At 47.3% G+C, this 143,687-nt stretch overlaps 1 protein-coding gene across 1 annotated transcript; it reads left to right on the top strand.

Moving 5' to 3' along the window:
* The first annotated feature begins 81,633 nt into the window (after positions 1 to 81,633).
* Positions 81,634 to 142,401, top strand: RASGRF1 (Ras protein specific guanine nucleotide releasing factor 1). Its single transcript, XM_063314222.1, has 27 exons — positions 81,634 to 81,927; positions 93,461 to 93,567; positions 103,840 to 103,987; positions 106,286 to 106,378; positions 115,997 to 116,250; positions 117,435 to 117,514; positions 118,876 to 119,069; positions 119,371 to 119,480; positions 121,630 to 121,748; positions 122,411 to 122,571; positions 122,858 to 122,924; positions 123,662 to 123,792; positions 124,061 to 124,143; positions 124,706 to 124,954; positions 126,431 to 126,804; positions 127,401 to 127,526; positions 127,831 to 128,004; positions 128,275 to 128,381; positions 128,503 to 128,615; positions 128,968 to 129,028; positions 131,078 to 131,181; positions 131,559 to 131,643; positions 133,508 to 133,705; positions 139,632 to 139,711; positions 140,774 to 140,891; positions 141,084 to 141,152; positions 141,749 to 142,401. The coding sequence occupies exons 1-27, from the start codon at positions 81,664 to 81,666 to the stop codon at positions 141,839 to 141,841; spliced, it is 3,762 nt and encodes a 1,253-aa protein (XP_063170292.1). The 5' UTR covers positions 81,634 to 81,663; the 3' UTR covers positions 141,842 to 142,401.
* The last annotated feature ends 1,286 nt before the right edge of the window (positions 142,402 to 143,687 follow it).

The following is a 143,687-nucleotide window of genomic DNA, read 5'->3' as shown; positions in this document are numbered from 1 at the left end:
TCCCACTAATATCTGATCTGCTGGATCGCTTACAGAAAGCACGCATTTTTACTAGGTTGGACCTCAGGAATGCGTACAATCTGATCCGGATGAAAGAGGGGCATGAATATCTGACTGCCTTCAATACCAGGTTTGGTAAATTTGAGTACCTTGTTTTGCCCTTTGGCTTGTCTAATGCAGGAGCCATATTTTCCCAATTTATGAATCAAATTTTCTCTGATTTACTAAATAAGTATCTGGTCATTTATCTAGATGACATATTAATATTCTCTGAGGATGCTACAACTCATGTAACCCATGTACATAATGTCTTACAAAGACTGAGAGAGAACAAGCTGTTCGCCAAGCTAGAGAAGTGTGCCTTCGATTTAACTGAATTACATTTCCTGGGCTATAAAATATCAACAGAAGGCATATCCATGGATCCTTCTAAGGTCCAGGCAATTCTCTCTTGGCAACCCCCTCGAAATGTGAAAGAGGTACAAAAATTTCTAGGGTTCTGCAATTTTTACAGGAGATTCATAAATAAATTTAGTGATAGGGCTAAACCCCTCACACAGCTTTTGAAGAAAGGATCAAAATTCATTTATGGGGAGAGAGAGCAAGCAGCCTTCCAAGAATTTAAGCAGCTCTTTGCATCCCAGCCGCTTCTAAAGCACCCTGATCCCATGAAGCAATTCATAATGCATTCAGATGCTTCAGATATTGCTATTGGGGCTGTTTTATTGCAATATACAAACAAAACAGAGAATACATTGCTCCCTTGTGCATTTTTCTCCGGCACGCTCTCACCAGCAGAGAGAAACTATGATGTTTTTAACAAGGAGTTGCTAGCAATTAAAGCAGCATTTCAAGAGTGGAGGCACTGGCTAGAAGGTGCAACCTTTCCTGTGAAAGTTTGCACTGATCACAAGAATTTACAGCTTCTACAAAACACCAGATCCCTCATCCCACACCAAATCAGATGGAGCCAGTTTTTCTCCCGTTTCAATTTTGTTATTTCTTATGTTCCCAGGGCACAGAACTGTTTGGCAGATGCCCTGTCTCAATCCATTCAGGCAACCCCCGCTACTCACCAGGAGGTACAGGCTACCATATTACAACCTCACAACTTTCAGCAGTCTATGAGGGGGAACCAGACAGAGATTTTAGCAGCAGGCAGACAAGCAGAGGACCTATTTACAAGAGTCAGAGCTCAGCAGCAACAGGACCTGTATGCCAGGGCCAGGATGGATGACCTCCAGAGGGGCCCGCAAGACACTGCCTCCCCCTTTAATGTGGAGGCAGGAATCCTCTGGCATAGCGGGCGATTATACATTCCCCCCTCATTGAGGGAAGAAGTACTGAGGCTTTGCCATGACCATCAAACGGCAGGCCACGGAGGTGTTTTCAAAACTCTCCATAGAGCTCTGAGAGACTACTGGTGGCCTAAGATGACTGCAGACATAAAGGGTTATGTTGCTTCGTGTCATACCTGTAGACGAGCCAAGCCTCTCCCAGGGAAGCCCACAGGACTCTTGCAACCCCTACCCACCCCCAGTAGGCCTTGGGATACAATCTCCATGGATTTCATCACTGATTTACCCCTGGTCCAGGGGCTGACTTCCATACTAGTGGTGGTGGACCTTTTCACTAAAATGGCGCATTTTATTCCTTGCAAGGGCCTCCCATCTGTGCAAGCCACAGTGCAGTTGTTCATGGACCATGTTTTTAGGTATAGAGGCATGATAAATCACTTGGTGAGTGACAGAGGCCCTCAGTTCACTTCCAGGTTCTGGAAGGCCCTTTTCCAGTCATTAGGGGTCCAGATCCACCTATCATCATCGCATCATCCGGCTAGTAATGGGCAAGCTGAGAAAATTAACCAATGGTTACAGCAGTATCTCAGGTGTTACACCACTTATCAGCAAGACAATTGGCCAGCCCTACTCCCCATGGCAGAATTTACATATAATAATTCTGTACAGTCCTCTACCAAGATGTCTCCTTTCCAAGCACTCTACGGGGTTAACCCTCGGGTGTTGCCCACCTCCTCCCAGCAGGGAACTGTTCCAGCCGTGGCTGATTTTCTTAAAGAGCAACAAGCTGCACAGGAGTTGTTAAAGGAGCAGCTGAACAGGGCAAAGAGTGCTTACAAGAGAGCTGCAGATGCTCACAGACAAGAGGGGCCAGTGATTGCAGTAGGAGACAAAGTGTGGCTCTCTACCAAGTTTTTGACTTCTACCAGGCCCTCCAAGAAGTTGGACTCTAAGTTTGTGGGCCCTTTCACTGTGGTACAGCAGATAAATCCAGTGGCTTATCGCTTAAAGCTACCAGCATCAATGAAAGTCCATCCAGTGTTTCACAGATCATTGCTAGCCAAAGACCCTCCCCCAAGTACCTTACAATCGCAAATGCCCCCCCACCTCCAGTAATTGTGGAGGGGGAGGAGGAATACGAAGTTGAGGAAATTCTGGACTCTAGGAGGAGGGGAAGGGGCATCCAATATTTCATACACTGGAAAGGGTACCCTGAGGAAGAGCGCACGTGGGAAAATGCCAGAGATGTGCATGCACCAGTGCTGGTTCAACAATTCCATCAGCTTTTCCCTCACAAACCCAAGCCTCGCACTCTACCAGAGATTCCTCACTTGACTGAGCAAGCAGAGGAATCCCAAGCAGAGGAGTTCGTAAGTTGGCAACCTCTACCCCCACCAGAGGCTCTGAGGCCAGAGCGAGAGGAGGCGGGGGAGCCACAGCCCTCCACCTCTGGCTTGCATTTCCCAAGGGGGAGGGGGAAGAATCTTCTAATTATCTAGCTATTTTCCAGCAGCAGCCACCTGGGCCAGAAGCGTTATCAGACCTGGAGAGCAGCACTGATTCGTCCTTGGAGGAGTTTTCCTTTGAAGAATTTCCATCGTTGCCCAGTTCTCATGGGAGCTTGGAGGGGGAGATGGACTCTCATGAGACTCTGGAGGGAGGGAGGAACTCTGGAAGGGGCTGAAATGGAATGTGAATCTGGAGGGGAGGGTGATGTCATGAGCACTGATGGCCAGCAGGAGGGGGCCCCTATCCAGGGGGGAAAACGCATGCATAGTACTGAGGAGTTAAGCACCATTCAAAGAGACACAGATCAGACCCACCTTGACTTTTCGGGTTTATCTGTCTGGGTTTTTCTCACGCTTCTTCAGTTTGTTAGGATTCTCTGTCTATGTAGCAGTAATAAAACACTAGAGACCTATTCCTTGTCTCAGCGTGGTTCCTGGCTGTTAGGACAGGTTGCTTACATTTATTCAGTAGAACTGGATACAAGTAGATTCATGGTAGAAAGCACTTATTCATCACTGGTTCTCTGTAGACACTTTCTATGGAAATAGAAAGTCTGCCTGCAAGCGAGATGAGAGGATGAGGGCTGCATTCTGCAGCACCTCCTGCTTGCAGGTGTGCCCAAGAGGTAAATGGAGATTGTTAATCCCCGAATCCAAGAAGGAAGAGGAAGTGGAAATCATGTGACCCATGTGACATCCCAGAAGCACAATAGATGTCCTGTTCAGACCATGCACCAAACCAGTTCTCAATAAAACTATTTATTAAGAACTATTTACAATCAATAGGTCCTTAGAATAAGGAGACTGGAATAATCAAGCTTAAGCAATATAGCAAGACCAATCTAGGTATTCACTGGAAACAAGGCTGGAACCAATTGGAACACGAGTATTGGAGACAGCAGATCTCGAACTGGAATCAATCTGGAACAGCACAACACCGGACGGCTGGCTCAAGGGATCTGGAGGCCAGGCTACAATCAACGAACAGGAATACACTGAATCTCGGGCATGAAATTTGAACTCAGAACCAGGCTGGACTCACTGGACTCGGCTGGAATCACTGGACTATACTGGATTTCTGCAGAAGATGAACTGGAGCAAGGCTTGGAACTTGGCACTGGGCTGAACTCGGCTGGAAGCCCCGGACTGGACTGGATTCGCTGGACAGGAGACCTGGAACAAGGCTTGGAACTTGGAATACTGCTTGACTTGGCTGGAGGCACTGTGTGTGCTATGAACTCAGATCCTGAGCAAGGCAAACGCCAACCCCAAAATTCGCAGGGGTTTGCGAAGAGCAGTTACAGTAAGCTGCTGATGGGCAGTGGTGTGGAAAACCCTTGGCTCGGTTGCACTGCTGAGAGAAATGGGAGCTCTCCATGCTGGATGCTAGGCGCTGGCTGCGAGGCTTGGGCAATGCTGATTCCTCAATTGCAGTGGGTGTGAAGATTCCTCTCTCAGAAGTCAAGCTGGGCACTACTTCCTCTTTGAGCTCAGACGCCGCTTCTGAGGCCGGTAAGGAGTCTTCTTGCGCTGCAGGTCCTGAGGAGCCTTTGTCTCCAGCAGCACGCTGTCTGTGCTGCTGCCTTTTATCCCATTCCTTGGCGTACTTGGAGTCTCCTGCAGCCAATCAGGCTGCCTTCTCCTTCAAGTGCTTTTCAGAGCGTCTCTGGCGTGAGCTGATTGGTGTATTCAAATCCCCCTCTGGATCTCACCCAATCAGCATTATGGAGTCTTCCCGCTCCGCTGGGTTGTGCTGGAGTTTCATTTCTCCAAATCCAGCATGATAAGTTTCTAATTCCTCCTCTGACTTGGAAAGTGAAACTGAATCCGAGTCAGAGGCAGGCCTGGTCCTGACAATAGAGATGCGTTTACTAGAAAGACCCCATTATGCTTATGAGACAATGCTGAGTTGACCCCTGATAATTCCAACCAAAAACATCCCCTGTATCTCCTGTCAGTACTTTGCTGGCCTGAAGATGGGCTCATCCCTGGGTCCAGGCCTTCTCTTCTGCCACTGCCATCGGAGGGGTATATTTTGTTCCTTTTGGGCTCCTTGATAGACCACGGAGGCCCAAGGATCTGGACCCAAGGGAGACTTTGGTGCGGGGCACATCCAAAGCCCTTTTTGTCCTTAAATCCCAGAAACTGACAAAGTTGGTGGAGGAACTGCCTGACAAATTGCTGGGAAACTCCCACTGCCTGCTGGAAACTGAGTAGATTCATACAGCATCTGCAGCCAGCCAACTGAATCAGCTGCCAGTGGCATCAAGCTGCAAAGTGACCAGGAAGTGATCTGGCCATCACAAGGACTCCTTGTAATGTCTCCACCTTGATTATACGCCATCTGCTCCAAGGTAAAAATCTAGCTTGTGGCCAGATATCCATGGTTGTGATCCGGGCCCTGGCTTCCTGAACTGCTCCAGAGCCCCCTGCAAGGCATGGAGATTGAAAGCTTCTAGTGCAAGAGCTGGAAGGAGTCCGGTCCAGTGTCAACCACCCTGTGAGGTCCAGGAGCTCACACAGGGATGTCGCTGGGCAGCAGGCACACCAGCACGATCCCTGACTTGCCCCTGCTGCCAGCTTCAAGCAGAGACTCTCCCCAGTTGCCAAAGGTTCCCTCAGGAGCATTGCTGCTTGGAAATCAAGGTTGCTGAAACCTTGGTGGGCAAACCTCAGCTAGGAGAACACCTCTGTCTTCACCCAGCTGGGTCTCAGCACTGCACATCAGCGCTGGTTGATCTTTTCTGATGAAGCTGTTTTATCCTACACTGGCCTGGCATTCACTTGAGCAGCCTCCGGCCAAGGCACCCTGCAAGAGGATAGCAAGGACCTCCAGAAAGGGTGGTTGCACTAGAAGAGGCAAGTGGCACCCAGTTGTTGACACCACATCACCTGGAATGGCCAGCCCAATGCCTACCATCGTATCTCCCTCCAGCCACTGTCTGTTTGCATCCGGCCTTCATGGGATGATATGATCCCAGGTTCTCCCCTTGCCTGCCAAGCACCGGTGCCTCCCTTTCTGCCAGCCACTTACCTAAGGAAGATGGTCTTAACTGTTTGGTATATTGTCTTCTGCTACAGATTAAGGTTACTGTGGTAACAAATGATTTTGGTTGGGTGAAGAGGTTGAATTTAATTGTCCTCTTTTCAGGTGTTAATATTTGCAATTGCCTGAAGCAAGGGCAGTTTTTTTTTGTTTCACTTCTCTTTAGGCATGTAGAGAGTATGCAGCTGAGGGAGAAATCTCTCCTCTCTGAGAGCCTGTGAGAATGCAGAAGCCTGTAAATATGTTTTTGTGCTTTCTGTAAATAAATTTATTTTTATAGAAATGCCTGGTGTGTGACTTTTCTGATCTCTCCTGGGCCAAATGCTTTCTAGCACTCTGCCAACAGGTTATGGGCCCAGTAAGCAGCCCAGTAAACCCAGTAAGCCCAGTAAAACCCAGAGAGAATAGAGAGATCAGCTCCACACCTCATGCACAATTTAAAGGCAGGTAGCAAAGACCTGTGAAGATTTTCTTTGGAGCCACCTGGAGATTTTCCAGAAACTGCCAGTCTACAGGACAAAGAAGCCAGCTGAGGTGACTTGCAAAAGAAGGAAGAAGCCATGGCTACCTCCCAGCCCTCAGCAATGCCTCTGGAGTGCCTATCAGAGACCAACTATTTGAATTGGGCCCTGAAGATGGAGATGTATCTTCGCAGAGAGAATCTTTGGCTGCCAGTTGGTGAGCAAACCACCCAAAATCCCAGTAGTGAATGGCTGAGACAGGATGAGTGGGCTAGAGCCACCATTATCCTGGTAGATGAGGACAATCAGCTAGTCCACGTGTGAGGTATGCAGTCTGCAAAGCAACTTTGGGACGCTTTGAGAGACTTATATGTAAAGGCAACAGCAGGGAGTAAAGTTACCCTGACAAAAAAGCTGTACAAAGCCTACCTTGCAGAAGGAGATAGCCTTCCTGAGCCCCTGCATTATATTCAGCAGCTGTTTGTTGAGTTGCAGGAGAGAGGAATGGAATTTACACCTCTCACAAAATCCTATATCCTCCTGTCCTCACTGAATGAAACCTGGGACACGCTGATTTGTACCCTGGAGGCTATGCCTGAAGCAGACCTCACCCCATCGTATGTTACGCAGCGCTTACTCGCTGAATGGGAGAAGAGAGAGGAAAGATCCCCCCCCCATCTCTTCTGGAAAGCTGCAGTACCAGAAAACAAGGGAAAAGAAGGGAAAGGAAGCTGAGGCCACAGTGCTAGCCAGCCAGCGATGCTTCACTTGTGGTTCAGCTGGACATTTACAGAAAGACTGTGCCTTGAGACCCAAGACTAGAAAGACAGAGAAGAAGAACACAAGGGCAACACAGAAGAAGGCTCTTCAAACAACCCAAATTGCACAGGTTGCTGAGAAGGGTAATTCTGATGTATGGGTGTTAGATTCTGGGGCCAGTTGTCATTTATGTAATTGTAAAAGCTCTTTTGTGTCACTGTCTAAAACAAAGTGTATCTTTGGCTGATGGGTCTGTGGCCAAAATTATGGGACAAGGTGACTTGTATTTATCCTGCTTGGGAGAAACTGTAAAAGGTGTGTTGTATTTGCCAAATTTACAATCAAACCTTTTATCTGTGGCACAATTGGCTGCAACAGGGTATGTCATAACATTTAAGAAAAATGGTTGTGAGATACGTAAAAATGGGAAATGGTGTGCTACTGGTATGTTAAAAGACTCCTTGTACATTGTGCAAAATGCAAGGAAGCCAAGCTGCAAGGCTGCAGTTGGCAACACTCCAACTCATGACCAATGTGTACACCTGATGCACAGGAGATTTGGTCATGCTAATTTCAAGTATATAGCACAAATGCCACAGCTGAGTGCTGACCTAAAGATAAAGGTAAAGGTAAAGGTTTCCCTTGACGTAAAGTCCAGTCGAGTCCGACTCTAGGGGGCGGTGCTCATCTCCGTTTCTAAGCCTTGGAGCCGGCGTTGTCATAGACACTTCCGGGTCATGTGGCCAGCACGACTCACGGAACGCCGTTACCTTCCCGCCGAAGCGGTACCAATTAATCTACTCACATTTGCATGTTTTCGAACTGCTTGGTGTGCGTAGTTTGCAAAGAATGCAAAACACTAAAAGCTCCTGTGAGTAAGCACAGTGACAGAGTTACAACTAGACCTTTGGAAATTGTACACTCTGATATTATTGGTCCTTTTGCTCCAAGTCTTGGACAAGCAAGGTATGCAATGACCATCATTGATGATTTCTCAAGATACACATTTATCTACATCTTAAAACACAAAGATGAGGCATTTGAGAAATTTAAAGGTTTTGTGACATGGGCAAATGGAAAATTCCCCAGGCCTGTATCTGCACTCCAATGTGACAGAGGAGGAGAGTACCTTTCTCACAAATTCAAAAGGTTCCTAGTGGAAAAGGGGATAGAACAAATTCTTTCTAACCCTTACACCCCTCAGCAAAATGGAGTTGTTGAAAGAAAGGGCAGAACTTTGCAAAATGTGATGGAATGCATGCTGAAAGATTCGTATTTATCTTTTAAGTATTGGGGAGAGGCAATATCTACTGCCTGTTATGTCCAAAACAGATTGTATAACTGTGATTCAGGACACTCCATTCCATTTGTTTTATGGTGTGAAACCAAAGGTAAACCATCTTAGAGTGTTTGGTAGCACTGCATGGGTTCATATTCCCAAACAACAGAGAAGGAAAGGAGGCCCCACAACAAAGAAAGCCATCTTTGTTGGCTATGAACAAAGCCAGAGGAGCTACAGGTTCATAATGGGAGAGAAATTAATAATTAGCAAAAGCGCTTCTTTTGCTGAACAAAACTGGGGGAGATTAAATTCTAGCTCTCCAGTTGATCTGACCACCACAAGAGAACAGCAAGGACTTGCTGATAGTGATCTTTTGCCTGATGAGGACATTAAACCAGAAAAGCAAACTGAAGATCTGTCTGATGAGACAGATGCTTCTCAGGAAAGTGATGGGAGTCAAAATTTAAGCCCTGTATTACCTTGCAGATCTCAGAGAAGTAATAAAGGCGTTCCTCCATCACGTTTTCAGGCTGAAACAGTAAAGGCTTTTCACATATTCACAGAACCTGAGTCTTTAGAACAAGTGAATGCTTTACCACCTGAGATTGCACAAAATTGGCATTCTGCCATGCAACAGGACTTAGCATCCTTGAAAGAAAATAAAACATGGAAACTGGTAAATCTACCTCCCAATGAATGCTGTCTAGGTTGCAGGTGGGTTTTCCAACTGAAAAGGGATGCTGATGGCAAAATCCAAAAATATAAAGCAAGGTTAGTTGCAAAAGGGTTCACTCAAAGGAAAGATTTAGACTTTGACAAGACTTTTGCACCAGTTACTAAAGGTGAATCAATTAGATTACTGTTCAAAATTGCTGCACTCAAAGGAATGTCAGTTCACCACTATGACATTCAAACTGCATTTCTCTATGGTGATTTAGACCACAGATTATACATGCAGCAACCCCCTGGCTATGAAAAAGGGGAGAATCTAGTCTGTGAACTGCAGAAGTCAATCTATGGGTTAAAACAAGCTGCTAGATCCTGGAACCAAAAATTAGATGAAAAACTGCAGAATTTTGGTTTTGAAAAAGGAAAAGCAGATCCATGTGTATATGTGAAGAAAGACAAAAAAGGCTGTATGTATCCATACATTTATGTTGATGATTTGCTGCTGTTCACATCAACAGAAAAACAAAGGCTTGATTTTGAAGCCTGCATGAAAAGCCATTTCACATTAAAAAGCCTTGGAACAGTAACAAATTACCTAGGCTTGGAAATACACAGGGAGAAGGATGGTAGCTTTCTGTTGAACAAAGGGGAGATAATGTTAAAATATTGTGAATGGAAAGACATACAGAGCTGACAAAGAAAATTGGTTTGTGTCTCATTCTGTAGCATAAAAAGGGGAGTGTTTGGTATATTGTCTTCTGCTACAGATTAAGGTTACTGTGGTAACAAATGATTTTGGCCAGGTGAAGAGGTTGAATGTAATTGTCCTTTTTTCAGCTGTTAATATTTGCAATTGCCTGAAGCGAGGGCAGTTTTTTTTGTTTCACTTCTCTTTAGGCATGTAGAGAGTATGCAGCTGAGGGAGAAATCTCTCCTCTCTGAGAGCCTGTGAGAATGCAGAAGCCTGTAAATATGTTTTTGTGCTTTCTGTAAATAAATTTATTTTTATAGAAATGCCTGGTGTGTGACTTTTCTGACCTCTCCTGGGCCAAATGCTTTCTAGCACTCTGCGAACATTAATACCCCCTTAATTAAGAAGATCCTTAATACCACCACCACCACCACCCCATAGTCCTCCTTTTTGCCAGGCCCTTTTCTCACTAAAGCCACCTCAGGATAAGAGTACCTTTCACACTGGTGGGGTCCTCCCACTAACACTGCCTGGCATCCTGAGTGGAGACTTCATTGCCTGTCCTCAGTCCACCCAGCAGACAAGATTGCATGAAGAGCGTGGTGGGTCAGAGAGAGCCGTCGCAGCTGCCTGATGTCTTTTGCCTTTGAGGAAGCATTCAGCGACTCCAGGAACAGCAGCGGCTCCAGTCTGGGGTGGTGCCAAGCTCAGTAACTCTCCTTGATGGTGATGGTGACTATCTGTTCTCCTTCCGCATGCTCTTTATCTTCAGTGAATCCAGCTTATCTGCCTGGCAGGGCAACAGCAGTTACCTTGTTAGCAATGCCAGTTAGGCATCTATCTCCAATTATTACAAGTGAGCTATTTGTTTTCTCCTGCATTATTAAAATTACAATTGGGTGGTATTATGAGCTGGGAGAGGGAAAGTTAAAATGTCATTGGTAGACCCTTGCTTCTTCCAATGCCTCCCCCCGTGAGAACATTCTTGAGGACACAAGGGGTAGCTGTCACTTTTGAGACTGATGCAGCTAAATCTCTAGATTAAAAAGAAGTTTTGGGGGGACAAAGGGAATGACAGGAAAACGAGGGAAGGCAAGGATCACAGAGTTCTGAATAAATCCACTGTCATCAGTCTAGCTAAGCTAGTTGCATATTCTCTGATTGAATGGGACAGTCAGAATTCACTGAGAGGAAGATTGGCAGGGTCTCCTCATGTGCTCGTGTTTGGCAAGTCTTTTGGTTTCTCCCTCCCTCCCCCATAAGCACTTTGCTAGAGTGTGGAAGCTAAATGAAAGCCAGTCTCGGCTGTGTCCAGTCAAGCAGGATTTTCCATCTGGGATGACCTGGGCATGGCCAGCAGAGTAGAAAACTGTCTGGCAGCTGAACCCACCCTCCCAATGTCCCTGAGGCTTAACAATAAAAGCCCTGACTAATACTCACCAGTTATGCCACCATACAAAAGGGGTTATATGCAAGAGTGCTTTGAGGAACAAAACCTGGATTCAGTTTATTAGGCCTCTTTGCAGAGGGTAACTTACTTGGTGCTTTGGGGTTACAGTTGTGCCATCCCCAAAGTAGGGGCTTGTCACAGCTAACAGCCATTGAAGAAGCTCTGCGGACTACGCCCCATATCTGAAGGACTACTGTAAATCGAAGGCAGCCTGCAAGATTTCAGATGAGTGCAGGGATTATGGAGTGCAGGAGAAACTGGGGAGATTCTTTCATATAGTCCTAGAACTGGAAGGGCACTGAAGTGAAGCCAATTAGTGGCTTGCTAGGACCACTGAATTGGAGCAGAGTTTAATACAGCGGAGGAAGCTGCCCACAGAAAAAGAATATTATCTTAGATAGCTTTAATGAGCACGTCAGAGAAACACAGGTTATTGATCTTACACACACAGCCCTCCCCAGCATAAAGAATCACATGCTTAGAATAGCAGGTTTAAAAGTAAAGTAAAAAGAGCCTTACTGACTTTTATTCTTGGTTCTGTTACATCCATCACTATTGCTGGTGTGGCCTTCCCTGGACAAGGATGCCTTGATGAGAGGTGGGGGGTGGGAAATGTGGACCTGAAGGCAGACCTTCTCTGTGGTATCCTCAACGCCTTGGATCTGGAGGTGTGACTGGTCCCCACCATTGGTGTTACAAGACAGTAAAATAATTTTGTTTTGATGGGATTTTGAAGCTTAGTAGTGATGGTGGGCAACTGCTTTTGTAGGGATTAAATTTTATAGGTTTGAGTTTGTGGGTGTATGCTGTTTTTCTGTTTGCTGTTTCATGGGTGTCTGCTGTACTTCCAATATTATGTGTTAAACCATCCAGAATCACAGAATTATAGAATCATAGAGTTGGAACAGAGCTAAGTCGCCAAGTCCAATCCCCTTGGACACTGCAGGATTTACTACACCATCCCTGATAATTGGCTATCCAGCCTCTGTTTGAAAACCTCCAGTGAAGGGAAGAATTCACTTCATGCGGTAACCCATTCCACTGATTGGCAGCTCTTACTGTCAAGAAGTTCTTCCTGAAGTCTAATCTCTATCTACATTATTGAAGTTTCATCCCATTAATTCCAGTCTTTTCATCCATTCCCCGTGGACTTGGTTTCCAGTCCTTTCGCCATCTTGGTAGCCTTTCTCTGGACTTGCTCCAATTTATCAATATCCTTTTCAAACCTGGGTGTGCAGAACTGAACGCAATATTCCAAGTGAGGCCTGACCAAGGCAGAGTAGAGTGGCATCATTACTTCCTGCGAGCTGAACTCTGTGCTGCTCTTGATGCTCCTCAAGATGTTGTTGGCCTTTTTTGCAGCTGCATTACCCTGTTGGGACATGTTAGGCTTGTGATCCACCAGTACACCCAGGTCCTTCTCACATGTGCTGCTCTTGAGCCAGATTTCCCCCATTCTGTGCATGTTTCTTTCATTTTTCTTATCTAGATGCATGACTTTACATTTCTCCCTGCTAAATTTTATTCTCTTTGTTTCCATGCTCCACTAAATCTTCTGGAATATTTTCCTTCTCCTCCCAAGTATTAGCCACCCCTCCTAGCTTTGTATTGTCTGCAAATCTGGTAAGCTTTCACTTGGCGCCCTCATCCATGAGATATATAAAAAGGTTGAACAGCACCAGGTCCAGGACAGAACCCTGTGGCACACCGCTTGAGATGTCTCTGCAGGCAGATTTGATGCCATTCATAACCACCCTTTGAGGATGATCCTTGAGCCAACTGTAAATCCACCTAACGATTGAGTTGTCAAAGCCATATTTGACCATTTGTTAATAAGGATTTGTCAAAAGCCCAGCTGAGGCAAGATATGCTATATCCACAGCATTTCCCCAATCAACCAGTAACTAGTAACTCTGTCATAAAAAGAGATCAAGTTAGTCTGGCATGAGCTGTTCAGCCTAAATCTGTGTTGGCTCCTGTTAATTAATGAATTCCTACCTAAATGCTCACAGACTTGCTCTTTGATAATCTGCTCGAGGACCTTGCCCAGTACCGATGTGGAGCTCGCAGGCCTGCAGTTTCCCGGTTCCCGCTTCTTCCCCTTTTCGAAAATAGGGACGCTCTTAGCCCTCCTCCAGTCTTCTGGGATGTCCCCTGTTCTCTAGGACTTCTCAAAGATTACGGAGCAACGGGTCTGCAATTTCCTTGGCTAGTCCTTTCAGTACCCTCGGGGGTAATTCATCTGGCCATGAAGACTTTAATTCCTTCAGATTAGCTAGGAGTTCCTGCACTTGCTCTTTGCTTATCTTGAGCTTCCGTTGTGAGTGCTGGGCTCCAGAGAGGGCCCACGGGGGTTGCTCACCTTCAGAGAGAAAACAGATGCAGAGAAGGAGTTGAGACATTCTGCTTTCCCTTAATCCCCCCTTATCCATTTCACCATTCTCTCTCTGCAGAAGACTTCCCTTCTCCTTGATTTCCTTTTGCCTCTGACGTACCTGAAAAACCCTTTTTTGTTATTTTTGGCGTTCCTTGCTAGCCTAATCTCATACTGGGATTTAGCCTTTCTTGTGCTAGACCTGCAGTTTTTGCAAGCAGCTTTGTATTCTTTGGAAATACTGCCCTCTTTCCATTCCTTGTACATTCCCCTTTTTCTTTTAAGCAATTTATTAAGTTCAGTGTGGGTCCAGTTTTGTCTCCTTAGGGATTTCCCATTCTTCCTCCTTGTAGGAATTGTCTGGCTTCGTGCTTCCAGTATCTCATTTCGCAGAAGCTCCTGGGCTTCTTGGACATTTTTCTCCTTTAGGATGTCAAGCCGTTGGATCCTTCCTACTATCCTTCTGAGCCCATCAAAGTCTGCTCTTCTGAAGTCTAATATTGAAGCCTGACTGTTAGCATTTGCTCCTCCCCTGCTACCTGAAGTTCCAGGGTAGCACGGTCACTGCCTCCCCGGGTCCCAGTTACGCTCACTTTTCTGGTCTGCACTGAAGATGTTGGCTAGTCTGGCAATGAAACGTCTGCAAGAAAGCAACAGGGCTCAGGGAGTGCCCAGGACTCAACCCTGAGCTACAAATCTCTGCTTCGACTGGCACCTTTACTTCCTCAATCATTTCCACCCTGCTGGTGAGGATCAGGTCCGGGGTGCCAGGCCCTTTTTTTCCTCTTCTGCTTTTTGACAAATGAAGTTGCCTGCAAAAGAGAGGACAAGTTTCTCAGGCCTGTGACTGCTGCAGAATAAGATGTCCAGCAAATATCTGGATAGTTAAAATTCCCCGTAATCACTACCTCATGCTTCCCTGATGGCTGGGTCATCTGGTGCAGAAAGATTTCATCCTCTTCAGCTTGTCCTGGAGGCCTATAATAAGAATAATAATAATAAAAAACTCTCACAGCTGTGTCCCTTTTATTTTTCTTTTCTTCTTGCCCAGCTACTCCTGTGTTCTGAAACTGGAATTTCTGTAGATTCCTATGTTTCCGCACACACAAGGCAACACACCTTTTTGCTGAGCCTATTTCTTTTATATAAACTGTAGCCTTCCAGCACTGTGCTCCATTGGTGTATATCATCCCATGTTTCAGTAATGCCCATGATCATATTTCTGCTCCTATGCTAGGATTCCCAGCTCTTCTAGTTTGCTTCCCATACTTTGTGCATTGGTATAAGGGCACCTTAGTCTGTCGTTGACACTCCTTAGCGGTCCGCCTCTTGTATCTTCTTGCCCAATGCTTTGCTTATGTCTTACCCTTCTGCTTGTGGCTGTATGACCACTTTCCCCATCCTCATCTGTCAGCTGCATACTCAACTCCAGTGTTTTTCTACCCTCCCCCCTTTGAACTAGTTTAAAGCTCTCTTGATGAGCATTGCAAGGCACCTGCTGAGCATACCCTTCCCTGTCTTTGTAAGATGCAACCCATTTCTTGCCGGTAGTCCTTCTTGTAGATAAATCAATCCATGGTTGAGGAAACCAAATCCTTCTTGATGACACTATCTACATAGCCTTTAGGATCTTATTTTCTCTTCTTGAACTCTGTGCATTCACTGGGAGGATACATGAAAAACAACCTGTGATCCAAGATCCTTCAACTTCCTAATCTTACCTACAGACTGTTGGAATGTTGTAGATGTAATATATCTTGATTTCACCAAAGCATTTCACAAAGTGTCCGCTAATATTTTGTTTAGCAAACCAGTTATGTGCAGGGTAGATGACATCCTCTTGGTCACATGAAAAGTTGTATCAGCTCAAGTTGTGATGACTTCCTGATGTGGTGGTCCCAGTCCTTGCCCTCCATTAATTAGTTTCCTTCCCATGTCTGAATGGCTTGCAGCTGGATAGTGGTGCCTTCAAGTGGTTCTTCCCTGAAAACCAGTACTTAGAGATGTTCTTCCCCAGCATAGTTAATGCAAAGTCCTCACCTTGAGTACCTTTGAATGACCACATAGAGAAGAATTTGACCAGTGTGAAAGGAACAACCTGTAGGCTCTTTCTTGTGCAGGGCACTAGTAACACCTTCTAGTATAAAGTCTATCCGCAATATTGTTATACTGGCTTCATGATGGCTGGATGACACTAGAAGATGTTCTACGCCCCTTGTGAAGAAATGTTACTGGTCCAGCAGCATCACAGTAGAAGCAGCTGCTGTCAGTTTGGCCTTCCAGAAAACCCATCTGCACTTCATAGGTGCTATTGTGAAAATCACAGTTGGGTGGCAGATTGACTGACTTAAAGAGAAAAACAGCAAACATTCCAGTTCTCTTAGTAATGCGTAACGATAAAAGCAGAGGGATGACATAAAGTGTTCGTGTTTGCAGAATGTGAAAAAGCAGCAAAAGCAGTAGAGTGGAAAACAATGCAGAGGTGTTCACTTCGGCAAAGCAATTCAAGGGGTGTAAAGCCTAGGCCTTGTGCGACTGGGCAACGTCAAGCAGCCCTTCCATGCCTCTGAGTTTCTCATGGAGGCTGTTCATTCAAAGTCAAGGACACACAACCTGGGAGAGGGGTCCACAGGATATGGTAAAAGAAGTCAAGATGGCAGCCACGATGGTATTATCGAAGCTCCATCTGTTTTTACTTTATGTGCATCACATAAGGGATACCCCTCCAATGTGCCACGTTTTGGACAGCAGAAGGGAGAGAATACTAATGTAAAGTGATCACTGAGTATTAATTGCAAGTTGGAAATAAAATAGTCTCCAGGAAGCTAGTTGTGTAGAGAATCAGTTTCTCCAGCCATATTGTAGATTCATAGTATCCCCACCTGCTCTATCAACAGTTTTTCACATGCAAAGCAGAATGTGCTGTTGCAGGTGAGTTTGTACCCAGGACCACCTCTTTTTTTCATAGATGACCTTGGTGTCATGGGCTTTCCACACTTCTGGGATTGTGGATGCTGTCACACAGTAATCTGTGCCCCCTTCCTTTGGCCACCAAGACCAGCTAATAAACAGAATACATTCTTACTTGGTTCTCCTTCAGGGCGTTGTGAATTGCCCTGGCAGGTTCACCACCATGGGAGTCAGTTGTGGCAATAGCTTTGCCTTTGGAGTTTCTCCTCATGCAAAGCCATGGATGCTGAGGTATTTGTGCTTGGCAACCCACAATCACATTTGGAGGGCAGATCCTGTCCCTGATGTTGAGGATGTGAAGTGGCCGGTGAAGCTGTTTTTAATATTAGAAGCATGCCTCTCTCTATCAGATCTTCCTGCTCCTCTGTAACATCTGTAAGAACATGTGCTGCTGATAGAAGCAAGATGTGACCAACTATGCAAAACCTTCTGCCAGCAAGTGGGCAGTTGAAAACAACTGGATCGAAACTCTTCAGCAGCTTCTTCCAGTCCTCAGTGTCCCATTCCAGGAAGTGGCACTTGACATCCTGGGCCCTAGCCAAGCAGGGATACTGTGAGGAAATCAGCTTTATTTATCTATCTATCTATCTATTTACGATGAAGGTTTACATATCACTTCAGTCTGAATAAATCTGTGGTGCAAAATTACAGCAACATTATGCGATATACTAAAGCATAACATAGCTGAAAACAATACAGTTTTACATAAAAATGATCACATTCAGTGCTGACATCAGTCAATCAACTGATCAGTCAGGACATTCCATCCTTTCTAGAAGTGACAGCAGCTTCTCATTTCAACCATCCCAGATGGACTCAAACTTCAACCTGCCTGCCTTCTCAGAGGTAAACACGCAGGGAGTACAGCAGAATGGCACAAAGGCTCGGCCCGCTTCCATCTGATTTTCTTTTGTAGAGTTTAGCATCTCTCCAAAGGGGCCCAATATTTTCAGCACATTTTTTCGGGATGTCCAGGTTTCAGGGTGGGAATGGGAATAGTCGGCCTTTGGGAGGTAAATTCCTCTCATCCCCACTGTAATGCACACAGACCAGCAAAATTGGCCTGAAAAGCTCGGCTGCAGTTTGGCCAGTGAATTTCAGCAGCGCAGTCAGGATGCTGGGGGCAGGGCACATGATGCAGGCAGATGGCAGCTACCTATTCTGCTCCCAGGTCCTGGCACCGGGCAGAGGTGGGCAGCGCTACATTCCACATCTTGGGCATTCTGTCATTTCACACTCTTCCGGCCCAACTCGATCTCCACCACTTTACTCATTAAATCAAAATTGGTATGTCTAGAAGGTTGTGGGAATGTCTGGAATGTTTTCCCTCTCCTACGGGAGAAGTGGATCCCTGCCAGGCTGGTAGGAGCAGCTGGGGCAGACAAAATAGGTTCCCATACATAGCCGCTTCCACTCAAATGTACCCGTTATTTTGCAGCAGCAGAAGGAAAAATGTACCCAAAATACGGTGGGTGACAGCAGCCCCAGCCCCTTGGCAAGCACAGCTTTAAGCAGCCCTGAGGACGAGGTGAGAGAGAGCGAGAGCGTGCAGCAGCCGTAAGTCCAAGAGAGGGGGCTCTGCAGAAAGTGCAGGTTGCACAGATGTGACTGCTGTAAGCTGGATTTAGCTGCAGATGAAACACCTCTGGCCATTTCTCCGCGTAGGATGGTCAACCAGAGCCAGAGCCAGGATGTGTGGCGCATGAAGAGTTGCCAGGGCAGCTAGCATTTCACTGGAACCCACAAGGGAAGAGCTCCACATGGGGCAGGGGAGGTTCAAGCCTGTGCACCACCTGAGCCCCAAGGAATAGCCCTCTCATCTCTCTCCTTTCTCCCCAAACCCAGGGGGATTGTTTGCCTTTTGCCATGTGTTGCTGGGGTGACTTTCCATAGCCAATGCTCCCAGGGAAGAGCTGGACTATTCCTGGCCCATTCACCAAAAACTGTTTGTAAGTATGCTACTTCATACCTACACCCTAAAGCTTGAAAAAAAAATAGCAGGATTTGTCACAGAATGAAGTTGCTGATTTCCCATCCGTGAAACTCAAGTAATTTCCGAAATCCAGAGAGCTATGTAGTGGGTGGGGCCCTCTCAGGGAAGGAGGATTGGAAATTTGAGGCATCTCTCCTCTGCCAGACCCCTGGCCTTGTCTCCGGAGCCATCGGGAGCCATCGGGTCTAATTAATGCTTTGGGAATGTCTGTAACACATCTCTCTTCGGCAGCCATTATTCTACAGGTAGTCCTTGACTTATGACCACAATTGAGACCAGAAGTTCCATCGCTAAGCGATGAAGTCATAAAGCGTGACATCACATGACTGCATCACTTAGCAACAGCAATCCTGGGCAGTCCTGGTTGCTGTCATAACCACAAGATGTGTGGGCTGTTAAGCAGGAAGAGGCAGGAGTCCCAGGTGGGGAGCATGGGGTATCACAGGGGGGTGGGGGAGGCCTGGGAGGGCCAGCTCAGGCTGTGCATGAGTTGGGGGAGGGGGGTGCTGCAGCGTGGCGTGAGCTCAGGAGGGCTGGGGAAAGAATACACTGTGGCTCAGGGGATTCTTGGTGTGCTGCGGCTCTGAGGCTGCAAGCTTTTTGCAGCACCAGAGCCGCAGAGCACCAGGAAGCCCCTTTGTGCCATATGAAGCCCAGCCCCAGCACAGCACGCCACTGCAGCCCAGAAAGCCCCAGCCCAGTCCCAGCCGCCTTCTGGGCCATCTTTGAGGGTTTGGAATGGAGGCACCCTTTTGCTCTGGTTCCCCTTCTTAAGTGGTGGTTCCATCTGGGGGGAGGGTTAGGGTTAGGGCTGCCAAGCATTGAGAAGCTTTGGCTAGTCCAGAATACTGGGCCTGAGTAGTAATGGGCTTCACTACCCACGTGACCTCACCACTTGGGAGTGGCATTGGTCATCACCTTTGAAGCCTTTGTGGCTCAGGAGCTGAGCAACTGTGGGACCAGATGTGCTTCCAAAAGCTTTGTGTGATGCCGTGATCCTGGCCTCTGTTGTCCATCTCATCTCTGGAACTTCTCCTGGTGGGCAACTATTGCCCCCCCCAACACTTCACCTTCAAGAGCTCCCACCAACATTGAGCTCCTTTTCTCAAGAGTGTCCTCTGCCATTGCTCTGAGTTTATTCAGATCCTCTTTTTTATCCAAGATCTGTGTCTTATACTCAGATTTGGTCTCCCTTCAAATCAACAAGTCTTGCATTACCTCCCCATGTTCCTGCTACTACCCCTGCCTTAGTGAAGTCTTTCTTACGGCTTAGAATCGAGTCAAGGAGTTTATCCATCACCTCCCACCATCCTCTGAAGGGGAAAGCTGTCAGCAAGAAAAGCTTGGAATTTCCCGGAAGGAGCATGCTTATCCCCTCACAGGTATCTCCCACCTCCACAGTGCGCTTCGTTGAAAGTTAAATTCAGTCAAAAAGAGTATCTGAGCGCTCTTTGGGTGATGATGGAACAAGAATTCTCATGGTGAAAAAAGGTGTTTGGAGGGGTGTGTTTGTGTGACCACTTTTAATTTTTTTTATTTAAAATTCAATAGTAACAAAAAGAACAAAACACAAAGAAAATTATGATGCAAATACATACATTCTCTAGAAAAAAATAAAAAGTGCTTTTAAAAAAGTAAAAAAGAAAAAGAAATACATCGTAACAGTTCAGTTACAATTCTATAGATACTTATCTAATGTAAGTATTATTCAAGTGTGTCCTGTATATATTTATTTCTAATATACGTATATACTTATCATTCTTTTTTAATCTATTGTATTTTGTATAAATGAGTTCCATATTTCATTATACTTGTCCATATAGCATAATGCTGAATGAATTAAATAAAGAGCAAAAAACTGCTGCACCTCTTGGGGGTCTCCTTGTCCTGACCCAGAAGCAAAGGTCCCTTCCATCTGCAGAACAGCGCCGGGGCCTCCCTCCCTCCGCTTCCGCCCAAGGCGGCCAGTCAGGTAACTGGGACCTGCTGCTGGTGAAGGAGGGGGCAGGTAGCCAGCAGCTGGGGTGGGGCTCCGAGTGGCCCACAAGGCGGGGGGAGGAAGGGTTTTGTGCAGCGGAGTGTTTTATCACTTGTTTCTCTGCTGCAGCGACCAACAGGGGCAGAAGTTTCGCCATGAAAGGTTGGGGTGGTGGGGAGGAAGAGGGAGAGAAAAAGGCAGGTCCGTTCGCCGGCATCTCCCGCTGGGACGGACGGGGCTTCCTCCCCTTCTCCTTTCCTCCCCAACGGCGGGAGGCGCAACCTGCCAGCAATGCCGGCCCTTGCCCGCTCAGCACGCGACCGACCTCCTGAGAGCCGGGCGTCCCGGGGCTGCGCTGGAGGGCGGACGGGGCGGGCGCTCGGAGGAGCAGCTTCGCTCTGCGGTCAAGGCCGCGCGGGGACGGGGCAGGCTCCTCCGGGCCAGGCAGCCCCAGCCCCGGGCCTGCTCAGACGCCGGAGGGCCCCATATTCGAGTTGGCGCGTTTCCCCCGAGCGCCGGACCTTCCTTTCTGGCGCGGGCGGCGGCGGCGGCGGCGGCGGCGGCGCCGCCCCCCCTCCCCCTCCCCCTCCCCCTCCCCCTCCCCCTCCCGGGCCAGGAGAGCGGCTGCCGAGCGAGGCCGGGCAGGGTCGGCCGCCGGGCAGCGCCGCCTCCTCTCCAGGCTCCTCCGAAGCTCCGTTCTTGCTGCGGAGCGGGATTCCCGCGCCGTCCCTCGATGCTCGGCCGCCTCTTTCCTCCGCGCGGGCGAGGGGCGGCGGCTCGGGGCCCGGCCGGTTGTGCGGGGGGCGGCCTGCGGCCTTTCCGGCTGCTGCTGCGCGCGCCTTGCCGACTCAGCCCTTTCCCGCTTTCGCTAAGCCGCCCTTTCACGGCTAACAAAACAGCCGCCGGCGACGAGCTCTGGCACGCAGAGGCCGGCGCCGCCGGGAGAGCCGCGCAGCCTTTCCCGGCCTCACTTGTGAAGCGGGCCTCTGGGACATGGCGACCCTCCTCCCCCGGGCTGACTCCCCGGCTCGGCTCGCGCGCCTTCTGCGCGCAGTCCAGCCTGGCCGCGTCCCCAGCCTCGCGCAGTGGGGGCCCCTAGTCTGGCCCCGGAGCCTCTCTGCCCATTTGCCTCCCTATTTCTCACCACACTCCCTTTCTCTCCCTTGCCGTGGGCCTTCCCTCGTCCCTCTCCATTGCAAAACGCCCTTTGGCCGTCGCTTTTTCAGCCCCCGACCCCGCCTTTGAGCTGGCAAACCTAGGAGGTGGGCCTTCTCACCAGGTTTTGCTCTGGCCAAGGGACCGGTTGCAAGAAGCTGCTGCTGTTGCTGCTGCTGCCCACCTCCCAGGCCAGGAGATGTTCCAGGGCTCTGTGCTTCTCGCGGGAAGAGGAGGCCTCACCAGGGCGATGTCCAAGTCCAGACTGGGTCTCCTTTGGCAGATGCCAAAGAAGTTGTCAGGAGCAGCATGGAGGTGCCACACTTCTCCAGCTGATGCTGTTTGGGTTGGGTTGCCTGCTTTCCTGCTGAACTGAATGGGCTCCACACACCTGGGCCACTGGCCAGTAGAAAGTTGAGAAATTATCCTGGAAGAAGGCAATGGCAAATCACCTCCACACTGTTGCCAAGATAGTTGTTTGGACATTTTGCAATTACTACCAGGAGTTAAGCTTGACTTGAAGGCCTCTCTACCCGCTCCCCCCACACCCCCTAAGGTGGTGGGATGAATGTAAGAGGGTGGAGTGGGGCTCGGGACTAAGTGCTATCAGCACTCGAATGCAATGACCTTGAAAAGGAAAGCCTGGGGCTATTTTGAGGATTTTTTCGCATGCTCGATTCCTACCCTCCAAATTAAGCTTTAAAAGGATTAGAGAAATTGGAACAGATGCAGAGAGGGAGGGCATGCAGTCAGGGGAATGGAAACCAGAGAGTCCCAAGAAGAGTCCTCAGTCTGGAGACAAGAAGACGAGCAGGGCCCAGCCCCCTCCCCTCCCCTCCCCTCCCCTCCCCAAGTGCAGCAGGACGCAGAATAACATCAGGTGCGATGACAGACTTCAGGTGGGAGAAGGCAGGTTCACAGCAAGAGCAGGGAGGATCCCTTCACTGAAGCTCTTCAAGCAGATGCTTTAATTTGGAACCCTGCATGGAACAAGGAGTTGGAAGGGATGGCCTCAGAATGACGCGAACTTTGTTTGACTGTTACCTATCAACCCTGAGTTTGTGCTGAGAAAGTATTGTGACCTGAAATAACATTTTTAGTTTACTCATAAACATTTGCTGTGTATCAAAGTTGCTGTATTACAAGTTTCTCTTCTGGAGATGCTAGCGTTGTGACTGGACTCTGAAGTCACCAGTGGAAACTGTCCCTGGAGGGCATCCATGTCCTTCCCACCCAAATCCCTAATCTACCCCCCCACCCCCCTAGGCAGTGGCTGCTCCCACCTTTTTTGTCCTTCCTACTTACTGCACTATTCAACAGAAAGTATGTTTTGGGGATATTTATTTGTTCAGTCTCACAGATCAGTAATCACACTCCTGATGTTCACCAATCTGTCGCAAAATATTTCCATCTTTATCAAGTACTAGCTGACACATTTTTTTCTAGCGGCATTTGTGTCCTGAACACTTTGAGTCAAAAGCCAGCATGTGAGTATTGAAATAAAGGGCCAAGTCAGTCTGGTTTTTATTAACTTGGTTACTGAGTTTGGGGCTCACACAGACATTGAATCAAAAACTAACTACATGTCGTGGGTTTGCACGTATCAAGCCGATCCCTGAAGAAACGTCCAGCTTTGTGCTCCCTCAGCGTAGTGTTCGTCTCCAGTGCAAGAAGGCCAGCATGCCGCTCTTTGAATCACGGTTCTCTGTGCGCACACGCTTGGGTGTAAAACTCAGCTTGCAGATGTGTAACACTCCAGAACAGTTTAGGACTGAGGGCTGAATTTGAATCCTTGGGCCAGCCACAAAAGCTATGGGTGCTGCGCATTCCTCTGAAACATTCGGGAATAAAATCTGTCGTGTGTCTTCTGACTAGGTGGACCTCGCAGGCTTTCTCCATGCTTGCGGCTGATTCATCCTGAAATGCAGGTCTCTTGCCCACAAATGCTTCCTTCTGCTGTAATAAATGCATTTGCCCTTAAAGAGTTACCAGGAACTTTGATGCTGCTGCAACAAACGAATACACTGATCCTTCTGGCAGTTGTTACTATTGAGAACTACTGTGTGACTAAGTGGAGGAAGGCGTTTGGTGCTCAGAACATTTGGCTAAACATCAGACACAGGTACTGCTGTTGATCCGATTAAATGGAAATAAACAGTTTTATGAACTACTAAGCCCCTTTCAGACAAGATGCTAAAGCTCCACATGAAGTAATTCTATATTCCCTTGGCTTTTATTGCAGGGAACAGAACGTTTTTGCAGAGGCAATGGTCATATCCTGCACAAGACTCATGCATTAATTCAAAAGAATGGAAATAATTTTTTTTTTGCCTTCCCTCCAAGCATTCTTATTTGTGGGTAAGCAAAACTGCAGCAGATGAGGATTGCTGTGATAATCTCCAGCTGTTTTTCTACCTGTGCTGTTCAGGAGACTTCTCGTGTCTTGCCATTCTTTTCTTTTAAAGAAAAGTCAGCAAATGTTAAAATGCTGTGTTTCCTTCAACCCATATGGCTCACTTGAGTCAGGATCCAGTTTTAACAGCCTCCTGAGCTTCCTGGAAAAATAAGTAACATCAGGAAATTGCAGTGTTTAGAATATAATGATTAAAGAATCTCTTCCATTCTCTCTTAACAGCAGCTGTAGATAGAGTAAAGTTGTTGTTCAGATGTCAGAGGGCTCTTTAATTTCCAAAACGAGTGTAGTCTCACCTTTCCGACTGTATTAAAATTCAGTGGGAAAGTGAATCAACTTGCTAAAAGTAACATTTGGCTAGAGCCCCCGCAAAGGTTTTTATTTTTTAAACAGCTCTTTGGCTGCACAGACATCTAGTTTCCAGAACTAATCAAAAGAAGGTAGAACAAACGTTTCTTCGCGTGGCCCCAAAACCCCATTAATACTGGCCTCCAGGCACCCTCTGGATCGGGGTCTGGTCGTGTGTGTCACCCACACACCCTTATCAGTTCTCCGTCCAACACTTGCGAGAAGAAAGCTGGCTGGAAGAGTGATAAGGAGACGTGGGGGACTTCAGGAGTCCTCACAAGACCTGCAAAATAGAGCAAAGAGCAGAAGATGGAGAAAAGGGGTTGACATCACCCATGGCCTCTGGAGGCATCAGGAGATCTTGCCATGCCACGGGCTGTGTGGAGCAGCAGCTGCCTGCGTGTGCGTGGGTCCTCCTGGGAAGAGAGGTGATTCTGCTTTGGGAAAGACCAGGAAAGAGCCGCCTCTGCCCCATCACAGTGCCTTCGACTAAAGAGCCCAGCCCATTCATACATTTCATAAACATCAAGTTCCCTCCTCACCTTCTTGGGATTGGATCATCTGTTTCTCTAAGTCTTTGTTTTCTACAAAACGTGATCTGATTGGCTACACAGAGCCATGGGCCTTGCTGTAATTAGGATTGCTAAAAGGTCAAGATCCCGCCCACTTTCCACTTGCAATGAGGTCCTTCTAGCCCTCAGGAGCCCTTAAAACCAAACTCTGCTTCTGGCAGCTCAAATCCTGCCAATATTCTGACTGCTTTGCAAGAGTTCCCTCGCCCAGGCAAAGGGATCAGGGGCAATCCAGAACCAGGGAGCGTCAGGTCCTTTTTTAAGGGAGCTGCGTTCTGGTCCTTCCCAAAGGCTGGTAACACATGGTGCCCAGGAAAAAGTCCTGGCAGGCACGTCCTGCACGCCCTTTCTCGGAGCCGGTGCCCGCTCTCTTTCCTGTCCAGGGCTCTGGGCTCCCCACCTGCAGCCAGGGATGTGCAGTTGTGTTCAGCTGCTGACATAATTTGGCGGGACAGGAACCAGGTGCCTCCCAAGAGCTGTGCCACCTGGCCGGTGCCCCTGGGGGAATGCGAGCTGGGACTGCAGTGGCTGCAGGACTGCTCTCCCTCTGCCTCCATTGTTTTCCTGAGTTGCTGAGCTAAGGAATGTTCCCTTTGGTTGTTCCATGTTTGTTTAAGCCCTTTTCAGTCTCTCCTAGGGAGGCACGGCATGACTCAGTGGCCAGCAATGGGATTCCACCCCAGGGCAGAGTGAAAGAGCTGCCTATTTGGAGCAGGCCTAAATAGATCCAGGAGGCCATGGCCGACCAACCACCCCGGGCGTCTTCTCTCTTCGCTTCCCTTCACTTCCCCTCCCCTAACCCAAGTGCTTGGGGGCTTCTTGAAGTTGACCCCCCTGCCTCATTCCAAGCAGCTTTTGGCCTGCTGTTTGTTCAGATTCTGGCCTCACTAGCAAGAGCTGATCCTGCTTCTTGGAGACCCCTGGAAGGCTGGGGAGAGGGGCTTGGTTAAGGTGCAGGGAATGACTGGCTTGAGAAAGACAAGGCACATGTATGGGTTGCGCCTGCCATTGTGACTGCAGCTGTTCTCATCCCCACTCCCAGGAAGAGCCAGTCCTCCTACCGACGCCTGGAGCCTGTTGGGGGCCCCCAGACATGCTGCTTCTGCAGCTTTTCTGAATTGGTTAAAGGAGCAGGAGGTCTTCTGGGCTCTTGGTCCTGAGGTAGGCAAAGTTTCGATGTTTGGGGCCCTATGGGGTGAAGCAACAAAAAAGCCTCCAGGAGGCTTAGAGTGTTGGATCAAGTCTGGGGAAATCTAAAGGCCAATCCCGAATTACTCACTTGGACTTTTCTCACCAAACTGAACCTGAAGAGTTGCTGTGACAAAAGGGAAGGACAGCATGAAGTTTGCTCATGGGGCAAAAGCGGGATATGTGTGGAAGTGGCTGGACTTCGAGATGCTCTACCAGCCCAGAGACCATCCTCTTCCCACTCCAAGGAAGCTTGGAAGACTGAGCTACTTGGAAATCCCTTTTGGGGGATTCCTCATGCTGAGTGCCCCGCTGCCCTGTGCGGCTGGGGTTGCATCTGAAACCCTCCAGCAAAGGCCCATAAGGGCCTCTTCCACCTCTCCCCTCTCTCATGCCTTTTGTGGAGCCACACTTCCCCTGCCCCCCATGGCTGGGCTGCCCCCCCCCTTGCCAGCCCTTGCCCTAAGGCCCAGCCAGGCTTCTGGTTCCCAGCCCCCTTCTCCAGAACGATGCCTCTTTCCTGACCAAGTCCAAGAGGTGGGAGCCAGGGGCCCTCCTACTCACAGGGCTTACTGGGTGATGCAATGGCCCGGGGAGGGGGGACTCAGGGTCTGGGAAAGGGAGATGACACACAGTGCCTGATTTTGTTTCTCCAGCATGGCACAAGGCACAAACAGAAGAATCTGGTCTCTACCTTCAGCCCCTCCCTCTTCTGTGTAGAGGAAGCTTGAATCCTTCAGGGGAACAAGAGGAAATTGCAAATATCTTTTGGGTCCTTGACCTCCCCCCTCCTTTCTTCTCCATCTCTCTATTGACTCCCCCTTTATAAAACAAAGTTCTGAGGGCCACAACTGACTGCAGCTTTGACAGAAGGCAGTAAGAAATGCATCCCTTCTGCAGGTGACATGGAATGCCCAATGAGACAGGCCCTGGGGCATGTGCCCACTAATTGCAGGGCAGGCCCTAGTCTCCCTGTTGCGCTACAGGTGGTAACATGGCTGCAGCTGCAACTAGGGGGGAACCATTTAATTCAGTTTATATGATTTAATGTAGCCACCCACTCTGGGCGTCTTACAAAATCCATAAAAAAGTAAACAAGTAAAACAATTAAAGGGCAACAGCACAAGGAATAACCGAGGAAGGAATTTCCTCCAGATGGGCAGGACTGAAGCTGCACAGATGTTCCCCGGGAGTCTACACCAAATTCTTCTCACTGCTCTCCAGGCAATCTGGAGATTGGGAAGTTTGCAGCATTCACCCTTTCATGATTGGCGTGTCTAATTGTAGGTTTATTCAGTCAACTTGATTAAGCAAACCATGGCTTATGATACTCTGCAAACCTAATAATGTTTGTTTGTTTGTTTGTTTGTTTATTTGATTTCTATAGCCACCCATCTCAGCAAATTAATGGAAATTCACCCCACTTGACTTGAAAACAGTCCAACAGAAGATTTCAGAATATCAGATTAATAAGACCTGTATTAATACCTTCTCACCCTGTCTGTATGAGTTTATTAAAGTCAGTTCATCAGAGATAGGCCTTCCAAAATGATGGTGATAAGAGTAAATACATCTGAGCTAAGGGGCCACTGAGGCCATTGAGTCCAACCCCTGATCAGGGCAGGAAATCAAGCATCCCAGAGGGGGGCCGTTGAGCAGACCCCGCGAGGAGGGCTGGAAGTTTTCTTCAAGCATCAGTCAGAAGCTGCCTTCCCCTGACTTCAGTCCATTATTCCACCTGCTGCACTAAACAGCTATTGCAATACAAAAGGCATTCTGATGACAGGAAAGAGTGGTCTTTTATACACACATACCTATAACCACACCTACATCTCTGATAAGTGCCACAGCTTATAGATTAAAGACAACTGAGTTGCTTATCTTCTGAAGCCTATCTATTTTGCTGCAGGAGAATTTTCCTGCAGTCTCACCTCCACTGCATGGCTACCTTGTCTTTGGAGGTTGCCCTGGCACAGAGTCAGCCGTACTGGCCACGCTGCTTGTCTGTCCTGCCCAGGAGATTGAGACCTCCCTTGCTGAAGCCCAAGTAGACTTTCTTGGATGGCCACTAAAAAGGTCATCTTCTGAACAACAGTGTGGAAGTCTGTGGATGGTTGGGCCATGGAAATGATCACTGATTAAGTAGGCACTGAACAGTTGACCTGGTAAAAGTGTCTTGGTATTTTCTTCCTTTCTATCTATAATATTGAACAAGCCACTCTGAATGAAAGACAGTCTGCTGCCCAGGTTGGACAAATGCATCCTCCTCTGGCTGCATCATTTTAGAAGAACACAAATATGTACAACCCACTGGAGGCTGCAGTGGCCGATGTGGTAATGGGTTGGTGGCAAGGCTGAATTCTTTCCCTTCCAAACTGCATCTCCTCCATCACAGTGGCAAAGAATTATGCATCCGAACAAACGGATCATTTCTGGAAGGCAGCCCCTGCTGTGTTGGGGTGGAAATGCCATCTTTTCTCTTTGTTGATGTACTCAAAATAACCACTTCCACCCACATAGCAGCACAGATGCTGCTTTCCAGATGGGCTGAAATTTTAGGAAGGTGTTTCCCTTCCTAGAAACATCTCTTTCAAAGTGGCTATTTCTGTTACAACTTCTGGAAAAAAAATGGCAGCCCACAGTATGAAGCAGAGCTAGAAATAAGCATGATATCAGAGATTCCTCCTTCGGTTTCACTGGAAACTTGGTTTTTTATTTGTTCCATAGATGAGAAATCAGAAGGCCTCTAGATGGCAACCTTGACCAGCCTTCTCTAGCAGAAGTGCCTTCTACCTGTTCTGTTTGTTTGCATCTGCCATCTCCTTTGAGACACTGACCTTCCTTAGAATCTTAGTAAGAAGGAAGAATTCGCCCAGGTCACCAACATGGGCACAGACATCCAGTTTTGGGACAAGTGACTGAGCTGGTGTACCCAAGCAAAGCTCTCCAGCATTCTGGCTTTTAGATAGCCAAATTTGCCAGTTCCCAGAAGGAATGTCCAGAACATGGTCCACACAACAGATATTATACAAAACCTACTGAGTCAAGTTCTCTGTGTCCTAGATCACTCACTGTGCTTGACTCCTTCAATAACCTTCTCTCATGCAGAAAATAGCCCTGCCGCCTCCTCAGAAAGTTTATTCAATTCATGTTCGGTTTTAGTTTGCTCTTCCCATTTGATATTTTAAATAAAAATATAAGATTGTTTTTAACATTAATATTCAACAAATAATAAGAAAATTACGTCAGAACTTCTGCCCAACCATGTTTAAAATATTTTCCATTAAAAAAATGATTGGGAAGCTGACATACCACAAAGTACAGGATTAACTTCCAGGATCACTGAATTTATTTTAGAAGCTTCTTCAGTGTGCATCAGTTGGACCTATTAAGTGATGAGATGTGGGTACAGCATGCTGGCTTGCAAGGTAGTCTTTAGGTTAGAGATCCTGGCTTACACAGAAAAGCCTGCCTGGGCTTGGGTCTACTAGCCAAATGTTCCAAGGCTAACTGTATTGTGTTCTTTATGGAATGTCCAGAGGGGGGCAGCACCTCTGGTGGAGGGGCCTGCTATGTCCATTTTAGGGCTGCTCCTTGACCTTTGCTCTCCACCTGGTGCTCAGCTCTCACCTGTGGCTCCAAGTAGCTGCAGCACGTGGGGCAGCCACACCCAGGTACACCATCTCAGTGGATGGGCCAAACCAGGTGAGGGCAGCCAACAGGTCTTCGACTCTCAATAAGATTGGGGATTTGTCTGCCCCAGCATGTGAGGTCTGGCAGATTGAGCGGAGGAGACTGATCGATGGTCCAACGGCCAAGAAGGCAAGAGATGAGCAGATAAAGGGGTGAAAGATCAAACAAGGGGTTATCCGACTGAGGGCTTTTGCTGACGATTCAGCCTTGATACTATAGGTTCCTCTGGATACTGCAGAACATCTGATGAAGAAACTGGAGGAATTTGGGTCCTTGGCGGGGCTTAAAGTAAAGTTTATTGTAAACTGCCCAGAGTCCCCCACTGGGGGAGATGGGCAGTGATATAAATTTAAATAATAAATAAATAAATAAAGTAAACAAACAGAAAACAAAGATGCTAATCAAAAATATGATCCTGGACAGTCAAGAATTGCTGATGGGTAAGACAGGTTTTAAGATTGAAAAAAAGATTAGATATTTGGGGGTGATCTTGTCAAATAAGAACAGCATGTTGTTTCAGAACAGCTATATAAAAATTGGGAATGAGGTAAATGGTTTGTTTTGAAAGGAGCAATAGTAAAATGGTCTAACTACGGGTAAGAAATTACATCTCCAGCTGTATTTATATCTGAATTGGAGAAACCGGAAACCATCTTTTGTTTCCTTGCTTTTATAGTTTCTTCTTTGTACTGTAGATATACTTTCTTGCTCTCCTATATTTTTTACATTGTATTTTAACTATATCCATTGAAATTGAATAAAGTTTTCATTTTAAAAAAAAAGAAGGCAGGCCCAGCAGGCATTGTGGAGCACTAAGAGCACAAGCCTCTTAAGACGTCCTGGTCATCGAGGTCGGCAGGAGAGGTCTCCAGCTGTAAGGGTTCCCTGTGCCCCTGGATCAAGGTCTCTTCACCCGAGAGTGGGGCTGCCCCTGTGCCATGGCTGTCCCACTTAAGACGCCACCACCTGCAGGTTTCTGTTGTGCAATTCATCTTCATCTGCAACCCACCTGCAAATCGTCTCAGTCCAGACCTAATTCATTGAGCCCTGTGGTGACGGGGGAGTGGCGAAGCAGCAGGTGGAGATGACCACTGGCAGTTGCAGTCACAAACCTGCACACGGGCAGCTCTTGGACCTGTGGCCGTTTGTCTCAGCACCTGGGGCAGCAGAGATATCTGGCAGCACCCAGGGCGACTGGGCAAATTATTTGAACAACCCCTGCCAGTGACAAACTCATCATTCTTGGCAACTTCAATGCTAGGGTAGGGACAGACAGCGACAACCAGAACAGAGTCCTTGGGAGACACAGGGTGGGAAAACTAAAAAATAATGGCCTGCTGCTTCTGAGCAAATATGCCAAACACAACCTGTGCATCACTAACATGATGTTCAGACTTTGAAACAAATACAAACCACCAGGATGCATCCCAGGTTCAAACACTGGCACGTACTTGACTATGTCATAATACATCAGCATGACCTTAAAGATGTCACCATCACCGGAGCCATGTGAGGTGCTGAGTGCCAGGCAGATCACAAGCTGGTCTGGTCAGTCCTCAACCTGCACATAGCCCCTTTACACTTCAAGCAATCAAGGATGGTCAGAAAGTCATTCAACACTGGCAGACTGCAAGACCCAGGCCAAGTGCAACATTTCCAAGATGTACTAAATGAAAAACTTTCTGGCAATTTACTGCTTGTAGAAACCTACTCAGAAAGGTGAACACAGTTTAAAGATGTAATCACACAGACTGCAACAACTGTACTTGGACTGAAACCCCTGGTGCATCAAGACTGATTTGATGAAAACCACGAGACTATTGCAGCAGCCCTTCAGGCCAAGAACAAGGCCTATGCAGACTAGCAGAACAATCCATCATCTGTCTCAAAAAAAAAAGTTTAAGCACCTGCAGTCCAGAGTACAAACGGAACTGCTAGAAATGCAGGATGAGTGGTGACGGAGGAAGGCTGAGCAAGTGGAACACTATGCAGACATGCATGCCACCAGAGTTCTTCAGCACCATAAAATCAGTTTATGGTCCTTCTAAATCAGGATGCTCCCCCTTGCTGTCATCTGATGGGTCAAGCCTGATCAAAGACCAGGAAGGACGGAAAAACCCCTGGGCTGCACACTTTTCCAACCTACTCAGTAGGCCATCCACAGTTGATCATCATGTTTTATAGCAGATTCCTCAGCTGCCAGTCTTGGATGCCCTAGACCTGCCTCCATTGCAAGCAAGATCTTTGCCCGCATTCTCCTGAACAGACTTGTCACTGTCTCAGAAAGGAACCTCCCAGAGGGGCAGTGTGGCTTTTGACCTGGGCGGAGTACAGCAAACACAATATTCATCATGAGGCAAGTCCAGGAGAAGTGCATCGAGCAGAACAAGCCTCTTTACTCTGTCTTCATTGACCTGACAAAGGCGTTTGACCCTGTAAATGGGGAGGCTCTCTGGATCATCCTGAGATGTTATGGATGCCTGAGGAAATCTGTGAAGTTGATTCAGCTACTCCATGATGGAATGACAGGCCAGGTCCTTTACAACTGTGATACAGCATTTGCCATTTCCAATGGAGTAAAACAGTTGTGTGCTGGCCACATTCCTGTTCAATCTGTTCTTTGCTTGCATGTTGTCATGTGCTGTCCAGGGTCTGAAGGAGGGAGTGTACATCAGGTACTGACTAGATGGCTCACTCTTTGACCTTTGCTGCTTGAACGAAGTGCATGGGACTGCAGGGATGAAGTGCCTCCATACAGTCATTCAAGAAACCCTGTTTGTTGATCTCTGTGTGCTCCTAGCACACAAAGACAGCAATCTACAGTTGATGCTGCACAAATTCTAAGACACTGCTATGCTCTTCAGCCTGACCATCAGCCTGAACAAGACTGAAGTACTTTACCAGCCCATGCCAAATACCAACTCCATAGAACCAAAAAACACTATTGATGACACCCAGCTGACAAATGTAAACAGCTTCGAATACTTGGGAAGCATCATCTCTAGCGATGGTCTTTGGACAAAGAAGTTGACTCCAGAATCAGTAAGGCCAGCCAGGCTCTGGGATGGCTGAGTGCTCAACCAACACAACATCCGTATCTTCACAAAGCTGAAAGTCTGCAGAGCTGTGGTTATCCCTTCTGTCCTATATTCCTGGACTCTGTACTGAAGTCATGTAAAAAAAAAAATGGAGAAATTTCACATGCATGCTCTCCACTCCATTCTTGGCAATCATTGGCAAGACCGTGTCTCCAATCTGGAATTCTTGGATCATGTGGAGTCCACCAGCATTGAGTCCCTGATTATCAGAGCCCAGATGTGGTGGGTGGGACATGTAATCAGAATGGATGACCACCATATGCCTTGCCAGTTGCTCTATAGTGTATTGGAGTCTGGGAAGAGACCTCGAGGTCATCCACGCAAGTGCTACAAAGATGCTGTGAAAGAAACCCTTTGCCACTGTGACATCCAGCCAAGGGAACTAGAAGCTGCGGCTGCTGACAGAACCTGCTGGCAAACCCTATGCTATGAAGCTTCTGCTGGCTTTGAAGCCACCAAAAACTGAAAGAGAACCATGAGTGATGTCACAGAATAACACCCACAGTTACTACAACAATGGACTTTCAGTGCCCCCTTGTGCGAGACTCTGCGCTTCCAGACTGGGACTGCAGAGCCACCTCTGTGTCCACAGATGAACTGCACAACAGTGTGTCTTCTTTGAACTCAAAGGACTACCATATATGTTCTTTCCAGTAGCATGGAATACTGCATGTGTTGTGGGTGCAGCTAAGGCAGGTAACCTAGTTTCCTTTTTATTTATCTGACTAAAAAGCATTACGTGAAAAGCTTGAGGGACCAAACCTGTGATGGATGGTAGGTCGATCTGGTGATAACGGTGGTATCTGGAAGACTAACTCGGAGTGTAAGAGGTAAAGAACATGAATTAACAAATGAAATAAAAATAGATACATTGTGTATCTATGAGACTAAGAGAAAAAGGAAGGATATAATAGACCTGACTGAAGGTGATCTGATTTGATCTGAGTGGGGTTGATTAATATATTTGGAAGCTGAAAGTGTAGGCTAAAATGTATGTCTGATAGTATGAACTGGTGTCATCCAGACTGTTATGAGTGGGCATGGAAGTAGGAACCCATAATTTTGTAAGAGCTCTATGGAACATTCAACTGAATAGTGATAATAGAAGAATCAGGTATGGGTTCTGAGGAAAATTCTGAATGAAGGCGATCCAGGGGAACTTGTTATTTTGTTAGGTGACGTGAACAGGTGGGTGGTGTAAGACAAGGCGGCACATAAAAATGGTGGCTGTGTGTGGAGAGTGATTACAGTTTGGGAAGTATTTGCTTCGAAATAGGTCTGTTGGTTTCAAATACAGAGCTTAAGCATACATTTATCGGTACATGCAGATGGAACAGGAATTACTCAAACACCTGTGGGGTTTTTTTGAATAATGAACTGAATTAGTAAAGAATAACAAGGCAGGATAAGAAAGGATAACATGAAAGAAACTAGAACAGAATGACTTCAAGAAGAAATACAAATCCTTATATGAAAAGGGATAAGAAAATTAATTGATTTACTAAGAAGATGGATGGAAAGTGAGCAAAAGAAAACAGGATGAGGAAGATTTTTGTGCAGGGTAAAAAGAATTATACTGCAAAGGTGTGTGGAGTCATGGTAATGGGAAGTATGAAAAGGATTACTTGGTAGAATGATGAAGTGAATGAGGCTGTGGATGAGCAAAAGATGTATGACAGAATTATATTATTTATAAGGCAATTTTGATGGTAATAAAAAATTGCTTTTAAAGTGGCTAAGAAGAGCTAAAGAAGGACCTCCAGCAGAGTGAATTAAAAATAAAAGGGATGCAATGATTTGAGATGAAATTGAACTGAGGGAACACAGTATGGAATACTTGGGAGCTTTACATGGGAATGATAATGATATGCCAAAGACATTGATGAAAAGGAAGTCACAAATTCTGTGAGAATGTTGAAAAATAAGGTGTGGGAATAGACAATATGAATGAACAAATATTAAAATGAAGGTATGTTTTGCTTATGCTTCAGCTGCACAACTTGTTCAATGTGTGTGTAATGGCTGCATCTGTGCCTGGCAATTGGAAGGATGCTGTTATTTTTCCCCTATGCAAAGGGAAAGATGGCAAGAGTGAATGCAAAAACTGCAGGGGGATTAATTTATTAAGTGTGCCTGGAATGGGTTTGGCAGAATTATCACTTAAAGGGTACGAGAAGTAACAACAAGTAACATTTGGAAAGTGCAATGTGAGTTTATATTGGGCAGATTTTTGCTCTTCAGCATATACCTGAGAATTGTCTACAGTTGTTGTTGTTTATTCGTTTAGTCGCTTCCGACTCTTTGTGACTTCATGGACCAGCCCACGCCAGAGCACCCTGTCGGTCGTCAACACCCCCAGCTCCCCCAGGGACGAGTCCGTCACCTCTAGAATATCATCCATCCACCTTGCCCTTGGTCGGCCCCTCTTCCTTTTGCCCTCCACTCTCCCTAGCATCAGCACCTTCTCCAGGGTGTCCTGTCTTCTCATTATGTGGCCAAAGTATTTCAGTTTTGCCTTTAATATCATTCCCTCAAGTGAGTAGTCTGGCTTTATTTCCTGGAGGATGGACTGGTTTGATCTTCTTGCAGTCCAAGCCACTCTCAGAATTTTCCTCCAACACCACAGTTCCAAAGCATCGATCTTCCTTCTCTCAGCCTTCCTTATGGTCCAGCTCTCGCAGCCATATGTTACTACGGGGAACACCATTGCTTTAACTATGCGGACCTTTGTTGTCAGTGTGATGTCTCTGCTCTTAACTATTTTATCGAGATTTGTCATTGCTCTTCTCCCAAGGATTAAGCGTCTTCTGATTTCCTGACTGCAGTCAGCATCTGCAGTAATCTTCACACCTAGAAATACAAAGTCTTTCACTGCCTCTACATTTTCTCCCTCTATTTGCCAGTTATCAATCAAGCTGGTTGCCATAATCTTGGTTTTTTGAGGTTTAGCTGCAAGCCAGCTTTTGCACTTTCTTCTTTCACCTTCATCATAAGGCTCCTCAGTTCCTCTTCGCTTTCAGCCATCAAAGTGGTATCATCTGCATATCTGAGATTGTTAATGTTTCTTCCAGTGATTTTAACTCCAGCCTTGGATTCCTCAAGCCCAGCATGTCGCATGATGTGTTCTGCATACAAGTTGAATAGGTAGGGTGAGAGTATACAGCCCTGCCATACTCCTTTCCCAATCTTAAACCAGTCCGTTGTTCTGTGGTCTGTTCTTACTGTTGCTACTTGGTCGTTATACAGATTCTTCAGGAGGCAGACAAGATGACTTGGTATCCCCATACCACTAAGAACTTGCCACAATTTGTTCTGGTCCACACAGTCAAAGGCTTTAGAATAGTCAATAAAACAGAAATAGGTGTTTTTCTGAAACTCCCTGGCTTTTTCCATTATCCATCGGATATTGGCAATTTGGTCCCTAGTTCCTCTGCCTTTTCTAAACCCAGCTTGTACATCTGGCAATTCTCGCTCCATGAATTGCTGGAGTCTACCTTGCAGGATCTTGAGCATTACCTTACTGGCATGTGAAATGAGTGCCACTGTTCGATAGTTTGAACATTCTTTAGTGTTTCCCTTTTTCGGTATGGGGATATAAGTTGATTTTTTCCAGTCTGATGGCCATTCTTGTGTTTTCCAAATTTACTGGCATATAGCATGCATTACCTTGACAGCATCATCTTGTAAGATTTTGAACAGTTCAGCTGGGATGCTGTCGTCTCCTGCTGCCTTGTTATTAGCAATGCTTCTTAAGGCCCATTCAACCTCACTCTTCAGGATGTCTGGCTCTAGCTCACTGACCACACCGTCAAAGCTATCCCCGATATTGTTATCCTTCCTATACAGGTCTTCTGTATATTCTTGCCACCTTTTCTTGATCTCTTCTTCTTCTGTTAGGTCCTTGCCATCTTTGTTTTTGATCATACCCATTTTGGCCTGGAATTTACCTCCAATGTTTCTAATTTTCTGGAAGAGGTCTCTTGTCCTTCCTATTCTATTGTCGTCTTCTGCTTCCATGCATTGCTTGTTTAAAAATAATTCCTTATCTCTTCTGGCTAACCTCTGGAATTTTGCATTTAATTGGGCATATCTTCCCCTATCACTGTTGCCTTTTGCTTTCCTTCTTTCTTGGGCTACATCTAGTGTCTCAGCAGACAGCATTTTGCCTTCTTGGTTTTCTCTTTCTTTGGGATGTATTTTGTTGCCGCCTCCTGAACAATGTTGCGAACTTCTGTCCAGAGTTCTTCCGGGACCCTATCTACTAAGTCCAGTCCCTTAAATCTATTCTTCACCTCCACTGCATATTCCTTAGGAATATTAGTGAGCTCATATCTAGCTGATCTGTGGGTCTTCCCTAATCTCTTTAGTCTGATCCTAAATTGTGCAATAAGAAGTTCGTGATCGGAACTACAGTCAGCTCCAGGTCTTGTTTTTACCAACTGTATAGATGTCCGCTGCCTTTGTATACAGGTAGTCCTCATTTAATGACAACAGTTTGGACCAGCAGCTCTGTTGTTAAGCAAAGTGGTTGCTAAGTGGGAAATCATGTGACTGGAACTGTGCTTTCCTTTCCCCTGCTCCCCTGCCCTTTGGAATGCTCCCCCCCCAGGCTGGGATAATTAGCAAGAAGGGAATGAATGTTTGCATTTACATTCATTGGAGAGGAAGGGATTACAAGAGAGTAAGCAGGCACACAATGGGGAATACACATCGAAAGCAATGCGCTGATGCCGGCTGTATGCCTAGCATGCTCAGGGCTGGTGTGGGGCTGGTGAGTTGTATTTTGCAACCTCTCACAGCTTGCATTTATTTTGAAGCCTGGAAACCTCTCTGTAGTGCCTGATCTCGGGGATGGGGGGATGGTCAGTTCTACCTGATAAAGGTCCTGCATCATCTGCTTTACTAGTCAGAGCCACACACACAGGCACACCTCATATCAGCTAGCTCAGGAGAAGGCTAGGCTAGCTTTGAAAATTTGGCTCCCCTCTTAAGAAAAGCGATTGATGGTTATTTATTCCACTGGGAGGTGATGCCAAGGGAATCTACCAATTGCCTTCTTTAATTTGCACCAGTCACTGGCTTTATGTCAGCCTTGCTAAATACACTATACCTGGAAATCAACTCCACAGGAAGGCTAAAGCTATTTTTACTGAGAGTTGCTATAAGAACAGAATCTTGCAAGTCTGATTGTTCTGTACATCCCGCCCCGCACCCCCACTTCCTATACCCCAAGTCATCTGCCTGAGCTGCTTCTAAATATTGTTTCTCAGGGATGAAAAAATGTTTCCCTTTGCCTAAGTAGCAGTGCTTGCCTATTTCCATCATCTTCCTTACTGTCTATACCTTGTTACTGTGGCAGGATAGAACTCAGCAATGAAGGCAGCACAAAGGATGCAACCAGCTTTTGTGCCACATCATGGATTGAAGGAAAGTACATTAATGCAGCTGTGAGAAAGAGTCCAAACAATCTTCTATGTATCCTTTTCCTGTAACAGCATGTAGACTGTGGGCTGTGACTTTCTGTAATGGCCTGTGGCAATGGCCTTGGGAGACAGGAGGAAGATCCGCAGCCTAGGCAACAGTCTGGTAAGAGGCAATTCAGACTGCAGGTGGGGGAAAAGGTTGGGAAGCGTCTCAGAAGGGACCCTCCCTGGTTTTCCAGAGACTAAAAAGAGAGGGGGAAATACTTTCAGTCTTGCAAGATTTTGTTAATGTAACCCTCTGAAGTATTAACCCCCCTCCCCTCCCAGTCCTCTCCAACCTCAGTTCCCTCACTGAAGCCATTAATAAAAATGTGACGAGCACAGAGCCTGTTCCCCCAGCACTTCCCCCCCAGCTGAAGTGGAGACCTTAATGAGTGTCCTTTGGACAAGGTCATTCCACCAACTGTGCGTCCACCTAAGTGAGGCATCATCTAGCCCACATTTTCCCATTTTATGAAGGAGAATAGCAGGAGAAATTCTGCTGAGGGACTCTGCATGCTCCTGTTAACTGCAGCCTGCTTATCCAGGGGCTCACAGACCTGTTGTTGGGGATCTTACCCAGCATGGATGTCAAACTGCCAGGCCCTGAGAGGAAACAAGATTGGTCCCACCACCTGGAACATTTAAAACCCCCAAACCCATTATAGGAGAGCCATTGGCTGCCAGACACGGCTCCCTGTGGAAGCCCCCCCCCCCCCCGCACTGCACTCGGGCAGGAGCCCCCTCTCCCCAGGGCCAAGGAAGCTGGTGGGGGGGGTGTTTCCCAGTGGAGCTGGCCCGGGCAGCCCGCGGGCTGAGCGGCTGGGTTGGTCCTTGGTGCGATTCCAGGCCTGGGGCAGATCCTGCACAAGGTTCCTTAGCCTCAAGGCGGCTGGAGATGAGCCTTGAAATCCTTGGACTAAAGGTGGTGGCTCCCTGTTCACATTAGGCAGTTTCTTAATTTTTTAAAATAACCAATTCAATAAAAAAATAAAATCATGGAAAATATTGCCTGCATGTACAAATACTATTTGCAGCATTTTTGTATTCTATAAACTGGCCTTAGCGTGGAGTGATGGGTGGGGATGGCACTAAACCAGGATGAAACCATGGATTGGATGGGATGGCACAGGAAGAACACAATTTTTCCAGAGCTTGCCAAACCACAACCACAACTGTAATGATGGGCATCATTATGTCACTGTTCCTTCCCCAGGACCCGAGGGAGGGGGATCAACCTTTCGAATCCCTCTGGCACAGAGTGAAGCCATGACCTTGGGCACCACCACACGTCTCTGACCAACCTCCAGTTCCCCAGTTGACTGTGGTGTTGGCAGAGTGCTAGAAAGCATTTGGCCCAGGAGAGATCAGAAAAGTCACACACCAGGCATTTCTATAAAAATAAATTTATTTACAGAAAGCACAAAAACATATTTACAGGCTTCTGCATTCTCACAGGCTCTCAGAGAGGAGAGAGATCTCCCTCAGCTGCATACTCTCTACAAGCCTAAAAGAAGGAACACTGAAACTAAAACAAGTCCAGGCAAGGTTCCTCCCCCTCAGTGCAACTAATAACACCTGAAAAGAGGACAATTAAATTCAACCTCTTCACCCAGCCAGAATCATTAGTTACCACAGTAACGTTAATCTGTAGCAGAAAACAATATACTAAACATGTGGCTCTCCCGGCCCTTTTCCAACACATGAAGCTGCTCACCCATGACCTTCTGGGAAGACCCATCTTGTATTCTGTTGCTTATTTACTTACTGTTTAATTACTATTAAATTTATAAAGCTGCTCATCTCACATATGTAACTCTGGGCGGCTGACACAATTGAAAACAAAAAACGATAAACAGTTACAAGTAAATAACTAAAATAAAAGCCATTAGAAACCAATTAAAACACTATAAAACCATGAAACTTCATTTGCAGGAAAGTACAATCCATGTAATTGCTAATAGCGCAACCAACTGACAGGCTCAAAACCACCACTGGGTCCCCGGGCATGATGGCAAAGCCACATCCTAAGAGCCAAAGGCCAGCAGGATTGGGGCCAGTCTGACCTCCGGGGATGATGGGTGGGTGCTGCAGCAGGAAAGGCCCTCCTCCTGGGTCCTGCCAGATGACACTCTCTAGCACAGCAGTTCTCAACCTTTTTGGCACCAGGGATTGGTTTTGTGGAGGTGACCAGGGCATATGTGACAGAGCGTAGAGCCTCCCTACCCTGAAATGTCTTGCCTCTTCTTTTTGTAGCATTCCTGCAAGTTGAGAGGAAGCTCAACCAGGCTGATTCAAAGAGTCAGAGGGAGATCAAAGTAGGCTTTCTGTCCACTGCCTCTCCTAACAAGGTCCTGAGGCTGCCGGGGCAGCCCTCCGCAGGGGCAGAGTTGCACAGCTGTTTATTACCTTTCTCTACAAGAAAGGGGTACCTGCCAAGAGCAGTAGCTTCCGAGGTGTGTTTCCGCCCCTTCCTCCTTCAGATGCCCCAGGCCCAGCCAGACCTGGGTTCCTCTTAGGTCTCTGCTGCCCTGCTTTTGCTTCTCTCCCCAAATGGGTGGGCTTCAGATGCACCATTACTTGGCCAAGACATCCCATCCTGCCAGCCTCAGCTGCACTTCCACAGCCGGGCCGAAGGGAATCTGTTCTGTTTGATTCTGCCACCTGGCGGCTGAGAGAGGAAATACCACCGTAAAGGCTAGAAATGTTCCTGGATGAATTATGATCACTGCCGAAGGAACGGATGTCACAGCATCCGAAGAGCACAGTTGTGGAGGGGGCCTCAGAAGTCATCTAGTCCTACCTTCCGCTCAGGGCAAGGCCCCTTAAAAGACTTTGGGCCAGAGGCTATCCAGCCTTGATCTGAAGACCTCCAGGACAAGGGGACTGAGCCAGCCTGTTGGCTTGGCTGACGGTTTTTACTCTTGGGACGTTTTCCCCTATCCTCTCTCTAAATCCCCTTCCCTGTGCTTTCAGCCTGCTGGTTGTGTGTAATGGTTGCCTATTCTAAAACGCTCTCAGACTCATGAGCAGGAATGCAAATATATCTGATTTATTAAAGAATAGTATGCAGGATCACAAAGAAAGCTGAGAATGATAAAAGTGCACCAAATGCAAACTAAAAACCCTCGGTGCAAATGAAATCCCTCCCCCCGCAGAGTCTTCTCAAGTTCACAATCCCAGGTGCTCCTAACGATTTCTGATGGTCTGCGGGAAAAGGCCTTGGACAGATAACATAACCCAAACACATTCCATTGTACTGATTTCACATACAGAGCTTGGTACAAGGTCTCACAGCAGCTCCCTCCCAAACAGAAATGCACATCAGTGCCATGGCATATGAAACGTTACGATGTATAAACTACATTGAATCAGTGAACATGACATTGTGCTTCTGCCTCCCAGGGTGGCAGAACAGTCCAGACCCTCCTCTGGACTCCTTAGCTGCCAGAGTGCAATGCAAGGGCCCAGTCTTGGTCCTGTATGCCCTATATGGACTGGGGTAGCTGCCTTTCCCTGGTAAATTCTGCCTGCCTGACCCAGATGGCCAGAAGGGACCTGCTAAGGGTCCCCTGAACAGGAGAGGTGATGGGAAGGGGCCCACAGCAGGTATTCGCAGCAGAGGGTTCCTCCTATGGACCCACCTGTGGGGGGTGAGGATGACCTCTCCTCTGGTAGCCTTCAGGCTCTTCTGCTGGGCCTCTGGGATTATTTATTACTTATTGTATTGTATTTTCTATTATTTTTAGACTGATATTATTGTGTTCTTATTATATACCTTTGTAGACTGCTTAGAATCTGAGAGGTGACTAGATTCCAATAAATAAATAGATGAATAAAATCTCCCCTCTTCTGTGGGCTGAACATATCCCAATCCTTAGGCTTGTTTTCCAGACCCGTTACATCTTAGCGGCCTTCCTCCGATTGGCTCCATTTTGTCCATCTGTTTTTTCGACCGGAGCCTGGAGCTGAACACAGTAGCCCAAGGCAGGGTGAAGGGGTGGGCTGGCCAAGTCCGGGAGGGAAATACTTCTGTGATCTGAACTCTGTGTTTGTGATCATACACCCCAAAATAGCATTTGCCCTTTTAGCATTGCATCATGCTGTTTGCTCATGTTCCTGTGATCTACTAGATCACCCACCACGTCTCCCATATTTGTGCCTTTCATTTTTTCTCCACAGATGCAAGTTTTTCATTTCTTTATTAAATCCTGTCCTGTTCATTTCATCCCTCTTTCCCTTCTAAAGTGTTAGCTTGTCATGTTCACTGTTTCAATGTACAGTATACATCGTAACGTTTCACATGCCATGGCACTGATGCGCGTTTCTGTTTTGGAGGGAACTGCTGTGAAACCTTGTACCAAGCTCTGTATCATTGTTCATTTCAATGGAATGTGTTTGGGTTATGTGCTCTGTTCAAGGACTTTTCCCACAGACCATCAGAAGCTGTTAGGAGCACCTGGGATTGTGAGCCTGGGAAGATTCTACAGGGGGAGGGATCTCATTTGCACTGAGGGTTTTTAGTTTGCATTTGGCGCGCTTTTATCATTCTCAGCTTTCTCTGTGATCCTGCATACTATTCTTTAATAAATCAGATACCATTGAATTCCTGCTCATGAGTCTGATAGTATTTTAGAATAGGCACTAATTACATAAAGCTGTGATGGCTGAAAGTGAAGAGGAACTGAGGAGCCTTATGATGAAGGTGAAAGAAGAAAGTGCAAAAGCTGGCTTGCAGCTAAACCTCAAAAAAACCAAGATTATGGCAACCAGCTTGATTGATAACTGGCAAATAGAGGGAGAAAATGTAGAGGCAGTGAAAGACATTATATTTCTAGGTGCAAAGATTACTGTAGATGCTGACTGCAGTCAGAAAGTCAGAAGACGCTTAATCCTTGGGAGAAGAGCAATGACAAATCTCGATAAAATAGTTAAGAGCAGAGACATCACACTGACAACAAAGGCCCACATAGTTAAAGCAATGGTGTTCCCCGTAGTAACATATGGCTGCGAGAGCTGGACCATAAGGAAGGCTGAGAGAAGGAAGATGGATGCTTTTGAACTGTGGTGTTGGAGGAAAATCCTGAGAGTGGCTTGGACTGCAAGAAGATCAAACCAGTCCATCCTCCAGGAAATAAAGCCAGACTGCTCACTTGAGGGAATGATATTAAAGGCAAAACTGAAATACTTTGGCCACATAATGAGAAGACAGGACACCCTGGAGAAGATGCTGATGCTAGGGAGAGTGGAGGGCAAAAGGAAGAGGGGCCGGCCAAGGGCAAGGTGGATTGATGATATTCTAGAGGTGACAGACTTATCCCTGGGGGAGCTGGGGGTGTTGACGACTGACAGGAAGCTCTGGCGTGGGCTGGTCCATGAAGCCACGAAGAGTTGGAAGTGATTAAACGAATAAACAACAAAACATAAAGCTGAGAATCACCAAAGTTGTACCGTTAGCTCCTACCAAGATTAGTTTCTTGTGAGGGAAAATAGTTAACGATGGCCGAGTCCAAGCTCATGACCGGGGGACCTGAGGAGATGGCTAGCTTGATGCCCGAGTCAATGGTCAAGAGTGGAGAACTGAGCATCACCCCAGAACCTTCAGATTTCCAGGAGGAATCAAGTCCAGCCCTGAGGTGGAGGAATTTGATGATGGGGAAGAACCAGAGCAACCGGCACCCAGAGAATTGCCCACAGAATTGATCACCTGGGATGAAATGGGAGAACCTCAGCCAGGGACGTCCCAGACGTCCTGGAAGTATTGGTTCCCACTGACCCCAGACATAGAATCTACCACGATATCAACAGAGAGACAGCCTAACACATGAGGGAGGGAGGAATCTCAAACTCCTGAAAGGCTAAGAGTGGTGGAGGCCAAAATAGAATCAATAGAGTACATGTTAAGAAACCTGTCTCTGTCATTGGGGGGGCAGGGGAGGCACGACGGAGGTCCCAGCTTCACGCAACCATCCCCCATCCTCCCACCTGGACCGCCAGCAGAGGGGGGCCAGAGACAGCTCCAGGATGAATCTCCACCCCACAGGGCTCAACCACCAGTGTCCCCACCCCAAAGAGGGAGAACTAATGTAACCTGGGGTCCAACCACTCAAGCAGCCGCCGATTCTGCTCCAACAGGAGTGGGGGTGAGAGACTTTTCTGTCAAATTTGATGGGGATCCAACCAAATTATCTTTCTTTCTAACCAATGCTAAAAGATACATGAGGCAGTTTGGAGCATACTTCTCTTCTGAGGAGGCTAAGAGAACTGCCATTGCCACCAAGTTGAAGGGCCGAGCGGCTGACTGGTATGTTCAATTAGTGAGGCTGACTCCCCTGAACTTGAATATTTCGAGGACTTCATGTTGGCATTAAAGCTGCATTTTGAGGATCCTCTGGCCAAGGCAAGAGCTAAGAAGGTGCTGAAGGATCTTACCCAGGGCCAACTGTCTGTAGCTGATTACACCCTGGAGTTTAAGGCTTTAGCTGGGAAAATCCCCGACTGGTCTCAGTCAACCTTAATAGAATGGTTTAAAGAGGGACTCAACCGGGATGTCCTACGGTGGGCGTTGTGTAGGGACAGAGTCATTGTATGAATGGATCTGTCTAGCCAGCAAGGCTGAGCACGCCCAGCATACCTTCATGCAAACCAGAAGACCTGAAAAACCACCAGCCACCATGAGGGGACTGCGAAGTGCTGCAACTGCTGCATGGCCAGGCTATAGAGCCTGGGAAGAGGAGAGAGATCGGCGCTATGCGAGGGGTCAGTGCCTCCAATGTGGAAAGGAAGGGCATCGAGCAGCTGATTGCCCAAAAGCCAAGGCTGGAGATCGAGCGGACAAGCCGCCAACCAAATCGCCCCCCCCTCGTGGCGGATGACAGCAGTCAAGGGTGCAGCTGATGCTGAGGAAGTATTCTACTTCTTAGGAGAGGCTGAAGATGACTCTAAGGAGCTGGCGGGAAACACCAGCCACCTGCCATGAAGAGCGCCTGCGGGCAGGTGGAGGAGGATGGGCGCAAAGATGCTATGGTGAGTGCTGACTGTCCCACTTTAGCAGTAAAAGTGAAATTGGGCTCCCGCACAAAAACTACAGAGGTCTAGGTTTTAGTTGACTCTGGGTGTTCCAGGTGTCTAATTCACCCTGATCTGGTTGCTGCTTTGGACCTGCCTAGCTTCCCCCTCCAGCAGCCTTTGATCTTCACACAGTTGGATGGTTCAACGGCAGGGGGGGGGGGGCAACCCATTTCACTGGAACTGTCGCAATGCAAATGGGCAGCCACCGTGAGACTTTAAAATTCGTAGTAGCACCTGTTGGCAATCCCTTGGTAATTCTGGGGATCCCCTGGTTGACCTATCGAAGCCCATATATAAACTGGGAACACAGAACTGTGACTTTTAAAGATGGGTTTTACCAAGCTCCTACAGCAGAGAGAGCTTCATGTGTGGGGGTTGGAAGGGCTGCGACCATCACGCTGCACCCTATCTTGGCACATTTAGAAGGCTTGCCTGATCGATACCAAGACTTTGCAGACGTTTTTGGGGAAATGGAAGCAGATCAGCTACCCCCCCATCGGAAAACTGACTGTGCAATAGAGTTGATTCCCAATGCTCAATTGCCCAAGCCCAAAATTTCTCCAATGACTCAGAAGGAGCTTGAGGCATTACGAAACTTTATTGACAAAAATCTGTCAAGGGGGTTTATTGAACCTGCGAATTCCCCAGTTGAGGCCCCTGTGCTATTCCCGGAAAAGAAAGATGGCACGCTTCAACTCTGTACAGACTATCGAGGGTTAAATTCCGTCTCAATTTGCAACAAGTACCCTCTTCCGCTCATGAAGGACATGTTAGCTCACTTGTCTAAGGGCAAGATTTTCTCCAAGCTCGATCTTCGTGAAGCCTATTTCCGCATCCGCATACGAGCTGGAGATGAGTGGAAAACCGCTTTTAATTGCCCACTGGGTTCATTTCAGTACAAAGTCCTCCCTTTTGGGTTGGCAGAGGCACCTGGAGTCTTCATGCAATTGATTAATGAAGTATTACATGATCATTTGTTTAAAGGGGCCCTGGTTTATTTAGATGATGTTCTCATTTACACTGAAACTGAGGAGGAACACAAACGCCTCCTCAAACAGGTGGTAAGCAAGCTTAGAGATGCCAAACTTTATGCCAAGCTTTCCAAATGTGAGTTTCACAAGACCCAACTTGACTATCTGGGCTATAGGGTGTCTGACAAGGGCATTGAAATGGACCCTGCAAAAATTCAGGTGATTTTAAGTTGGGAACGTCCCCGTACCCGGAGGCAATTGCAAAGTTTCCTCGGGTTCAGTAATTACTATCACCAATTTATCCAGGGGTTCGCTGAGATTGCTTTGCCCCTCACTGATTTACTCCATACCAAGGGCTTGGGGGAGACATGCAAAGTAAAAAACTCTGGGGCAGTGCTGAATTGGACACCTAAATGCCAGGCAGCATTTGAGAAGTTAAAACCCTCTTCACTGCTGAGCCTATTCTACAGCACCCCGATCCTGAACGCCCCTTTGTGGTCCAAGTTGATGCTTCTGACTTCTCAGTTGGGGCTATATTGTTACAGAGAGATTCTGAAAATCACTTCAGACCCTGCGCTTATCTTTCCAGAAAATTTTCTGACACCAAACGCCATTGGCATGTTTGGGAAAAGGAGGCTTTTGCTGTAAAAGCCACTTTGGAAGCCTGGCGTCACCTCCTGGAAGGCACTAAATGCCCTTTCGAGGTTTGGACCGATCACAGGAATTTGGAAGCCCTCTGCATCCCCCGGCGTCTCAGTCCTAAACAAATTCGCTGGGCTCAATTTTTCAGTCGCTTTAACTTCCAGTCAAAATTTATTCCGGGAAAGAAAAACTTTCTGGCCGATGCTTTGTCACGTTTACCTCAGGACCTTGACCAGGTGGCAGATGTGGTTGGGACTGTTCTCACTGAACCACAACTGGGCTTGGTTGCTGTCACTTGGAGCAAGACCTGTGCGCAGGCACCCCTGCCCCCAGCACAGTCTGGGAAGTGGAAAGTGCAAGTTCCTTGTCAGTTACAGAAAGACTTTCTCCAGGCGCTGAAATCTGACACTTGGTTGCTAGCTAATAGAGACAATGTTTCTTTTGAAGACAGTCTTGCTTGGGTGGAACACTGCCTTTATGTACCCAAAACTTTGAGAGCTGACATTTTGCAGCGTTCCCATGATGATAAACTTGCTGGGCATTTTGGTTTTGTTAAAACATTACATTTGGTTCATCGTCAATTCTGATGGCTTACCTTGAAACGCGATGTAAAACATTATGTGGCTTCCTGTCCTGTTTCTGCAATGTCCAAATGTAAAGGGGGGAAACCACAGGGGCTTCTACAGCCAGTGGCCAGCCTGTCCCGTCCCTGGGATGAAATTTCTATGGATTTTATTGTGGATCTTCCTCCCAGTCAGAAGAAAACTGTCATTTGGGTTGTAAAAGATTTTTTTTCCAAACAGGAACATTTCATTCCATGTGCATCCATCCCGTCCGCCCCGCAATTGGCACGCCTATTTCTCATCCACATCTACTGTCTCCATGGTAGCCCCTCCCATTTGGTCAGTGACCACAGGACACAGTTTACTTCCCAGTTTTGGAAATTATTTTTAAAATTGATTGGCACCAAACAAGCGCTGTCCACCTCTTCCCATCCTGAGACTGACGGATATACTGAGATTTTAAACTCCACTCTTGAACAATTTCTTAGAGCGTACATTAACTACCATCAGGACAATTGGGTAGAGTTACTGCCTTTTGCTGAAGTGGCTTACAACAATGCTGTCCATCAAAGTACCGGGCAAACCCCTTTTCGTGTGGTTTCTGGTCACGACTTTGTTCCCATCCCTGAACTGCCACAACCCCTTCCCCAAACTTGTTCTGCCTTTGACTGGGTGATTCCTGGCCAGTGATTCAACAGGCTTTGGCTGATGCCCAGGCTGCTTACAAGTTTCAAGCCGATAAGTATCGTTCCTTGCAACACGACTTCAAGATTGGGGATCAGGTGTATCTATCTACCAAATTTATCAAGTCACCACAGCCCTCTAAAAAACTTGCTCCCGAGTTCATTGGTCCTTTCCCTATTGTTGGTCTTATCAATCCAGTTACTGTTAAATTGGACCTGCCTCACAATTTGAAACGCTTGCACCCTGTTTTCCATTGCAGCTTGCTCAAGCCTGTCCACCACTCTTCCCGCTGGCATCCCCAAGCTCCTCCTCCTGCTCCGATCATGATTGACGGCCAACAGCACTTTGAGGTCAAGGAGGTCGTTGATTCTCGCAAGTTTTGCGGCACCCTCCAGTATCTGGTCCGATGGAAACATTTTCCTCATCCTGAATGGGTGTCTGCTTGCCACGTTAATGCCCCTGATTTAATTCGCTGTTTCCCCTTGGCTTACCCTTTGACCGCCTGCTGCTGAGTGTTTTCTTTTGGGGGGGGCAGTATGTCATGTTCACTGTTTCAGTGTACAGTATACATCATAACATGTCACATGCCATGGTGCTGATGCGCGTTTCTGTTTGGGAGGGAGCTGCTGTGAGACCTTGTACCAAGCTCTGTATGTGAAATCAGTACAGTGGAATGTGTTTGGGTTATGTTCTCTGTTCAAGGACGTTTCCCGCAGACCATCAGAAACCGTTAGGAGCACCTGGGACTGTGAACTTGAGAAGACTCTGCGGGGGGAGGGATCTCATTTGCAACGAGGGTTTTTAGTTTGCATTTGGCGCGCTTTCATCATTTTCAGCTTTCTCTGTGATCCTGCTTACTGTTCTTTAATAAATCAAATATCCTTGAATCTTGTCTGCGAGTCTGATACTGTTTTAGAATAGGCAATCATTACATAGCTTTAGCCACTCCTCCTCGTCTTGATTCATCTGCAACTCTGATAACCGTCCCCTGTCTTTCCCTCCAAAACCACACTCAAGGCAGTTTGCATCTTCTGGTTTCACATTTTGATTGTCCAGGAGTACTACTGCCTAATCTGAATTAAGTATCTGTTTCTTCTTCTTTATCCAGCTCATGATTGAAATCAAATGCTACTTCAGGGCTGGAACAGCTTCCTTGGCTCTTAAACACAGAGAAAAATACGCCCTTCGGGCACCTGTGGCATTGGGCGGTGGCTGAGCATTGCCTTCCATCGCGTGTTGACTGGGGTCCTCTGGCCCCACTTCCTGCTGGGGCTCATCCAGGTATCTTGCCTTTCATGGCCTGAGGGTGTCCTCCTGATACCACATCTGTTTAGTTCCCGGTCAGCTGTGGAGGGAGTGTAAAGTCAGCCTAAGGTGTGGAAGCCTGGAAGTGTTTTGCCTTCTATGCTGGCCCAAGGCCTCCTAGAGGGGCCTCCTCAGGCGCCGAGAGGAAAAGCTCTCGGTGGTCTCCTGGACTTGGCACTCCTGCGGTGATGGCAAGACAAACCGAATCTCTCTTGTACAGCCTATTTCCTCTTCTTATTTTTTCAGATACGGGAGGTCAGCATCCCCACTGGCGGCGGCCCTCTCCCCCATCGCGTGCAGTCATTAGATTGAGGCCCTTGTCTTCTTCCTGGAGCTGGAATAGTATCCTTTTTGAAAAAAGAGGCCTAGGAATATTGACCGGTTGATATTCTAAGTTCAGCCCCAAGAAAAAGGGGAGCAGCTCTGGCAAGGCAGGGCTTCCTGTTTCCAGCTGGGCTGGCCGGGGGAGCTCCCCACAGCCAGAGCTACTTGGCCCCAGAAGAGGGAGGTGGGCAGGGCTTGCCCACTCTCCAGGTGGAAGGTGGGTCCCGTCGATCCAGGGGCTGCTGCTGCTTGCAGCCAGGCCTGCATTTCCAGTTCAGCTGGCTTTCTAGCCACATGTTGTTGGCACAGACTTGCAGGCAGCAAGATCCCAGGACCTTCTTTAAGCAGAGAAGCCAGATTCTCTCAGCTGACCGGGAGGAAACGGAGAGCAACGTACTGAGATCTTGTTTCATTTGTGCGTTACACAATAAAATACCGTGTTTGATTGTGAAAAGGTACTTCTTAATGTTGGAAGTCCTGGCAAATCCAGCATGCCTCATTAGCATGTGAATTAGCATGTAAATCGAGTTGTCCCACAATGCAACTCTGAGGAAGCTGTTTGTTGCCACTCCCACTTCCTCTTTCTCTTCTTCCTCTTCTTCCACCCAGGGAGAAGCAAGCATGCTGCTCTGCTCTCCGTTCATCAGGGCCATGAGCTCGGGCCTTGATGGAATCTGCCCCTTTCTTCCACACAGCCCTTGGCAGCTGTAGGGCTGAAAGTTTAGGGCAAACTAAGTATTTAGAAAGAAAAGAAGAACAAAGGAACTTCATCTTTTCCACCAAGATGGATGTAACAGAACAACAAAGAATAAAATCAGTAAGAAATTCTTTTACTTATCTTAATCTGTCTAAGCGTGTGATTCTTTATGCTTGGGAGGGCTGAGTGTGTAAGATTAATAACCTGTGTTTCTCTGACATGCTCATTGAAGCTATTTTAAGATAATTTTCTTTTTCTGTGCCAGCTTCTCAGCTGTGTTATAAGTTCTGCTCCATTTCAGTGGTTCTAGCAGGCCACTAAATTGGCTTCACTTAAGACACACAGGCGCTCCAAATCTCCAATCCAAATTCCTCTTTTGATGCTGCTACTTGACAACAGGAGATCCAATCTGGGAAAGAGAAAGAAGGGAAAATCTGGGCAGCCTTAAGTTTGGTGAGCTTTGGGAGCCCCAGTTGCTTGGGAGAAACTTCCAGCTCAGGGGCCGTGAAGTGGACTGAGGATCTCCACCCCAACAAGCTTCTCCCTGATCCCTTCCAGCTGCAGCAGGATCCTGCTGAGCAGGGGATCCACTCCCTGGGTGGTTTTCCTGCTCACCCTGATAAGCATGCAGCAAATTTATCAAAAGAAAGGTAAGAGTAAGCAAGTAATCAAAATGATGGCACAAACCGCCAACCCCGTCCGACCACTCATTCAGGTGAGAAGTTGGTGGCTGATTTTCCTCCCTTCCAGGTAGATGATGCTGGCAGGGCAGGGCAGGGCAGGGAGGGCAGAGAATGCACCAGTTGTTGCCCTAAAAACAACCTGGCGTTATGTCGTGTGCTGGGACACGGCTGCAGTGTGGCCACTTGCCACCCAGAAGATGGGCCAAACCTGTTTTTTCTCATTACAGAAAGAATTTTTAAGTGTCTGGAAGGAATTTTAGGAGAAAAAACTTCAATAGGCCAATTCATGAGTGCAACAAAGTACTGTAGTAAATTCTCCTTCACTGCACGTGTTCAAGCAGAAGCAAGACATTTGTCTGCTAGGGATTCTTTATATTTTTAATATAAATTAAACTAAAACATAATTTATATTTTATTTATTTGGATTTTATACTGAGCAGGGGGTTGGACTTGATGACCTAAATTGCCTCTTTCAGCTCTAGGATTCTATTAACTCTTTCATTGCCTAGTTGCTCCCAGGACCTTCAGCTACCATTTTTGGATGGCTTCTGTGGCGGCCCTGATTGTGTGACACTGGGAGTGAGCCAGTACTGGTGGGTGGCATGAGGATGGCATCCGTGAAGGGCTTCCCTGCCTCCCCCCACCCCCCTCTGCTGGAGGATCAGCTTCTGTTCCTGCTGCTGGGGAGGTTGCCAGAAATAGCAGCCACTTACCGGCAGCCTGAGAGAGATCGCAGAAGACCTGCTAGGAAGCTGTGCAAAATTATTCCAGCAGTCCTTTGAACTGCTAAACTATTTTTTGGGAGTGTCAGCACTTGGGCTGACAGGGTGATAATTTATGCCAACATCACCCTTTTGCACACTTCTGTTCCAAGTGAATAACTGAATTATAGAATTGTGGAGTTGGAAGGGACTAAAAAGATCATCCTTGTGCATAAAAACCAATCAAAGTTATTAAACCATCCTCCAGAAAGGGCTGTCCAACCTCTTCCCAGAAATATCCAGAAATGGAGAACCCACAACCTCCGTAGGTCAAGTGTTCCACCGCTGTGCAGTACGTAAGCTTTCCCTGATATTCAGCTGACATCAAGGTAGCCACCCTCAGGGCATGTCCTCAGGCCCCTGTCACCATCTTTGTCACCCTTCTCTGAAACTTCTCCAACATGTCAATGACCTTCTGGAAAGGTGGTACTCAAAACCACATGTGTGTGTATTCTCACCAGGGCAGAGTCAAGGACAAGGAATTCCCACATCTTGTACATTCCATCAGAAGGGTGCATACAGTCCACCTTCCCTTAAGCTCTCAGAATAAGGAGATGCAATTATGCCATGCCCCCTGAACAAGGTTTGTATGACGCCTTTCCCATCATCTGTTAAGATTTCTCCATCAGAAGGAAACACTAAAGAATGTTCAAACTATCGAACAGTGGCACTCATTTCACATGCCAGTAAGACAATGCTCAAGATCCTGCAAGGTAGACTTCAGCAATTCATGGAGCGAGAATTGCCAGATGTACAAGCTGGGTTTAGAAAAGGCAGAGGAACTAGGGACCAAATTGCCAATATCCGATGGATAATGGAAAAAGCCAGGGAGTTTCAGAAAAACATCTATTTCTGTTTTATTGACTATTCTAAAGCCGTTGACTGTGTGGACCATAACAAATTGTGGCAAGTTCTTAGTGGTATGGGGATACCAAGTCATCTTGTATTCCTCCTGAAGAATCTGTATAACGACCAAGTAGCAACAGTAAGAACAGACCACGGAACAACGGACTGGTTTAAGATTGGGAAAGGAGTACAGCAGGGCTGTATACTCTCACCCTACCTATTCAACTTGTACGCAGAACACATCATGCGACAAGCTGGGCTTGAGGAATCCAAGGCTGGAGTTAAAATCGCTGGAAGAAACATTAATGTTCTCAGATATGCAGATGATACCACTTTGATGGCTGAAAGTGAAGAGGAACTGAGGAGCCTTATGATGAAGGTGAAAGAAGAAAGTGCAAAAGCTGGCTTGCAGCTAAACCTCAAAAAACCAAGATTATGGCAACCAGCTTGATTGATAACTGGCAAATAGAGGGAGAAAATGTAGAAGCAGTGAAAGACTTTGTATTTCTAGGTGCGAAGATTACTGCAGATGCTGACTGCAGTCAGGAAATCAGAAGACGCTTAATCCTTGGGAGAAGAGCAATGACAAATCTCAATAAAATAGTTAAGAGCAGAGACATCACACTGACAACAAAGGTCCGCATAGTTAAAGCAATGGTGTTCCCTGTAGTAACATATGGCTGTGAGAGCTGGACCATAGGGAAGGGAAGGCTGAGAGAAGGAAGATCGATGCTTTTGAACTGTGGTGTTGGAGGAAAATTCTGAGAGTGCCTCGGACTGCAAGAAGATCAAACCAGTCCATCCTCCAGGAAATAAAGCCAGACTGCTCACTTGAGGGAATGATATTAAAGGCAAAACTGAAATACTTTGGCCACATAATGAGAAGACAGGACACCCTGGAGAAGATGCTGATGCTAGGGAGAGTGGAGGGCAAAAGGAAGAGGGGCCGACCAAGGGCAAGGTGGATGGATGACATTCTAGAGGTGACGGACCCGTCCCTGGGGGAGCTGGGGGTGTTGACGACCGACAGGAAGCTCTGGCGTGGGCTGGTCCATGAAGTCACGAAGAGTCGGAAGCGACTAAATGAATAAACAACAATAAGGAAGCGGCGAGCCCACCACCCTTTTTGCTGACAAATTTGGAGAAACCCTTCCTGATGGATCTTGCCTCTCTTGCTGGCCTTGGCTTTTTCGCCTTTGCTTCCTGACCTCTTTCCTGCATTTCTGGGCTGAAGTTTTGTATTTTTTAAAAAAACATTTAAATTATTTTTAATAGTAGAATACAAACAATTACAATGCCAATGGGGGGGGGGGGAAATACATTGGTGCTTATAGAGTGAGAAAAGAATCTACATACAGTGGTGCTGACTAAAATGAACTAAAAATAATGAAAACAAAAAGGAAAAAAACTAGTTAAAGAAAAAGAAAATGTTCCTTAGACTCTCTGTGTCACATCAATACAGAATTAATGCAGCGTTTAAGCTTATCATTAAATCTAGGCCATATGGAAACATATTGCCTCGTCTCATTCTTAGAACGGAAAGACTTTTTGAAAAACAGATGATAGACTCATATCCCGAATCTGTTCCTCACCCTTCCTTCCATTTCCAATCATCAGCTCCTTCGCAAGCTGCTGATCATCCATGCTGGCTTCCTCACACGGCCCCGGTTTTCTTCCATACCGGTCTGGTCTGGGACTGTGCAGTCCTTCTTGGCCTTTTCAAGGAGGCTGAGCTGGCTAGAGTGTCTTGGCCTTTAGGATTTTTTTGTCCCGGGGCATCTTCTTTGTTATTTCTCCTAGTTGTTTAAAACTGGCCTTTCAGTTTATTAAAATCTTTGGTTTGAGCTTGTTTGTTTTTACCAAGCTTCTTGTTAAAATTAAGAATTATAAGAATATATGGTCACTTGCACCAAAGTTCCCACCTCTTTAATATCTGGAATCAATTTCTCCCTGTTAGTAAGACCAAATACAAAGTAGCAGCTCCCGCGATGCCCACGTCAACCTTTTGAAAGAAAATTATTACCAACCCAAGTAGTAATTTGTCTGATGTCTTATGTTTGGCAGAATTTGTCTTCCAACAGATGCCTGGCAGGTTAAACTCTCCCATCCTGACCACTTCATGTTTTCTGAGGCTTTGGTAATGTGCTTTAATACATCTTCATCTCCCTCTCTGACCCTTTGGTGATCTGCAGCCAACTCCTGGCAAAACATCCTTTCTGTTGGCTTGCCCTCTTACCTTACCCTAGATGCTTTCAACACTCATGTTACTGTCAGTCCAGGGGACCTCTGTACAGGTATGTTCATTCCTGATATTCAACACTGCACTACTTCCTCTCCTGCGTAGCCTGATTCTCTGAAACAAGGTGTCCCCATCAAGCTGGATGTTCCACTGTTTCTGTAATCCCTCTGATATTATACCTGCATTTGTGCTTTCTGACATGTGCCTGCCCTGTTAATATGTTTTCTACTACAGATTAAGGTTACTATGGTAACTAATCATTTTGGCCGGGTGAAGAGGTTGAATTTAATTGTCCCCTTTTCACGTGTTAATGGTTGCATTGCCTAAGGGAGGAACTTGCCTGAACTTGTTTGAGTTTCAGTTTCCCTTCTGTGTAGGCTTGCAGAGAATATGCAGCTGAGAGAAATCTTTCCTCTCAGCAAACAGCCTTTAAATATGTTTGCTTTCTGTAAATAAAATTGTTTTTATAGAAATGCCTGGTGTGTGACTTTTCTGATTTCTCCTGGGCCAAAGGCTTTCTAGCACTCTGCAACATCCCCAACCTATTGTCCAGACCTTCTGCATTAATGTGAATTACCACTTAAGATAGTGGAAGAAACTCTCTGGGTTCAAGTCTCCTTTTTCCATTATTTCCATTGTTGCTTTGTTCAACTAATAATTTCCAAATGTGTCACAGAGATGAATTCCATCTCTGCAAAAGACACATTTTCCTTTCTCTTGCTTGACATTTGCTTCAATGGAAAGTATTGGTAGGACCTGCTGGGCCCCAAAATCCTTCAACTCCTTCCTGAAAGCCATAAAGGGCATTCTTGACATGCTGGAGGACATGCATGGCAGTATGAACATGGATGAGTAGAAACGATTCAGGCACCAGGGAGACAGCATACATCCATTTATTTATTTATTTATTTTCTATCCCACCTTTATTATTTTTATAAACAACTCAAGGCAGGGAACAGACCTAATACTCCTTCCTCCTTCTATTTTCCCCACAACAACCCTGTGAGGTGAGTTGAGCTGAGAGAGAGGGACTGGCCCAAGGCCACCCAGCCGGTTTTCATGCCTAAGGTGGGACTAGAACTCTCCATCTTCTGGTTTCTAGCCTGCTGCCTTAACCACTTAACCATGTTGAGATGGATGATCTGGGCAACAAATAGGAGCTTCTGTGCTACTCAAAGGGGAGTTACCTACAATGATAACCTTCCTTTTCTTCTTCTTGGTGACTGGGGATGGATCACTTCCACTTGGTTCAGGTGAGAGAGCTTCTGTAGTTCATTCATGTTTGTAGAAGCTTCTTCAGAGGCTAGAATTGGTTGCCAAGGTCTAAGGGAGTGGTCTGCTTTGTGATCATTTTGCTCCTGATGTAATGGGTTGCCACCTGACTTTATTCTCATCCTCTGGAGAAACTGTAACGTTCACATTGCTCTGATGCTTATGGTGGGTAACAGCATCCACACTACTATTCAATGAGTCTTCATCTTAGCTAATGAGACGTAGATGTAACACTCTGCCTCCAGTTCACCAACCTTTGCTTTTAGAACTTCCCCCTAAGACAGGGTTTCTCCACCAGGGTTTTGTGGCACCCTCGGGTTCCATGAAAGGTCCCTAGGGGTTCCCTGGGAGATCACAATTTATTTAAAAAAAGAAAAATTCAGGCAACTTCACATTAAAGAGGTAAGTTTCATTCTTTATTTTCAGTTTAAGAACACTGTTCATGCATATCTACAGGCCTGCCCATGAAACAAATATAACAATTTTGTAACTTCTGGCCTGTATTTGAGCCTGAACGTTCAGGGGTTCCCCGAGGCCTGAAAAATATTTTAAGGGTTCCTCCAGGGTCAACCTTAGGGCTCCACGTAACCCTGGTTGAGAAACCCTGATCTAGGTGCCTAGCTCTAACCACTGGGCCACTGGGGTATGAAGGCAGGAACTGCTGCCAAAGGAGAGGGGAAAAAAGACTCCCATCCACCCACCCATCCAGCTGGGAAGCCAAACTCTGGCAGGCCTGGCCGCGCCTACCACAATTCAGCAGCAATGTTAGGAACCCGCACTAAGTATTCTTGTCCTTTTCTACCCCACAGCTTTTTTTAATGTTATATCTTTTGAGATTGTAACCCTAAGATAAGGAGCCTTTTTCCGATGCTTTGGATGTCAAAGCATCCAAAAAACAATGTGCAGGACTAGGGATGGAAACAGCAGTGCAGCAAACGTCAGAGATACATTAGGAGGGGCATCTATCACCACAAGCTATTTGGCAGTTTGGCAGGAGGAGGGAAGATGGCCGATCAGCAGCACTGCAATGGCACATCATGCATTACAGATGCTGCACTCAGCTGGGGGGGGCTGGACTGATGCCCATCCAGAAGTCCAGGGGTAGCACTTCCACACACTCCAAGGGAAGGAACATTCCCCTTTGACCCCTCCAGCACTTGCACTAGCAAAGACCCAGAGACCCGCCATCCTCTTCTGCTCTCTCAGCTTTGGCCCAGAAATGAGTGCCGGGCAGAAAGCCTCTTGGTGTGGCCCAACAGGAAGCCGCTGGGCTCTCCAAGTGCCAAGATACCTTTGTGGTGCAGTCTACTGGGCTTCATAAAGATGGCCTTTGCAAGGATAAAACAAGGATCTAGCATAGGACTCTACTTCGTTCGTGGTTTGCACAAGAGAATAGGTAACAATGGACTTCACTATCTTGGTTGTTAGCCATGCTTGTCAAGGGGAAGTCATCTTACCACGTGTGCTGACACGAGTCTACACTCACTCACAGCAAGGCAGGATTCTGAAGAACCCTTTCTGACTATTAGTGTGAGGAATGCAAGACACCACTTCCATCTCTGGGTAGAAGTAATCTTAGTTTTTTTTTAAATGTAAAAAATAAGTCCATCGATGTGTGTCTATCCTGCTCTAACTAGTGAAGCCAGAAGGCATATATCGTTACAGTGACTGCACAGAACACACACTGGGAGCTGGCATTAGAAGCAAATCCTATTGGGAGAATGACATTTATAGCAGGTTTGCACATGTGAGAGAAAGCCAGACTGCTTCCCTCACAAAACGACATTCTCTTGGTAAGTTTAAATATAAAGTCTCTAGTCCAGTGTCTACTACACAGCACTTTTGAAAGGAATAGCGAAGTTTCTCCATGGCATCTAAAACAGCTGTCCATCTTTTGGCTTCCTAAAGATCTGCACTGATTATGGCACAAGCTTTCTGAATTTCAGCTCACTTCCTCTGAGACGTGAAGCAGCCATCCTGAGACAGGAGTTGACCAGCTGTCCCCAATCTGGATGCTCTCCAGATATGCAGTCCAATTCCCAGAATTCTCCAGCCAGCGTGCCCCTTTTTGAGAATTCTGGGAATTCAAGTTCAGGCACCTGGAGAATGTTCAGGTTTAGAAAGTCTGTGATATGCACACTTCCTTGACTGAGGTTTTCAGGACAGTGAACTGGCCAGAGGAAAATGGAGCTGCAGATAATGGCAATTATCTGTTGGAACTTTTGTCCACAAAACAAAGCACTGTGAAGTGTTCCATGGGTGAGCTGGTTAACACAGCTCAAACCACATTGATTTTACTTTCTTATCACACCACTTCCACTTCTCAACCCTTTCAAACAATCTGACGTTGATCTGTAATCATCTTCACTTCTGCAGCCTGGAAACAGTGAGAATGCACAGGAACACCATGAGCCAATCTGTTCTCCCCTCCAGCTGACCAATAGGAGAGTCTAAAAAATGTGTCCAGCCCCTGAGATACTGCAGATCCAAGGCACTTTCCTCATTTCCAATTCACACAGACGGAAAGTAAAATAAATTGCAGCACCCTCATCCTTGTTTTCAGTGCCTAGTACATTTGTTTCATCATGACCATGAGGCAAGAGTTCCCAAACGAGCATTGCTCCAGTTTCACAATATGGAACCAGAAATAAGCTGACAGATCCTGAATCCTGCTCATATCATGAATTCAGAGCAGTCTGGGGCTGCTGCAAATTTCCTATGCTCAGGGGCCCATATTTAGCATAGAAGGAATTTTTAGATTGAACATTTTTCTTACTGGAAAATGTGGCTGTGCCAGAGGTTTATCCATTCTGCAACTTTGGCCTTGTGTTTAGTTAGTTAATTAGTGTTGACAAATTGGGCTTGACTCCTGGATGGTGGTTGTATTGACAAAAGCAATCTTAATTGGCCAAGGACAAGTAATCAAGGATCATAATCTCTGATATGTCCATCTAAATACTTGTCTTCCCCTTCTACTGTACTTTCTTCACCCTTGCCAAACATAATCATCACTCTCTTCCATCACATGCCCAAAGCAGGTGATCTTCTGCTTGTTGATCAAGGAAGTGGTCAGCCTCCATTTGGTCCAGGACCGATTTACTGGTTTTTGCTGCACTCTTAATAACCTTCTCCAAAATCCATAATTCTGTCTCCGCTCTACCATTTTCCTCTCAGTGTTCACGTTTCAGAGCCATATGTTTTCACTGGACATGTTGGAATTTCTTTGTTTTTGCCCCGATAAGCCATTAAGGTTACCATGGTAATTGAGTACTTCCTTAAGTATCAGCAGGGTGAGGAGGTCAAATTTAATTGTCCTCAGTTTGGGTGTTAATAGCTGCATTGCTTGGGGGAGGGCAGCTTGCTTGTTACTTGTTTAGTTTCGCTTTTGCAGTCGAGTAAGCAGCCTGGTGCTCTCTGAGCGTGTGTGAATGCACAAGCCTGTAAATACATTTTTGTGCTTTCTGTAAATATATTTATTTTTATAGAAATGCCTGGTGTGTGATTTTTCTGATCTCTCTGGGCCAAACGCTTTCTAGCACTCTGACAGGTTATTGGCCCAGTAAACCCAGTAAGAAACCCAGTGAACCCCCAGAGAGAGCAGAGAGATCAGCTCCACACCTCATGCACAATTTAAAGGCAGGTAGCAAATACCTGTGAAGATTTTTCTTTGGAGCTGCCTGGAGATTTTCCAGCAACTGCCAGTCTACAGGACAATGAAGCCAGCTGAGGTGACTTGCAACAGAAGGAAGAAGCCATGGCTACCTCTCAGCCCTCAGCAAAGCCTCTTGAGTGCCTATCAGAGACCAACTACTTGAATTGGGCCCTGAAGATGGAAAAGTATCTTCGCAGAGAGAATCTTTGGCTGCCAATTGGTGAGCAAACACCCCGAAATCCCAGTGCTGTATGTAAAGGCAACAGCAGGGAGTAAAGTTACCCTGACAAAAAAGCTGTACAAAGCCTACCTTGCAGAAGGAGATAGCCTTCCTGAGCCCCTGCATTATATTCAGCAGCTGTTTGTTGAGTTGCAGGAGAGAGGAATGGAATTTACACCTCTCACAAAATCCTATATCCTCCTGTCCTCACTGAATGAAACGTGGGACACGCTGATTTGTACCCTGGAGGCTATGCCTGAAGCAGACCTCACCCCATCGTATGTTACACAGCGCTTACTCGCTGAATGGGAGAAGAGAGAGGAAAGATCCCCCCCATCTCTTCTGGAAAGCTGCAGTACCAGAAAACAAGGGAAAAGAAGGGAAAGGAAGCTGAGGCCACAGCACTAGCCAGCCAGCAATGCTTCACTTGTGGTTCAGCTGGACATTTGCAGAAAGACTGTGCCTTGAGACCCAAGAGTAGAAAGACAGAGAAGAAGAACACAAGGGCAACACAGAAGAAGGCTCTTCAGACAAGCCAAATTGCACAGGTTGCTGAGAAGGGTAATTCTGATGTATGGGTGTTAGATTCTGGGGCCAGTTGTCATTTATGTAATTGTAAAAGCTCTTTTGTGTCACTGTCTAAAACTGAAAGACAAAGTGTATCTTTGGCTGATGGGTGTGACCAAAATTATGGGACAAGGTGACTTGTATTTATCCTGCTTGGGAGAAACTGTAAAAGGTGTGTTGTATGTGCCAAATTTACAATCAAACCTTTTGTCTGTGGCACAATTGGCTGCAACAGGGTATATCATAACATTTAAGAAAAATGGTTGCGAGATATGTAAAAATGGGAAATGGTGTGCTACTGGTATGTTAAAAGACTCTTTGTACATTGTGCAAAATGCAAGGAAGCCAAGCTGCAAGGCTGCAGTTGGCAACACTCCATATCATGACCAATGTGTACACCTGATGCACAGGAGATTTGGTCATGCTAATTTCAAGTATGTAGCACAAATGCCACAGCTGTGTGCTGACCTAAAGATAAAACCCTGTGATAAACACTTAGACTGTGTAGTTTGCAAAGAATGCAAAACACTAAAAGCTCCTGTGAGTAAGCACAGTGACAGAGTTACAACTAGACCTTTGGAAACTGTACACTCTGACATTATTGGTCCTTTTGCTCCAAGTCTTGGACAAGCAAGGTATGCAATGACCATCGTTGATGATTTCTCAAGATACACATTTATCTACATCTTAAAACACAAAGATGAGGCATTTGAGAAATTTAAAGGTTTTGTGACATGGGCAAATGGAAAATTCCCCAGGCCTGTATCTGCACTCCAATGTGACAGAGGAGGAGAGTACCTTTCTCACAAATTCAAAAGGTTCCTAGTGGAAAAGGGGATAAAACAAATTCTTTCTAACCCGTACACCCCTCAGCAAAATGGTGTTGCTGAAAGAAAGGGCAGAACTTTGCAAAATGCAATGGAATGCATGCTTAAAGATTCCAGGTTATCGTTCAGATATTGGGGAGAGGCAATGTCCATTGCCTTTTATGTACAAAACAGATTGTATAACTCTGTGATTCGGGGCACTCCATTCCATTTGTTTTATGGTGTGAAACCAAAGGTAAGCCATCTTAGAGTGTTTGGTAGCACTGCATGGGTTCATATTCCAAAACAACAGAGAAGGAAAGGAGGCCCCACAACAAAGAAAGCCATCTTTGTTGGCTATGAACAAAGCCAGAGGAGCTACAGATTCATAGTGGGAGAGAAATTAATAATTAGCAAAAGCGCTTCTTTTGCTGAGCAAAACTGGGGGAGATTAAATTCTAGCTCTCCAGTTGATCCAACAACAGAACAGCAAGGACTTGCTGATAGTGATCTTTTGCCTTATGAAGACATTAAGCCAGAAAAGCAAACTGAAGATCTGTCTGATGAGACAGATGCTTCTCAGGAAAGTGATAGGAGTCAAAATTTAAGCCCTGTATTACCTCGCAGATCTCAGAGGAGTAATAAAAGCGTTCCTCCATCACATTTTCAGGCTGAAACAGTAAAGGCTTTTCACATATTCACAGAACCTGAGTCCTTAGAACAAGTGAATGCTTTACCACCTGAGATTGCACAAAATTGGCATTCTGCCATGCAACAGGACTTAGCATCCTTGAAAGAAAATAAAACATGGAAACTGGTAAATCTACCTCCCAATGAACACTGTCTAGGTTGCAGGTGGGTTTTCCAACTAAAAAGGGATGCTGATGGCAAAATCCAAAAATATAAAGCAAGGTTAGTTGCAAAAGGGTTCACTCAAAGGAAAGATTTAGACTTTGACAAGACTTTTGCACCAGTTACTAAAGGTGAATCAAGTAGATTACTGTTAACAATTGCTGCACTCAAAGGAATGTCAGTTCACCACTATGACATTCAAACTGCATTTCTCTATGGTGATTTAGACCACAAATTATATGTGCAGCAACCCCCTGGCTATGAAAAAGGGGAGAATCTGGCCTGTGAACTGCAAAAATCAATCTATTGATTAAAACAGGCTGCTAGATCCTGGAACCAAAAATTAGATGAAAAACTGCAGAATTTTGGTGTTGAAAAAGGAAAAGCAGATCCATGTGTATATGTGAAGAAAGACAAAAAAAGCTGTATGTATCCATGCATTTATGTTGATGATTTGCTGCTGCTCACATCAACAGAAAAACAAAGGCTTGAATTTGAAGCCTGCGTGAAAAGCCATTTCACATTAAAAAGCCTTGGAACACTAACAAATTACCTAGGCTTGGAAATACACCGGGAGAAGGATGGTAGCTTTCTGTTCAGCCAACATAGTAAAATTCAAAAGCTCCTAAAGGATTTTAACATGCAAGATTGTAAACCAGTCTTTACTCCTATGATATCAGATTTTCAGAAAGATATAGGAGAAACTCAATTAACTGAGGCAGAGAAATATAGACCTGCAATTAGAGGTTTACTGTACATTGCAAATCACTCTCGCCCAGATATCTCAAATTCTGTGGCCATTTTAAGTAGACAGGTAGAGAAGCCTACATCTACTGGAAAAGCAGCATTGAAGAGGTTAATGAGGTATTTGCAAGGAACAAAAATTATTGCCTGAAGTTAAATGCCTGTGGAATAGAGAAATTGCAGGCTTTTGCTGATTCTGACTGGGGAGCAGATGTCAGTGACAGGAAATCCACTTCTGGGATTTTAATTCAATTTGCTGGGTCAAGCTTGGGCTGGCATTCTAGAAAGCAAACACTTGTTGCTCTTTCCACTGCAGAAGCAGAGTTTTATTCTCTAGCACAAACCTGTAATGAGGTTGTATGGTTTAAACAGTTGTTAAAAGACATAGGCATGGAAGTGAACCAGCCTATAACTGTTTATGAGGATAATCAAGCTTGCATTGCAATGGCAAAATCTGAAGCCTGCAAGAACAGGACAAAACATACAGATATTAGATATCACTATATCAAAGACATGATAGCCAAAGGGGAAATAATGTTAAAATATTGTGAATCAAAAGATATGATGGCTGATATTTTAACCAAACCTCTTGCTCTACCAAGACATACAGAGTTGACAAAGAAAATGGGTTTGTGTCTTGCCCCTTAGCAAAACAAAGGGGAGTGTTGGAATTTCTTTGTTTTTGCCCAGATAAGCCATTAAGGTTACCATGGTAATTGAGTACTTCCTTAAGTATTGGCAGGGTGAAGAGGTCAAATTTAATTGTCCTTAGTTTGGGTGTTAATAGCTGCATTGCCTGGGGGAGGGCAGCTTGCTTGTTACCTGTTTAGTTTCGCTTTTGCAGCCGAGTAAGCAGCCCGGTGCTCTCTGAGCGCATGTGAATGCACAAGCCTGTAAATATGTTTTTGTGCTTTCTGTAAATAAACTTATTTTTATAGAAATGCCTGGTGTGTGATTTTTCTGATCTCTCTGGGCCAAACGTTCTCTAGCACTCTGACAGGACAGAACACTGTTTAAACTATTCTGATCGTTGTCATCGCTGAAATACCCTTCATGACCAAGCCTGTCATTGCTGTCCTCTTTAAGACTGACCTTGTTACTTCTCCATCAGCCTTTATTTTTGAGCTTCCCAAAACAAAAGTCCTTGGCCATCACCTTTTGCCATCAACTGTAAGTATGTTCACCAGCAAGTTAACATTATCTTTGCCTGCTTAATGTTTAGTATTTCACTTGCCATTTTCCCCATGAGTGAATCTAAGTCTTCTGTAATTTCAGCTAACTAAGCTGAGTTGTCTCCACATAGCAAAGTGTTAGTAATTTGGCCTCCAATTTTGATTCCAGCTGTCATTTCTTTTAGCCTCATTATTCTTTTAATACATTTGCTGCACACTTGGATATGGGAATGAGGTGCACATTTCCTACTCTGCACCACTGTATTTCTCCAACAGCCATGCAGCCTTGATCACAGAGGCAGGCAGGGGCTAGTGGCAGTCCCCAGATACTCCAGAGCCCCCCTTTGCCTCCAAATCCTCTTCTCTGGAGTCTTCCTGAACTGGCCTTCCAAGTCTGCTGAAGGAAGAATATGCCATCAAATGAGTGTGGCATTTGGAGAAAGTAAATGTTCCAGATAGTTTGGTGGCTTGAAATTGGAAATATGGTTGCCTGACACATATTTGTGGGTGAGATGCCAAGCTCTTTCTGGTGGTTTTTGCTTTAATGTAACCTTTGCTTGATTATAATCCAAATCTCTCAAAAACAATGGAGAAAATTTACATTGAGCATTTTCTTTTTGATCACATACACTAAGTGGTTGTAAAAGTCTCACTAAGTATTTGGTCTTGTGGAAAGAAGGTAACTTTCCTCCAAAAACTGAAGATAATAATTCAGGTTTGATGGAGTTTTTAAAGGTTAATAAAAGAACTCCAAAGCAGCTAACAACAATCTTGCAAAGTAGAAGTATGAACCAAAAGAAACTTGCACATTAAGCTTAATTATGTTCAGAAAAGAATTCAGTCTTCACACAGTAGTTAGATGAAGAGGAAAAAAAAAGTAGCTTACATTTATTCAGTAGATCTGGATACAATCAGCTTCAGAGTAGAAAGCTGTAATGGTTGCCCAGCCCAAATACTCAGACTCACAAGAGGTTGCTAAATGAAATCTGATTTATTAGGGAACTTAGGACAAATACAGAGAAAGCTGAGAATGACAGAAAGCGCGCCAAATACAAACTTAAACCCCTCGTTGCAAACGTAACCCCGCCTCCCTACCAGCAGAGCCGCCCGTCCCAGGTGCTGGCAACCGTCAGTAACCTTGAACACAAGAGATAACCCAAATACATTCCAAATTCACAGCCAAGAGATAAACCACTCCCAACAGGAACCATCCTCCCGTCAAAGATGAAACACGCATCGAGCTAATGACATGCGAAACGTTACGATGTATCAAACACATTGAAACGGCGAACATGACAAAAGCACTTATTCATCATTGGTTCTTTGTAGACACATTTCTATGTGGAATAGAAATGTCTGTGTGCAAGCGAGATGAAAGGATGAGAGCTGCATTCTGCAGCACCTCCCGCTTGCAGGTATGCCCAAGAGGTAAAAATGGAGATTGTTAATCCCCAAACCCAAAAAGAAGAAGGAAGTGGAAATCAGGTGACCCATGTGACATCCCACAAGCACAATAACAATAACAACTGTTTCCAAGAAAGCTCAGCTGCCTCAATTCCCTACTTCATGGCACTTTGTAGTTGAAGTGTCTTTGCATCTACCTCAATGTTGTTCACATCTCCAGGGTACCCTGGCATCCAGTAGAATACAGACTTAGAATCCTTTGATTCTGCCGCAACTGCAAGACTTCACAGACATCTTCGATGAGAAAGAAGCGGACCAGTTGCCACCCCATCAACCATACGATTGTGCCATCAACTTGGTTGAAGGTGCTAAGCTTCCTGCGGGAACGATCTACTCCTTGTCTGAACCTGAAAGAGCCGCTCTGTGAGAATTCCTAGATACAAACCTGAAGAAGGGGTTCATCCAGCCCTCCACCTCTCCCTTGGCGGCTCCAGTCCTTTTTGTCAAAAAGAAATCTGGCGAACTGCGTCTTTGTTGTGATTATCGTCGCTTAAACAAAATCACTGTCAAGAACTGGTACCTGCTGCCCTTAATTTTGGAGTTGTTGGAAAGGATTAAGGGGGTGTGAGTCTTTACCAAGCTGGATTTAAGAGGGGCCTACAACCTCATTCGGATCAAGAAGGGTGACAAATGGAAGACAGCATTTTGCACCCAGTATGGACATTATGAGTCATACCAATCGGATTGTCAAACACTTCTGGTGTATTCATGCATTTCATGAATGACGTGTTTCGGGACCTGTTAGATCAGAATCTAATAATCTACCTCGATGACATCTTGAACTTCTCCTCTTCCAGGTCAGATCATTAGCATGCGCGTGCAGTTCTGCAACACCTTTGGGCTAACCGCTTGTACGCCAAACTGGAAAAATGTCAGTTTGCCAAAGATACCATAGACTTTTTAGGGCATCGAATATCCCATGTGGGATTGGCAATGGAACCAGAAAAGGTTGAGGCCTTGCAATCTTGGTGGCCTCCCTGTCGAGCTAACAATGTTCAGAGGCTGTTGGGGATTGTGAATTATTATAGCTTATACTATATGGGAAAAAGAATTACTTGCAATTAAGGTCGCCTTCAAAGTGTGGTGACATTACCTAGAAGGAGAACATCATGTAATCAAAGTAAGGACAGATCATCAGAATTTGGAGCACCTGAAGACAGCATGAAATCTGAACCAATGCCAAATTCGTTGGTCATTCTTTTCATGTTTTAACTTCAAGGTCATGTATATTCCTCATGGACAGAACCAGAGAGCTGATGCCCTATCCAGGAAACCTGAGTATGAGAGAGTGTCTCTTCCCTTACTGCCCTGTCCAGTAATTCCTGTAGAAAAATTCACTGCAACTCAAGGTAGTGGGGACTTACTTCTGCAACTCTAGGAACCGCAACAGAGAGATTCCTTTGTGAAGAAGAAGAAGGAAGAATTGTCCAAGCTTCCAGCTGAGCAAGCAGCATTATGGAAGTGGAACAATGACTTATTATGCTTCCAAGGTCAATATTATGTTCCCCCTGGGGAACTTCATGAAAGAATACTTTGTTAGTGCCATGATAACCCTGCCTCAGGCCATTTTGGGTTTTTCAAGTCTTTGAACCTCTTGTCAAGGGAATTTTGCTGGCCTCGCATGTCACATGAGGTGAAACAATATGTCCTGTCCTGTCCAGAATGTTGGATGGCAAAGAATCAGACAGGTAAACCTTCCAGACTTCTCATGACATTCCCAATGCCAGAGAAACCTTGGGAGACAGTGTCCATGGATTTTATAACTGACCTTCCCAGATCCCATGGAGCCACAGCTATCCTCATTGTTGTAGATACTTTAACCAAGATGGCACACTTTATCACCTGCCCAGTGTTGGCAGATTGCTAGGAAAGCCTTTGGCCCAGGAGAGATCAGAAAAGTCACACACCAGGCATTTCTATAAAAATAATTTTATTTACAGAAAGCAAAACATATTTAAAAGCTTCTGCATTCTTACAGGCTCTCAATGAGAGCTGCTTAACTCTACATGCCTACACAGAAGGGAAACTGAAACTAAAACAAGTCCAGGCAAGTTCTTTCCCCCAGGTGCAAAAATTAACATTCGAAAAGGGGACAGTTGAATTCAACCTCTTCACCCGGCCAAAATGATTAGTTACCATAGTAACCTTAATCTGTAGTAGAAAACATTAATACCCAGGACTACCTACAGCCCAAGAAACTGCACAATTGTATATACAGAATGTCTTCCACCTACATGGACTGGACAAACAAATTATAATGGATTGTGGGGAACAATTTACAGCAAAATTTTGGAAGGCGCTTCTTCAGAACCTGGAAATTCAAGAAAATCTGTCATCTTCCCATCACCTGCCCCGCCCCCAAGATGGCAACAAAGCCATAGCCTCCGTAATGGGCTCTTCCATTCATACCTTTTAAATCATAACTATTACCAGGGTCAACATGGGAAAAAGAAAGAAGCAACAGAGAATGCCGTCTGCAACACAACTGCCAGCCAAGCCATTAAAACAGCAGAAGGTTGATAGATTTATTACAAGCAAGCAAGTCTCCCCTGTAAGTAACATTTCCCTGCTTTATCTAACAGACAGATATGACCCACTTGAGTGGGATTTGCAGGCTGAGATCGAAAGCCAGCAACTTTTAGACCTTTCCTCATCACTGATAGAGAATGCTTCCTCTCCACAGGCAGTTGCTGTTAGCTCAGCCGCTGAACAATTTATACAGGAGGGAGACATGGATTCTAACCCTAAATCCCTGAAAGAACAAAATGCACTGGACTTTATAACTAGGCATAGCCTACTAACTGCACAGACTGCTCTTTCAATTTTTGACTTGCTGACTACGATTAAGGACAAAGTTGACTCACTAAAAGAATCCTTCATGAAATTTACTGAAGGTCACCCTAATCATATTATTTACCCTACCAAATTAAATGACTGTGCTTTACATGCAGCCAACAGAGGAAAGGAAGAATTTACCTCCAAATCCATACCTTTGAGAGGGAGTGCCAGCAGGGGGAAGGAAAAGATAAGCAGCTCCACAGAGAAAGGAGTGAAGGATGAAAAGTATTCATTAAGAAAATGTCTTCTACAAACTAATAAGATAACTTTGCAAATCTTAAACAACAGAACAAACAGAGGCAGATGGGGATCAAAAAAAAACCATTATTCAGTCCTTAAGTCAGCTTTTACGCTATGAAAGAAAATCTATGGACTTACAAAAGGTAGAATGGCTTCCATCCAGAGGCAATTATAGTCAAGTCCTGCTGACATTTGAACAGTCTGTGGTACCCAGCATGCTCTTCAAAATGAAACCTTTTTTGAGTACATTTTCAATCTTTATGGCTCATGTTTTTCACTTTGAAGAAGTTAGATCACTTGTGGCTCAGCACAGCCAAGAGGGTACTGGCACTTTAAAATACAATAGTAAAACTCCCCCAGACAATTTCAAGGACAGCAGCAGAGCCTCTGCCAAAGAAACGTTCAAGCAAACAAGTAGCCCACTCTACAACTACACAGCTGGCAAACGATTCAGTTGAAGAAAGCCTGATCAACTCCTTCGGTGCTCTGTCAGACTCAAGGCAGGCCAATGTAGTTCAGAGATTAGATGTTCTGAGAGAAGCCTTAATGACAACTTGTCAAGCAGCCAAGCCATTAATAAATTTTGCCCTATGAAATATTCAGGATGATAAGCCCAATTTTAAGCAACAGTGTGAAGGTAATCCTGAAAAAGATCTATCTCTTGGCACTCCCATAGCTGCTATAAAAAACCAAGAGCTACAAAATTCTAAGGCAGCGTCTGATTTGTTGGATCTCTCTGGTTTTAATTCATGTCCTAATAACCCTCTGAATTTACTAGAAGCTTCAAAATCAAAAATTCTTGCACAGGTTCATGCGGATTGGGCCTCATCTCCACCTCTCCAAGAGTAGTATCTAAATCTATGCCCTCACTGAGGCAAACGGCCTTGGTTTTTTGCTTGACTTGTGTTCTGCCACTCTGCTAATTATCAATGTCCCAAGCTGTTTGTTTATAATGACTCCCATCCACCTGTCCACACCATTTGTAATATGTAGGATGTATCATTTCACATATTGTTTATTTGGTACCCTGATGTTATTCTGTGCCTGGAAGTAGATGATAATAGATGTGGATTTTGAGTTGGGGCTGACAGAGGCAGTAAGAGTTTTAGTACCATTGAATCCAGGATGCCCACAGGGATTGGTGAAGTCACTGTGCTTTCTTTGTGGAGTGTCATTCTGTCACCCAGGTGTGCAGAGAAACAATTGTGTTCTGACTGCAAAGTGGATTGTTAGCATCTGCCCTGGACTTGGAACCTGTGATATTACTTCTATGCAGATATCAGGTCAACGTCGCCATTTTTTGACATCACACACAGAGAATACATTTTATAGAACTCATTGGGGGTGCATACAATTCACCTAAACCAATATTGTCTTTGAGTTTAATATTCATCTTACTATATATTTCTCTATTCCATTTTACTGTATACTATTTTACCTTATCTTTTATTCTTATTTTACTCTATCTTACTATATTTTATCTATTTTATCTCATTCTAGCCTATTTTATCCCATTATATTGTATCTTACCTCATTTTGTCTTATTGTATTTTACTGCAGTTGATGTTTTGATATGGTCAACTAGACTAATCAATAAAGTATAATCAATGATTCCCATCACCCCCAATCAGATGGAGAGACTGAACAGGTTAACGCCACCTTAGAGCAATCTGAGGTGTTGCATTAACTATCAGAAGGACAATTGGGTGGAGCTTTTGGCTCTTGCGGAATTCACCTACAACAATGAGATACATTCATCGACTAAGACCACACAGTTTATGGCTACTTATGGTTTTCATCCTTGACTATTTCCATTAGAACCACCACAGTCATTGGTCCCTGCCTCCAACCAATCCTTGGAAGAGCTTCAAGCCTGTCATCAGGTATTGCAGGATCAGTTGGAACAAGCTAAAGACAATTACAAGAAATCTGCCGATCACCATAGGAAAGAGGGTGGTCAATTGGCAGTTGGAGATGATGTGTGGCTATCAACTCGAAATCTACCTTCAGCATGTCCTTCCAAGAAATTAGATTACCAGTTTGTGAGACCATTTCACATTGAAGCAATAGTCAATCCTGTGGCTTTTCACCTCACTTTACCTAGACACATGAAGATCCACCCTGTTTTTCACTGATCTCTACTAGTCCCTGCTGCTGCTCCAAGTCCATTGCAAAAATTCAAGTCGGTTCTGCCACCCATATACATTAATGGGGAACCAGAGTACGAAGTTTCACGAATTCTAGATTCCAGACGGAGAAAAGGTAGACTCCAATACCTCATGGGATGGAAGGGGAGGAGAATTCTTGGGAATTGACTTCTGATGTACATGCGCCCAGAAAGGTAGCCCAATTTCATTCACACTACCCACTGAAACCAGGCCCCAAACCTGTGGGGGAGGGGGATCCTGAAGGGGGGGGATAGTGTCAGAACCAAGCCTGCCTCTGAATCAGAAAGTGAAACTCTTTCAGAGTCAGAGGAGGAATGGGAAACTTATCAGCCCAAAATCAGGAAAACAAAACTCCAGGCTGAACCAGCAGCATGAGAAGAATCCATGGCACTGACTGGGCAAGATTCAGAGGAGGATTCGAATACACCAATCAGCACACGCCAATGACAAACTGAAAAATGAGCGCAGGAGAAATCAGCCTGATTGGCTACAGGAGATTCCAAGCATGCCAAAGAATGGAATAAAAGGCAGCTGCATGGACAGCATGCTGCCGGAGACAACCGATCCTCTAAGCCTGCAGCTTCAGAAGAAGAGTCCTTACCAGCATCGGAGGCAGCGTCTATTGCTGAAGAGAAATCAGTGCTCAAGCTCCACTCCAAAGAGGAATTGAATCTTGTGTCTGCTGCAACTGAGGAACCAGCATCAGCCATGCCCAGCAGCCTTCATTTTGCATCCAGCCTTGAAATTCCGTGAGCTCCTCAGCAGTGTAGTCAAGCCAAGAGGTTCCCGCATCGCAGCTTGTCCTCAGTCCTGTGCAACCACTCTTCCCAGACTCAGCCGTGTTTTGGATTTTCATAACGATCCTGTTCAGAATCTGGGTTCCTGGTCAGTCCGGGGCTCCCAGCCAAGTCCAGCCTTGCTTCTAACTCCCAGTCTTGTTCCAAGATTCCAGTCCTGAGAAATTCACCTAGTCCAAGTCTCTTAGCCAAGCTTAGCCTTGTTCCGAGTTTGAGTCCTGATCCAAGCTCCAGTTGTTGTGTCTAGTTCCAGTCCAGTCCCAGATTGCCAGTGATTCAGTGCCAGAATAGCTCCAGCACTCTGTTCCACTTTGAGATCTGTTGTTTCCAGAGCACTCCATTCCAGTCGTATCCAGCCTTTCTGTCCCATGAGAATGTCCTGTTTCACTGCCTCTTGTGCCAGTTGGACTTTTTGATTTGAGTCTTCATACCCAAGAGACTTAATTATTGTAAATAGTTACTTAATAAAGTGTGTTTTAAGAACTTGAACAGGACAACACCAGTCCAGTCTCTCTGTGTGGATGTGCTAGTTTTTCTACATAAAATGTTTACTGCAGTTGCTATGTCTGGCCTAGTGGAAGTGGCTAGATACAATAGCTGTCATGAGCACCGTTGAGCTGAATGCATCAGCACAACGGCACACATAACAATACCACGGAAACAAGAGCAAGGGATTAAAAGATAAGCAAAGCGACGCACAACAACAGACACAGACCCCGAGGAGAAGGGAATGACCCCGGCTGGAAAATCCAGTCAAAAGAACACAAAGGGGGAAGAAAGAGCGACAAAGACAGGGCGGATCACGAGGCACGCCTGGAGCTGTCAGCAGGAACGCAAAGGATATCGCCCAGCTGCAAGCAATCACCGGCCGGAGGAAGAAGACGATTACGAGAGAAGCCCGGGGCACCAGCAGGGGCCCCGCGACCCCTCACCTACCGGCAACGAAGCATACAGGACTTGGGGGGATGACACAACCCAAGGTGGGGGGGCACTGACCAGCGCAGGCTATTTAAACCCTGTACCGGCACGCTCCCTTCACTCTCAGCTTTTTCTAGCTATGCACTATGCTGAAATAAACCAGAACCTGATCTTCCCTAAATTAGTGTCTGTGTTTTACTCAGTAGTAGGCAGCGCATGACAATAGCTTACCTATGGCACTTTTATAGCCATTGTTCTCAGGTAAAAGTTCACTAGGTTCCTGTTGCTTGTGGAAATCTGCTTCCATTGGTGTTGGCATAGGATTGGCATTTTGCAATCCTAAACTCTGCAACAGTTCTAGGATCTTTTGCTTCTGGCTTAGAAGAAAGCTTCCATCTCCTTTTTCAATCTGTATATCCAAGTAGTGGCTGTCATTGCCCAGATGCTTGACTTCTACTTCTTTGTTCAGGTTGGACACAATTTCATCAAAGTCTCTTTTGCTATTACGGCAAATCATCAAATCACATAACAAAGAATGTACACCTCTCTGCCGTTTCTGCGTCTTGTGTAGAGACAGGGATCAGCTTTGCCTTGAAGAAAACCTTGCTTAAGAAGTACTTGGTTCAACTTCTTATTCCATGCCCTTGCTGCTTGCTTCAGGCCATAAATCCCCTTCTGAAGTTTGCAAACAAGTTGCTGTGTCTTGGGATTGGCAAAGCCTGGAGGCTGCAGCATGTACAGTTCTTCCTCTATCTCTCCATGTAGAAATGCAGTCTTTACATCCAGGTGTTCAACACTCATGTTCCTGGAAGCTGCTAGACTCAGGAGCATTCTGACTGTGGTATGTTTTACAATGGGAGCAAAACATTCATCGTAATCAAGTCCATACTTTTGTGAATAGCCTTTTGCGACTAGTCTAGCTTTATATCTTTGTACTTCTCCATTTTCATCTTGTTTGGCTTTGAAAACCCCTTTACATCCTATGGCTTTCTTGCCTGTTGGTAGTTTTGGAGTCTTGGAGTAGGTTTGGGAGTGGCGTTTGGTGGTTCAACCCCTTCTGCACCCTTGGCCTCATCATCTGACTCTGGTGTGTTTCTACCTGGGCTTCTATCTCCCTCTGGGTCAGTGTGGTGGTTGTGTCTTCAAATGTTGGGCTAAACATCTCAAGTTGGTAACTGCCATTGTTGATTTTTTGCGCAGTCATCATCAGCATGAATATGGTAGCCTCTCTCTTGTTCATCGAAGTACACCACTCTGCATGTGCTTACCTTTCCTGTCTTTGGGTTCAGGATTCTATATCCCTTGCTTCCTGGAGCATACCCAATCACGATGCCTTCTTCAGCTCTGGGGTCTAGTTTGGATCTCTTCTCCTTTGGTATGTGTGCATAAGCCTTGGATCCAAATCCTCTCAGATGCTTTACGCTTGGTTTGCGTTCATGCCATAGCTCAAAAGGTGTTACCTTGTTGGCTTTGGCTGGCAGTCTATTCTGTAAGTATGTAGCTGTTGAAACAGCATCTGCCCAGTATTTGTCAGGCAGATCTGCTTCTAAAAGCATACATCTTACCATGTCCATTAGTGAGCGATTCTTCCTTTCTGCAACTCCATTTTGTTCAGGTGTGTATGGAGTGGTTAGTCTGTGTTCTATACTTAGTTGTGTTAGGTATGTTTGCATGGCTTGTGAAATAAACTCACATCTGTGGTTGCTTTGGAGGGCTTGAGGGGTTCTGTTGAACTTGTTGGTCACCATGGCTACATACGCTTTCAGCATGTCTGCTGTTTGGAATTTCTCCTTCATTAGGTAGGTCACACAGTATCTGGAAAAATCATCTATAAAGCATAAAATATATTTATTTCTGACAGCTGATGTTTGAAGAGTTCCACACAAATCAGTGTGGATATGTTCAAGTGGCTTGGTTGCCTGCCTTTCCCTTGGTTTGAGTATGGCTGGTCTTGTTGCCTTTCCTTTGATGCATATCACACATTTTGATTGGCATTTATCATGGCTGCTTATTTCAAAGTCTCTTACCATGCCCTCAGTTTTCATTCTAAAAATTGTGTTAAAATCATGGTATGCAAAACGTCTATGCCAGGTGGTGGCACTGTTGTCCTCCTTTTGCTGCTGAGAGGCAAGGCTGACATCTGGTGGCAGTTGTTTGCAGTGCACCTGGTAGACGGCATCGTTTTGAAAACCTGTAACATAAATCTTTTCTCCACTGGTGACTTTACATTGTCCATTAGCATTAAAAATCACATCAAAACCTTTGTTGCTCAATGTTGAGACACTTAGTAAATTGGTTTCTAAGTCTGGTACATAGAAAACATCTTCTGCTATAAGATCTTTGTGTTCACTTCCATTGATGCATCACAATGGCACACTTCCTTTTCCTTGAATCAAAATTGAACTGCCATCTGCTAATGTTATGCTTCCTTCTGTGGTTTCATTTAGCTCACAAAAGTCACGTTTATTCCCACATAGATGCTTACTGGCCCCTGAATCAATTACCCATCATCTAGGACATTTATTGGTATCAGCTTTATAAACAGGGTGTAAAGCCTTTTCACCTTTAAAATGTTTTTCCTTGGATTTATCCTTGGAAAAATCTTTCTTGTCCTTATTTCTGCAGAACCTTGCAATATGTCCTGGCCTTTTACATGAATTACAGATAATGGCCCTCTTTTCTGTCCCTTTGTTTTTCTGGTGTGTCACTGATTCCTCTGGCTCATGTTTACCCTTCATTGCTAGGTAACCAATGTCTCTGCCAGGCTCTCTATTGTTTTGCAAATTCTTTTGCCTTCGGCATTCTGATCTGACCACTTCCAGAAATTGAGAAAGATTTTTCCCTTCTAAATTCAGACCAGCAACAAATGGAAAAAATCTGGTAATGTACTCAGTACGAAAGACATCTTAAGTTTTTTGTTCATGACATTCTGGACTGTGCTCAGCTGATCAAAGATTGTCTGTAGCCTGATCAGGTGGTAATTTACATTTCCATTGTCTTCCAAATTGCATGCATGCAGTTCTCGTAACAAAGAGGTCACTTTCTGATCATCAGCTTCTGAGTATAGGGTGCATAAATTCTCAATCATTTCCTTTGCAGTAGAAATATTTTTAATCTCTGCTAATCTGTGATCTGGAAGATGTCTAGCAATAAGAATTTTAGCCCTCTTATCATTTTTCTTTGACAGGTTTTTGGCTTCCTCCCCATCCTCTGGTTTAGGTTCAGATAAATCCAGAACATCCAAATGATCTTCAAAATCTAGCTGCATCCTCAATCTGAATAGCTATGCTGAGTAATTATCCTGTCAATGTTGGTATCGGGGGAATTCCCTCCTCTTTCTCCATTGTTCAGAGAGAATACAAAAAAAACCCCTTTTCTGAACTTTGCCTTTTAAATGTGCAAGCGGCTTTCTTTTTGGCTGTGAGGCCAAAAAAAAAAAAGCCCTTTCAAAAATCAGTTCTTGGTCAGTATACTGGACTCTGCTAGGCTGCACCGGTTTTGTCCTGGACCCATAACCCTTGATGGAGTTTTTAAAGGTTAATAAAAGAACTCCAAGCAGCTAACAACAATCTTACAAAGTAGAAGCGTGAACCAAAACTTGCACATTAAGCTTAATTATGTTCAAAATATAATTCAGTCTTCACACAGTAGTTAGACGAAGAGGAAAAAAAAAGGTTGCTTACATTTATTCAGTAGATCTGGATACAAGTAGATTCATAGTAGAAAGCACTTATTTATCACTGGTTCTTTGTAGACACTTTCTATGGAAATAGTCTGCATGCAAGCGAGATGAGATGACAAGAGCTGCATTCTGCAGCACCTCCTGCTTGCAGGTGTGCCCAAGAGGTAATGGAGATTGTTAATCCCCAAACCCAAGAAGAAGGAGGAAGTGGAAATCAGGTGACCCATGTGACATCCCACAAGCACAATAGAGATGTGTTTACTAGAAAGACCCCCTTATACTTATGAGACAATGCTGAGTTGACCCTTGATAATTCCAACAAGCTTGTGATATATTCCTTTAATATTTCTATATGAAAAGCTACACTGGGGGAGCATCTGGCTGCTTGAAATGAGCTTCTCAAAGAATTTGACTGAATCAGCCAGTCGTAAGCACAACACAAGTTCAGCTGGTCCAGAATGCAATGGTTCGACAGTGTTGGTATTTCCTGCTACACCCTCATAACACCTCTGCTCCCTGAGTGGTACCAGCTTCCAGGGGTCTTCTGGGTGTGATTCATGGGGCTGCTTATCACTTGTAAAGCCAGGCCAGGTGACTTGCAGGGCTGCCTCTCCCACTGTTTCTGCCCAGCCCACCAGAGCCAACAGGAGGGAATGTTCTGGGCCCCTTCTACCGAATGGTGCCACTTGCTGCCATGCCTTCTCAGTGGCAGCACCTGCCCTGCAGAACAGCATCCTCTGTGAATCCAGATGGCCCTGACCCAGGCATTCTTTCATAAGGCACCAAAGGCCTGGCTGTTCCTGCTGGCATGCAAGCCAGGTCTTACTGTAGGTAAGCCCTGCTGGTTAATTTTATTTCTTTATTTATCTAATTTATCCCCGCCCATCTCCTCCTGTTGGGGGACTCTGGGCGGTTTACAACAATCGATTAAAACCATAACCATAAATACAGAGAGTAAAATACAATAATAAATAATATAAATAGAGGTAAAAATAAAGAATCCAAGTGGTGAAAAATCTAAAACAGTCCAAGTGTGGGAGGAGTGGTTAATGTTGGGTTTACAAGTTGGGACTACTGTTTTAACCATGGATGTTTGGGGTTGGATTGTGATGTTGTTGTTTGAACCTTAAACATCACCCAGAGCCACTGCTGTGGGACTGGTGGCCATGCAGCAACATTTGCGCAGGTCAGTGGAGAATGGCTGCAGAGGCAGAATTAGCTTCTCAGGGCACAGACATAGCCTGGAAGCTGCTAAGCTCTTTGGGGTTGAAAGTCAAATACCTGATTTGCTCCAGGGGGTGCCTGTTTCACTTTGTTATTTCTGGGACAGAAGGGCAAGGGAGTGGATTCTTGACTACTCTAGTCAAGTTTTCTGAAGTTGATTTATTCATGATATATATTTTCAAGCCATCTATTTTCTTATCTTTTTCTGTTTTAAGTATTATTTATTTTTCTTTAATGAAGTAGAAAACATTAACCAAAAATCAAAAAATGATTGGCCGCTCTGACATAGATATATTAAAAATTTGTTCTGCAATCATTGGTTGATGTTTTTATCATACTGCTTATTCATTTGCTAATCATGTTGTTCCTTTGTGTATATCACTGTATACTATATACTCACTTGTTTATGCATTTTAATGAAATTTATTTATAGCATTTTCCAGAGTTCTTTAATTCCTTTACTGTTTTTTATATCTCTAACCCTAACCCTAACTTTAAATATTTAACTTTTAAAACATTATCAGGAGTATTTCTCTGTTTAGTTATAAGAATTAGGAGGAGAGAAACTAGATTTTTAAAAAAAAGGTTATTTCACACTGTCAGAATTAGGAAACCTGAGAGCCGCTGGCCAGTTCTGGCTGTCTTCCCTGCAGGGGTGTGTTTGAGAGAACTGGCAGGCCCAGAGGAGTCCTCTCCTTTCCAGGCCTTCTGTGATCATGGTCCTTCCAGTCCTCCAGCTAACAAGCTTCCAGTCCCAGCAACCTTCCTAGTTGCTAGACAATTCCTGGATGTTACCATGGTGATTCATGACCTAATTAAAGTCACTGGAGCAGTACCCACATTTTCCCATTAAAACAACAAATTCACATCATCTTTCCAACATTCTTCAAGCCTATTTAAAGAAGTCACAATCTGGGTCAGTGGTAGGAAGTGGGAGGTGTCTACCACCACCACCACCACCATGCACACACAACTTTTCAAATAGACCACTTCAACGCTCATTTATCTTGCTTATTGCACCTATCAAGATATGGATCTTTAGCCAACATCAAGTGGAGCCCCATGGCCCCCCAGTTTTGATCTGGCTGCCTTGCAATTTCCAGAAGTGCCTTCATGACCACTAGAGGTTCTTCATAGATACTTCTTCTTTGTACAGCTCCACAGTATCAAGATGCCTAAAATAGGGACAATGTGTCTTTGCCATATTTGTTGTGGCCATATTTGCTTGCCTTGTTAAAACCACGTTGAAGTATATACATATCTCCATGAAACTTCAAACGGTGTGTATTATGATGCATGGGAGCTTTCTAGTTATTGGACATTATTCTTCAAGCAGCATAGAAGTAAAAGATTGTGTTGTGCGTATGACAACAACAACTGTTTTAGGGTACCATAAAGATGAGCAGGTCTGGCAATATAGTCCCACTGAGCTCATGCACCTCTTCCTTGGTACCCACCAGGACAGGCTGCTTCAGGAGACTATGGACTCTCCTTTGCAGGTGGTATGTAAAAGTAATCTAGATAACCCTTTCTCAGGGATAACAATGTTGTAAATTTCTGCACTGGGCAGAAGGAGGACAAGATGATCTCCAAGGTCCCATCCAACACTTACATTCTATGAGTCTAAGCTACTTCCAGAACCATCTGATCCCAACTCTTGGATGAACAGCAAAGCACCTGTTGTGGATCCTATTGCACATTCCTCCAACAAGTTAATTCTGTTTTTCCATGGTAAAGCCCCCATTAAGAAACAAACTGCAGCTGGAGCCCCCTCCTCATTACTGTTTAGGAATTAACTACAAACATACCCAGGAACTGTAATGTGTTAGTGTTTTAATGGTAGATGTGTGGGTGTTAGGGTCGCATTTGATTTTTTAAAATTATGTTTTCAGGATTGTTTTATTGCATTTTTGTAATCCGGCCAAAAGTATTAATGGGGTTGGAAATTCACAATTTCCCTGGAATCCACAAAAGCAGCTGCTGTGATGCATCTGTTGGTCTTTATGATGTCCCAAGATGTTCACATAACATACTCAACCTGATTCTTTAATTAACCATTCTCTCATTTTGGACAGTTGCATGGAACCATAAACTGATCAGGCTGAATTTGCAGAACCCCAACAACCCTCCCCTCCCAAGCACCCTATTTTGCCAGAATAACCCTAACCAAGTTTAGCATGTCATACCAATGTAATCATTCGGTCTTTAATAGACCTAGTGAAGCATGTCATGTTGGCAGAATCTGGCTGCTACTTCTCTAGCAGGTGTTCCATGTGGAGAATTCACTTGCTTCCATATCCTCTTGTCCAACTGGACATCCCGCCTGACTCAGCTACCCTTACTGCAAGACAGAGTGGCCAAAAGTGAAGGCAGGGACCTTTATTATCACAGCAGGAGAGGCAAAAACCATGGAGCCTATTCTAGAAAAGAGAAACCTCTCTTTGGGAGGACCCCCACCAGGACATGCATCCCAGGTTGTGCCGATGGATCAGTCATGAGGTTCAGCTTGCTTTTGCTTTGAAAATGGCTGGGTGATGCCAGGAAGCGGGGACCTTGACTGAACTACCTAAGTGGGAGGGGTTTGGCTTGGGAATTTTCTAAAAGAAGCTGAAGGGAGCCTGTAAGGTTGAGGCCTATGTGAGTATGATAGTTTGGTTGAATTAATGGGGGCAGGGGTTGAGCGGGTGGGGATTTAGGAATGTAATTTGCCCTGGTGGATGGGGGGCGGGGGGCGATCCTGGATGGCCTCCTCAGAAGAGGCCTTGATGCTAGAGGATACGAAAGGATGCTGGACTTCCTTCTGTCCTTTGGAGGCTGAAGTAAACTGAACAGAAAAAAAAAGTGGGCATGTATTCCTGGGGATGTTCTTGCCCACTTTTTTTTCCCCCTGTTCAGTTGCCTGAATAAGAGATCTGGAACTTTCTGTCACCCCCACCCCCCCAGCATGCTGACCACGCTTTACTCAACTAACCCTTTCTTTTTTTACTTTGTTGACACACAGAACCACCCGCGGAGAGGGTGCCAGCTGGGCTGGGACGACACACCAGCGGCTAGATGGTTCCGGGGTTCATGGGACACAGGCGAGGACAGCAAACTTCACCTTGCTGGGAAGCTGGAATGGGGGGATCGGCTTTCCTAGCGGGTGCGGCTGATCTCGCAAGAGCGAGGCACCTTCCGACCTCGGCAAAAAAGTCCCGCCCCGCAAAAAGCAGGGGCTGCGGCACTTGGGATGTGGCGCCGGGCAGCAGGCTCGGGGAAGGGACCTGTCCTTCTCCAACCAATTCCCTGGCGTGGGGAGGCGCCAGAGGGAGGCTAAAAATAAACCTTGGCTAAGGCGCGCTGCCGCGGTTGCCAGGACAGGCATCCTTCTCCGGGCGAGGGCTGCTCCGGCCCCGGTCCGGGCTGCGGGACGAGGCTCCGGGCTGGGCTGCCGCCGTGCCGCTGCGCACCGCCGTGCGACCCACCCCACCCGCTCCTCACGCGGCGGCGTGCGGCAGGAGGTAGGAGGGGGAGAGGCGCTCCTGATCCGGGCTGGCCGGCGGGGCTGCGCGCAGCTTCCGAGCGCCGCGGCGCTGCCGCAGTTTGCCGCTGTCCGCGGTGCTGAGGGCTGGTCGGAGCGCGGAGGCGAGCGGCAGGGCAGCGGGCGCCGGCGCTGTCCGCGGTGCTGACCAACCGACCTGCCGCGCAGGTGACCGCGTTGCTGGAGGCGCCCGGACCGGGCTGAGCGAGGCGGCGGCGGCGGCGGGCATGCGAGAGGCAGGCCGACGGCGCGAGGGGCTCCGGCCTGCTGGGGCTCCAATGGGTCGAATGGCGTTGCGGTTGCTGCGGCTGTGAGCTCCCCTGTGCCCACACCATGCAGAAGGCACTGCGCCTGAATGACGGGCACGCCATCTACCTGGGGCTGCTGGCCAAGAAGGATGGTGCCCGGCGGGGCTACCTGAGCAAGAAGAGCTCTGACAACACCAAATGGCACCCCAAGTGGTTTGCCCTCCTTCAGAACATGCTTTTCTACTTCGAGAATGATTCCAGTTCCCGGCCAGCCGGCCTCTACCTGTTGGAAGGGTGCCTGTGTGACAGAGCGCCTTCACCCAAGCCCAAGGATCCCCTGGAGAAGCAGGTGGGATGGGAGTATGGGGGTGGGGGGAGTGAGCACACTGGCTTGAGGCAGCAGCCTGGGGAACCCTGAGCCAGCCAGCCTTTTGGGGGACACCTCTGCATGGGAGGGAATCTTGCCGGAGGGGGGGGGGGATCTCTCTGCACCTGCCAGCTGCATCTGCTGCTGGCAAGACCAGGGCTTCAGCACCAAGGGTAGCGACTACAGTCCTCCCTCTGTCCAAAGACAGCCTCCTCGATCCAGCCGTCCAAGCCTGGTCCTCTCCTCTGGCGGCTGATCTGTGGCTCAAGACCACAGGCTCAAGCGGCAGGGGTTTCCCCTCCCTCTTCTGGAGACACCTGCTCCAGCCAGAAATCAGTTACAGGGAGGCCACACGTTTCTTTATCAAATTAAGCATGGTGACCTGTCCAATTAACTAGTCAACACACTGAATTGCAATGCTCTGGATGGAGGACAACATTGTAGGAGGGGAGCTCTGTCAGTCTTTGTGGCAAAAAATCCAAAAGAGCCTGGTAACATCTTTTCAGATCAAAGGGGTTAATAAAAGCTTATGCCTTTTAATACAATTTGTTAGTCAGAAAAGGTGCTACCAGACTCCTCCTGATTTTCTGGTTGGCGGAAAGGAGGAGGCTGTGATCATCTGCAGCAGTGCCCACTCCCACCTTCCTTACTGTCTGCTTCCGCCAGCCCCACCACCTTCCCTCCCTCAGGCCAGTTCACTACTGACTTCTTTCCGGCGGGGGGGTGGGGCTGGAGGCCGGCCCAGGCCAGCCGACACACCTTAAGTGACAAAAAGCTGGTGAACCACCGAACCCTGCCAGATTCCCTGCTGTCCTGGGCCTGGAGCCAGTCCATCTCAGCACAGCTGCTCAGGCATTGCAAGCTGCCCCCAGGCTCCACTGCAACTGTGGAGGAACCTCAGCTCAGTGCTGGAAATACACCCCCAAACTGGAATTTGGAAGGGATTTGTGAAGCTCCTTGAAGAACTGACCTTATTTGCAGCTAGCATCCTCAGAAAATCAGGAGACCACACCATAGGCTAGTGCAGAACTTGGGAAGCAAGATTGGGGTGGGGGGGGAGATCTCATGAAGAGGAGACTCACATGATTCTGTAGCTTTGATGGACTGAAGAGCCACTGGACCAGCCAGACAGATCCAAGAGGAAAGGCAGGCATCTCAGTGATGGGTGTTCCTCTAAAGTTAAAACACAGAGGTGTTAACATCAGGGCACAAGAAAGGCCCTTTCTCTGAATGCAGAGATTCCTTTCCCAAATGTGAGGGATTTTATAGCCGAGAGGGGAGACAGCCAGATTGCCTGCCCACTCCAGAGCCCTCTCCTGTGGTGTACGTGTTTTCTCTCCCTCTTTCTCTGGCATCTATAGAAATCCAGTTTTCAAAACTTTTTTGTCTACTGCTCTTTAAATCTTTAAAACGTATCAGGATCTCTACTCTTGCCATTAATTTCCTATGTAACCATGGCAGCAACATTTATTTGGTGCTTTTTCAATATTCAAAACATTTCATTACCTCAATACATTTTTGGAATGTACTCCTAGTGACCCAAAGGACTGAGACTGTTGAGGCTCTGGACTGCCAGAGCCACGTAAATCTGGTTCTGAACATGGTCGGGAAAAGAGCCATTTCTAAACATTCTGGGTGTCTCGTGAAGGGTGGGTCACTTGCTCTGCCGCTGTCATGGCTTGTCTCGATGGGAATGTCAGGGCATCCGGCTCAGCCCTTTTCCCTGCAGCATATCTTTCTTGCCAATATTTTAGGAACCAAATGGAAAAAAATAGTGGGTGGAGAGGGACATGGCCTGGGCCAGTTTCTAGCATCTGCCCATTCTGGCCAAAGAGACATTGGCCCACCGCCGGCTTACAAAAGGTTCTGATGCTTCTCCCAGTGGCCAGCTGCCACACCATGTGGCTTCAGATGTCTAGCTCAGCGGCCTTAGGCCAGCGAGGTTTCCAAGAAGGCTCACTGGGAAGACTGGATGCTTTCTTGGAACTTTCTTCCTCATAGGTGCTTTTGGGGGTCTTCCTTGCCAAGGATAAGCCAGCTTAGCTGTGAGGTCCTAGATCACACTTTGCTATAGGAGATCACAAGGGATTATCTCTGTTTCTCAGGATTTCTGGGGACATAATAGTCTCCCACATCTTAGTTGTTCAAAGCATTTTTTTCCTGTATCAGATCAACACAGAAACGTGCTTGCACCAAAACAACTGCATTAAATTACAATTAAATAAACCCCTGCAACTGATTTACTATTGCAGGATCTCCTTCCAGTCAGCCTTATTTTTGTTCCAGGCATATGCACATAGTTCTGGGGACTATTGCATGGCTGAATCTTCATGGCAGGCCATCATCTTAGCTCTGCCCAACAAACCTAAGTGTAAGTCATGAGTAGGAAAGCGTTGCTACCTTTAAGCAGCATACAAGGGCAGAGGGCCTCTGCCAGACAGCCAGTTGGGTTGGCCGGGTGGACTCAGCAACCCTCTAAGCTACATTTTCTTGCTGGAAAGGTGAACCAGGTGCAGAGAGGAATAAATGCTCTGAGTGATTTCTAACTCCCTGAAGGCGAATTGGGGTTTCTTCCGGGCTCTTATTCTTTAAGAAGCCTCCCTCTCATCTCATTTTGGCCCTGCTGATGTGTGCACACCTGTGCATATGCACATATGTGCATTGGGGTGCATGCCTCTGCCAGTGTATTAGGCGGCAGCACCTGAGGACAGAGCGGGGCTGGGGCAGAGCTCAGGTGAGCTGCTGGGCGCCCTCAGCCGCACTGGCGCAACCTGAGCAAGCGCTCTGTTTCCCGGTGCCCACTCCCAAGTCAGGAACAGACTAAGCTACTCACAGCAGCCAGCAGACCAAATGGGGCTTCTGGAGCCAAAGGCCAACCCTTGCCAGCTCTACGTGAAATCAGTTATTCCACTTCTACTCCAGTTTGAAAGCAAAATCTCCAGCTGGAAAAACAGTTTTGCTTTCTCTGGAGCCCACTGTTGGAAGAATCACAGGCTTTCCAAGGATTCGTAACACCACGAAATCCACCAGCCTGCTCAGAGCAGGAATTCAGATTGAAGTCTCCCTTGCTGGTCACCAGTTCCACTTTCAAATTCATCTCACTTCGAGGAGATGGTTGCTAACATTCCACTGGGACTTGCCTTCCTGCCACTTAAATCCATGATCCTGTGTCCAGCACTCTGGAACAAGGGTGAACAGGTTTTGGCCCACTTCTGTGTGACATTCTCAAGCGCTTCTGTCATTTCTCCCCAAGGTTAATGGTTCCTCTCCCCTATATTCTCCTTGTACAACTTAGTTTCCACCTTCAGCACTGCCTTCATTGCCCTCCCTTCAGTCTTCTTGCGATTTGCCTCACGCCTCCTCAGAGGGGGTTGCTGTGAAATGCACACAGATCGAGCTGGGGGGGAATCTAACCAGCATATAGTGGTGTTTTTATTTCTTGGAGGATGGAAATTATATTGCTGTTGATGCAGATTAAAATTCTATTGTTGGCAGCCAAGTCACTGTGATCAACTACAATTACATCTTTTGCACGTGGACAGTATTGTCCATCCTGTTCCTGCACCTTTGATCTCTGTTTCCTAAGTGAAGCCTTTGCATTTGTCTGTAGTTTCATTCATCAGGCTATTTGTGAATCCACCTAGTAGAGAACCTATTTAGTCTATATTTGATTTATTAGGTCTGTACTGTTCTAAAAACAAGGTAAGGTTAATCAAGCAAGACCTAAAAATTTCACGTATTATTTTCAAATTTTTAATAGATTGATTGCTTTATCAGATATTGATGGATTATTCTTTTCTGTTTTCAAATGTTTGGGGTTTGTCTCCTCCATCACCTGTCACATTTGCCAGAATTTTTCATAGACCACTAGCCCAATCATCAGGCATTTCCTTCAGTGCTCTAAGATGTAATCTTACCCTGGAGTTTTAAAGTCTGTAGGTGTTCCCTGATTAGATTTCTATCAAGCTGAAGTTGCAATGATGCTTCTTCAACCCAGAAGTTACATCCTCTTCTCACAGAACCGAACCACAAAAGGGGCCAGGTGTTCTGCCTGCTCTTTGTTACCTGTTAACATTTTCTGCGCTTCATTGATTTTGATTTTGTTTCTTCTTGCATTTTCAGCATATCTGAAGAAGCCCTTTTTCTTGTTCGGAGCATCCTTTGCTACCTTCAGCTCATTCTGAGCATTAGCCTTTCTGACAACATCTCTACAAATCTGGACAATTCTGGTGTACTTGGGATTCTGCTTCTTTTTCAACTCCATATTATGATGCCCTTTTTTTATTTTGGCTTCTTTTGCTGTCTTCCATTCCCTCATTTGGAATAGTCTGTGCGTTTAGTATCTCTTTAAATGACTTTAAATGACTTCTGTCTACTTTGTGCTCATTTTCCCATTCACTTCTAACACTAATTGCTCCATATGGATTAAAATCCACTTTCTTGTAGACATGCTTTCAAACTGAGTGTTGGTTTTCCTTAAAATCAAGAAATCCTTCCTTGCCCAGTTTCCTACACCAGTGTTACGGTTGTATCATTACTTGGTCTAGTCAGATTTCCCTATTGATTCATGTGAAGCAAGGGTAGTTGAAGTTCCTATGCTTTCTTCTCTCTTCTGAAGGAGAAAATGGCCAGCAGAATAAGCCAGGGATTTCCTAAAAGGGCCAAGCTTGGCAGAGTCTGTCTCTGAACAAACATCAGGGCCATTAAAGTCTCCCATCATTACTACTTCGCATCTCCTGAAAGATCTTTGCTTTTGGAAATCACCATCTTCACTTCTTCCTTGGCTGGGTTGTCAGTCATGGATAGCAATTACGGCATTGCTTTTATTCACTGTTCCACATACTTTAAACTATCCACTCTCAACAGCACCAACAAGTGCTTTCCCCTGAATTGCACTGTAGATTTTAGACTACAGTTCAACTCCTCCTCCTCCTCTCTCTCTATAACTTCCTTCCAAGGAGATTCATTTCATCCATCTCTGTCAGGAGAGGCATCCTACCAGCTCTCTGTAGACTTATTTGATCATATTTCCCACACTGTGATGGTTAGTAAATGGATGAGGCCGTGAGCTAGTTATCTCTCTATCTCTCTATCAAGTTTATATGGCCACCCATCTCACATAAAATTACTCTGGGGGGCGTACAACAATATTTTTGATTGTTCGTTGTGTAATAGGCACATATAATTATGTTTTGTTTCTGCAGAATGCAAATCCTTAAGTTCTTTTGAATTTTCATCTCCAACCCTCATAGGATTCAATATTATTTATTTATTTATTTATTTTATTTTATTATTTTCTATCCCGCCTTTATTATTTTTATAAATAACTCAAGGCAGTGAACATACCTAATACTCCCTCCTCCTCCTATTTTCCCCACAACAACAACCCTGTGAGGTGGTCAGGCTGAGAGAGAGGGACTGGCCCAGGGTCACCCAGCCGGCTTTCGTGCCTCAGGCAGGACTAGAACTCACAGCCTCCTGGTTTCTAGCCCGTTGCCTTAACCGATGGACCAGACTGGCTCTCATATAAAGGCTTCTTCATCAACATGCTTCGGTGGAACAGCTTCTTCTTTCCCTTCCCCACCCTCCTCCTCTTCCTTCTCTTTCTATAACCCACAAATATTTATCCTAGATTTTTATTTTTCATTGTATCTCAAAGGATTAAATTGAAAGCTCTCCTGATTAAGGTCACCAGACTTCACCGAACATTTTAAACTACTCCTTGTGATGTGAACTTCATCTCATGCCATGCAGTCAATCATCCAGGTAAATCAGACAGTGGCTCCTGAAAACAAACCCCTCCTGTTCATACTGTTTGTCTAACCAGACACTTCAACTTGCAGCATTCCCTTTCCCTTTCCAGTCCCCTTCCTTGTACCTGAAGAGTGGGTGAGAAACCACCTGAAACTCCAGAATATTGATTTCCTTCCAGAATCCATGATGATGCAGTTATAGCTGTTATTTGCAGTATCATCTGTCCCCACATAGATCAGCAGGAAGGGATAGTTGACAGTGAGTCTGATAACGCTTGGAAGTTGTTCTGTCACATTGCTAATCTGTGCTCCTGACAGACAAACTTACTTCATGAGATAATGGTTTTATTGGCATCTTTTGTTTTTATTCCACACTGAGATGAATCATCAACGACCAAGTATGCCTTCTTGTAGGGTGTAGCTATGCCCCCTCTGCCCTTCAGGGATCCGCCCTCCTGACTCCTTTTCTGGGGTCTTTTTTTCCTTAACTGAAGGCTGAGAACTTCTTTTTTGGTGAGGGTTTGGAACGTGTTTCTGAGTTCCAGTGTTGCAGAGTATCCTCTCCATTTCTCACTTCTGGCTGGCATTCTTGCTCACTTGGTTTGATTGTTTCTTTGATTCTCTTTTTTTATGTAAAGTCCCACCACCACCAGCTCCTGTTACTGTACCTCTTTTGTTTCGTCTAATATACCTTTGTTCTCTGTTATGGCCTGACAGTTCAGTCACCATAGTGAGCTTGCATTTGCTGCCTATAACCACTTAACTGGGTTTAGCAGTTACACCACAGACACACCCTAAGTCTTGCAGGTCCCCATGCAGAGGGACCTCCATCTATTTCCTCTTGGGTTGAGAAAATAGGGGGTTTCTCAGGGAATATTCTATGCCCATCTCCAGGAACACAAGAGGAATGCAATTTTCCCTCCCCTTGGCTCCAGCTTGTCTTTCTCTTTGCCCAAATGTCTGAATCTCTGCAGGGGACCCTGATTTACTCTCCGGTACAGGCATGACTGCTGGGCTGAAGCTTTACCTGTTAGGTTAAAGATGCTAGTCCTGTGGAGCCTTGCTTTGGGAAGAGGTGCCTTGTGCAAGCATGGAGACATTTGGCAGTGGGCAGAAAACACGCAGTCATCTGTAAGGTCCACGTTTAATCATTCCAAAATCAATTCTGATTTAAGCTAAGAAAGAATGCTAAATCTTTTGCCAGGATAAGGCCCTGCACACGTTGGCATAGATGTGTGCATTGTTCACTGCCCTTCACATAATCAGCATGTAACAGTGAGAGGAGCTATATTTAGATGAGAAAACCCTCATCTGCTTGGCCTCAGCCACAATGTGCAGAGGTTGCTATTGAAACCGTATACAGCAGGATGCCCTTGAAGAAGACAAGCCAGATATGAGGGGGGAGGCGATTAGAAGCTCCCCAGTGCAAAAGCCTGGCAAGAATAAGGCTGGCATGATCAGCACCATGAGAGCCATTGGCATGACCTGGCACACTTCCAAGGAGCTCTGCCATCCTCTGTCCTACCAAACTGGTCACTGGCTTGACTTTGGCCAATAACGAACTTGGAAGACAAAGCCCATGAGAAAGGGCTACACGAAGCTCCTGCCTTCTTTGTGTTGACCTAGGCCAGCCTTTCTTAACCTTTTGACCGAGGAGGAACCCTTGAAATATTTTTCAGGCCTCGGGGAACCCCTGCACAATCAGGCTCAAATATAGGCCACAAGTTACAAAATTATGATATTCGTTTCATGGGTAGGCCTGTAGATATGCATTAACAGTGTTCCTAAACTGATAATAAAGAATGAAACTGACCTCTTTAATGTGAAATTGCCTGAATTTGAAATACCTTTTAAAATAAATCATGATCTCCCAGGGAACCCCTGGTGACCTCTTGCAGAACCCAAGGGTGCCACAGAACCCTGGTTGAGGAACCCTGAGCTAGGCGGTATTTCTAGGGCCTGGCACAGTAAAGGTCAGGGTTCTGCCCTTCTTCTTCTCCGTGGTACCTTCTGGGGCTGCTTTCTCAGCACAGAAGACAAAGAACTGGGGAGGAAAAGCAGAGGACTCCTTGGGACCTGCAGACTGGTCCAAGCACCAGGCAAAAGGCAAGTTGTTCCAAGCCATTGATCATTCAGAGCAAAGCTCAGGTAACCCAGGCAACTGCTGACCAGATGAAAATCCCGCTCTGTGACCCCACTGTGACATCAGCAGGGCAACAGCAGTGGGCTGTTTTGGGTTAGAATTTGGCAATCATCCAGCCCCTTAACCTCTTTGGCAAAGGTGCCAACTGTCCTATTCTGCATATTTAGGAGCTCAGGAATAAGCAGTGCCGGGTGGAGCAATTGCACAGAGCAGGCACAGACTGGCGAGAGGCCCCTGTGCCCACCGGCGGGGGCGGATCTCTGCATGCCAGGTCTTTCTCCCGGGTGGCATTGCAGGGTCTTCCTGATTAGAGCAGTGGAAGCAGAGGGAGGGCAGCCAACTGGTTCCTTACTTGTTCCCCAGTTAATCGATTCGATCTGTGGCCATGCAGAACATTCCTCGTTTCCTAGGAGACTGTAGAAAAGGAGAGCAAATGAACTGCAAGAACTCTTTTGCTGGGCTAGAAGCTTCCCTGATGAAAATTAACACAACAAGAATAAATGCCAAAGGAAGCTAAAAATAGCCTGTCCTGAGTCTGCTCAGCTCCTAGACACAGCAGCCAGAAACAAACTGGGGCCTCCCACCACCCAGTTCTGCTGGGACCAAACACCAGAGCTTATTCAACAGGCTGACACGTTCGTGAAGTCTGGAATTAAAACAATAATTAATAACCAATCAAAGCTATTTATTAAAGACTATTCAAGGCTGACAGCATACAGTGCAATCGCTTAATCACCTGGTATTCAGTGGTAGAACTGCAGTTTACAGGTCAACAGATTTTCAACTAACGCATCTTAATGACTCTGCATATTACACAGCACAGCTGCTAATGCATTACAGAATCATAGAGTAAAATAATATGCCAGAAGGGATCCTGGAGATCCAGAGCAGGCAGTTGGCATAAGTCACCTCCAAGTTCCCTTTCAGCCCCTTCATCATCCTGTGATATAGCCCACCCCCTGCCCATGCAGGAATCCACTCCACAGCACCCTGGACCCCAGAGATTCCAACACCTCTCAAGGCAGCCTCTTCCATGGTGTGAAAGCTTTTAACATTAGGAAATTCTTCCTCATGTTCAACCAAAATCTCTTCCCTTGTAATTTAAGCCCATGATTTCTGGTCCTATCTTCTGGAACAACTCTGAACTCTTCTGTTCCACCTGGGCTCTGTCAGGTGACAGCCCTTCAGATATCGTATCTCCCCAAAGTCTTCAATTCTTCAAGCAAGGCCCAGCCACCCCCTCCAATCATTCTTCATAAGTGGTTCCTTCCAAGTCCCTTGTTATCTTGATTGCTTTTCTCTGACTTGTGCCAATTTCTCAATGAAAATTCTTAATGACCAATACAGAATAGAGAAAAATTATGACTTATCTTGATTGTTATGTTATATTTTTGTTGATGCAACCCAGAATTGCATCTGTGGTTGGTTGGTTGGTTTTCACAGCTATATCACACTGTTATATTCAGCTTAGGATTCAGCAAGATACAAGATCCTTTCAGTATGTATTGTTGCCTACTATGATTTTCCCTACCCTATACTCAGGCCCTTGATTTTTCCTACCCAGACTTAGCTTTATCTTTGTTGAAATTTATCTTGCTGGTTTCTGACCATGGTTCTAGCTTTCAGGATCCCCCTGAATCTTGATACTGCCCACCAAGGTGTTTGCTATCCCTCCATCTTTGTGTCACCTGCAAATTAGATCACCCTATTTTCTCACTATGTTGAACAGCACAGGGTCTGGAGCAGAGCCACCTGACACTTCCTTCCAGCTAGACTGGGTTGATTGTTCAACCCACCTGGTCTCCTTCTCATGGCAGCATAGTCCAGGTGGCTCAAACATTCTACAGCTCTCCTCTTGGCATGAGCAAAAGATGGCAAAAGGGGTTAAGCTCTGCTTCTTCAGAAGGACTTGCCCAAGAAGAATTTATGACTAAGGGAGATTCCTACGCAGATGGCCTCCTGCTAGGTCTTTCATCCTTTTATCAGGCTCCAACAATCTTTGCATACTTTTACTTTTTCGAAGTTTCATAGCAACTTAGAAAAGTCACCAGGGATTATCATTTTGTTTCTCAGGGGTGTCCTCCTTCTTTGCCGAGCTATGTGTAATGACTGTATTACTCAATCTGCCACCAAAATTGATTCATACGTAATTATAGTAGAAATCACTTTAATGGAGTGTAGCAGACAGAACAGTGGGAAAGTTGTGAATGAAAGTTCCCACACTTTCCCCAAGTTAAACAGCCCAATGAGTTCAAGCCCCTCCCTTACTTAGGCATGCGCCCCCCCCCCTTCATGCTAGTCAGTGATGCTTTCGCACTCCTGGCAGTTTCCCTCTCCCAGTTCTGCTGACTCGCAAGTCCCGACATGTGTTAACTCCATTCATGCATGAGAGTCCAATCAGATGTTCTGGGAACCTTTGATCAGGGAGCATGACACTATGGCCCCTCTTTAAGCCCTCCAGCCTCTTTCTAGTACACAAGGGTGCCAACTTTATTAGGAGAGGGGGCCGCCAGTTGCAAATCATGGGTTGGCACTATTTCTTGACCAGAGTACTAAGCCAAAGGTGGGGGTGGGGGATGCAATCTTGGAAGGGCTAGCAATTCACAAAAGCAGTCTGGCATCTGAGGGGAGAGCAATACCCAGAGCCAGGGGGTCACAACCTCCAGGATCCAATGGCCAGTACTGCACGGTCCTTCAGGGTCAGGATGCACGGCAAATGTTCCCAGGGTCTTCTTCAGGCCTGCCTCCCTATCTCAGTGCTAGGCAAAGGGCCTGCTTAGAGAGGGTGGACTTGGAGAAGGTAGGCAACAGCTGTTAAGAAATATCAGCTTAGCCCAGGAAGATAGGAGGGGCGGAGGAAGGAAATCAAGGCTGCCCCACTTGGCTCTCTTTGGTATAAGAGGGAGGGAGAGAGAAACCCTGTTGGGCTTTTTGGATTCTGTGATTCTGCCCTCTGGACTTCCAGTAGTTCATGTGGTGTTTGTCTCCTCACCTGGCCTACCTCAAAGGGCCAGCACTAGTCCTCTCAATTGGACAGGCAATTTTTTAGAAATCATGGTAGCTGCAGAAGAGGCATTGCTTCCTCTGCCCTCAAAGCCAAGACAGCCAGAGTTGCCTCTGCTGCCGGAAGACCTGCTTCTTGAAACCACAGAAGGGGGAGGGGGGTCAAAAATCAGTGCTGCAGTTAGTGACCCCACTGGCCTCATGGGGGGCCCACAAGGGGGTCTCAGGGCCCAGGGCAGCCTGAAGCAGACCCCGCAGTCCCCGTAGTGGCAGGAGGGGCCTCCAGCTTGGCAGAGCAAATAGAGCCTCCAGGAGTCCCGCTGAGGCCAGCGAGTCCTCGGTGGAGCAGGAGGGAGCTGGGGAGATGGACGCGATGTGGCATTCACGGCCCTGCATTTCCAGCCGTCTCATATACGCCCACGCAACAGATTCTGAACATTTGGTTGCATTCATTTGAATCCTGATGTCAGCATCAGAATTACATTGATTTTACTGTTACATTCTATACATTTTATTATTCTAAGTCAGTCACCTTGAGTCTTTAGGCAAGAAAAAGATGGGGTAGTACAAATGTAATAATAAATAACAGCAGGATCATTTCTCTTTATTTTTATAGCATTACTTTACGGTTAACTTCAATCATGAGAACCAGAAGACTCTGGAGCTGAGGACCGAGGATGCCAAGGACTGTGATGAATGGGTGGCAGCTATTAGTCATGCCAGGTAAGGACCTCTGGCAGAAAGGTCTCCCCCAGTGACAGCCACTCCTTCTTGACTTCGGCATACTGAACATGCGGAGAAGTGGCTGGGCGAGAGGTGGCCTTGTACCACCCTGTTCTCCAAGGCTCAAGAGGGGTTTCCATGGGGACCTTCATTCATTGGATGCCCAGGACCAGCCCCTCTGAGGCCGCCTGGGTGGTAAGGGAGGAACTGGCCCAGAGCTCCCTGGGAACATCGGAGGCTGGGGGGGACCTGAACCTGGGCCTTCCTGCTCCAATCCAGCACCTTCACCACTGTGCCAAAGCAGTTTGTTGCAGGTCCCACCCCTTACTCTATAATGCTTGAGTTTAAGTTTTCTGGGATCGGGATCCCACATCACACAGCTGTTGTAAGTTTAACTATAACTTGGTGAATAAGCAATCAGATGGGTTCGCATAGTTTGCTTAGTATAAACCATAGTTTACAAATCAAACTAGCCAGATTCATTCAACAACTCACCCCAAACCAGGCAAAACCCACTGTAGCTTAAGGTGACATGAAAACCCATTTTGTGTATGGAGCTACTGTATTATTCTGGGTGCAGCGCCCCTTAAGAGCCGCCAGAGCACAGCTCTGAAGCCTTGCGGGCTTATCTGAACCACATTAGAATGGTTCAGATAAGCCCGCAAGGAGTAACGGGTTTTTCCAGGCCTTTCATTCTCCCTGACCAGCTCAGGCAGGGACTCCAAAGCCTGGCTGTCTAGCAGGAGGGCACGCCGCTCCTGTCCAAGCGGGCAGCCCTCTCCCTAAAAGCTGGAGACGAGAAACACAAACAGGCCGGGATGTGACTGTTAGGATTCCTACATTCAGAGAAGCCTGAGGCCACAAACAGGCAATCTCCCTCCAGCGACCTCCTTCAAGGAACTGGACTTTAGTGAAACAATGGCTCCCTCCTCCCCCCGCCCCAGATCGTGCACTGCACTTGGATGATAACAAATCGGAAAATCACCCTGTCAGGTGGTGCAAAGATGGAGCAGGATCAGTGGCAGGAGGAATTATTTTTAACACCATTGCGTAACAGTTGCCTCTTTGGGTTAAAATTGTGGGAGAAAGCAATGTCTGAGGCTGACAATTATTCCTGGGAAAATTCCAGAGCAGATATGGAAGAAGCCAGTCTGTAATTACCAGAAGAGAGTATGGATTTGTCAAAAATACCAAAAAAATCGTTAACGTTTTTGATTGGGAGCCTCTTTAGGTGATGTTGGGAATGATATTGATCTGATATATTTTAGTACAACCAAACAGCTGACAAACTTAATTAGCAAGCTGATTAAGCGTGGCCAGAGAGCCTGATAATTCAGCAGACACATAACCGGCTTGAAGCTCACCAAACTGGAGGGACGTAATCTCAGCATTTTAAGGAACAGCTCTGATGTAGCAGAGGAAGACTAGAGAAAAGACGAGATTGTCCTGGGAAGAGAAACTGAAGGAGCCAGGCATGTTTCCCTTTGGGAAGGGAAGGGGAAGCGGGAGCTACGAAGGCCTCTTCGAATACCGGGGGGTGGGGGGAGCCGGGCACAACTGGGAACCCTCCTCTAGCCCCCCAGAGCACAGAGAGCCGATTCTGGAGGCTTCTAAGGGAAGAGATTGGAAGGGTTAGCCGTTTATCGGCTGTGCTCAAGCAGAGACTGGACACAGGTGGGGGGATGCTTTAATTTGGGTGGCCGAGGCAGTTCCACACAGTGGACAGATGGCTTTTGAGCTCTGGGATCCTGTGGGAAGCCTCTGACCGGCTGCTTGAAACTGCCTGCTCGAACCTGCCTGCTCCCACTTCACAGTCCACAACAGAAGCACAGAATGGTATTTTCAGAGAATTCCAGCAGTTGTTTCTATTTTTAAAAGTCACATTCTGGACTTCACCGTTTCAAATATAATTTTTTTTTCTTCCTCTTCTGCCTCTTTTTGTACCCCTTCACCGGATGAAGAACTCTGGGGGATTCAAAAGCTGTCAGGCACGCATTTTACTTGATGTAAATGAAAGCCCCCGGAGGCTTAAAGGAGATGGCCAGTGCCCAGCCAGGCCAAAACTGAGGGTGCCAATTTAAAGGATTCAAGTGATTCAGGAAGTAAGATTTCATTTCTCTACAAAGATCTCCCCTTTAGCCATCAGAAGTACAAAAAACCACATAAAATATTTCATGCACTATTGACACATTTTTCTTTGCCACAGAGATTGTATGCTGTGTGGAATTGGTGCAGGATTTGGAGTGCTTTCTTGTACCTAATTCCCAGAAGTCACCAAATTTGGGGCAGCTGCTTGGGTGTTTCAGATTTTTTTTCCCTCTGCCCTTGTATTGTGACCATGGGAAGCTGCCAGATGCTACAATCAAATATAAAACTTCGTCCTTGACTTTTGCATATTGATTTTATTGTCTTCCTTTAAATATGCTATTCGTTTTCCTGGACTTTTAAATCAAGAATTAAAATAAAGAGGGACTATTGCCACTTCTCTCTTGCAAATGAAGTTTGATGCTCTGGAGTCTTTGAATATTACAATTGACAACTTGCATCCTTTGACAAATATCCTGAAAATTCCTTTGACTGCAAGTTAAAGCTGATCCCACCATGAAAAGTAAATTTTGTCTTAAACCCTACTAAAATGTAACAAGGATGTTCCTCCTAAAATTCACCTCTTATTGGCAAATTGTTAGCTCAGTATTCTCCAACCAGAAGAGTATGTGTATCCTGCGAGGCAATTATGAAGAGTAGGATGAAGGAGCAGGACTGAAATCTGAGACTGATAGAAATATGGCCTGGGAATACCTGTTTGCTTTAGATCTCTGGACCAGTTAAATAGCCTCCTGGAGTACCACTCAAGGAGCCATCTGATGGCCTGGCTGGACCCTTGCTCATTCTCTTTGAAAAATCCTGGAGACCGAGGACGTGCTGGACAACTGAAGGAGTCTTCAAAAAAGGGGAAGCAGAGGATCTGGGGAACTACAGACCAGGCTGATATTGACACCAGGGAAGATTCTAGAGCCAGAGTTTAGGAGATTGTCCTGAAAGCACCTTGAAAACCATGATGCAACTTCTGAATGTCAGCATGGCTTTTTTCTAGACTTCAGGACAGGGAATAACAAATTTAAGTTTCAGGAAGGCAGACTCAGGTAGAGTGCTAGGAAATAATAACAGCAATTCGCTATTTATTTAACAAATTTGGAAGGCTGCCCAACTCCCCATTTATGAATCTAGACAGCATACATCAATAATAATAATAATAATAATAATAATAATAATAATAATAATAATATAAAGTTTGGCCTCCTCAGGTAGCACAAGCTATTAATAGTCACTGGTCTGGTCACAGATTATCTCTAGCACCAGACCATAAGTGGCATGGTCCCACAGGAACCCAGCTGTCCATGGTGGGGGCAGAGTGACCACCTTGATGGACCAGTAGTCAGATCCACCCTCAAGACTCTTCTTCTGGTCTCAATTTCTTAGCCAGCTTTAATGCAGCCTGGTGATTTTTAATCACTTCACTTTCTACTGAGTTTGGGCATTGCACTATGCTGTGGTTTGCTTAGCCATGGTTAACTGAATAAGCCACATACTGGCCGAATGTACATACCATGCTAAGTCAAACCCTACACTGGCTTTGTGTGAGTATAAACCAGCCTTATCTGTGTCACATTAGCTGCATGGGGACATGCACGTGCTACCCTCCAATGATCTCTGTGCTTTGCACAGTCCTCAGTGTCATGGCTAAAATTCATTGTCAAAATACCAAATAAAAGTAATGTGACTTGGAGTATTTAAGTCATTAACAGGCTTAATTAACATCCAGTTTAAAAAAATGATAGAATACAAAATACACCAAAGGGGGAAACTAGGAGAAAATCCATCCTGCATCCCCTTCTGTGATGTTACTGCATCCCTAATCATGGATGCTGAAGAAAATAATAAAAATGCATCATGCAAAGCAGCTCTCCATCCATGATGGAGAAGGGCACAGGTCAGAAGCAGTATGTAGCAGAAGCAAAAAGACTGACCAAGTAAATCAACCCCAATGAAAGAAGAAGTCTTCCTGTGCCCTCTGGACCTCCTCCCAATCTTTGCCTCTAGAGGCTTCACAAAACTTCCAGTTGGTTCTGTAGCATCAGAAAGTTGAGCCTTGACATCCAAAACTGTCAAGGAACAGAGAAAATGGAAGAGAACCACAGCAAGTCCCCCAGTGAGGCAACTAACCAGTTCCTCCATCTTGCAGCCAGATCAACAATGGTCTCAGAGAATCACAAAATCCTGGAGCTGCAGAGGGCCACTGAGACCATCCAGCCCAAGCTGCTACTCAGGGCAAGCATCCTTGGCCAATTTCTGCTTGAATACATCCAGGGAAGGGGTGCTCATCACCTTGTGGGGTAACTGGTTCCTCTGCTGAATTGCACCTTTGCCCCATGCATACTGGTTGGAACCCTTGCATTCCCATGACTAATTTGCCCTTCTTCCCTGCAGGGATGCAACTGAACATAGCTCCTACTTTTCACTGGAAATGAATGTGAAAACTTACCTGTTTTCTTGGAGAGGAAGAGGGACTTTATTTTGTATCTGCATGTAGTGGGAAGCAAGGTTTTTTTTTCTCTGTATGTCCGTGACTACATATATATATGGGGGAGAAGTGTGTGTGTCAATGTGTGTGTGGGCTGCACAGGCCACATTTCATCTTGTCTCTGCAAGCTCTTGGAAGTTGCTTTTTATTTGGCTGTGGACTGTGCATGAAACTTGGGGTGTGCACGTTGAATCCTAGAGCTGGAAGGGCCTTTGAGTCCATGGAGCCCCTCTTGAGTGCTGGAATCCAAATTAAGCAGATAGCTGCCCTGTTTCTTCTTAGATGCCTCCAAGAAAGGGGAGCCCACCACCTCTTGGGTCACTGGTTCCACTAACAGTAGGTAGGAGACTTTTGCAAACATTCCATTGGAACCTACTTCTCTGCAATTTAAATCCATTATTCTGTGTTGGACGGTCTGAGTCAATGAAGAACTGGACTTAACCTTCTTCTCTGTGACATCTTTCAGGTATTGTAGAGTATTATCGTAAGTCTTTTATCTCAAGTAAACAAACTCAGCTCCTTCAGTCTTTCTTCCCAATACTTTATTTTTAGTCCCCTGATCATCCTCACTGCCTTTCATTGAACTAATTTCAGTGAATCCTTCTCAAAGTGTGGTGCCCAGAATGGACACAGTCCATGAGGTGGGTCTTGTCCAAAGCAAAGTGATTTAGAAACTGTACTTCCCCTGGCAATGCACATCACTGTTGCCTTTTTAGCAGCCCCATCGTATTGCTGGTTTCTGTTGAGTTTACAGCCAACTACTATTCCAAGGTCTTTTTCACAAGTCCTGGTACTAAGCTACATACCACCAGTCCTATGCCTGCTCATTTGAGTTTTGCTTCCCAGGTGAAGAACTCTGAACTTGTCTCTGTTACATTTAATTTTGCTATCTCCATCCAACTTCTCTAACCTCTCAAGGTGGTTTAGAATTCCATTTGTCTTCTAAAATACTGCCATTGCACCCAGTTTTGTGTTACCCCTTTGTTGCTTCATCCAGGCCATTAATAAAAATGCTGACTCAGAGCTTGATACCATAAATTCCTCCAGTTAATCACGTTTCCATAAATTCTAATTTCATCCAGACACATTTAAAAATTTGCTGATCAGAATATTGTGGGCCTGCAGTGGACATAATAGAATTTGATAGTCTACTAATTCATCACTTTATGGTCTGTTCCCAGACATTGGATCTAGTTCTTGGATTCTCTTTTTTGAAGGTAAGGCTGGAGTTAGTCCACCTCCAATTGTCTGGCACTTCACCCATTTCCCAGAATTTCTCAAAGGTTCAGTCAAACACTTCACTAGTTCCTTCAGTAACCTATGAAGAAATTAATCTCCTCCTCCTAAAAATTCATATTAAATTCTAAATAAGTAGTATTTCCACCGGATTGCTATCAGTCTCATGCTTCAATACTAGCCCTTCATCCTGCTCTTCACAGATGCAGTTCACGGACAAGCCCTTTCCTGTTGGGGAAGATTAAACCAGAAAAGGAGTTGAGTACCTCCAGTTTTTTTCTTACCTGATATCATTTTGCCATCTTCACTGACTAGCTGATATATAGTTCTTTATTCTGAATACATCTTAAAGACCTTTTTCTCATTCTTAGCATCAATTCATTCTGAGCTTTCACAGTCTCCCCAGGCTTGGACTATCTGCATGTTCTGTTCCTTGGCAATCTGATCCTCTTTCTACCTTCTACCTGTGCACACTTTTGTTTACATTTCTTCATTAAGCTTTTCATGCAGCCAGATTGGCTTCTTCTGATATCTTCCTTATTTTCTTAACGCAGTTGTTTGCAGGTGTGCTTTCAGTATTTCCTTTTGGGAGATCTCTAACTTCTTTTCTCATTAGCTCTATCATCCGGGACACCTAGGCAACATTTTTTATCACTCAGATTGCTCTGAGTTTATCAAAATTGGTCTTCCTGAAGTCCAAAAATATGCATATGACAATACTCAACCTTTGTTTCTCATTCAGTTAAGAACTCCAGCATGACACTGTCACTTTTCCAGAATGGCCCTGCTATTTTCATTTCCTTAATTTAGTATTTTATCAAGTCAAATGCTGCCGATCCTCTTGTACCTGTCTTCACCTTCTGAAGGAAAATGTTGTCTGCAAGACCAGTCAGAACTATTGCAGAAAGACTACGCTTAGCCTGGTCCCCAACCTTTTGAGAGGTTTTCCCAACAGACGTCAGGATAAACCAAGTCTTCCGTTACTACTGCTTCATGCTGTTCGGAAAGAATTGCAATTTGCTTTTGGAAAAAACATCCATATTTTCTCCTTTGCTCTTATTCTGTATTCCACCTGATGCAATCTATAGTATTGCTAACTTCATTCAGTTCAAGATGATGTGGATACTTTTAATATAAAGGAAAAGGTCTTGCCTCTTTCTATTATTTCTGTTCCTTTTTAATTAATAATATTCTTTGATTATTATATTCCAGCTATGGGAATCATCCTACTAAGTCTCTTTAAAAGTATTAAATCATACTTGCCTTCATATAGTAAGGCAAATACTATGAGCATTGTAGATAATTAATTGGTTTTTCATGGAGTGTTTTAACACATCCATTTAAACAAACTCATCTACATCTCACAAGTCTTAACTGACTTTCTTACTGCAGGTTTTTCCTCCGTAGGATTTGTTTTGAAGCCCTCCTGACTGAGTTCATCACAGTTCACCATTTTTATTAGTCCTTGCCAAGTATTTGATCATCCAGTCACTGGAAGGATGTTTGAGAAAATTACATGACCCCCTTGAACTCTAACGGTGTGTCTTCAGTGTTCAAAGTCCACAATGAAATGGCTGTAGCTGCTCTCAACAGAATTGTTTGCCTCCATATGAAATAGCAGAAAGGATAAGTTTTGGGTCTGGGAAGTCTTCATGTATTAATGGATTTGGTCAGCATATGATTGTTTCTGTCCCTTGCAGTAACGAATTGGTACTCCTGTCTTCTGGCAGGGCATAGCGGCTTCCTTTCGGTCCCTCAAGGATCCACTCTCTTGCTCAACAATTCAGCGTCTGTTTTCTGTGCGAGGACTCAACATTTTTCTGAGCCCTCACAGAGAAAGTGACTATCTTTTGTGTCTCTTATTCCTAGTTGTCTCTTGCTTCTTTAGTTTTGTCTCTTTTGATAAAGAGCTGCTGCCTCTGCCAGTTCCTGCTGTAGCACCTCCATTGTTTGATCTGATAAATCTTCTGCTCTGAGCTTAAGATGGCGACTCACTGCTCCAGATCCCTGACCGTTTTTCAAACGTTGCCAGAAAGGAGGATCCTGATGCAAGCCCCGCCCCTTTCCCTCTGCATCCCAAAGTCAGATGCCCCAAAGGAGCAGAGCTTGTGACCAACGGTGCAACAGTGAGTCGCTGCTTTTGTCGTTCTGACCAGCGTGGGTTACTGTACAACCGTTGATACTGCTACAATTTTATACATGCTTCAAAATATGCCAGATTGTTTCCAGGTAGTAATATAAATGTGGAGTCCTCGGTGCTCTCTGAGCCTTGTGTTTTCTTGCAGACGTTTCATTGCCAGACTCGGCAACATCTTCAGTGCAGAGAGGGAGTGGGCCTTGCTCTCAGTTTATATACCGTGGCTTGCCCTGCTTGTGTAGGTGGGGGTGTTGCTCTCTCCGTGGGAGTTCCTTGATTGGGCTGTTGTTTGCTGCTTGGTTGATTGCCTGAATTAACAGTTCCAACTGGGAAACTGTGAGCATCCTAAACCAAGCCAAATCCAAAAATGCCAGAGAATTCCTAGAAACCTGGCAGCCATCAACAGACACATAGAGGTAAACAACATCTACATACCATTCAAAAGAGACAATAGAAAAGCCAAAAGACCAGTACACCCCCTTGCCAGCAATCAACACCCAGATATGCAAAGATCAACACTAGGATTAACACCAGATGAACCATCAAACAGCACAAGAATCAAGGAACCTAATCAAGGAACTATTAACTCAGGCAATCAACCAATCAGCAAACAACAGCCCAATCAAGGAACTCCCATGGAGAGAGCAACACCCCCACCAACACAAGCAGGGCAAGCCACGGTATATAAACTGAGAGCAAGGCCCACTCCCTCTTTGCACTGAAGATGTTGCCGAGTCTGGCAATGAAAGGTCTGCAAGAAAACAACAAGGCTCAGAGAGCACCCAGGACTCCACAGTTCAACCCTGAGCTACAAATATTTGCTTCGATTAGTAATACAAATTTACTACAAAAAATTTAAGGTACAACTTAATAAAACAGTTGGGGGTGAACAAGTCATGTTTATTTATCTTCACTTAAGTTTCTTAAAGTCTTGTTCTCCTCATAACCTCTGAGATTAGCCATGAATATATTGTGTTTGGGGGGGGGGTGTCAGGGGTCTACCCCTGGAACTCCGCCAGTGAATTCCACTGGCAAACTCCTGTTAGCGTTCCCTGTGTTTCTGCTCCAAACAAACTTGCTGCCTTATATTCCTCCTACAGTCTCTGCAGGAGCATCTGCTTACTTAGCAAAAAGTTGTCACTCAATCCCCCCTAATGGGCCATTATGCTCTTAGGACAAACTCTTTGACAACAGCAGATACTTTGGAATGACTTTTTCACCTTTCATGGCTGAGCAATGCCTCAGAATATCCAGCTTTTAAGGTCACTTCTCTCTTCCTCCCATTTGCTTTCTCCATCAGGGTTAAACTTTGTGACTACAAGCAACTGTAAGCCGCCAATAGGCAGATTGTTTGGGACAACTGGAATATAGTTGAACTTTGGCATATGCTTAGCCTCTAGATGTATAAAATGTGACCCCTTTGCAGGAGAAGTGCAGTCAAGTAGAACGTGCAGTCTGCACCTCCAGATCCCTACAGAGCTCCAATAATCAGTACAGTACTTTAAATTCCAAATTTGAATGTTAAACATACAAAGCTGCCTTATACTAATACTTACCCATATTTATCTCCCTCCCTCCCTTCCTTTCCTTGGTCCCTGAGATCCTTTTAATTGAGCTTCTCCCTTCACTGTGACGTTAAGAAAGTGGTTTTCAGGTGCCCTTTATTCTCGCATATTGGATGAGAAATTCCAGATGAATAGTGGCCAGTGGGCAGCAAGTCCTCCATCATAGCAGAACCCCATCCTGATGTGTGCCCTCGATGGGCCAGGTCAGTTGGGCTCCTTTAGCCAGATGGTTTTTGAGATGTCACATGGGAAGTAGCATTATCCCAGACCAGCCTTTCTCTACTGAGCCCAAGATCGTTGACCTAAGCAGACAGCAGCTCTCCGAGATTCAGGCTTTTCAACCACACTTGACAGTGAAAAGCTGTTCCTGCTATTTAGCTATCTCTACAAGGCCACATTGAAGGAAGTCTGTCTGCTGGCTGTGTCAAAGGAAGGCCAGAGCTGCTTTCATTTGGACTCCTGCACAGAGTAGGGAGCTGCACTGGGCGGCCTCGAAAGCTGCTTCCAACCCAATTATTCTAATCCTATGATTCCATAAAACTTCTTAGCGATAGCAGCTCATCCACAAAGATGCTAGGAATGAAATAGCACAGGCAAAATAATTTACTCAGCAGGAACAATTAGATCCGGGAACCCGTTATTGTTGTGCAGGCGGCGAGGCTGAGGGTGTCACGAATGCCAGGCCTAAAGGGGTTTCAGAGCCGGCAGGAAGGAGAGCAACTTTTTAACTGCTCCCTCTGTCTCTGTCACAGTTACGGGACTCTTGCGACAGAGCATGAAGCCTTAATGCAGAAGTACCTCCATTTACTTCAGATTGTGGAGACAGAGAAAACAGTTGCCAAGCAACTCAGGCAACAAATTGAAGATGGAGAAATAGAGACAGAGCGCCTGAAATCAGAGGTATGGAGCCCAGCCTCAAAACATGCTGCCGGTTGCTCGAGGTGCAAGGATGCTGGGTATTTTGCTATTTTGAGCACCATTCCGTCATCCCATCCTGCTTCACGTGCAGGAGGCATTGGCCAAACTCCTCCAAGCTGGTGGCTTCCTGCCAGCAAGAGGCTTCATGATGCAAATGATGCAGGTGGAAAGCGCAGACCTGTGGCAGACACTGAGCAGGCACCAGGCACCTTAATGGGCACCCTGAGAGGCCGTTAGAATGCATTGCCATGGGCCTGCAGGTACTGAAAATGGGCTTCCGGGGTTGGAAACCGTTGTGTCCAGATCTGTTTGGACACACCCTCTCTCTCTGGAGCTCCCGAGACCAAAGTGATAGACATAGCATCAATAGATAGCAAAAACATTGCCATGTTTGTCTGGAAGAGAATGGGGTACAATTTTGTCAGTAGGTCGAATTATATACATCAAGAGATTTTAGAAGAAGCCTGCCCCAGAATATCTGGAAATGTCCTTTGCCTTTATTCTGACAGATTCCGCTGTAAACCCAGTTCAAGCCTGGAAGCCCGCAGTACGGGACTATAGGAAAAGGGTGACCGTTGTTTGAAACTACCGAGCAAACAATAATCTCAGCGTTTGTGATTATGGAGCTTCTGCATTCAAATTTTTGTTGCTGTTCCATTCATGCTCTTTGAAGTGCAGATCAAACGGTCCTTTATATGCATATACAAATGCAGATAATTGCCTTGATTGCATAAGGAGTTGTTCTGTTTTGTTCTCAAGATGATTTGTTTTGACAGCTATAAATAAGCTGCCCTGTATGGCCCATCCAGAAGATACAGAAATGTTATTAGTGAATGAATAAATCCACTGCTGATGCCATGCTTCCTCTGCCCTTCCCAGCCCAGGCTACGGAAGGACAAGCGAAGGCAGCTCCCCCCACCTCAGGAAGTCCCTTAGTACCACCACCCACCCCGAGCCACTGCTGCCCTTTCCCACCCCGCCAGATCACCTCCAGTGATGCCGCGGGTTCCCGATTCCTCGCAACCTCCCCCCACCTACGTCCCTGACTGGCCACCCACTGTCCCCGGTGGAAGGCGGGCGTTAGGAGTATCATCCCAGTCAGCAGGTTGTCAGGGAGACCCTTTCCTCGCTCATAAGCCATAATCTGAGTGGCAGCAGCACAACTTGTTGGTTCCTCTGCTTTGCCCTTGTTCTTGCTTTTGCCCTGAACTAATGTCCCCCTGGCTGCTTGCATGCTTGAAGGATTCTAATTCTTTGGAGTGTTTGATGAACAGAAAGTAGGTCTTTTTGCATCTTGTAAGCAGGATTCTTTACTGAGTGATACAGTTGTTATTTAATCCCCCCTTTCCTAGTTTTGTGTTCACAATTCCTCATGTATCACCAAATCACACAATCCCTTAACTACTTCTAATAGCCCACTGGAGGACAACCATTCTTTTAAAAATATTTTATAAAGTAAAAATCAGATGTAAACAACAGTAGCCCCCAACTCCTGAGAGGCAGTCGTACCCCCAGCTGTTTCTGCACCTGGTCTTGTCTGCGTGGGCCCCATCTGTAAGGAAAGCACAGGGAGTGCCAGCCAAGCACCAGGTGTTCCAGCCACGGTGGGAAGACTCCTCTGGCCTTCCACGGGAGCCTTCTTCTTTTTTTAACCCATTCAGTCATGCCTGATTCTCGGAGACTGCCTGGACTAGTCCCTGCAGTTTTCTTGGCAAGACGTTTCAGAAGTGGTTTGCCATTGCCTCCTTCCTAGGGCTGAGAGGAAGTGACTGGCCCAGTGTCACCCAGCCGGCTTTGCGCCTAAGGCGGAACTAGAACTGGCAGCCTCCAGGTTTCTAGCCTGGTGCCTTCACTGGGACACCACAGTGGCTCCCACGAGTGCCTTCTTACTCCACACCTTTTGAAAGCCACAGGACCACAGGCTGGTAAAAGAATGAGAAGAGGGGGGTGTCCTGAAATCCCCTCCTCCCTGCCTCTGGCTCTGAGGCATCTCATTAAAACTGTTTCACTGAAATGGCACCTCAAGTTGGATGGTGCAAATACTGAGCTCCTAGTCCTCATTAGTCAGAGGTGTTTCGTGAACTTCAAAACTACATCATCCCAGGCAGAGCTGTCCCTTCCCCGATTTTGTCACCCAGCTTAACCTGAGGGAGGCTGCGCACTGGCAATGCAGAGTTGCCCCGGGCTGGGTGGAATCCGTGCCCAGACCTGTGGCCCCAGACGCTTACGGGGCTCGCCAGGCCCTGCCTGAGCCGTTTTCGTTTTTCTGTGCCCCGCCAGATTGCAGCCTTACTCAAGGACCACGAGCGCATTCAGTCCAGCCAGGCCAACGTGCCACACGACGACGACACTGACATCAAGAAGATCAAGAAGGTGAGGCGCGTGCGTTTGCCGTCCCCCCGCGCCCTGCCGCAGAACGCTACGGCCGCCCCGGGGCGGCGGGGGTGGAGCGGGGGAAAGAAAACCCCACGCTGGAAGCCGTGAAAAGCGGTCCCTGGCCACTCCCGAATCCTCCTCTCCGTTTGTCGGGGCCGGAGGGAACCTCCAGCATATGGGGCTGGGGGGGCGCTTTTTCCCTAGCAGAAGCTGCCGGTCGTCGTGCCCCCCCCCCCACCCCGGGAAAACGCCCAAGGGCTGCCGTGGCCCCTCCGCGCTCCATCAGAGTTTCCCACCGCCGGGCGGCCACGCGGCCGGCGCTCCCGGGGGCGCTCGGGGGAGGCGCAAGCAGGCGGCAAGCGGACGGCAGCGCCGGGAGCGCGTCCCCGGCTTTCGCAGCAGCGGCGGGAGCGCCCGTCCCTGCTTTCCGCCGGGAGGGGAAGCGCCAGGGCCGCTTGGCGGAAGGGGCTGGCCCGGAGCTCCCCTCTCGCGCTCGGGCCCCCGCGTTTGCAGCCCCCGGCCGGCCTGGAGGAGAGACGGGAGGGGCGCTGCCAGCGGGGCGCGGGGCGGGGCCGGCCGTCTCGCTCACGGCCCCGCTGCCCGGCAGCCGCAGGAGAGCCCGGCGCCTCCAGGCCAGGCTCTCCGCGGCCGCCGCCCTCATGCCCGGGCCCGGGCCCGGGGGCGCCTGGGCCGAGGAAGGGCCCCGAGGCCGGCTTTGCGCTGCTGCGCGTCTCGGAAACCGCGCGGTTTCGCTACGTGTTTCCATTCGGGCGGGGGTTGGATTCCGCCAGCAGGCAGCTTCCGCTTGCGGCCCAGGAGCGCAGGACGTGGCCGGGATTCAGCCCCCTCACGCGGATCTTTCTGTGCCAAGCGAGATCTGTGGAGGCCTCGAGCCGGCGGCTGTGGCTGATGGGGCCAGGCGGGCCAAAGACCCCGGTTTGCAGCCTCTGATGTATGGGCTGGGGAAGATGGAGATCTGGCAGGGGAGTTCCCAAAAGCAGGCTTTGTGTGTACTGGGGGTTGGGCGGGAATTGCTCCTATTTTAGTGCTTGCTGGCAGCGTTATATGGCAACCAGAAAGGAGTTCTGGTACACACGGACCCAAAGCAGTGGCCCCCATCGCTAGTTGGTGGTTCAGAAGGTCCAACGAGCTTTGTACAGGTCTTCCCAGCGGCCACGTCAGGACTGAGCCTGACGGGGCCTTGCTGGCCTCCCAAGAGAGAGGCTTCTTGGAGCCTGGGTTGCCCCTCAGCCTTAGGCCGAGCTGGAGAGGAGGGCAGACCCACTTGGAGGACCCCCACAGGAACAGCCTTCCCTTTGATTCCTGGGACCAAACTACAGAAGCTTTAGCAATACCTTACGTTGAGTTTGGAAGTGAGTCTGGAGTTAATATGGTCACAGGCAAACTTCTCCCTGAAGCAATTTAGTGGCCTGCTAGAACCACCTAATGGAGGGGAGCTTAACACAGCTGAGAAGAGCACACAGAAAAAGAATATTATCTCACATAGCTTCAATGGGCATGTCAGAGAAACAGGTTATTGACCTAAACACTCAGCTCTCCCAAGCATAAAGAATTACACGCTTAGACATAGTAGGTTAAAAAGTAAGTGAAAGAATTGATGGAGTGTTTAAAGGTTAATAAAAGAACTCCAAGCAGCAAACAGCAATCTTGCAAAGTAGAAGCGTGAACCAAAAAAGGAACTTGCACATTACATTCAGAAATAAATTCAGTCGTCACACTGTAGTTAGATGAAGAAAATAGAGGTAGCTTACTTTTATTCAGTACATCTGGATGCAGGTAGATTCACAGTAGAAAGCACTTAATAATCACTGGTTCTTCGTAGACACTTTCTATGCGGAATAGAAAGCGTACACGCAAGCAAGATGGAAGGGGGAGAGCTGCATCCTGCAGCAGCTCCTGCTTGCATTTCTGCCCAAAGGGTAATGGAGATCGTTAATCCGAAAACCCAAGAAGGAGCAGGAAGTGGAAATCAGGTGACCCACATGACATGCCACAAGCACAATAGAGATGCGTTTGCTAGAGATACCCCCTTATGCTTATGAGACTGCTGAGTTGACCCCGATAATTCCAACAAGAATATCTTGCTCATTTTTATTCTTTGGTCCAGTTACATCCATGTTTGGTGAAAAGATGAATTCCTTGTTCTTTTGTCCCTATACATAATTCACCCTTAGCCCTACACCTGCTAAGAGTTGTGTGGAATAAAGGAGCAGAATCCTTCTGATTCTTAGGCCCACTGCATAGCCCAAGATCGAGGCAGAGGAGAGCAGCATGTTTACTTAGTAGGTGGAAGAAGGAGGAAGAGAGAGAGGAAGTTGGAGTGGCAACAAACAGCTTCCTCTAGCAAGCATCATGGGACAAACTCAATTTACATGCTAATGCACATGCTAATGAGGCATGCTGGATTTGCCAGGACCTCCAACACTCCCAACATACCAGGTGGTAACTGCAGTCTTTTGCATCTGTAACTACAACACATTCTCAGAGCATAACTGGCCCAGAGCACGTTGCAGTGATCCCATTGGGATGTGCTCAAGGGACACATAGTCCAGCTCTGCCTTCTCCAGAAAGCTCCACTGAAGCATTCTTGGCCACAGCTGCAAGGGTTGCCCTCGGGAGCCAGGCTGGCTCTTGAGGTGCTTCCAGGCTGGGACTTGGGCTCCCAGAAGGATGTGTTACCCCGTGCACACGGTCATAAGGTCAGAGCTGGAAAGGGCCATTTGAAGCACTGAGTCCAACCCTCTGCTCGGTGCAGGAAGCATCAGGGGCAGAAGGCGGCCAGCCTTTGCTTTTGCTTGAACACCTTCAGCGAAAGAGAGCCCACAATTGGAAGGAAAGCCTTTGTGCAAACATCTGGGAATCTTGCCTGAGCAGTTGTTGGGGAAGCAGGTTTTAACTATAACGGAAGATTTATGGGGGAAATGCATTGTTGGGATAGGCAAAGCCGAGAGCTCTGCGTATGTGTCTTAGGAACAAAAGCAGAAGGAAGACCTGTCTGAGATGAGCAATCTTGCACCCCAAGAAAGACAAAGTGAAAGACAAAGGGGGAACTCACTGTAAGTCCCTCGCTGTCTGTGACCCACTTCCCCTTGTGGTCAGTGCTGCTGGAGTCACACTTCCTGGACCCCACCTCACTGGGCCCTGCTGGGTTCCATGGTGAGCTACTCTCGCCTTTCTTTAGTTTACATCCATTTTTCTGTGTCCTGCATTCCACAGTAGGAGGACAGGCCTCAATCTTCTCCATGCTGCTCTTTCAGGTTTTTAAAAAATGCTACCCTATTCCCCCTCAGCCGTCTCTTATCAAGGCTAGATGGATCCGACTAACTCCCATTTCTCCTCAGAGGCCGTAGTTTCTGGCCATCCTCATTGCCCTTCCCTGAACCAGTTGCAGTTTCTCTGAAGTTTCCCTCACGTGTGGTGCCCAGAATGGGAGACTGCATTCGGTGCAGAATAAATTGGAAATATTACTTCCCATGATTGGTAAACTATACATGGTCGATGCAGCCTAAAATGTCATTTGCCTTTTTGCAGGCACGTCATTCTACTGGCTTATGTTCAGTGTGCAGTCAACTACTATTCCAGGGCTTTTTTACGAGTACCATTACACAGCTAGGCATCACTCACTCGGTGCCTCTGCATTTGATTTCTGTTTCCAACATGAAGAACTGCACTTGTCTGGTTTAATTTTGCTTTGTGACTTTTATCCCTTTAACTTACCAAGTTTATTTTCATGTTTATTTCTGTTTTCCAGGTTCTGCTGTCTAGCTATTCCATCTAGTGACATTTGCAAATTTGATAAGCATTCCCTGTCTATTCATCCATCAAAATATTGAAAACTTTGCAGCTATGTGTTCAGTACCTTTCTCCAATTGGATGAAGAATTGATGAGTGCTCTTTGAGTACAATTTTCAGTTTGCGTCCACTTAATTCTCATGCTAACCAGCCAACGCATATCTGGGTTGTCATTTAGCATGCTATGCGATACTTTGCCAAATACTTTTCTGAGGTCAAGATGTATGTCTACAGCATTCCCACTTTCCCCTGACAGTAAGAGCACTTTGGCAGTGGAACTAAGGACCCAGCAAAGCAGTGGGCTTCTCTTCACTGGTTGTATATAACCCATCTGTCAAAGCAGTTCTAATCTGAGTTCTTGCACTGAGCAAAAGTTGGACTCGGTGGCCTAAATGACCCTTCCAACTCAGGGATTGTAAGGCTGATGTTGCTCTTGGCACATGGATTAGCAGGAGGTGGACTTGATAAGCCTTGAAATTATTCTGCCTCACCCCGATCCCTGCCTCAGGCACTCTGTATATCATGTGCTGAAAGGTCTGGTGTACACACGACTGTTTCTTTTCCTCATAGCGCTGAGTCACTAGAGATCATGATTCTTCTCCTGGTCTCTTCTGCTGAACTCCTTTACCAAACTCCTGTTAACTCTCTCTGTTCGGATGCTCAGTCCACTCCCGTCTTGTGACTTTTGGTCCTGTCCACTTCTTTCATAGAATATAAATATTGGAAGAGATCATCTGCCCACTATTACAGCATCTCTGACTGACAGCCATCCACCCCCTGTTTAAACACTTCCACTGTCGTCCAAGGAACCCTGTTCCACTGTTGGCCATCAGGAAATTCTTTCTAATGTGCACCTAAAACCTGCTTCCTTCTAATTTAAACCCTTTGTTGTCTTGTTGTTTGGAATAAGTCTGCCTCCTCTTCTGTGTGACAGCTCTTTGGCTGCCTGAAGACAGCTATTGTCTCTCCCTGCAATCTTCTCTTCTCCAAGTTAAATACACCCAACTCTCCCAACTGTTCCTCACAGGTTTTTCCTCCAGGTACCCTATTTTATTGGCCAGTGAATATTGAATTCTGTGTATTCAATTTTCTAGCTGTGGTTCCAACTCTGCAGAATAGAAAGAACAGTGATATCTCTTACTCTTGTCTATCAACAGGATATGTCTGTTGATGCATCTAGGATTGTGTCATCATCTGTGTCAACATACCAAGATGTTCCAGTTCTTTTTCGCATTACTCCTGTCCACAATGGTCCTCCCATCCTCATGCCTTTGATTTTACCCACCTAAATATAAGGCTTTCCATTCCACCTCATTGAAATACAACTTGTTGGATTGAGCCAATTGTTCAAAACCCCCCTGAATCTTGATTCGGTCCTTTAAAGGGGCTGTTTTCCCCCCCTATCTCTATGTTTTCTGTAAATTTGATAGTTATATTTTTGAACCCCTCATCCAAGTTGCTTATTAGTATGTCAAACGTGGCAGGGCCTAGAATGGGGAATAGACTCCTTGACACTTCCAGCTTGGCACAGAGCCACTAATGTGCTTTATTTATTTATTATTTACATTGCTTGCATGCTCCTCATTCCTGCAGGTTCTAGGAGAATAACTGTATAAACAAAAAGACCTCAAGAAACCCCATGTACAAGTAAGACTAGGAGGGATGAGGCTGATCAAATTCCCCCGGGAGGGAGTTCCAAAGGGGGGGGGGGACAACCACCAAGAATGCCCACCTCTGAGGGCTTGTCAGGTGACAATCCCTTGGAGATGGGACCTGGAGGGACTAGCACAGGCAGTTGGAGGGACTAGCACAGGTCATAGGGCCTTAAAGGTGACAACCAGCACCTTGAGTCACACCTGGAAGCCAACTGGTAACTAACAGAGTTCCTGAAGCAACAAGGTCAATGAGAATATATTGAGATACTCCCATTACTGCCTAGGTTGCCACATTCTACACCAGCTGTAGCTTCCAGCTGTTCTTCATGGTTAGCCCATGTAGGATGTGTTACAGTAGTCCAAACAGGTGACTAGGGCATGAGTGACTAAGCAGAGCTTCCCAATCCAGGGGGTGTAACAGTGCAAAAGCCCTTCTACCCGTATCTGCCACCTGCTCTTCAAGTAGGAACTGTGGGTCTAGAACTCCCAAATTGTGAACCACCTCTAAGCAGGGGAGTACAACTCCATTCAAAGCCAAAGATGGAATTTCCCTGGAATTGTTAGGTCCACAAATCCAAAGTCACTTTGTCTTGGAGGGATTCAGTTGGAGTCTGCTCCTCCCCACGTGGACCCTAATAAACTCCAGGCCAGCACTGGGCCAGCACTTCCACCATGTCATCTGTTTGGCCCACAGGCTAGGTGTACAGCTGGGTAACATTAGCATATTGATGACACTGGACCACGTGCCAGTGGATGACCTCCCCAAGTGGCTTCATATAGATGTTAAGGAGGAGTAGGGAGAGGAGAAACCCCTGAAGTGCTTCACAGAGTAGAGGTCTCCGGTCGATCTCTCCTCTCCCACCACCAACTGTATCTGACCCTTCAGGAAGAAAGAGAGCTGTTGCAAAACAGTGCCCCCCCATCCTGCAGAGATGGTCCAAAAGAATATCGCAGTGAATGGTGTCCAAAGCTGCTGAGAGATCAAGGACGACCAGGAGGGTCGCAGTCCCCTCACCCCAGTCTCTCCAGGTGTCATTCACAGGCAGAACCAATGCAGCTTCCGTGCGGTTGCCAAGCCTGAATCCCGAGTGGCTAGGGTCCGAAAAATCTGCTTCCTCTCGGGTCTTCTTGCAGTTGTAGGGCCACCACGTTCTCCATAACCTTTCCAAGAAAAGGAAGGTTGGAAACAGGCCTATAATTGTCCAAAGTTGGACTGAGGGTGACTGGAAACTCTTTATGGACTTTTTGCTGAAAAAGGAAAAAAATGAACTTGTGATTTATAGGTTTGTTGATTAGAAAGGGTAGAATATGGAAAGAAGGGAGCCATGATGTACTGTAACCTTAAGAGAGAGAGGATAAAATATAAATGCATTTATAACTGCTGTAAAGAAGTTTGGAAGCCACTTCTTTATTTCTTTTTTCTTTTTTACTTAATCTTTTTTCTTTCATTTCTATTCACTTACCACTTTTCTTTTACTTTGCTTTCTTTTTTCTTTAAATTTGTATTGTTTTTACTTGGTAAAAAGACTTCTTTAACAAAAATCAGTTAAAAAAAAAGTTGGACTGAAGGAAGGCGTCCTGAGCAGGGGAGCCTGCCGCTGCCTCCTTGGAGATGGCCAACCCCTCCTCCCCATTACTGTTCAGATGCAGCTTCCTGCCACCTCACAGGAGGCCTTAAACGATCACTAGAGGTTGAATTCAATTGAAAGGCGACAGAACGAACACTGTGGAAGGCTCTATTCACTTCCTCAAGACTCAGACTCAAATGATCATTTCGTAAGACATGACCCCACTGCCCTGCTGGGATCCACTTATCCTGCATCTGAGTGTTTTTGCCCACCAAATGCTGTGAAAATTCTCCAGAGCGGCCTTTCAGATGGTCTTGGCTAACTTCCTTCCCTAAACGAGGGAACAACTTAGAAAGGGCCATGGGGCAGCACTTGGCAGACCCAGGAAGAGTGACAAAGGTTGCTCTTCTGCAACTGGAATTGCCAATGGGCAGACTCAAGCTCGAGCTCATACCGGTGTCTGGCCAGACATGATCCAGGGCTTCCTCCAGCAACATGCCAGCTGTCTCTGCTGCCATGTCATCTCTTTGAACTCCTTTGTAAGCCATGGAGCTGCAGTGGGGAGAGGCTCACTGGAGCAACATGGCGTCAAATGCCCTTTATTCCATAGGGCAACCAGAGCCTTGGCCAAGCTGCTCACCGGATCCTTGGGAACAGCCCTCTGAAAACCAACAGCTTCCATTAGGCATCTGGGTGGACCAATCCAATAGGTCCTTCCCCACTGTGGAGGGGGAATCGCACTGCAGCAATTAGAGAGTGAACTATCCTGACAAGGGGCAAATTTCAGTGCTTTCCACTTTCAAATCAGACCCAATGTGTGATCTACCACGTGCACTGAACCCTCGATCAGTGTCCACGGTTATCACGACAGCCATGAAATCCTGGGCCGCTCCTGACCTCTGCTGAGGGAGTGCTAGGCGACGGGGATGCACCACTGCCACCCCAGGAATCAGGTTGAGCAACTCTGGCAGGGAGGTAGCTGTGTAGCAGGGGAGTGGTACAAAGCAGCAAGCCCATCTGGCTCAACAAGGTCTCACATCTGGTTGCGGAGTAGCACCTCTTGATGCCAACAGATCCTTGCAGAAGGCAACAGCCACCACCCTCCTCTGCTCTAGGACTGTGGTTGATGCCAGGCCTGGAACTGGGTGGGCAGATATCCAAGGCAAGAACTCCTCCTTCCTCCCTGACCCAGGCCAGGTCTGCCCCTGCTCCATAATCAAATCCTGGATGAGGAAGGTCTTGTTACAGATGGGCTGGGGTTAAATAGAAGCGGTTGGAGCCCTTGGAAACCCAGCTCACAGCATGAGAACTGAGCTGGAAGCAGGGGTGGCATGAAGATGCCCAAGTGTCTTCCCTGAGTGCTGCCCAGGCTCAGGCTCCCATGTGCCCCCCCCCCCTGTCTGTCCCACCAAAGATGGCCCCTCACCCTCATCCCAACAGGGCTGTTCAGGAAGAACCCAAATCTTCTAATACAAAGGGTTTGAGGAGTTCGTATTAGATAAGTGAACAAAAAATAACCATAAAAACTTTAAATTACATTTAAGTACTTTAAATTATTTTAATAATGTAAGAATTCAAATCTCTGAGCGAAGTGTCAAAATCTCTACTATTTGTTGTTTAAGAATATAGTAAAAAAAAGGACAAAACTACTAAAAATGTAGACAAATATTAGTTTCCAACTGCCCTTTTATTGTACTCTGACTAAGGTACTGTACAATATTTATAGACATTTAATTTTTTCTGTGTGATTTCAATTCTTTATTCAGTTCTTTTTCCCTTTAAAAACTATACTCTAGATACTTATATTTGACTTGCTGTGTAGTATATAATATGTATGGAAGCCATTCTTGCTTAAATTTTGTTAGACTTCTGTTGTGAATATATGCTGTTAATGTTTACAACAATATTAGCTGACTGACTAAAGAAATATTGATCAAAAGTTAATATTCCAGAGAGGAACATAAGAGGAACATTAAGGACAATGTCAGGTTTATAATTAATACAACAGACTATATTAATAATAACAAAAAAGGCAGCACTAATCTTCCTAGATGGAGAAAAAGTTTTGATAACCTGCAGTGGCCATTTTTACTTGCAATATTGAAGAAAATAAATCCTGAAGAAGAGTTCGAAGCCTGGGTTAAAAGTAGGTCCCAATGGCAAATGGCAAAAATGATGGCCAATGGAGGTTTTTCCACAGACTTTCCAATAAGTGAGGGTGCTAGGCAAGGATTCCCACTCTCTCCCCTATTATTGATCATTGCTGTAGAAATATTGGCAGAAAAGATTCAAGGCGACAAATGAATTCCTAGCTTCAAAATCCATGGAGAGGAGTATAAGCTTAAATATTACTCAGATGATGCAATATTAACCAACACAGAACCATAAACTGCAGTAAGTCAATTGATGAAAATAATCCAAGGCTTTGATCACTGTTCAAAAACAAAAAATAATTTCAAGACACTGAATGCAAAGAAGATTTCCTGTGGAAGGAATGTGGCTGCCAGATAATAGATTCCGGGAAGTATCTGGGTTTGCATTTGACAGTCAATAATCCAGAATTCCCTCTCTGAAAACAGGTCCAGAGTTTTCTCCGGGGATGGTTGTGCAGAAGGAAGTGGAAGACCATCATCCAGGATTACATCCGCTCCCCTCATGCTGACAGCATGCGGAAGAGGAACCAGGTGGTCTTCAGCATGTTGGAAGCCGAAGCGGAGTATGTGCAGCAGTTGCACATCCTTGTCAACAACTTCCTGCGCCCACTGAGAATGGCTGCCAGTTCCAAAAAGCCCCCCATCACGCATGACGACGTCAGCAGCATCTTCCTGAACAGGTGAGTTGGAACGAAGCAGGACGGAATCTGGCTGAGAAAAGCCACAGCTTTTAATGTCGCTTGCAAAGGTCGTGAAGCCCCTCCAAAGGCCAGGCCGTTGGATGCCTCTTGGCTTTTAAAAATACAGGGAAACCAGGTGAGAGAACTGTGGAGTGAAAGCTATTAAAAATCAACAGCTTTGCCAGATGTGTCCCACTCCTGTCCAGCTGCTGTCAAATGCTAAGGGGGAACAGTCTTGCTCAGGAGTCTGGGAGCAGGGAATGAGCAGAAAAGGGATTGAATTCAGCTGGTGCCTTCCAAGTCTGTTTGGAGGCCGCAAGACCTGAACTGTTTGTTTGTTTGTTTGTTTATTGTTTATTTAATAAATTTATATGGCCGCCCAACTCACACAGCGATTCCAGGCAGCTTACAAAACTAAAATCCACAATATAAAAAAGCCATCAACCCCCCACCCCCTGCGGCAGCTACAAACACAGTCAGATCAGCCTTTGGAAGAGAGATGGAGAAGTAATAACGTGATTCTCTTCCGAGTATCTCTAAGGAGTTCTCTCCGAAGAAGGCCGAGACTTCTATCACTCCCAGGGTGACAGGATATGAAATAATGGATTTATGTTCCAGAAAGGCAGATTCCAGCTGAACTTCCTAAACATGTGAGCAGTTTGATAGTGAAGCCAATAATGGAGGCAGGGGGCTCCGCTTCCTGGGATGAACGTAAGTGGAGCATTCACTGCTTTCTGAAATTGATCATTAATCTGGATTCCTGCACAAAGCAGGAGCTGGAACAAGTGGCTTTAATTGCTCCTTCCCAGTCTACAATTCTGTGATTCTATGGAGGGGTGGAAAAGGATCCATTAATCTGTGGCACATTGGATCTGTTTGTAACACTCCGCTACTTCCCCAAATAGTAAGCAGGTGATGTAAGGTCCCGTGATTGGCTGCTCTCCCAGTCTTTATGATTTGGGAATCATTTTCTTCTTGTTCAGAAGGCCAGTGCAAAGAGCCGGGTGAGGAAAAACAGTCCTACCCCACATCCTCCTCTGCCACATGCTAATGAAAAGTCTGCTGGCAATTGGCATTTTCTTCACAGCAAAATTAGTTCCCATTGGCAGTGAGCCAAACGGATCACTCCCTGGTGCTGGGTTTCCAGTTCCTAACTTCCTGGCCCAAATGTCTTTCTCTTTCAGTGAGACCATCATGTTTTTACACCAGATCTTTTACCAGGGCTTAAAAGCACGCATCTCTAGCTGGCCAACCTTGGTGCTTGGTGAGTGTAATGGATTTTGTTGTTTATTCAGTTCCCGATTTAACCAAAGGAGTAGGACCTGCAGCAAAGCGCAGTGGTTCGGGTTTCCAGACATCCACGCTGTTGGGGGGGATTCGCCGTTCCCTTTGCACACGCCCCCCACCCACCCCATAGCCAGGCTGCCATCTCAGGCAAGCTGAGCGTTTCTGAGTATGCACTGAACTGGTCTGGGGAAGGGAGATTCCCCCTCCGCCAGTCAGGTGTGTGGCCAAGATCTGTTGTACTTTCCAAATCTTGGGTTTCCCCCAGACTCAGGGCTCCTGCCCCTTGTGTGCAGATGATGCCCTTTGGGCTCTAGGTGGCTATGCACATGGCGGTCCGTTCCCCCCACTGAGTCAAAGTGCCTTCCATGCCTCCTCAGACTGGTCAGGAGAAGACGATGCTGGCAGGATGTTTGCTGCTCCATCTTGCCTGCCTGTGCTGGGCCTGTTCCAGTCACTGCCAAATGTTGCTGCCCTGATTTTAAATGTGTTGCACGTCATAAGCAGAATGATCCCGCCCCCCCCCCCCATTTTCCTGCCCATGTCATCATGAGCCTATCACGGTGCTTCAGCAGGCGTGGGGAGGGTCCCTGCCTGTCACCTCCAGGCTCCTTTGCATGTCCCTCCACCCTCGCCCCATTCTGCTGTACCAGGGTGGAAGAAAGGCTTCAAGGGAGGTGGGAGTCATGAAGGGTTCGCCAGCAGCCCTTTGGCTGAGGGTTCCCCTCCCCTCCTTTTCCTTTCCTTCTTTGCAGCTTCCAAATTCGGTGGGCCTGTCTGGGAAGTCTGTCCGAATGTCTTATTCAGCATACCCTTGTTGGTGCTAAAGTAGGAGAGGGTCGGTTCTCAGGGCAGGGGGTCTCAGGGCAGTTCTCAGGGCACTTTAGACCCCTTTAGACTCAGGGCACTTTAGACCACTTTCCTCTAGAAAGGGGGTCTGCCCCCACCATGGCCGTCCTCAGTCCAAACACCTGACCTGTCCCTCCTCAGGTAAGGCCAAACCGTGTCACATTTCCACAGGACAGAGAAAGGGGGATCCGGATTGGGATGGTAGCATGCCGGGGGCGGGGGGGTGGCTCACTTTTTCCACCTGGGCTGGGGTCCCAGGGAAAATCAGCCCAAAGAGTGGCCGGGAGGGGCATTAGGTCATCTGAAGCTCCTCGCTACAAGCCTGGTCCTAGTTGCCACCCCACGAGTTGATTTTTAGAAAATGTGAATGGACCCATTCGGGGCGGCAGGCGCCCTGCCCTTGCAAGCAAGGTCTCCCCCCGGCAGTGGACAAGCCCTGCTGCCTGCCTCCCCCAGCCCTGCCATTCACTGCCTATTTGCCTTTGCCCACAGCTGACCTCTTCGACATCCTCTTGCCAATGCTCAACATCTACCAGGAGTTTGTTCGGAACCACCAGTACAGCCTGCAGATCCTGGCTCACTGCAAGCAGAACCGGGATTTTGATAAGCTGCTGAAGCATTATGAGGCCAAACCGGACTGTGAAGAGCGGACGCTGGAGACCTTCCTGACGTACCCCATGTTTCAGGTGAGGCTGTTTTGAACCCTCCAAGCTGCAGGGTCAAAGTGTCACCTCTCAAGCTGGGGGGCAGGAACAAGAGGTTCAGGCAATGTAAGTATTAATATGAACCAGTCAACTCATGGGGGGCACCTGAAGAAATCCACGTTTTTAGCCGTTGTAAAGAATCCTGGAAATGCTGAACTGAAGGCTGGAGACAAATGCTTCAGCCAAACTGGGGCATGCTTCCTGAAGTTTCGGTTGCCTTGCTAGGTAAGGCAAAACACCAACTTGGTCTCTGGGTTCTCTTCTCTCTTGTGTCTTCACCCAGATCCCCAGGTACATCCTAACGCTGCACGAGCTGCTGGCCCACACACCCCATGAGCATGTGGAGAGGAACAGCCTAGATTATGCCAAGTCCAAGCTGGAGGAGCTCTCCAGGTCAGAAGGGCCGATTGCTGCCTTGCAGGGAGGGGGGAGGCAGAACTGTGGGCAGCTCCAATAGGCCCTCTTGCAGCCCCAGTGCCCTCTCAGCACCCACCCCTGCAGGAAGGGATGAGAAAGCCCATTGCAAAGAAACTGTAATGGTACATGGGAATGACCTTGGGGAAAGGGGGAAGAGACGCTGCCTAGGGAACGGTCAGATAAGAGAGGGCATAGCCCGCAGCTGCATAAAGGGCAGAGAAACAAACTCAGAAAGGACCCTCCCTAACTTCTCAGGCTGTAAAAGAGACGGTGGGAGATTTGTACTTTCAGACTTGCAAGATTCTGTCAATGTAGCCTTACAATAAAGTAGAATTAGCTCATCTGGTCGTGTTTCCTGCCTGGTCTACTTGAGAAGGCTGACATCAGTCTTGCAAGTTTGAAAGTACCTATCTTCTGCCATCTCCTTTACAGCCCGAGAAACTAAGGAAGGTCCTTTCTGAGTTTCTTGCCCTGCCCATTATATGGCTGCAGGCTATGCCCTCTCTTATCTGACTGTTCCCTAGACAGCATCTCTTCCCCTTGTCTCCCAAGGTCATTCCCACATACCATTACAGAAACTCATCCTAGTCTCTGCCTCACCTTTCTGAGCTGCAAACAAAACATTTGAGAAGTTCTGCTAGATGAAGCAACCCCCTTACTATACCTTTTATGACATTAACATCCACTTGTATTTCCACAGTCGGGGAGGGGATCATGCCCCAACTCCTGACCCCAAGTGTTCCTACTCTGAAATTGTGTACACTGTCCAGAGTTTTGGTGCTGATCTTCATGAGAGTTACGTGTTTTAGACACAACAATGCAATAACAATAACTCAAGACCCATTTCCTGACTGGTGCCCTCCAACTCCTGATAGGTTGGACTACAGTTCCCATAACTTGGTCTTGCAGGAACTAAAGTTCAGGGTATTTGGAGGACACAAGGTTGGTGAAGCAGATCCGAGAAATGGTTTCCCCATGATATGAAGATCGCCATCATCTTTAAGGAATGCTGAATTTCTCGCATTTTTGTATAATTATCACTTCGGGACAAATAAGCAGCCATCTGCACTTAAGCAGAGACACAGAGTACAAGATGTGTGAAGCAGATAATGACAAGGCAACATATGTTATTTTAGAAATGCTGAGAAGTTTTTTCTCAAATGCCTTTCAGAGAGGGAAAATGCTTTCTGAAAACTTTCAGATTGTATGAAGAACTTCCTAGATGTTTTAGTTTTATCAAGCCCAATAACCACACTGAGGCCTTCCCAGCCCCAAAGTGGAAGTTCAGCTCCCTAGAATAGCAGGTGGCTGCTTGCCCTTCACCTTCACTCAGCCCAGAGAGGGGCCCGTGGCCCCCAGGTTTCTCTTTGAGGGGACAGCGCAGAAGAGCTGCCCCCGTTGCATCTAGGGATTCTGGGCATTGGGAATCTCTATGGCTCATTCCCCAAGACCACTCTCTGGCTCTTGAGCCAGTGTTCTTCCATGAGTGGAATTCTTCAGCTGTTCTCTAACAGCCCTTTGCTTTCTCAAATAGGGGCACCTCTCTTCCTTTTAAAAAAAATTATTAAAGAAGTTTTTTGCCAAGTAAAAACAATGCAAATTTAAAGAAAAAAGTAAAGAAAAAGAAAAGTGATAAGTAAATAAGAAGGAAATGAAAGAAAAAAGAGAAAAAGAAAAAAATATATAAAGGAGTGGCTTCTGATCATCTTTGCAGCAGTTATAAATGCATTTATATTTTATCCTGACTCTCAAGGTTACTTAGTGGCTCCCTTCTTTCCATAATCTACCCTTTCTAATCATCAAACCCATAAATCACAAGTTCATTTTCTTTCTGTTTTCGGCAAAAAGTCCATAAAAGGTTTCCAGGCACTGACAAATGTAGTTGTTGTCTTTTCCCTGATCAAAGAAGTTAATTTTGCCATCTCTGCAAATTCTGTCATCTTCACCAACCATTCCTCCGTTGTGGAACGTATTTCAGAGTCTTTCCATCTTTGTGCATATAATAATCTTGCTGCAGTTACCATGTACAAAAACAATCGTCCATAAGTCTTTTCTGGTTGTCTGTCCATTAGTCCCAGCAAGAAAAGTTCTGGTTTCAGGCTGGCCCCGGTCTCTTCCTGTGTAGGATAATGCACGATGAAGTCAGTGAGACAGAAAACATTCGGAAGAACTTGGCAATTGAACGGATGATTATTGAAGGCTGTGAAATCCTCCTGGACACCAGCCAGACTTTTGTAAGACAAGGTAGCTCATGGGATGGCGGGAGCCTTGCAGAGGACACTTCCTCTGTCCGCTGGTCACCAGACCTCAGAAAAGAGCTGGAAATGCCCCAGGAAAGGGCAGCCCTGGAGAACAAACAACAAGGGGGGATGTGAGGGGGCTTAGCTGTTCCTCTCGCTCAGATAACCCTGGAACCCAGGGACTGGTCCAGAGGAGGTGGGAGATTCAGGACAACTATGGAGCCTGCCTCCATAGGCCTGACGGCCATCCAGGAATAACCCGATTCCTTTCATGGGCTGCCTGGTAAACATGCTCACGAATGACGGTTCTCCTTAAAAGGGATGAAATTAATCCATGGGGAAAAGGCGCCTGAGGGCTACTAGATAGGTGAACTGTATCTTTCCTCTGATAACAAACCACTGCTGCTGCATGTCAGGAGCTGGGAACCCCCCACGGGAGGGTCGGCACACTCACGCTCTTGACAGGTGGGCCCCCTGTGGGAAGCTTTTGGTCCCATTCTGCTTATAGTCCTCACCCATCCATGCAGACCCTCTCTGAATCTGCAGCCCTAGGGCATTGTTTTGGGGTGCACAGTGTCCCCCTCTCCTGCTGCCTTTTGTGGTGCTTGAGAGGAACAAATGTCCCCAGGACCAAGCGCGGTGGTAGCAGGGTGTCTTCTCCCGCAGGGTCCCTCATCCAGGTGCCGATGACTGAGAAGGGGAAGGTGACGCGTGGGCGCCTGGGCTCCCTGTCCCTGAGGAAGGAGGGCGAGAGGCAGTGCTTCCTCTTCTCCAAGCACCTGATCATCTGCACCCGGGGCTCTGGAGGGAAGCTGCACTTGACGAAGGTGGGAGAGGCAGGGCGTCGAGCAGCAGGGCCTCTCTGGGGCACGCAGGGGCCGTTTCTCCCCCCCTCCAATACTGAAGGTCACACAATCCACACTGAAACCACTGCACAGCAAGGGGTACTTCCCCCACTGTCTGGGTTAGATGTTGTGTAAGGGAACAGATGCCGATGTGCCCTGGTGGGGGCAGTGGGGCGGAGGAACAGTCTCCCCTGTATGGGGTGGGGGGATGCGGTGGGAGAGTTCGGGAGCAGTGGATATACGAGGGGCTTCCCCCTGCTTGTTCCAGAATGGCGGTGTGATTTCACTCATTGACTGCACGCTGGTGGAAGATACGGAGAGTGCGGACGAGGACCGTACGTACCAGAGAGCAGCCCCTCTCCCGCCCAGCCCTGGGCAGCTTTTGCTGATGGCCCGCCCTGCTCCCCCCCGCAGCCCTGCCAGCTTCTGGCCTCAAGGCCACCTCCTGCTCTTTCCCTGTTCCCTCAGCAGCACTGCTGCGCCAGCCGCCCCTTTCCCTCTGTGGGCCTGATCTATTTAGTCGGGGCACGTGCACCCCTCTTCCGTGGCGCTCAGGACGGGCACCTGGGAGCAGGGAGTCCGAAGGTGTCCCTGTCCGTTCAGGCCCATTCTGCCCCAGCAAGAGCTGCCTGATGGGCCACTCGACCATATCCCTAAGGGAGGTAGTGGCGCCTATAAGAGAAGGCCACTGGCTTTTCCCACCGCTGCGTGAAGGCTTCTAACAGGTTTTCATTCCAGAGAGCGCCTCAGTTCATAACACTGGGAGCTGATCTCTGGTGCAAAACGCGAGCCCGGGGGTGCTGGGGAGGCCAAGCTATTCCCGCCCCCTTCCTCCAAGCACAGCTGCCACATCCCTGCCACGCTAGAAGAGCACGGGTGGCCACTGCGTATTGAAGGAGCTGCCCTTCTGTCCCTAAGCAGACCAAAATGCGTATCCTGACTGGCAGGCTGGAGGCTGAAGCCCCCAGCACAGTTTGCTCCTTGCCTTTCCCTTCTCCCCGCACTCTCTTCCATTTGCCTGCACTTCGTCCTCTTAAATCCTTTCTCTCCCTCCGCAAATATAAACTAAAAGGATCTGGGCAAGATACAGAACACCTTGACTTCAAGATTGTGGTGGAACCTAAAGACAGTGCACCTTACACCATTATCCTTGTGGCATCATCCAGGCAAGAAAAGGCCGCATGGACCAGCGACATCAGCCAGGTAAGGAAGGAGGCATTAAACTATGAAGAGCCACCAACACTGGCTCTTCCAAGTTGAAGAACCCTTCAATGTTTTTCAACATGCAAGGCATCTTCTGGAGTAAATCAAAGACGAAGAATCGCTTATGGAAGAGGAAGTACTTATCAAATGAGTTAACACCTGCAAGATGCACATGTCTCCCAAAGATCCATTGGGAAAACCAGCAGAGTGCAACCACTTTCTTTTCTATTCTCCCTGCTTCTGGTAACCTCTTTTCCCTGTGTTTCAGTGTGTAGACAACATACGATGCAATGGCCTCATGATGAATGCCTTCGAAGAAAATTCAAAAGTCACTGTTCCACAGATGATCAAGTAAGGAATGCAGTTGCGCTCATCCAGAATTTTTGGGGGTACTTTTGGTGCAACCCCAAATTTAGAAGAGCCTCAGTGCCAACAAAGCTGTCCGTAACTCAGGGAGTTGGCTAAACAACTTCTTCTGGGTCAAGTGCTCTATTTTGAAAATAGCACAGTGTGGACTGCGCTTCAGAAGTACATGAGGACAGCAAAAACTATACTTGATTTCACTAGCAAGTAAATAAAATTAAAAAGAAATAAATGAATAAACGATATCTGGATTATCTGTTATTTAATAATACTGTAAACCACTCTGGGATTTTCTGGAATGAGAAGCAGCCTGGAAACACTTTAGAAAAACCTGTTCCCCCTCGTCTGGCAATCATGGCAATCTCTTTTGAGTGCTGAGGTTCCGCATATGGGCTCTAAGCCAAAACATCCCATCCAGTTTTCTCTCCAGCTCTTGGTGGTTCAGGCAGTGAGACAGTGGTAGGCTTCTGTAGGTTGCCTGGAAAGATACAATTACACAGGCGAGCATGATTTGCTATGATGCCTCTCTCTGTCCCTCCCAATTTTCCAGGTCAGATACCAGCCTGTACTGTGACGACGTTGACATTCGATTCAGCAAAACCATGAACTCCTGCAAGGTCCTCCAGATCCGCTATGCCAGCGTGGGGCGCCTCCTGGAAAGACTGACAGACCTGAGGTTCCTCAGCATTGACTTCCTCAATACCTTCCTGCACTCTTACCGGGTCTTCACCACAGCTACGACTGTGTTGGACAAGCTGATCACAATCTACAAGAAACCAATCAGTGCAATTCCTGCCAGGTGAGCCTTTGCAAGCCTGTTTGGTAGAGCTCAAAATGGGCAGGTGAGGCAGAGAGGAGAAAGTAGTGGGTGGGCTGCTGAACACAGGTGGGGCCACCTGAAACTCCTCTTTACCTGGAGAGCCAAAAGCAGCCATGGAGCAAGAGAGCAGTTAGCAATTAGCAATGTTCTGGGCTGAGGGACGTTTTATTACTGTGGTGTCTTGCTTTAGTGGGACATGTGAGCAACCAAGGAGCCTCCTCGCTATTTGTGACCTCTTGAAATACATCAGGCCAAGACATAACCATCTAAAATGCCAGGAAAGATCATTTCCCAAGGAGAGGTAGGGCAAATTCCATATCAAGTAGAGCAGCGTGATCTAAAAGTTCATGAAAAAACCAGCTCACACTAGTGCTGGCTTGCTTGGAGAAATGGAAACGCTTTTCCCTGCCAATGGCAGGACTTCACGGCCAATGCCAGGTTCACATCCCTGAGGAATAAGGGCCACGAGTGATGGAGCTACAGCTAAAAATGTCTCATCAGCTCCCTCACTTCAGATGTCAAAGATCCAGAGCTGAGTCCAACTGTGTAAATCACTTGGTTCCTGAGCTCAGTCCAAGGTCCTTTTAACCCCTCTTTCCATGCAAGCCCAACTGTTCTCCAAAAGCCTTGCTTCAGACTCTCTGTTGGCAGAAATACAGCTGGGAGGCATCCAGGCCTTTTCGTGTACTAACTTTATTGTTGCATTTAAGACACCTTGAATGTTTAATAGAAAAGCAGAACAGAGATTCTGTAAGTAATAAGTTAGACGATATTCAGAAACCCAGAGGCAACCTTTGGCTACTCAAGACCTAGCTGAAAGATTCCTCCCAAGACCAAGAGCCCTAAGTCTGCTTGGCATAAGCTGAGTCCCACCCAGGGACTTCTTAGGGGACTGGCCACACTTTTTGAGCCACTGGTGTATTACAGTCCTTAGCTCAGAAAAGCTTCCATTGCATGGCTGACAATGGCCTGCTACCTCTGGCTTGGGGGAACATAGAACCTGCCTGCGCTGATAAAAGCCAATCTGCTGATGCCTCCCCCAAGTGACAATGCTGCACCGAGTTGCAGATCTCTGGGGGGGTTGGTCTTGGCCTCATCCAAAACACGTTGAGTCTTACCTCCCTGGTGGCTGAACCACTCAGTGACCGCACCTCTGCCTGACCTCCGCATCTGATCCTCCATCCAAACTTCCATTCGGTTGATTCACCTGTATCTCATGGCAACAACAGACCTGGGGGAATTGGGGACCCTTTACCTCACCCTTCTGAATTTCCTCATTCTGAGTAATTTTTTTCTAATGGGATTTGGCACCCACACTATTCTCTTGGGAGATTATGTGAAGTCATCTGGTATCTGAAAACTTCAGGCGGGTGTGTCGTTAAGGGATGCAGCACCGAGAAGGAAGGAGATGCTACACAGTGATAAGCAGCTTTATCCCTGGATGTATTCTGCCAGGTCCCTGGAGCTTCTGTTTGCCAGCAGTCAGAACACCAAACTCCTCTATGGAGAGCCACCAAAGTCTCCACGTGCCAACCGGAAGTTTTCCTCCCCACCCCCTCTGTCTATCACCAAGTCATCCTCACCAAGCCGGAGAAGGAAGCTGTCCCTGAATATCCCCATTATCACAGGTGGGAAGGCCCTGGAACTGGCTGCATTGAGCTGCTCTTCCAATGGTCATGCAAGTATGTGTTCCTCCTCCATGTCACCATTCAGCAAAACCACCCTGGACATCAACAAGCTTTACGTGTCCAGCAGCTACTCCAACAAAATACCCGACGAGGGGGAAGGGAGCGCTGAGAAGGCAGCGGAAGCATTTCTGAACAAGACGGGTAAATTGCTTCTGGTACAGAGCAGGGAAAGGGTGGTCAGGAGCCATGTGGCCGGCTTCCGCCAGGAGGAGGCCCAGCAGGGATGGCTTCAGCTCCCGTCTTCTGGCTGTCAAGGAGCCCGAGAGCAGCTCAGGGTGTAGAGCTCTCTCTTTCCCTCACACACCCGGGTTAGTGGGAAGGTGCCAGGTGAGGCACCCCCTGGGGGCTAGATTTGGCAGAAGGGACCCACAGCAGCCCCCACCTCCAAACAGGAGACAGGGCCAGCCTGTGAAGACCCAGAGGTCAGGACTGCAGACTTCCCCAGTGCAGGCCTGGCCATCGTGCAGGTTTTTGATTCCTGGGTGCTGCTTTCTGCATTAGAAGCCTGGGTGAATTCCTTGGGGGGTGGGGCTGGGGCTGCCCCCCCCCCCGAGCAGACCCAGGCAGATGGGTTCTATTCCGGGTCCCTGCGCAAATCTGTTGCCACCACAGAGAAGCTAACAAGTGTGGAGGGTTCAGGCCGCCTTCCTTTCAAAGGCCTCCTCCTCCTCCCCCCGCAACTTGCCTGGTCAGGAACCTTTGGGAGAAACGCATAAAGTGGCCACTTCTTCCGCCAGGCTCCGAAGAGTCCGCCCGAGAAGAGTCCGCCTTCGAGGCAGCCCAGGGCGGGGAGGCCGACCCGGAGGCATCGCCTACCAAGTCCCCCACAACGCCGAAACTGGCCAGAAGCAAGAATTCTTCAGGTAGAGGCGGGGTTGTGGGGAAGGGCAGGCGGCCTTTGCACGCCTTTGCTCTGAGGAAAACAGGCGCCAGAGTCCACTGTCGGTTTCTGGCGTGCTGCGACAGGCGGTGTCCACGGGTGGTGCTGGCCGGCCTCTGTGGGCGCAATGGGCCCCCTTCCGGAGCAGGCCTCATGGGAACTGGACGGGCCTGTTGCCTGGGCTGCGGTTTCCCCGAGGCAGCAGGGGCTTCTGGCCCGCACAGGGAGGCCCGCGGGAGAGGTAGCGGAAGCGGATCAGCCCCACGAACCGTCTCGCCCTGGCCCAGAGTTCCCTCTATTCTCCTATAACAACGGAGTGGTGATGACGTCTTGCCGGGAGCTGGAGAACAGCCGCAGCAGCGCGCTCTCGGCCGCCTCCGCGTTTGCCATCGCCACCGCAGGAGCCAACGAGGGTACCCCAACCAAAGAGAAGTACCGCAGAATGTCTCTGGCCAGCCCAGGTGGGGGGAGAGGAAGGCTCCTCTGGGCCAGGTCGTTCCTCCCTTTCCCTGGCCCCGCGGACCCTCTGGGGAGCCCCGGAAGAGCTGCAGCCCTGCGCGGGGAGGCAAGGCGGTCACCGGGGCTGTCCTCCGGGGCCCTCCAAGGGGCAGGGTGGGGCAGGGCAGGCCAGCAAGGCCAGGGCCCCTCGCTGATCCTGCCTGGCCCTGTGGAGCCAGACTCACTCCAGGGCAGGTCCCCAAGCTAACTCGTGCGCCGCCCTTGCTGTGCAGGCTTCCCTCCTGACCAAAGGAACAGCGATAAAGAGTTTGTGATCAGGAGAGCGGCTACCAACCGGGTGCTCAACGTCCTGAGACACTGGGTCTCCAAGCATGCCCAGGTACGGCTTGTCTCGTCAGGGAAAGCCTCCATTCGTGTTCGGAGCCCCCAGGCTGAAGGAGGTGGTGGTTGCCAGACTGGCTGGGCTTCCTTATGGCTTGTGAAAAATATTCTTTTGATAGGACTTTGAAACTAATGAGGAACTGAAGTACAAAGTGATCGGCTTTCTGGAGGAAGTGATGCACGACCCAGAGCTCCTGACTCAAGAGAGAAAAGCCGCTGGCAATATCATAAGGCAGGTCATGAAGGGTCACAAAAGGCAGAATCATCCTACCGGTCCCGATCCAAGCCAGGGGAGGGGCACTGTGTGGGACTAAGCTGGCCCCGGGCACTGGGTGCCCTACCTGCTGCAGGATCATTGGGCCCTTAGCTCAGGACTGGTGCTGGTCACTGCGGCACTGGGTGGAGACGTTTAGAGCCAGAGAAACTGTCATGAGTACAGAAACCGTCTACTTCCAGGCAGCTTAACACACAGCCCTTCCCCAGAATAAACTGAAGCAGTTAATTCCTGGCTGGGGAGTCTTCACCCGGAGTGACCACTGGGAAACTCACTTGCTGCAATTCTCCATTTCCGCTTTGCATCCCAGGACCTTGACCCAGGATGATCCAGGAGACAACCAGATTACCCTGGAAGAGATTCTGCAAATGGTAACGTCCTCCCCTTCCTCCCCCAAATTCTAGTGTCCCTCAGGTGGGTCACAGTGGAAGCCTGGGCTAGTTTGGCTTGATTTCTAAACCAGGAGCCTGTTGTGTTTCAGGGCCAACACTGAGCCTGAGTGTCCACAAAGTGAGTCCAGATATTTCCTGTGTAATGAAGCAATTGTGAAGATGTGGCTTGAAGCTGAAGAGTTAGGGATTGCCAGGGGCAGGGGCATTGTCTTCTAGCCACCTCAAAAGGGAAGGTGGATATGGAGCTAAGGTGCAAGTCAGGATGTCAGCAAAAGAAGCCTTGGCATGGCCTGAGCCCCACTAAGGCCCCAAGAGGAGAGTGTCAGAGAACAGAAGGTCTGACAAGATCTCCACGATCTCCCCTTCTTGATGCCCCTTGGGTGAGAACTCAACTCAGTCTAAACTGGGCAGCATTACCCTGACTCTCGATGGTTGCCCTAACTGCAGCAGGGGTTATCTGCATTGGCCCCAGTGCTGGAGGGAACAAAGGTTCTCCCCTGTTCCTGTGCTTTTTTTTTTTTTTTTTTGCATCTCGGGGCCAGAAGGGGCCCATCTGTGTCTATCAAGCAACGTAATGGGGCAACTGTTTTGGTCCATTTCTATGGAAGGGTGGAGTGAGAAGATGAAGGAGCATAACGGATGCCCGAAGGCTTCTCTACATGGCCCCCGAATCAGGATGAATCAGCCTATGTTTGAGATGTTCTTAAGAAGAGAACTGGGTTCCTTAATGGCTGCCAGTGAGCCAGGATAAGAACCAGGGACAGATTTATTGACCTGCGTACGCTTTTCTTGCCCACCCTGGGATACGTACGGTCTTCCAAGCCCTAGAGGAAGAGCTCCAGCAGAGCCAGACACCGGGCCGAGCAGCATTTGCTTCTCTGAAGTAGTCTCTCAGCCCAAACAATAACGTGTGTCCAAGTAATGAGAGCGCCCTGCCTAGCAGTCCACAGAAATTGGTGTTCCCACAAATGACCAGTTAAACTGCTGGGGGGGAAAGCTGAAAAGGTAGTTCTGAATGTATTGCTCTGTCAGTGGGTTGAGTCAACTGGAGCAGGAATCCATCCAGGCTCAGGAGGATTTTAAACCCTTTTGACTTTCTGGATTTGTCTGGGTGTGACAACCATGGTTCCATCATGTGGAATGGTTCCATCCACCACTGAGGAATCTCAAGCAAGGCATGCATCTTTCCTAGATCTAGACGGCCCCGTTGATCTCCTGCCTTCTTCAGAATAAGAGGAACCGAATGTAGCTTTGTAATGCTTTGTTTGGGCATCATGGGACAGCAAGGCTGTAAAACTAAGTGCCTTGTTCTGAATCAGAAGACATCTAGTGTGGAGTAATAAGCAGCTCTTGGAAATCAGATGCTCTCTGCAGAGAGAGGGCTGGATGTCGCTCCTCCACTTCTGCCGTCCTAGCCCATGCTGCCCCCTCAGGCCTTTGGTCAAGGCCAGCCTTACTTCCTGCCTTCCCTCCAGGCTTGCTGACTTGGTATGTGGCAACATCTCCAGTCTGGGAGGGGAACAGGAGGCAGGGTCGGACGGGCTCTTCTTAGGACCCTGCAGTTGGGCCCTTGCCCCCCCCTCCTCCTGCCTCCGTATGCCATTGCCAGCCTGCCAGGGTCAAGGCAGCAGGTGGCTTTTGGGGTGGAAGAGTTCACCAAAAGCCGTTACCATGCCCTCCTGGCCACTGCATGCATCTCACCTCTTAATCCGCTCCCTCCATAGCCCCCCCAACTGAATATTTGGTGCTGCTTCCTTCTCCTGGGGTGTTCAGGGAGGTGCAGAAGTGGGGTTGGAGCTGCTGCTTGAGGACAAGGGGATCCTACCCGTCCCTGTGGCAGCCCTTTGATGGTGCTGGTGCGTGTTCTGAATTGTCTGGGCACGCATCCGCTTTCCTCCTCAAGAGCTTGAAGTCGTTGTGTCAGACGGGATCTGGCTCGCTCTAGACCTGCCACATCTGAGCAGATTCTTCTGCTTCACCTTCATTTGGGGACCCAAATCCAAGCAGCCCCTTCTTTTCCCATTTCAGGCTGCAGGGGTCAAGGCAGAACCCTTTGAGAATCACTCAGCTTTAGAAATCGCTGAGCAGCTCACCCTACTGGATCATCTGGTCTTCAAAACAATACCCTATGAGTGAGTACTGAGTTTCTGAGCAGTGATCTTTGACGTGTGCTATGGAAATGAAGCCAAGCTGGAGGACATGGAACAGGCTTCGCCCGGGTTCCTCCGGGTGACTTGGCAAATACAGGTCTGAGCAAAGGTGAACGTAAAGGTGTGTGCACACACACAATTTCCTAGACACCTATCACCACCATCACGTACAGTGCTGGGGCTTGTGGGAATAATATACCCAAGTCTGCTTCTCCCCCCTCCTCCACTTGCAGAGACCTTGTGGGGAAACAGCCATATGGAGGGCCTTTTCCTCAAGCATTTCCTGTGCAGGACAAGGAGGACCAGACAGGGTGAAGTTCTAGGCAGGGCCAAGCTGATCCTGAGACTCTTGTTTTCAGAGAATTCTTTGGACAAGGATGGATGAAGGTGGAAAAGAACGAGCGAACACCGTATATCCTGAAGAACACAAAGCACTTCAATGATGTGAGTGCCATTGCCATGGGTCCAAATCGCAGTGGGGGTTTGCAGGGGCAGCTCCAAATTCAGGATTCAGACTGACTTTGAACTTTGCAGGACTTGCAGCAATAAGCCACTCCTCCTCTTCTTGCTTGCCCAGATTCACCTTTTCCTAAGTGGGTAGAATTGTTCTCCTTTTCCAGAGGAAAAAGCTCCAGACTGCTTGAGTAGGAGTTGAAAGGTACTGGGGTTCCTTCAGCCCATGTTCAGCTGCCCAGAAGATCTGCCCTGGATTTTTAAAAACCTCTCTTGTACAGCATTGCTTACAAAGGTCCACCACCACCACTCTGGTGGGTCCCAAGGATGCCTTAGAGGGCAGCTCCTCTGGACAGCTATCGGTGCTCTGCCCTGCACTGAAGGGAGTTCATTCTTCCTTCGGAGAGAACAGCCTTTCTTTTCGGGGTGATCCCCAAATGGCCCTGCTGGACTTAGAAACATGGCGGTTCAAGAGATCCTTTGAATAACTGGCTATGGATATGCTGGATGACAGTTTGGACAGTTGACCATTGGCTGAAGAAACACCAAGCCTTGTAGCTGCGTCATTTCAAGGCGTTTGGTGCTATTACCAGCTTAAGGCAATTGGTCACTTGGGCCCATGCTACCCCAAGTGACCCAAACTTTCCTGACACCCGGGTTAGAAGACTTCCAGGCTCTCTTTGCCGGAGGCTGCTGCAGAGAGTTCAGAAGTCCCCACTGACCAGGAGGTGGCAGCAGCTCCAATGCCTGCAGGAGCTCAGCACTCCCTGGGGTCACCGCTGTCCTTTGTGGAAGAGGCTTCCTTTGGGGTTCTGGTTGGGGGCGGGTCTGGCATGAACCCCAAAAGCTGCATCAGAAGGCTCTACTGTCCCCGGGGAGGCCTTGCCCTCCAGCCCTTTGCTGGGGCCTTTGGAGCACCAGGACAGGCGCCTCCTCAGTGCCCCACACCCTCTTTCCCAGAGAGCGGCCTGGTCCTGGGCATTACAGGTGCTTGCATTTGTTGAGCTATGTGGGGACTTGCAGCAACAACGACAACAACAATATCTAGCTGCCATTTCTAAAAAAAGGTTGTTCCAATATTGAAATTGTAATCATATTTTCATATATTTAAAGTCTTTTAAGCCACTTTTGGAAGGCAAAGTACCCTGAAAGGCAAGTTAAACATATTTTACATAAATCCTACTGGAATGCAGGATTAGGAAATGTCATTCCTGGGCTCTTTGTAGAATATCCCCCCCTCCCCAAACCCAGCCTGCCGCTGTAGACGTGCTCTTCTCCAAAGCTGCTACTCCCTGGGAGCCAGCGGCGGCCTTTGCCCAGGGTGGGTGGCTGGCCCTTCTGCCCGGCCCTGCCCCACCCTGGCCCCACCCTGCTGCTGTGGCTCCACAGGCTCTCTGCCCAGAGGCGCCCCCTCCCCTCCCCTTGTCTGCTGCCTGACTCTCCAGCCAGAGGAGCTGCCTGGGCAGAAGCCTCTTCCTTCTTCCTTCTGCTTTTCCACAGATAATCTTCACTTGTCATTTTATTGCACAACACCTAGTGTTTGGGCACTTCATAAACAGGATAGGAAGGTGATGTTAAACTCAGTTTTGGAAGGGTAAAGTTGTTGGGGGTAACTGAAATCACCCATGACGCTTGGTGCCTGGAACCCTGCCTGGGATTTGGGGGGCTCCATCCTGCCCAGGGCAGGGAAGTCATGGGGGCAGCCTTGCCTGCCAATGCATATTTCAGCTTCCCTGCTCCCTTTTTCTTCCCCCTTCTTCTCGGAGCCAAGGGAGCTCCCTCCCCATTTGCAGCTGCACACAAATACTCCCAATGGCTGTAATTTCCGCCCCTGACCCCTCCATGGCCCCTGCAGATCAGCAACCTGATCACCTCTGAGATCCTCTGCAACGAGGACATGGCTGCCAGGGTGAGCACGATTGAGAAGTGGGTGGCCGTGGCTGACATTTGCCGGTGCCTGCACAACTACAATGCCGTTCTGGAGATCACCTCGGCCTTCAACCGCAGTGCCATCTTCCGCCTGAAGAAGACGTGGATGAAGGTGTCCAAGCCGGTGAGTGCACGAGGAACACCACGCCAAAACTGAGCTGTGCTGCTCCCCTCTGGATGTGGGTGTAGGAGGGCTGTTGTGCTGTGCAGGTTTTTCTGGACACACTCGTTCTCCTGTTTTTCTGGAAAAGAGGTCCTAATCTTGTGTGTTGACATGCTTCAGGAAGTCTAGCCTCCTGGATTTTGAGCCCCTTAGCAGCTTTGATTTATTGCTTCCTTCCTGGCAGAGCAGCATTACCTACTGACTGGACATGCTTGTAAGGGTGCTGCTTATCAAGCAGGATGTTGCTACTGCCTGCCTGAGAGCTGACTTCAAAACTGTGGTCCCGAGAGAAATGTTGCAAGCAGGAAGCAGTCACATATGCAGGGATGGGATTCACTTCTTCAGCTATCCCGAAAAATATGCCAACATCCATCTTCCTCAGCTCCCAGTCAATTGCCATGTCCCTAAGAATTTTACACATTACTCACACCATCAGCATCTTGACCCACAAGTGTGGTGGCCCAAAGGCCCAAATGCTTCTTCAGCTCTTGCCAGTGTTCCAGCTAATTCAGTTTGTGCGACATGCCCAATGGTCCTTGTGTGTTGCTGGTTCTTATTAGGACTATTCGCTTTATTCAGGATCCATCACTGCCCCGTTCCTCCAAGGAAGAATCTGGGTAGCCCTCTCCCACCTTGAGGGAGCTCCTCCAGGGCTAGCCACAAGAGTCCCCTCCCAAGAGCAGAATTCACCAGTCACCTGGCCATTTTAGTTTGTTTGTTCACAGCCACCTTTTTTTCACCTGATCACCTTGATGCTGGGAGCAGTCAGAGCCTCTGGCAGCAGACCAGGTGCACTTTGGCTGCAATCAACTCATTGGTCAAAGCTTTCTTCTTACAGAGCTGCTTCAGTGCCAGGAGAAGTGCCCCCACAGTGCCCTCAGCAACTTTCTGGCCCACAGAACCCATACCCAGAATAGGAGGACTGTTTCTTTGACCTCTAAAGAATCAGTTACCCGTTGCATTTTCTCTCTTAATTGTTCTACTTCCCGGACTCATTGTTTGATTGCCTGCACTTCACATTCCTGCCTGCCTTTGGCCTGCTTCTTTCTCTCCCAGCCCTCCTGAGCAGCTTGCCAACAGTTTGCTTCCCCTTCATGGCAGATTTATACACCTCACGGTATTTCTCCAGCCGTTGCTCCACTTCTTCCAGAAGGGCAGTAGCATCCCTGGTCACAGCTCTGCTTCCCGTTCAGAGACTGGCAGAGCTTTTCCCTTGCGGTGTCCTTGACCCACCTGGTAGTTGTTAGCTCTGGTGCACAGATGCTTTGGGAGGGTGCCCAACTTTCACAAGGGTTTGCGCTGCCCTTCTTGCTCTGCTCATGTCCTCTCTTCTTTAATTTGTCCCAGTGCCTGGTTTAGATCCCAACAAGTATGACACATCAAGTTTGTCATGATCAGAATTCTCCTGAATTTGACACTATCCTGCCAGATGCCTCCTACCCTCCCATCTCTGTGTCATTTGCAAATTTGTATATTTTCACCAAGTCGCTTATCAACAGCACCGGGCCTAGAGCGTGGCCTCTGCAGTCCACCACCCAAGACTTCCTTGTGGCTTGATGCAGAGCCGCTGATGCGCCCTCCCTGGGCACCGTTGGTCAGCTGGCTGTGTCCGCCCACCGACAGCACGGTCCAGCATCCTGCGTTTGCTGGCTTCCCTGTTAAATCCTCATGGGAGATTTTGCCGAACGCTTTTGCCGAGGTCACGACGGACTGTGCTGGCAGATTGAAACGGCCAATTGTTCTGCTTGGCGTGCTTTATTCTTGATAAACCCACGCTGCCTCTTGCCAAGCAAGGCGTTCTCTGAATGCTCCCGAACCCATGAACTTGTCTGGAGCGAGCTGGTCCTCCTCCTGGAGCTGGGAGCCTCTGCCTTTCTCCAACTCCCTGGCGTCCTCCGGACTGCCCGAGGCTCACGGAATGGGGTGCCCAGGTGGCGTCCTCAAGCTCCTTCCAGATTCAGGTCCTGAAAACTTAACTGCGGCAGCCAGGTGCCCCCCAACCGCCCCTTCCCTTACCTTGCACCACTGCTCCTTCCCCTCCTGGCAGTTTGAGTGCAGCCCCTCCTGGGAAAAGAGTGAAGTAACGTGGGAATTCCTCTCCTCCCCCCTCCTGCCTTCCTCCCCTAGCAGTGCCCCCCCTTTACTCCTGAGCTCCCACCCCAAGAGCATCTTGTTGCTTTGAGCTTCCCTTGTGAGCCTAAGTTCCTTGTGCACTTTAGCATTTCTAACTTTCTTTCTTCCACTATGAACTCCATATGTCTCTTCTCCTGAGAGCCATCTTTGGTTGCCTCAGCTTAGAAATCTTCCTTCTTGGGTTGTCCCATATTCCAGAACAAAGCTTCTGCCTCTCTGGTCCGTTAGAGTGGATCTCATGTACTTGATCTTCCTTATGTGTCCAGTCATACCTTCCCACTGAAACCCAGCACAAAAAATGAAAGAGATGCACACATCAGTCTATCCGATCACTACCTAGCAACATTATAAACGCATCTTCACCACAGGGTCCTCTGCTGAGTGCTGATGGAACTGCCTTTTTGCCTCCACCTGTTTGTGGAAAAGCAGAATATTTCTGCTCTGTAACTGCACTCTTGGAGGAGGCATTTGTTTTGCGATTCATCTGCCTAATTCGTAGAGCTGTGCAGGGTCCAGATGGCAGTGATTTCCATCTGCAGGCTCTCGTACCTTCCCACAACTACAGTAATCTTTTCCCTTGCCAAACACATCCCAAAATCACAAAGGAGAGAGAAAAACAGGCTCCCCAATACTTAACCCAGGCTGGTTGTGGGGCACCCAGAATGCAGTTTCAAAATCCCAATGTGTGTGTGGTTCCAGAAGACTGAGCCCCCTACTTATAGCAGCCTCCACCTGATGGGTCTGTGGAGGGAGAAAGAAGGGGCCGCCACTAGGCGGGGGATGGTGCTTCCCCCATCCAGAACCTCCCAGGTGGGGCGGCTGTAATCCAGCGAGAATTCCTCCCTCCCTCTGCTCTGGCCTCGGCCACCTGCTCCTCTCCCCAACCAGCAAGGACCACTAGGCCCCAGGGGGGTTAGTGGGTTGGGGGACCCAGTCATTGTGGCTTGGAAAGCCATGATTTGTGGGTAGGGAGTGTGTCAAGGAAATTACTGTGGCCTGCTCAGAAAACTACAGTTAAACCACCCCTTGACTTGATTTGAACCCAGCCAACAAATGGCCTCTGCCACTGAGGGCATCATGTCTGTTGGCCTGTCTGCATTTGAGAGAGCAGATTCTTCCTATCCAGACCCACATGGATTCAAACCAGAGCTCAAATTGTTGACCAGCTCCCCATTTGGGCCCACTTACAAGTCCTGAAATAACACAAAACAGGTGAAGACTGGCAAAGCCCCGGGTAGTAACTTTATTGCTGCCCAAGTCTTACTGTGTAACTTGGAATGGTGGACCCCTGGGCTTGCTTCCCTGGTCACTGCGCAAATACCAGAGGATTGGGCCTAGCCATTGTGGCACCACTTTTTAAAAAGGGTAGTCATGAACCACCTGCTGGCCATCAGGCCATTTGCCTTCTACACATAAGGAGTGAGCTCTAGACAAACTTCTCTACAACAAATCGGATGATTGGATTAACTCTGAGCATTTCCTGGCAGATGAGGAAGTGGACTTTAGAGGTGGGCATCCTATCCTTGACTGTGCCCTCATCCTACAACTTCTGGCTGAAAAACCCTCATCCACTATGTGCTACGTTCACTGACTTTCAGTCTGCATTTAATCTCATTTCCAGAACAAGGTTGTAGGATAATCTCATACAGTAAATGGGTCTATAGATAGCTGCCTGCTGTTGTTGTTAATCCATAATTTTTATGCGAGTTCCAGAACAACGGTTTGTTGCTGTACGCAAGGCCAGTATGCTGAAGAGATCCCAACTCAGAGGGGTGAGGGGGGGCTTTGGGGCCCCTTCGTTGTTTAAGCTGCACATTAACCCTCTTGCAGCCAAAGTAACTAAATTAGAGCACCACCCCTGAAATTGGCCAGTAGGCATACTGCAGCCCTTCTGTATGAAGGCAGCGTCATGCTTCTGTTGCCAGCACCAGGTGGACTCAGGCAAGCCCTGAGCATCCCAGCCAGTTTTTGTTCTGAGGAAGCCCTTGAGGTCATCTATTCCAAACCAAAGAGCAACCTAGAATGCACCCTTGGCAGTTAAATGGCCAGATTATAGAATAAGAAAACGTCTTTAAGTATTTGGGCGTGGTCTTTCACAGTTCTACTAAACACAGTGCCTGTCAAAATTACAGGTGTGTCACAAACGCACCAAAAATAGTGGCAGCTACACAGTTCTTCCACTTTAAGAGAGGGGCACTGTGTATCCCAGCAGCATTAGGTTTTACAGTCCATGTCCTGCTACGCTGCATTTTTTAATAGGGATGCAAGGGCCCACCATCTCATCCTCCCCATTTTATAAAGTATCCGGGCAACTCTGACTTATTCTGCGCTCAGTTGTTATGATCAGACCGGTATGATTCGATCCTTATGAATATGGCCATGGAGGTACACTTTGAACACTTCACTGAACTAGTCACAATCTGTTTCATTTTGTTCCATCTGCTGCTGATTGTTGCGTTCTGCTCAATGGCTGTAATAAAGATCTGCACGTGGGTATGATCACCATGCCGACAATATTAAGTTATGTGTCTCTGCCCCGGGCCATCCGAGCGATGCCACCGGGGCACTTTCCTGGTGCTGGAAGGTGGTACGGGTCTGGATGGGGAGAGCTGTAAAGGCCGAGGGCTTTGGGGGCTTCCATATCCAGTGTGTCCACACAGCTAACTCTGGATGGGTAACGCTCCTCCAGGCAGAGCCGATGCGCAGTTTGGGGGGTCCTTCCTGACTCACACTTCCTGCTCGAGGAGCAAGTGGCAGCTGTGTCGGGGGGGAGGGGTGTTCCATAAGGTGCTCCTCCGGTCGGAGGAGATGGGCGGTCACAGATTTGATACATACATACATACATACATACACCTTTGTGCCAGTTGCACCTGTTGACAATCACCTCCCAATTGGATTACTGCAATGTGCTCTACATGGGGCTGCCCTTGAGGAGGATTCTGAAGCTTCAGCAGGACCAGAATGCAGTGGCACATGCAGTATTGGGTGCTCCTTGGTACACCCATGTAACACCTCAGTTGCATGTGCTGCACTGGCTCCCAGCAGGCTTCCGGATGCAATTCAAGGTGCTGGTCACCACCTTCAAGCCCTACGTGGCATGGAGCAAGGTTACTTGCTGGGCCCGCTCTCCCTGATCATTTCTGCCATATCACCAGATCTGGCAGAATGGGCATGCTCTGGGTCCCCTGGCAAAGTAGTGCCACCTGGCGGGTCCTCAGAAGCATGCCTTCCCTGTCATGGCACCTGCCCTATGGAACAGCCTCCCTCTGAGAGATACCGATGGCCCTCCGGGGGCCTCCCAGGAAGCCCGAAGCCCTGAGCAGTTGTGCACCTCTGGCTTAGCATGAAGGGCATGAGCCAGCTGGGTCCCAGCCGAGGACATAACAGATTATCTTACCTGCATCAAGGAGACTCCTTCTTAGTACCCCTGGAATTCCTGTGCTGCCCCCAGAACCTCCTTCGAATCACTGCTGTTAATCAGGGCTCTGAGGGGCTTATTTCTGCAGCGATCTGTTGTCCCTCCAGGCTCAAAGCTAAAGCCACACCAGCCTTCTCTGGGCTCACTGTGGTTCGGTCATCAGGCTCTGCAGCAGCCGCCGTGGGCTCAGAGGCACAGCACTGTCAACAGGTCACCTGCATTTCTGCCCTCTGTCCCTGCTTTGGGGATGCACCAACCGTGTCCAGGTGTGGCAGCTCCCCCTTTGGAAAGCTCCTTTCCACTTTTTGCTCCTCTAACTCTCTCCCTCCTCCCCAGACCAAAGCTGTGATTGACAAGCTGCAGCGGCTGGTGTCTTCGGAAGGAAGATTTAAAAACTTGAGGGAAGCTCTGAAAAAGTAAGTAGCCAGCCAGCGGCCCTCTGCTGCTCACCACACATGCAGGTCAGAGGCCAGGAGGCCCTTGCCTGGCCTGGGCAGCTGGGCTGTCTTCCAGAACGGCCAGGCGGACTCCATGACCAGGGCCAAAACTGGGGGAGCAAACAGGGCAGGCTGGATCCAGCCCTGCCAATGTAGATGCCGCCCCTGTGAGAGCTGGGCACATGGCAAGTGGGAGGCTGAGGGGCAGCAGGCAGGGGAGCCCCTGCACCATTGGGTTTCACAGCCCAGCTCTCGGATGGGCAGAGAAGCCCCTGTGGCCCTTGGCAGGGAGGGGGGAGTTGGTGGAGCTGTCAGACCCTGGGGACGCCCCTAACCAAGCAGGGTCCCACCCTGCTACTAAGGCAGAGGTAGGCAACCTTTTGGTGGTCCAGCTCCATACTGAACAGTGCGGGGGGGGCAGACAATGGGGGGGTCTCACAGATATGGGTGGGAGCTCCATTATCTGTTCATTTTTCCTCATTTCCAGACAGTTTGGGGAGAGGCTTTTTGGCAAAACCATGTAAAATCTATGTTACAGTTTTAGATGACCGAGTTTGTGAGTTTCCCATTTCAAAATATTGGGTATGCTATATGCCTTTAGCTTTTTTGCAGTGGTGCTTGAGGCAGGATGCAGGGGGATGTGGAGGGGCTGCATGGACCTCATCCCTGCACTGGAAGGTGGCAGGAGCAGGCTGCCTGGGGCCACGCAAAGAGCATGACATCCACAAGGAGATTCCAGAACTGCCAAAGATTATTTTGGCCTAAGAGGCTAAAGCGAAATTCTGCACACAAGCAATATCTTGCAACTTGATTTGCAACTTAAATGTGTGAACAACCAGTGGCAAAAAGTACCAGGATGATGTTGGACATACGCTTCTTCCTGGGTGGCTAATTCTCCTGTCTCAGATAAAGTGTGAAAGTGTAATAGTGTGAAAAAGTGACCAAAATGGCCATTTTCCAGAAAGATGGAAGGAGTTTATCGTTCTGAACCACCTCTGTTGCATTTTCCTGCCAGCCTAATGTCTCTTCTCCTCCTCTCAGTTGTGACCCACCTTGTGTCCCTTACCTGGGGATGTATCTAACGGACCTGGCATTCATCGAAGAGGGCACTCCCAATTATACTGAGGATGGCCTTGTGAACTTCTCCAAAATGAGGATGGTGAGCTTCCTCGCAGGCATACAGATTAGCCCTGGCGTAACCCTGGTGTAACCCCTGGCAAGCTGCCCCAACTCGGCCATAACCTGCCAAAACGCCAGTGCTGTTCTCCAAACCCAGTCCCTTCACTCTGGGAGCACCATGTGCTTTTTAGCAAACTTTGGGCGCAAGTGCCTGTTTCTTCTCTCTCTATAGATCTCCCACATCATCCGAGAGATCCGGCAGTTCCAGCAGACAGCCTACAAGATAGAGCATCAGGTGAAGGTAGGATCCCTGCAGCTGCTCCTCTCCTCGCACAAGGATAGTGTCCGGGTGGGGAAAAACGGATCGCGGTTTGATGGAAGCCGCTTGACCGCAGGAAAGATGCAGGCCTCTGTGGGCTTGCCAGGGTGGTGCTCTCCCCTTGAACTGCCAGAGAGTGGTGTCTCCTGGAAGAGAAAACACTGGGGGTGCGCACAGTACTGATTTAGGGTGCAGGGTTCCTTTGGCAATATACAAGTCAACCGGCCCCCCAGCCCAGCTGGCTGCCAGCGAGGCCACAGCACTCTTCCTTCGGCCTCTGTCCTCAACCAGGTGGGGTGGATGATGTTGCCTCCCCGGCTTGGTTACTGTTCCTCTCCCAGCCTGCCAGAGGGACCCCTGTACCAGGCAACCATTTCCTGCAGCTCAACTCCACAAAGAACTACTGCAAATTGGCATCCAGGGGAGATGCTCTGGAAGACACCCTCTTTTGATCCAACCTTGCCCTTTCTCCCCACTGAGCAGTTCACAGTCCCCAGCCCACTTGGGCACGCACCCCCTTGGCTTCCCTGCTGGGGAGGAGGAGGCCTCTTCTGCCCCTGCTCTTCTTTCCTTTCCAGGTCACTCAGTACCTCTTAGATCAGTCATTTGTGATGGACGAGGAGGGTCTCTATGATGCCTCTCTGAAGATAGAGCCAAAGCTACCCACCTAAGAACAGAGCCGCTGCACTGACCAGCCCAGGACCCAGAAATGTGCATCGCATGTCCTCTCTGTTCCTTGACTTCCTCCCACGGCCTCTCCTGTCCGCGCCCTCCTGCGTTCCCAGACTTCGACTCAGCCCTTGCACTGTCAACGGGCAGGCCTGGGTTTGATCAAGCCAATTTTCTTCACTGTTGACTCTTTGGGGGCAACCAGACTAGAGGGACTACAGGACTGGGGCGCTGGGGGCCAGGCACTTCCCTTGCCCTGGAGCCACAGTTTTCTTGGCTTCTGCACTCTGGCCCTAATGCTCCCTCAGCTGTGGGAAACTCAGCCACCAACCAGACACTCGACTTTCTTCGGCCTTTTCAGAGCAGCTTTGATGGGACTCGCTTTGTCGAGTGGTCATGTTCCCTTTACTGCAGAGAGCTGCCGCAGGCAGGCAGGCAGGCCGGCCCAGCAGGAGAGGCAGACCCTTGGCTGGCTTGGAAGGGGCCTCCGGCTGGTCCACACCCTCCATCTGTGTTGTGAAGGCATCCTGGCCAGGCTTTGGGGGCACAGAGAGACCAGTCCCTGGGGCCAGTTGGCTTGTGCAAAGAGGGCTGCAGGGCACCTCCGCAGGGCTCTGGGTCTCATATGGACTTCCTGCCTTAGGCACTGAAATTCGTTGGGCCAGCCCCGAAGGGGAAGGCAGTCCGTTCCTTTGAGCATTTCTGCTGCATCCCCCCTTTGGCGCTTCTGTCTGTATGCTTTGCTGTAGACATAGTGACACGTCTTAGTAACATGATGTACAATTAGAGGGGGAAATGGCCAGGTGTTTTTATTACATATACTGTAATCCTGTCTAACCATTTGCTAGCAGGAATATAGTAATGTAGTGCTTATTCTGTGAATATTATCATGTATTTTTTACAGTGTACAGTGTATAAACCCAAGTGAATTTTTGACTAGCAGGCATGCTCTATGGGAACTGAATTCAGAAACCTTTTGCTGTAAGCAATACCCACTGGTATGAGAATTGTCTTTCAAGACGTAAAATATTTCAACCTGCAGCTTATTTGGGAAAAGAAAATTTCCAGTTTTGTAAAAATATATGTTTCCTGATTACCTCTTGCTAATAAATCTATTCTATCTCAGGGTGAACCATGACTTTGTAAATGTGTACAGACCAGCAAGTGTGCCGGAGAGGCAAATTTTCAAAGGAAAAAGTGGAAAGAGGAGTGGGGAGGGAGAGGCTTTTTCCGCATCTAGCACAGCCCATTTCATCAGGGATCCTGGAGGAGAGTCCCGGACTGGGGATGAAGACGAAGCGTTCAGGGAGGTGGACATCTCCCCATTGTGACGTGAAGCTCTGGGCGGAGCCAGAAGAAGAGCAAGCACAGCCCCAGTTTTTGGAAAGGGGAAGACCTTTCTCCTTCTGGGAAACCACAGGTGCTTAGCTCAATGCCTGTTCTGGCCTTTTTTGTGGGAATCACAAGAACCTCACTGTGTGTCCAAGTGCAGACCCCCCTCCAAGCCATGGTGATTCCTGGGAATGGTATCTCCTTGACTCCTCAGGAGGAAAGAGCAAACTGGCAGTTCATTCACCAGCATGGTAGCCTGTTGAACACTCCCCCTCCCCCGCTTGAGAGAAAAGCATTCCAATAGGCTGGCATCAACCAGAAATCTCACTTTCCCCTCTGCGTAATGCCCTTTTGCAGCCATACCAGCCTGAAGCCCTTCCCATGGTAGCTCTCAAACCAGGCTCTGCAGGGGTAAGGATGAGAGTATGGGTAGAATTGAGGGTCCCCCTCCATGGGAGAGCCCCACTCCTAAAAGCCCGGACAATCACCCTCCTCTCCCCATGTTGGTGGGACCTG

Source organism: Candoia aspera, chromosome 13, assembly GCF_035149785.1.
Source record: "Candoia aspera isolate rCanAsp1 chromosome 13, rCanAsp1.hap2, whole genome shotgun sequence".
NCBI lineage: Eukaryota > Metazoa > Chordata > Lepidosauria > Squamata > Boidae > Candoia > Candoia aspera.
This window is presented reverse-complemented; position numbering and strand designations above follow the sequence as displayed.

What these genes read in the sequence shown, in the direction of transcription:
- RASGRF1 (XM_063314222.1), top strand. Translation starts at nt 81,664, where the DNA reads ATGCAGAAGGCACTGCGCCTGAATGACGGGCACGCCATCTACCTGGGG. An exon ending in CTGGCCAACCTTGGTGCTTG is followed by an intron (nt 117,515 to 118,875) that starts GTGAGTGTAATG and finishes CTTTGCCCACAG; the next exon opens with CTGACCTCTTCGACATCCTC. An exon ending in AAGCTGGAGGAGCTCTCCAG is followed by an intron (nt 119,481 to 121,629) that starts GTCAGAAGGGCC and finishes CTTCCTGTGTAG; the next exon opens with GATAATGCACGATGAAGTCA.